We start from the raw sequence: 121,472 nt of genomic DNA, 5'->3' as shown, positions 1-121,472 counted from the left end.
TTTGTGTGTCTCTGTCAAAAAAAAACAAAAAAACCCTCACTAACCCAAGCTTACTGTTCTGTACATTTCCTGTGCATCGTGTATTTGCAAGTGTATTTGCAGTCCCTATGTCCTCTATTGTAAGTCGCTTTGGATAAAAGCGTCTGCCAAATGCAATGTAATGTAATGTAATGTTTTACACCACGGTTGATCGAAGCACCGGGTGGCCGAAGGCTGTCCCGCCGTCTTCCACGACGACCTCCCACGTGTCACTTGTTTGATTTATTTCTGGCATCCCCCGTCAGACATCACATCAGGCGAGGGTTTACAGTTTTGTGTCGCCGCTCTGTTCGGCACTGGTGGGGTCATCGGGGGCGAAGCTGCACCGTACGGCCGCAACCAAACTCAGGCCGATGGGTTGTGTGAACGGTTCCACCAGTCCCTCAAGGCAGCGCTTTCGGACGGCAACCGGGCAGTCTGTTTACCGTGCTGGGGCTGCGTTCAGCTCCTAAAGATGACCCCAATGCGTCGCCCGCCAAGTTTCTTCTTGGTCTGCCGCTACGAGTCCCGAGGGAATATTTGCCCGACGGATCTGCTCCTCTGCCCCGTCCGGACGCGGATCCTTTTGTGCCCGGCAGCTCTCGGCTTCCAGGCCTCAGCGCAATGGTCTTTTGAACTCATGTCAGCTCAGTTTGTATCTGCGAGGCACGATACTCACCGCTTGCTTCTTCAACCCCGGTACGATGGGCCGTTCCGGGTTCTTGAGACAGGTGTTGAATGTTCAGTGCCGGATATGGGCGGGCGTAGGGAGCGAGTCAAGGCGGATTGGCTAAAACCAGCGCACAGGGGGGCTGACGAGGTTGTTTCCGTTCCAGGACCCCAGCAGTGCCATCCGGCGCCTCTCGCTGCCTCGACCGAGGGACAAGTTTGTTTTGGGGAGTCCCTTCTGGGTGTTCGGGGGAGCGGTGTAGCAGAAACTAAGGGGCCTGGTCTCTCATCCAAAAGGACTCGGGGCGCGGTTTAGGTCGGGGGCTACTATGGTCCATGAAAGTTCAGTCCGTGGTTGGTAAATAAAGTTTAAACTCGTCCACGGCTCCACTTTCTTTCTCGCCTGCACCACGACCTACTCCGTAACTCAGAATGGTCGTTTGTAATACTATATTTGGATGCTCAGAATAAAACCTATATTTAGAGGTGTATGGGTTAGTCTCGTTAGAAGTAAAATAAACGTGTATCTGTGAGGCAGCAGAACAGACTGACTCTCAGTGACTAAACAGCAGCACAATATGAGCTATTTCACTGCACTTGAAATAACTTATAATTCGTGAATTATAAAAATTAATTTTTATAATTTTTTTTTATAATTATGGGGGTGCCGGTGTTTTTAAATCTGAGTGATGTGCTGTGGATCCTCGGGCGGAGGAATAAAAAGGCCACTCCGAAATTCCTTTATCCAACACATAAAAGGAAATATATTTAAAAAATTGTTCATACCGAAGAACTTGTATCATCGCAGAGTAATTTACACAAGGGCAGTTGTACATCAGTCTGTCATTTACACGGCTACCAGGCCCGGCGTCTGCCTCCTCTTCCCTCGCAGAAAGTAAACGCATCCTTTACAGACACTTACAGTTTCAGAATTAAATGCTTCCCCGATTTGTAACTCGACTGAAACACCAAATACTCTTGGACATCACATTTTTCTTGAAATGGCAAATGAAGAAAAAACATGAACTCGTTCCTTTTTCTGTGCACAGCGCGACACAGCAAAAAGAAATGATTTTCTTTTTTTTTTTCTGGTCTTTTTTTTTTTACAAACACATCTCACCACATGGTTGATCTTGAAGAAATCTGTGATTTAGAAATGTCACCTGAAATGCAAAGGATGTGCATAGGCGTCCCGTCTGCTTTTTTTTTTTTTTTTTTCCTCACTTTTTTTTTGCCAATCTCTCCTCCGGTGGAAATCAGTCTTCCAAACCGCTGGGATATTTGGGGGAAAAACAGTTGTAGTTTCTAGTTATTTTTTTTTTTCTTTTTGGATGTTTACAGAGAGACACGAGGAACACTGACTGACTGACAGCATGGAAGCTTGCAAATGTCCACATGCATGATAAATCCTCTTCAAATCTCTAAAACATTTATGGATTTATTTAGAAGAGACAGTACCAGGTGGGAGGTCGGGGGAGGGGGGGGGGTGTTGCTGTTGCTGCTGCAAAGAGTCAGGGAAGAGATGGAAACCAGCTGTATGCTTCAGAAAAGAAGAGGAATGAATAAATTATTTGGGCTGGCAATGAGGAAACACAGCAGTATGTGTGTGTGTGTGTGTGTGTGTGTGTGTGTGTTTCAGTTCACAGTCCCACCAACAGTGTCTTTAATACAACACCCAACAGGACGAGGAGGAGATGGGACACAGTACTGTCTCTTTAAAACAAACATCTACAGAAATGTTGCCTCCTAGCTAGTACAGACATGACAATATTCATTTTTTTTTTTTTTACTCTGTTTTTATTTGACACTATGACTGGTTGTCTGTTAGGGCAGGAGTCTGACTGGCCGCTGCTGGTGTTCGTGCAGCGCTGAGAGGATTCCAGTTGGATGCTGCGGTCACTTTCACAGTACGTCAAGGGGGGATGGCGGGGGGGGGGGGGGGTTCGAGTGCGGTGTGGGCGGAGGGGGTTCCCGATGCTTTTATTCTTGGGAAGGGAGGAATTTGGCTGAGTTGGTGTCGCTCGGGGAGGGAGGAGAGCAACGGAGGAACGGGTCAGTAGACCCAGGACACGGGGACCCACTGGCTGGTGGAGCACACCAGGTCGATGGCCTCCTCAAGGTGGCCGATGGTCTCGTCAATTTCGTTGTTGATGATGGTCTGGTCGAAGTAGTGAGCGTAGGTCTTCTGGAGGATCTCTGACTCCTTCTGCAGCCGCTGCAGAGACTCATCCTGCCAGAAGGGGAGGAGCGCTTCATGTTAGACTGGACATGAGGAGAGGGAGAAAAAAACAAAAAAAAACAAAGCCCTGTGCGCTGTGTCGCGTGAGGTCGCATCTTTTTCGGTCATTTATCCTGATATGTCCAGTGATCGGCGGCCAATTTACAACTGGAGTCTGTTTATTTTGAGGTTGGAGGTCAAATCTCTGGGGGGGTTTATCATGTTTACCTGCAACCCACTTCATAGCGCACAGGAAGCTCTGCTCAGCAGGAGGGGAAGTGTGTAGGAAAACACACTGCTAAAAGGCACGTACACCTACTGGATGGAGATACTCCTTGAGAAAAGACTGTCTACACACATACAACACACACACACACACATATGATAAGAACAACTGGACAGGCGCGATGCTGTCGGGTTGTACTTACGGGCAGTGTGCGACACCACCTAGGCATCTGAGGGCAGCGCCAAAGAAAGAAACACACGGATTGTGCCAAAAAAAAAAATGAAAAAGGAGGAGGAATGACAAAGCAGACGCATTTGAGGAGGAGACAGAGAGGGGCTGCATGCCGGGAACACGCGACATAAACCGTTCAAAGGTGGCGAGATGGGAAAACGTTAGCGGTGACGGAAACCAAGATGCCGCTTTAAAACAAGTTGTCTGGAGTCGTCATCCCATGAAGAACACAAGCACAAAGCATCGTGATCGCATGTCTGCTCCCCGCAGGGATGGAGAACTGCATTCATAAGCTCTTTATAAAACACACACACACACACGGATGTGCACACATACAGACAAAATAATGGAGAAACTATATTCAGAATATATTTGCATTAAAAGCATTTGGAAGGCCTCCCTGTTCTGACTTTTGTAAATAGGATATTTAATAAAGGATTGTTTTAACATAGTTTTGGTTTTAATTTTCATCTTTTGTTTTCTCTCCGTTGGAGTAGTTTTGGATGAGATTTTGTTGATTCAAAGGAATAAACAGAATGGAGGAAGCAAGATGGGATCCTACCTCGTCGATGCCGGGCGTGATGGTTGGCGCGGCGATGAAGACGACGTACGGCGCGAACTCCGCCGTCCGCAGAACCTTCAGAGCCTGACGTGGGGGATTTATTAGTGACGACGTGGAGGCGAAACGTGCGGGTGAACGCAAACCGACTTCACACTCCCTCGCTCACCTGAGGCTCCACGTCCAGTATGGCCACGAGTCCCTGCTGGTGGATCTTTCGAATGGTCTCCAGCCGGGTTCCATACATGGCGTCCTCGTGGCTGCCGTACTCCAGGTACTCGTTGTTGCTGATGTCCTGCATCATCTGGTCGTGGGAGACGAAGTAGTAGTTCTTGCCGTTTTCCTCGTCCTTCTTTGGAGGTCTGGTTGTGTCTGAGGGACGCAGAGAGGTGGTTGAGCTTATAACAAAGTTTTAAGATTCCTCTTGCAGGCGCCGATATTTGCTGACAAAATAAGTTCACATTTCCAAACACTGCGTGCCACCATGTATTCTTTAAGTATGCATGTAAGTACATGAGTATCATGATATGATACGCTTTTAGTTTTAATTCAAAAGCTCCCAATGTTTTTATTTATTTATTTATTTCTATTTATTTATTTCGATTTATTTATTTATTTAATTTAATTTTTTATTTATTTTTATTTTTTTTATTATTTTATAGCTAAATATCTGATCTGATTAGGACCATGAAGGTGCACAGATTTGTTTTTGTGCTTGCCGTTTTTCTTCCTTTGCTAGAAGTTAGGTTATGATTCTACGCTGGGGAGCAAGTCAATCAATGCAGTATAGAACTGCAGTGTAATGCAGTAATTATTAGAAAATATAAATATATTCATACTACCCCTGTCTCTATCACACTCTTGCTTTCTATCCCTTTCACGCTCAACACAATTTTCTAATATTAAGTAGACGGCAGAATTTCAACCTCCTCTATTAACCCCTCTAAACGAAGTGACTGTCTTGAGTTACTCAATAACACTGGCGTCCCTGTTAAAAGTGATTAACTGATGACAGAAAACGATTGATCGGATATTTCAGCTGAAACGTCTGTGAGAAGCTGTTTTGTGTTTGAAAGTGTCAGGATGTTTAACTTACGTGGGATGGGGTAGGCGAATCTGTCCGGGTGTTTAGTGATGAGTGTATTCTTGATGTGTCTCCTACCCACTCCATGAGCACCTGGAAGATGAAAACACACACACACACACAGTCAGCCAGGGAGGCGTGTTACATTACGAAGGCGGACGTGCACGCTGTGTTTCCTGCACTCACCGAGCAGAACCAAGGTTTTCCTCTTGAAAGCGGGGAGCTTGACGACCTCCTCGTATGTGACAAGATCTAGTTGGTCGAAAACTGGGGGGGGGGAGAGGTGGAGAGAAAAGAGTGAGCAGGAACTGAGCAGCAGGCGCCCACACACACACACACACACACACACACACACACACACACACACACACACACACACACACACACACACACACCAGGCTCTATGTTCTAAAAAGAGAGAGACAGGGGGGATTCTTGGATCTACGGCACGGGGTGAAGTCGGGGCGAAGCAGATTACGGTTTCTATGGTGGCGCCGGTGAAACGGAGGAGACGAAGAGTCGACATCTCCCGTCATGCGAGTGGCTTTTTGACACCGACCGGAGCTGAATGCAGAACTTGAGCCGGCTCAGTGAGATAAAAGACTTAACCGGCGCCTGCTAAAAGGCCGCTAACCCCTTATTGATCACCGCTATAGTACAAAACAAGCAGAATACAGGTGGGGAGTCCATTAGTTGAAAATCCAAATATCATTTTTTTCTGTTGATTTTTAAAGTCCCAATAAGCTTCGATTTAACTTGTATCATTTGAAACGCCTGTACATGAAAAATGTTTGCTTGCTTGATTGATTGATTACTGGGAAGTCACAGAGGGCTTATTATGTACTTTTTGGCAAATAGGGGCAGATTAGTGTTCTGTTGAAATGTCACAATAAACAAATGGTTATTGAGACCAAACAGAATCGTGGTCCGGTTTGCCCGAAACCTTCTTTACATTTCGAGGAAACTACATCCGTTTAAAGTCGTCTGTTTGACGTCCGAATATTTGTCTTTGAGAATCCCCGACCATGACAATCGGGGTCGACCGTGGGATGTTTGGGAGCACATCTCACAATGTTTATATTACAATGTGTCCTGAGCGTCTGAAAAACGAGCTGGCGTGCAGCTCAGTGAGCGGACCGGTGAAATATAACACCCACAAGTCACAAGAGTCTGTGATGCAACAGCCGTGAATTTGGGACGCACACTGGACCCACTGCAGGACTTCAGACATATCAGAGACCTGAGTGAGATTTACATTATTGACTGTCTCTGTTATAGGGAGGGTGAATATTACAAATATTACAGCACACAGGGTCTAAACACACACACACACACACACACACACACACACAAAACTACATGGTTTCAGTTTTGTGTCAGCCTTCTGTTGTTTAGTACCTTATTAGCAGAAACAAAAGTGAAACACGGGCAGTGACAGCTGATTTTGGTCTACAGGACTAATTAAAGTGACAGGAGCCAGATGAAGACGATAAAGAAGGAGAAGAAGAAGAAGAAGAAAAGAGAGAAAAGAGAGAGAGAGATTACAGGAACTGAGCTGTCACTGTGTTACTTACATGCACAGGTCGTTCAGTAGGAGAAAGCCAGAGAGATGGACAGGAGGGGTCATAACATGGTTCGGTTACAACAGCAGATTACAAAACATTACACACAAATAGCAAGAAACAGCAACAGGCCAGCAGTGCACGCTGCCAACAACAGAGATGGAAACACAATCATCTGTTGCTGCTTCTGCTGTTGCGGTTCTAGGATATGTTGACACTCCGCAGAACTTCTGGTGATGCTAATGAGAACGTGTATCATTATCGCAAGCCAAGTAGAGCGAGTCTGTGATCGCTCACACTTTCTGTAAGGGCCTAAAATATGACGGATACAGTAAACATGTCTTGTGTGCTGTAGTGCTGCAGAAAAAGTTGCCTGCTATCACTGAAAATACACTCAAAAGGCCACTTCCACCTGTTGAATGCTCTCCCATAAAGATCCTAACTGAGTCTCAAATACAGACTTATAACCTATAATTCCATTCAGCTCCCCTTAACTAGCATTGGGCTGTTGTTTTGGCAAGACGTTAAATGGGAAGAGTGAATATTTGGTGATCAGCATTAGCAGCGGCAGCGTGTTAGCATTGTTAAGCACAATAAAAATAGGCCTTTATTCGCAGTTGACACTTCAGTCCATATGCACACATGCTACGGTGGGGAGTTCTTTGATTGACCAACTGACAATTTTTAAAAAATCTGCTTTCTGGAAAATAAAAATGTGATGGACGACTGGAACGGTGTTCATTTTCAACTACTTTTAGATGAGATGTTCATTCCTGTGGGCAAAGGCCCTGATGTCATGCACACATGCTGTTCGGAGGAAAGGACTATTGTGTTGCGTGGTGTCTTTATGGGAATTAACACACACTGACAGATTTTGTGCGGTCTGAAACACACACACACGCACATACACACACACACACACAATCACGTGGCGTATATACAAACACGTGCACGTAGACATACACAAGTGGGGTGCGGTTCAATGTAACCTGATCTGCGACGGATCTTTGTGATAAGATGACTTCAGGACCTGCTCTTGACCAAACTGCAAAATCAGCCACCTTAACCACCTTGTTCCAGTGGTTCTCCACCTGGGCTGTTCTCTAGATAAGCTCTCGAGAGGCAATATAATCTTTAAATGGTTCAAATGAAAGGGCAAAGGTGTCTGACAAACTGTTTTTTCTGTTTTACCGCTACACTTTTGAGTTCTTCCTTGAAGCAAACTGCATCAGGTTTCATGAAGGTCGCTTACTACTTTTCACATCTTGTCGACAGCAGACATTTTTAAACGTCGCTTCCTGCTTCGATCCGTGGGTCAGAGCTAATATTGCATTTTACACCTTGACCCCCATATTTTTGATTTTATGACCCACCCTCTCCTCTGGACTCTGATGTCTGTCCGTAGCAGCGATTTACACAAAGTGACCAGCAGGGGAGGAAACACCGGGAGCTTCTAATTCAAAACTACTATGAAACTTGTTTTGCATCTTATCCAAAATTAGTGATACACTTAATGTTAAGGGTGTTTATGAAGAGCACGTCAATAAAACAACTCCATCCCCCCGTGAGTTACCATCTGAGAGTAAACCTTTTCTGTCTCCTGTGCTAATTTAACAGGCACAGTCCTGGTTGCAGACACATGCGATGATGACTTTTCCGCTCATAAAACCTGCACCCGCCGCTTCGCACACAAACACATGACAGTGATATTTGAGTAGTGAGTCAGCGACCGGATGAGGTTTAATGCATCTTCTGCTCCTGCTACTTCTGCATCTTTCTGAAGTTAGCCGTAACAGCCGAACTACCTTCCTTCCTCAGCCTTGGAATTTAGAACCTTGACTTAAAAAAAAAAAAAAAAAAAAAAAAAAAAGCCAAAGATTTTTCTGGCTCAAATGTGAGGTCTGGATCCTGGGAAGTGCTGTGCACAGATAAAGTTTCTGCTTTGCTGGCAACTTCTGTGTTTCTTGGCTGTGACTCTGCAGCTGGAAATTCAATCTACAGCATCCTGTTACATAGAAGTTCCACCAACACAAACAGATGGATGGTCACAAGCCCACATGCTAACACACATCACGGGTGCGTGCACGTATGTAGGGGATAATGCATTGGACAAACACAGATATGTCGTCTTTGTGTACGCATGCGGTCGATTACGAACGTCCGTTTTCCGTACCTGCGTTGTGCTTTGCCAAATACTTGTCTTTGTACTGCTTCTTTTTCTTGCCGAACCAGGTACAGCTGGCCTGCTGCTCCTGCTTGGTCTTCTCCATGGCAATACAAGCCACACGCCTGCAGCATGAAAACAAAAACAAATGTGCAACGTTGGGACTTTTTTTTTTGGAGTGACCTGTGGTAGATCCGGGCCACAAGTAGCTCGGTCATTTGTGTCCGTAGCCATCGTCTTTGGCCATTTGATCTCACCACTCCTGCAGCTCCGGGGAGGGGATGAGGCCTGCTGTGCCATTTTTTGTGTTCTCCAGCTTCCCCTGCCACCAGTTGTGGTCATCCTTGGAGATGATCTGGATGATGTCACCGACGCGAAAACGAATGCCAGCCTCCTTGCAGGGGATGAGCTCATCTTTGGATGGGTCGTATTCAAACTGAGCCCTCACATAAATCTAGAGGGGGGCGGGGGGGGAAGCACAGAGGTTCTGGGGGTGAGCTCGCCGACGGGTATGATGGAGAAAATCCGGTGGGGATTTTAAGAAAAAAAAAAAAAAAAAAGGTTGAGGTGTTCCTGAGAGAACTGAGGAAAGAGCGAGTGACTGGAAAAGGAAAGACAAGGGACAGGCGGAAAAGAGGCCATTGTGCTTTGCCAGGCATGTTTTGATGAATAGTGAACTATCGTGGGGTTTGAGGGCATTGCAGAGGTTGCCAGGTTAGAAACTGGTTTCCAAGGAGGGATTATTTCCAGTGAGATCCATAGCGACCCTACCGGGTAAATAATGATCCTCCCAACACTGGTCATTATGGCACAGGCATTGTTAAAACAACCTTTGAATCAAAACATCAGTTATTATCTCTTCTATTCTGAACCACGTGGCCATTGGCTGTTGTTTTTCTACGTACACAACATGACCGCTGTTTCCAACACAGAACATCTATCTATTGCACTTTCAACTCTTTACTGGGGGTGGGGTGCGGAGTACGTGGGCTGTCTCTTACCTTTACAGACATTTTGTCCTTGATTGGAGGTCTGGATACAATCTAGGATTTGAAAGCATCACAAACATCATGCAACAAAGCAGCTATGGAATGGCTTTACAGAAGCACGGCTACCTATTTAGTAGGCGAAGGGGAGGAAGGGTGGTGGTGGTGGTGGTGGTGGTGAGACGGGACAAGTTTGGGGAAAATGTCCATCAAAATACGGATTGTTTAGCAAATGACTAAACTTGTGTGTAATCATTGACTGTATAACGGAAATGGCTATGAAGTTAATGGAGAAGTGAATTAAACTGCATTCTCTCTGATGGCCAGTTGGGGGGCAAGATTCATTGCTACGTTCATGTTTTCCCAGCGACATTTTAGTCCCAGTTTCAAGTCCTCCACGGTACATCGTGTTCAGTTTTGAAATAGGCTTAAAAAAATGCTTCGCAAAGGATTATGAAAAGTAAGCAGATGATCGGCCGAGCTTGTTCCAACCTTCATCTAAAAAGATAAAAGACGGCGCAAGCCGATATCTAAATTTGGGGCGTCGAACCCGGTATTCCACAAACTAATGTCGACATTATAGTGGCTCTGCCGACTCCTTTGACAACGATTGAATTCGATGGGACTGCAGAAGTTTCGACCAAAAAGGCGTGTTGACGGGTATACTGTCCTCTGCTGGATGATCAGAGGACTGTCGCTGCTGCGTGTCCTGTACTGGGACCTCATTAGAAAACATGAAGCGGTTATGCCTGGGGGGGCGTCTGCCGGGGGGTTTCCTCAGGGGAAATTAGAGGTGTTAGAGAGGTGCACTGATGTGAAAACAAAATGAACTCCTTCGGCATCGTGATGGGATGAGATGACCATCGAGAGGTCTGGAGGGCCCAGAGCTCTGCAGCTGACCCTCCAAGCAGACTGACGGCATATGAAAACGCAGATCTGACCCAGGATCAGTGACTGACCTCCAGGCTGTGTGGGGTTTCACAATGCCTGTGCCATAAATACCACACAAACAGTTTTTTGTGCCGTCGCCGTGACAGCAGCGGCGGCCACTCGGAACTATTCAATGGATAGTACGGGGTTACTGGTGGGATGCAGTGTGCGCCCGCTCTATGGCTGCCAGTCAATATGTCTCTTTCCAAGAAGACACTTAGCTGGATGATAGAATTATTCACAAATTATGCAGATTATCAAATGACTGCGGTGTGTAAATTCTGGAAAAACACTGATGTCTTGTGCGACGAAACTGAACGACAATTTTAGGCATTTATTATTACACAGAAGATATTTTTGACGGTCCAAGCAGTCGATTGAATTAGAAGTAAATCGTGAATTCGCAGTACTAGAATCATGGCTTGAGTCAAGGTGCTATCAGCTCTAAAACATAGTATGCCGCAGCTTGAGATGTTATTTATCAATGTCCAGCTGCCTAAGTTCCCTCTATTTGTTTGCCTGGTCCTCAGTTCTATCTGGAACCGGTTCTAATAAATTTTGAAAATGGACTGACTGGCATGCATATTGGCAACGAATGGCAATTGAATACAATCCAGCATTTTAGGCTTGGATCTAACTGACTGCGCACGCAAATAGGATCAGCGTGTTGATTCAAAGCTTCCAGGTCTCCCTGAGGACGTCCAGTACCAAGTCACCACTGCAGGGATTTCTAAATTCTTTTCCGTTCTAATGAGACCGAAGTGCAGGTGTGGGTGTTGGGGAGAACAGCGGGGGGGTGATGAAGATGTTTGTGTTTGTTTGTGACACTGCAGGTCTGGATCTCTAGTTGTTTTTTTTCATGCTTCAATGGGTCATACACAGATGGGCAGTTTCACTACCGCCCTGTTAAGAGTCTTAAAAGGGACGATTTATGTTCTCCAAATCAATCAAATTGAATTTTCCTATACATGCAACCAATGCGGTTGAAGCGAACAGCTGCAGCCCGCTTTTAATTGAATGGACAGTATTTTGAACTCAATAATGTATTTAATTCACTGAAAACCAAATCAATTATTCATTCATCAATTTATACGCCTTCCAAGATGTCCTACCTCAGCTGTTCACATCATATGAGAGCTCTTGGGGATCAGTCAGTGAAACATCTATGTAGAAAATCAACCCCACTAACATTATATGACACACATATTTCCTGACCTCAGCTTGCCGAATGGGCTTTTGAAGCAGAACAGAGGAGGAGAAAAAAAAAGTTGAGACACTTTTCAATCAGGGGAGGGATGCAAGTGTTTAAAGAGTGAGTGTTAAATCGGGGCGAGCGAGTGCTTTTTATTCACCTGACGTCCCTTGGGCTGAAGGGTGGACGGAAGATCCTGTGGGAATCGGCCATTGGCATAGTGGAGAGACACGATTCAAAGATATTCAACAAACAAATACAAACAGCAAGGCATCCTTTACAGAAAATGAGAAACACACCAGGCATGCATGACCACCTGCAATCAAGCTACCATTCTTACAAAAACAATAGAAAGAAAGAGAAACAGACAAACTCTCATTGGTTAAAGCAGACCTGCCTGCTGAGCAAACCAAGCAAAGATGGGAGTAAGCAAAGCGGTTGCAGCATCAGCGTGATCAGTGTCTGGTGAAGAGTTGCAGATTAGCTTTATTGCGTTTGCAGCGAGCGCGGCGTCTCCTGCGCGATCGTGACCGCAGGAGGCCCAGAGTGCGGCGTCAGCACTGCGGCGCAGCACGCAACAGGCTCGACCGGGCACACCAATTTGTTAACTGAGATATCGGACACTGGGGCCGATCAAACTGATTAAACAGGGGGGAATGAAACGGGACTGACGGGACTGGCGAGGGGATCTGCTCTAGAACCCACCTACTGCTATTTCTACTGCTACAATAACCACAAGTTGAAAAAAAAAAAAAAAAAAAAAAAATCGACAGAAACGATCACATCTCGAGATGAACGGAGACACGCTTCGACTAATAGATGGACATTCAGAAACAACATGATAAATGAGAGGCACCAAAAGTAGAGACAGAAATGACTGCAGGTCTGTCTGCGGGGAGAAAGGAGTTTGTTTTCGTTCCTTAGTTGGGGAAGGGATGGGGTCCTTACCAAGATAGAACTGTTAATGCTGGAGTGGCCATTGGCAGGGGACTGCCTGGAGGTGGTGGGGGAGTCTTTCTGAAATAAGACACACAGGTCAGCAGAGCGCAGCCTTCACACACACACACACACACACTTGCACGCGCGCATACACACATACGCAGGCTGATATTACTGGGCGGGTGATGGGACAGAACTGAAGAGACTCGCTTAAAGGAGACCGATGCATCGAAATGCATCGTCCAATAATGAGACATCGTGCACGTCCTTACGTGACCACAGGGGGGCGGTAGGGTGACACCAGATATTTAAGCATCGCCGACCCCGAGCTCTGGGAGCATCTTTGAGCTCAAAGCGGCAAGAAGTGATATAAAATTATAGTAAAAAACTAAGGCTTTGTGTGGCGCTAACAAACAACAGTAAACATAAAAACAATAACAAATATGTACGTGTGTGTGTGTGTGTGTGTGTGTATGTGGACCCACACATCTCTGTAAGGGATGAAAATTGAAAGTGAAAAAAAGAAATAAATAAAGGAAACACAAAAGAAAAGATATTTCCACCATCTAAATTAATACAATAAAAGAGACAAGAGCTTCTGAATGACAACAATGAGAAATGACAAGTGAAATTACTGAGTGTGAAATAATAATTCAGATTTAATTTGACAATCTCTGAAATAAGCTGGCGAAGGATGCAGGTTTTACTGTCGATAATGAATAAAATCTATGGTTTGCGTGAGAGATTCTGTGCTCTTCTGTGTATCTTATGGTTATTTGATGCTTCAGCCCGAACAACCACAATTACCCTGATTATAGCTTCATTTCTTTGGTTGTCATGCCTTTTTGAATTGATTTTTAGATACAGGGTTTAAATAAGACATTTCATCTTGAGGCACATCAGTGACTTTTTTTTCCGCTTAAATGACTTTCCATGTCAAATTTTCCCCACAATTTCTAATAGAACTATATGCAGAAGGACAAGTTTTATCGAAGACCCACATCACCACAATAGCCACTAAGCTGATACTATCTAAACAACCATTTTAGAGGGCCATTTAAATTATGCTTCGGCTGAATTATATCTATGAAGTCTAGCTTCTGCACACACTAAAAAAAACAGAGGACAATTACTTAAGTTTTTCATACAGTTTGTGGGCAGAACTAGTGAGGCAGTGTGTGTGACACACCTGTATCAACAGCTGGTGGCTCCCAGGGGACACAAAACAGTAACCACCAATAAAATAAAATATAGATAACATTGAATATTCTAGAGGTCTCATCAAATTTCTATACAATGTGCTACAAATTGATGTATTTGCTGCTCTGAGGTGGATGACTAACTGGTAAACATGATACTGTCAACATATAACATGCAGATGTAAACAGTTGCATACTTCTACATTTAGCACGTTCAACCACTGCATTCGGTTAGACATGTGACCACCTGACAAATGTATGACAATCACTCACCATCAAGCTTGGTTTTGGGCTCAAACAGCCGTTAAAGGAACTACGAGTCTGTTTAGCTGATAAATGCTGACACTGTTCAGCAGCTCCCCTGGTGATGAGCACTGTTTATCTGCGCTTTCCTGCAGAAAAGACCTGCCTGCACCCCTGACAACAATGCTGCTCGGAGCTTATGTGAGAGTGACTAAAAAAGGACACTCCTTGGCTCCCTTATGCTGCAGAAACCTGCTTCGCCGGGTATCTCTTTTTCTTTTTAGCGAACATTGTGATTTGATCCACAATAAGCTGAAAATAGCGATAGCACAGATCTAACTGGACACATGTTTCTGAGGCTGCTCATGAGCCCTTTGGTTGTGCTCATTTGTAGATGCTCATGACATCCAATCGAATGGCTCAGACAGAAAGTCAGATGTCACAATATTAAAGTTCATTTTTGCAAAAACAAGAGATATTTTCTTAGCTACCTGCCTCTTGCAGTTTCTGGCTGGCATTGGAATTCATCCGAATGAACGGGTGTTTCTAAAGTTGTAGTAACCTCATTTACAAACACAAGATGGGGGGAAATATCGAAAGCTTCTTTCCAGTCTCTTTCAAAACCGGTATTCTGCAATACCGCTGTCGACACTTGGGTAACATTATAGCATTATCGACATAGAAATGAATAACGCTGATGCAATGGCACCCCAGTGTGTGATCTTACACACCATTGTGGCTTTCACACAACGTTAAATGTGCTCCTATTTATATCCCCCTTGCTGTTACATCTCTCTAAAATTGGGCCATATTAAGAAGATCTAAAACATATACGTCAATCAGCATGTGTGAGGGGATTTTAATGCGATCTAGGACCGGACCGCAGCGAACTGTGACTTCAGTACCTTTAAGCCATGCTGTTAAAATACAAGCTTTGGCGGGCTAGATTTGATGGCGACACTGTTGTAGAGACTTTACAGAGTATTCACTGTCTACTGAGGTGGACAGCGAGTGTATGTTTACTGGGATTTTGGCATCGACTGTGGCGCGGGTTGAATTAAAGGCATTTTTTAAAAATATTTTTTTTGCCAGTATGCCGATAGGTGGTCGATCTTCGGTCGGTTTTAAGCCACGATCACACAGAGGTGGGGCACGTTACCATAAGAAGGGTCAGAGGGAGTTCCGGTATCTTGGTTGTAAAATTGGTGTGCTGAAAATCCAACGTAGCAAAAAATACATTCGCAGAACACGCACAGTAACCCCATATAAGAAGATTCAAATCACCCACGCACACACACAAGGTTAGCAGTTAGTAACCACACCGGGAGATGACATTCAGAAATTCAAAGTGGAGAGGCGCACAGCGAGAGGCGTTACCTCACACGAGGAGCCCTGTGTCCGATAACTTGGAACTATTTTGAAGGTAATGCTGCCTCGCATCTCCCTCTGCAGACACACACACACACACACACACACACAAGATATAAAGGCGTGAATCTAATCTTAGGGTCAGCTTAGGCCATATGATGGAACAACAGTGATGCAGACACGGTGAAAACCACTTTGTTATAATCATACACTCACCAGCATCTTCTGTAGCTGCTCAACAGTCTGGTTAGCCACACTGATTCCATTGATCTCCCTGATCTCATCGCCTACATGCAGCGTTCCTGTAACAAAACAAGCGAAACGCACAGACACGGAGAAAATAAGTAGTTCAAAGTATTCCTCTTCTGGGCCCACTTTATCTTTTATTAGCCTTCATGGCCATTTACTACATTCATTCAGTGGCATTGTTTTTCCTGCACTCAGGGTGTTTGGGGACTACAGCCAATCTCAGCCGAAGTTGAGCGAGAGGCGGGATTTCAAGTTGTCCATCACAGAGCCGCATTCAGAGTTAGAGAACGGTTTCCTTTCTCGTCCACGCGTTCAGACAATCTAGGAGTCTCATTTATCCTAATGACGGAGAACTCCGAGAAAACAACAGGGAGATCATGTGAGCTCCACACAGGAAGGCCTCTGTCTGCACTGCACCCTGCTTGCCATGAAGCAGGAGTTTTTGCTAACACAACAGTCATAATTCCACTTTTTGTGGCTCACCAGACGATTGCACAATGCTGCGGCCGGCTTTAAGCATAACAGAGCAATGCAGCAGAAATACATAAAAGAACGCCCCGAGACCTGTTTGTGTTGAAAACTCTATCCTAAGTAAAGAATAAATGGTTGATTTAAGTTTATTCATACAAGATTAGCTGAAACCACATGCCACCTTTGTTTTTAATAGATAAAAGTACCATAATAAATTTAAATTATGTTGTTCCATAAAAGTGCAGATACCCTAGTCAGATATATATATTTTTTCAAATGACACTGAGGTATTTTTAACACTACAAAACTGATTATTTTGAGTGGGTTTCAGTTTTTTGTGACAACAATGATCAGAGCTCACATCTCTCTTAGCGGCAGATGAATGTCTCGAAACCCATGATGATACTCAGGCAAATGCTTTTAGCAGGTTTCTGTGATACCAGCCTTGATTGGTCTTTGAATGTACGTTACCCCGTCTAAATGCGGGTGCTCTAAGACAATTTTCTAGATAACGGGGTACAAAAAGGATGGATCTCGATATGATCAGACAGGCAATATTGTAACATTCAACTTCATCGGACATCTACGGACAAAGGTTTCTGAGCTCTAGGAGGAGGGAGAGAGTGTAATAAATCCATAGTGAGAAGCAAATGGTAGTTGTGAGACAGAAATGTGTACCTTGTCTGTGAATCATCCCCCCGTGCATTATCCTCGCCACGATACAGTGGTTGGAGTCGTTCATCTTCAGCGTAATTCCCTGCATCCACCGACAAACCAGGGACAGTGAGTGACAAGAGTGTGACAGGTCTGTTAAGACGGTTCGGTGAGTGGAAATGTACCATGGGCTCATCTGTGTTCTTCTGGAACTGAACCAGACGGACTCGGGTGACATTTTCCAGGTCCATGTCTCCGTTGGTGCTTTCCGGAGAGTCCCCGTTCAGATAGGGCGAGGTGGGTGGAGGCGTCACTCTTAGGGCCTCGTCACTGTAAACCTCGTGGGCCACCACGTCGTGGGCCTGCAGCAGGGCCTGCAGGTAGCACATGCATGCATAGGTTTAGAGAGGGGACAAATATTTAAGACTGCAATGAGTGCCAACGATTTTTCAAACATACCCAATAAAAAGGGTTGAATAAACAAAACAGAACAAAACAAAACAAAACAAAACAAAACAAAAGAAAACAAAACAAAACGTCTTTGGCTTTGTCTCTACTGAAGATATTTGCCCATCTAATCTGAAATAATTCAATCTGATAAACAGACAGTGCATTGGTGGAGCGTATTTTGAAAGGATTAACCAGAAATACGATGACTTTCTTGGAAAATGAATTTCAGCTAGATGGATAGAATCAGATGGCCCTTGAGGACACGACGGCACAAGAATAAATGCACCTGAATAACGCTAGAGACAGATGGTGCTTCCGATGGTCGGTGAATTGTGACCCCGCCGAGCAATCGGATTGTCAATATATAAACCAAAATGACGTCACATGAGTTTAACTGTCGACTGATCGGAAATCGCTTCGCACCCGTGAGGGTTCTGCAGTGGACTCGAGTTTGAGGCTGGAGAGGAGAGCTTCTTTTTAGTGTTTCCCGTTGTGTTTGTTTTGACCCTCGAGCAAAAGAGCCAGCGAAAGTTTCTTTGAATGGACACGCAGAAAAATACCACACGTAAATGCAATCGGGCTAAAAATCATAAATAGATTCAGACTACATCTGACGGGCATTTTCATGCCTTAAGAAAATGGGGTCAATTAAAACTGTTTAGCATTTGCCATGGCCCAGATTTTGCCTCCTGCTAATCTCAAAGAGGAACAAGATGATTCATATTCACAGCCTGTGAAATCTAATATGCCATTTAGAGAGAGAGGATAAGACTGACCTCTCATTCAGAAAGTGCTGATTGTTTTTATCCTTGTTTATGTAATTTGATGGGAAAAACAAGTAGCAGACTGCAGCGAGTGGGAGGGCATATAATCATAAAGGGTAATGCCAGTAAAGCTGTATAATTGGGTTCAACTTGTGTACTGCTGCTGCCAGGCTATCTGACACAATTCCTACTGGAAACGGAAAAGCTGCTTCATTTTGTGGCGGTGCGCAATTAAAATCTGCCTCATTTCACACTGCCTTCATTTTTTTTTTTTTTTTGCAAAACAATGTGCTACGCTGTGTTGCGGATACCAAGTCTACTGTCCTGAATAGGTTTGCTTAATGGAGAGAGAAGACTTCAATGGATAATATTCTACATTCTCCGCCTGCACTGTTTTTCTGGCTTGCCTCACAGTGGGAGAACTCAACTCAAAAACATTTAATTCGAGAATGCCGGTGGGGTGCAGAGATGCAATTTGAACCCATCATTCAAAACTATTTCGGTTAAAGCTTTGATCTTCAGTCTGACCAATAAGCAGTGGGAGGGATTTACACCACGGCTTCATTTGAACCTTTGCTCTTCTAAAGTTGAAGGTATTCCCTCTTTTTCCACACGAGCTCTGAGTCTGCAGTTCCTATCTGTTAGCGGAGTGTTTGATTCTTCTGACAACCGCAGATGCCTTTGAGTGGCACTTAAACAAACCGGCCTCAACTTGAAAAGACGGCAATCGCTGTCTTTTCTCCCAGCATTTCACACGAAAACAAACTCATCCAGCTGAGGAAGAAGCCCAGATCAGCGAGGCGGAGACATGAAGGCAACGGCGGCTTCACCGACTCCGATGTCAAACTACATAAGTTGCCAAAGAGCCCCTCTCTGTTCCAAGATGCAGAGGACGTTCGGGTTTTTTTGTGTGAGGGTGACTGACTGTGCCCTAATGAGGACTGGGTTAGGGGTTAACTAATCCCTCCATGCACTGCGGGTGTGCTTGACGGCGTATGAGAAAGCAAAACCAAATAGCGGTGAAATGAAAATCAAAAAGACCACAAGACAAAATAAACAGTATAAAAAGGAAACAGTATCTCAACTGAACAGTGCGGTGATTTTCAGAGACAAGCAGGAATGTCTGAGCTTTCCAGCCTGCTACACGAGAGACATTCAAACAGAGAGACAAAGGAAACCTCACGGACTTTTCGACCGCCTGCCTGACTGCAGTGGTTAATTCACTGATTAACACTTTACCTGAACTGCATGTGCGATAAAAAAAGGGAACTCTGTTTAAAGCACGAGAAAAATAACTGTATCAGAAGATAGTCGGTTTTCCTCGACGAGCAACGAGACGGGCAAGTAAGCCAAAACATTTAGTCAAAACATTTAGTTGCATCAGACGAGGTCAAACTCAGCTTGCGCATCTGTTACTCAAGATTTACTTTATCTTAATTATAAAATGAAGACCTCAAGATACTCTTCTGACCCGTTTCAAAAGATCTCTGTCCTCTGTGGCCTCCGATGAGGGTGAGTACAATAGAGCTCAATGAATGTTGCGTTACATGTGGGAGTTTGGCCTGATGGTTGAATAAATTAGCTATTTCGACTGAGTGTTCAAGAAGTAGCGACAAACAGTTTCCCCATTAATCAGCAATTTCTGCGAGGTCATCTGCACCGCAGTTTCCTTCCTTTCGGGAGATGTTGGACTGCAAGATGTGAAAGAGATTCCTCTTCCTCCGTCTTTAAGTTTACAGTCCATTGGTGCAAATGAGGCAAACCTCTGTTGGGACATATCAGACAAGCCAAACAAGCCCCCTTTCACCTAAAACCCCAGATTTAACCTCTGCTTTCATCATCTAGGGTCAAATTGTTCTCATGTCCCTCTATTCCGTGGCCTGTACTCTCTCCTTCTCTATTAGTCTGTCTCCTTGATAATGAGCAGGTCATTGATCAGACACAGAAATCAAACACATTAAGGTGATAGGATTAGCCGGGGGTGGGTAGCGAGTGGGTGGGGTTGGCTAACAGTTGGGTGATTTTTTTCTTAAGAGATTAACTCCATCCGCGCAGATCCTTAAGAGGCCCTTCAAATTATGCCTCATGCAGATTCAGTCTCCAAAAATGACCGGGGGTCCGACAACTATTGACTTGAATGTCGCGTATTAATTTTAAAGTAACCATTGCAATCACTGATCATATCAATGACTCCCTTCAATGCTCCTCCAATGGTATTTTCAGCTATTTAGTGCAACTCGAACTAAGAAATGTGAAATACAACCTTGCAAAGTTTAAATGAGCTTTAGGGATTCAGTCGCACCAGAGTTGTCAGCACACTTGAAATTTCGTTAAGGGGCCTTGTACACCCCTCTGAGAAGTATGACCAATATGTGTGTGTGTGTGTGTGTGTATGTGTCTGGGTTTTGACTCACCATGAAATGCGGCTGAGTCAGTATCCGTCTGAGTTCTTTAGCTTCGTGGTTCTCTGGGTAGCAGGAGATTTCTTCAAGTACCTGAAGACACAGAGATAACAACACAAGACTTTGGTTTAAGGTACGGTTATTGCTCTTCGGGGCCAATGCTCACACTGAGGCAGCCTACCTGCTGCACCTCAGGCAGCTTATGTGTGTGTGTGTGTGTGTGTGGGGTGGGGTGGGGTGGGGGGGTAACCCAACAACCTCACAGACCCTTTCAAAATTTCCTTGATACCGCCTCCCAAATCATCACTGCCAAGTTTGGACACCAGTCAGCAAGTCAAGGAATCCGGTCAAGGATTTGCCCCTCCTCCTTTAGTTTGATGTCAGCTCCAGTTATGTTGCGCCTGACTGGTGAATGTGGCATTGAAGAGGTGAGGACTCTGAGGGGGAGGGATGTTGAATACAAACCAGCACTGTGGGCTGATCGTGACCTTTTTCACTCAAGCTGTCTTGTCAGCCAGCAGGATGTATGTTTTGTGTTTTTTTATTCGGGCAGTCATTATTAAAAGCTGGAACATTCTTCATATAATCAAGAGCCAGTGGACTTTGTGGTATATAAAAATTGGATAGAAAGATATTACACCTCTCACAGAAAATCACCCAGGCAGGCACGCACTCTGTGATTAATCTTCACATTCGTATCCCTTTCTTTCATTCACTCGAGTAGAAAGACAGTATTTGATCATACAAGAAAAGGAGAAGCATCAAAAGTCAGCACAGGTAACCGTCTTGATTGTGTAATTTCACCCTCAGTCCAAAAACAATCATCAATAGTGAAATCATTTCCAAAACCGCTCCATCAAACTAACTCTGGCTTCTGCCCAGTTCCTTTGCCTTTTGAAACGCGGCAGCAGTGTGGTGAGGATTGGGGCTTACATATTCCAGATGTTTCAAAGCGCTCGTTTCTTCTTCTTGGGAGGAACTCTTAAGTAAAGGGAGACACAGGGATATGAGTTACACAGGCTGGTGACTGTCCTTACCAGGAAAAGATTAAATTAACAGACTGTGCTGATAGAAGTGAAGGGAGAGTACGACCGTAGCCCTTCGATTAATCAATTCCAGCCGGTTGAAAATAGGCGTATTAGCAGGTGAGATTAGTATCTGTGAATAAAGCGGGTAAGTTCATTCGCTAGTGATGAGTTCAAAAACATTGAAAAGAAGGCACTCAACTCAGAAGACAGACTTTAAAGGGTTTATTAATGCAATCAGAAAAAAAAAAAGCTCTGTTGACATTTGAAGCACCTTGGGTCTGAAACCCCACGAGAGGCTGCAATCGGATTGGTTCAAGGCATTTCTGTGTCAACCAGAGTGAATCGATAGAGGCGGAGGTAAAGAAGGGGAAGGGGGAGGGGGATCCCTGAGGGTGTAGCTGACATTAAAAAGAAATTAGTAGAGCTAGAGCGAAATTGTATTTGAATACTGTCAAGCCACTCCTAATGGCCCTCTTGGTAAAGTTGACTGGAACACAGTGCTCCCACACGGAGGTGAGACACACACTCCCTGTCTGATGGGCAACCGGAGTCACATGATGCCTTTTTTTTTGTTTCTCAAGGCTCTTTGTACTGAAATATTCAGGCAATGTAGTTATGTCTTTGAGCGCTGGAGAACACCAGCAACCAAATGCATATCCTGTTTATTTTCAGCACCAGAACAATGTGTTCAAACAACAATAGAAATTGTGCAAGATTCCCCCCACCACACACAATGCCTAGTCTGACTCCTGGAAAAAGGCATAAATGGATATAAATGGATGAGTTGCCCATTCCAAAGGTCTTTAGATCCAGTGTAACTTAAGACAAACATGCAATTTCACAGTTGGTGATGCAATGAGGATGCTTTTTTTTGGGGTGAAGCATTGTAATTACACAGTGCTGAAAAGTGAAACGTCTGAAATACTGTGATGTCCAGAATACGACACGTTGAATCTTACATATAGTCTGAAGGATCTGACCATCCTCATACAATTTATTAAAGACAATGTCCCCAATTGTTTTAATAGTGGAGTCTGTGTGTGTGTGTGTGTGTGTGTGTGTCAGGTCTGGTTCTCTTTAGAGGCAGCTACAAATGATCGGAGGACACAGACAAAAACAAAGTACAGCTAAAGTAGGGCTCCTCCTCACACCACCACAGACAATGTTGCATCTGTTGTTGCTCCATCCGCAGTTTCATCACTCTCAACAGATTTAAGTAGGAAAATGTGAGCCAGACGTCTTGAGCACAATGAGCAGAATGCAACCTTTTGCACACGGTGTACCAGAGCTGTGCTAATTAACCAGGTCTCATTGACATGAACCATTGCCACATAAAACGGAGCTTGGGCCCCTAAATGGCTTTCCCTGTCTTAATAGTGGTGGGATTTAAGGAGCCAGGCCTTGCCTGCACTTTTACTTTTCCAATTTTTTAATTGCTCCTTCAACAAAACACACATGGCAACATTTTGTACACCCGTCTGTTCACATGAGGCCCACTCCAAATGCACAATGCTAATCCACATTTTGCCTGCTGCAAAGAGCCCCTGCTGACTTGAGTGTTGGCGCACACTGAGAGGTAAACATATAGCCCGGCCTGACAGAGCATATACAAGTTCAGTTTAACCAGGGTCAAACCCTGGAGACCTGAGTGCAACTCTCTGTAAGACCGTAAAACAATGCAAATAGCAGACAAATGCACCGCCGGGCGGCTGACGGCTACATACGGCAGCATCTCTAATGAGACGGGTCAAGCCGAGAAGCCTGAGATCCGTAATGAAACCACCCTGGAAGCTGCAGAGCGGCTGTTCGAACACGAGGAACTGAATCCCAAACAAACAGCGAACCCTACAAAGGATGCAATAACTATACGCCTAGTGAAATTATACCATCTCTGGGGATTTTTTTTGTTATTATTTATTTGATTTCCGAAATTGTTCAATTCCATTACTGCTGTTAACTAAACTGGTTGGAACGATGTCTTGGTGGTTGGTCTGTCGCCTCGAGGGCGATTACTTCTGGGCTGATCCTCTCTGCTCGTGCTGGCACAGAGCTCCTCCACGCGCTCCCCTTTCACTCCAAAGACATGGAAGTCAGCATATTTATCTGCTTCGGTGTCAGCCTTTCGCAAATAATACGAAATATTTCAGCGTCTTCAAACGTTTGCGGGCCGGATAGGGTTCCCCTGCCCTCAGAAAATAACAGCAAAAGGATAATACATGGTTGATGGATATGGTTTTGAACAACACTGAGAGATGTCAATACGTCTACCATGACATAGCAAGCATGTAGAAGAGTATATGCAGAGTATATACGTGTAATACGGTAGTTACTCTGCAGATGCTGCAGATCGTCTAAAACATTTAACCACATGTCTTCTTGACAGCGGCTCCAGTAAAGTGATCTGTAATCAGCTCCGGTCATTTATAATTTTAACGAAGCTTATGATGTCTGATTCTTGATAGCAGGGATGAGCCGGTTCTCATTCAATGACACTCCGCTGTTACTATATCACAAGTGCTACACTGGTGCTTTCAGCATGAGAGGGAGTTTCAGTGTGATCAATCTGTCAAAACGGAAGAATCATTCAGATTCTGCATCAAAGGTCAATACAGAGAGAACCAAAAATGATAATACAGGTATCTTGTAAAATAGTTACATGTGACAAAGTGAGAAATGACAAAAGTGACTAATGTCACCAATGCTATAGTCATAGGGGAGCACTGGGGTTGTGATAGATGGCGAGAATAAAGAGTGGGATTTGATGAAGTGTGTTAGGAAGGAGACCCTGTCATACTAAATATACGAACTGTTAAGTCTCCACAGCCCCTAACCTTAATAAGCTGATGGCCCCGGTTTTGCGGAGGCCGGCCTGGACACACTTCAAGGGGCCGTGGTTTCATCCAGAATCCCCATTTGAAGCGAACAGAGCAGGATGATCAGCGGCAGCCAAGAGTTAGAGCTTTAGTGAGCGAGGAGGAGGATTAAAACAGGCTAAGCACTAGTGTGAGGTTATGGAGAAGAGGAGATAGCAGATCTAAGTGACAAACGAGTATTAGCAGTGGAATATGACTATTTGTGTTTTGAGTGTGTTCATTCACCTCTTTGGCTCTCTGCACAGCATCACTGGGGGGGTTTCTGATCTGTGGGGACGACTTGGTGTTGATCTTATCGTAGAGCTGCAACAACAAACATGAGTTGGTTAATCAATTAGCCGGCGACGAAGCGACGACAGGACAAACCTGCTTCCACAATGAGGGGAGTATCATTGACGACATGCTCAGTTGCAGAGTGACCAATAAGGATTTAAGATAAGGAGGTGCCGATTTATATAAAACAGTCACTTTTGGTTGTCTTTATACTCCATTCAAACTCCCACTGTGGACCAAGGTGAATACATTGATGCGTCTGTCTGAATACTCACAACACATAAACACATTTCAAAACTTCTCAAGGTAAAACATATTTCATAAAGGTGTTTGACAAACAGCCAAAAGTACCCCACATAAAAGAAGCAGTATAAGATGAAACACAGTGAGGCAAATCGGATCCACGTATCCCACTTTCTTTTCCCTCACCAGGTGCAAGTGCTGTGTATGACACAGCTGGAACAACAAAAAGGTATGATGGCTATCATTTTTTCAGGCAGTTAATTATGAAATAAAATAAAATAAACAAATAAATAAATAAAATAAAATAAAATAAAATAAAATAAAATAAAATAAAATAAAATAAAATAAAATAAAATAAATAAATAGAATAAAAGTCACATTTATTCTCAACTTCATGTAGTTTAGAGTCCCTGGTGAACCTACCTAGGTGTTTTTAGTCTGGTTTTTTTGTGTCTGAAAAGACTCTTTCCTTTCGGGATGAAGTACCTATTTGTATTCCATTCAGATTGACACTACTTTCACATATTCCAGTACAGTCACAGGAACCTTTCTAGTGTGCCTTTTTGACAGTGAAAATGCCCATCAGGGGTACAGCTTTACAATTGTTTTTCAGTGGCTCTTATGTATGGTCGCCTCCTTAACTTGAAGTTTTTATGAGCTGTGCGCCTAACACAGGGATGTTGTTTATTACAATGGGTAAACACATCCGCCATTCGCAGGCAGTATTTTGTGAAAATTGCTTCGCAACAACAAAGCGAAAAGCTGTATTTATTCTCTATTTGTTGTCTGCTCTAACTCTGTTTGGCCTCACGGTTGACACGTCATCTTCCTTCTCGTGACATTAAAATGGTAATGAGAAGGAACCGAAAGACTGGCGACAAAAGCACCCAGTGTAATAAAACCCCCAGCTGACTAATAAAGTGCATTGACAACACATGTTTGTTAGGGCAAAAGACACGAGCGGGTGTATTTAAGACATTTGTTTGTAGAGTAAATGGTGTGAAACACAGTGTAAACACAAAGGCGGCAGCTGGGTGCTTAGCTGGGCCAACTTTTTTTTAAACTAAACACACAGTGGAGTTCAGTTATAATGTGAAACAATTATCATATTGAAAATACAAGGTTTCATTCCATGTTTACTTGCAGCACAGTATTTTGGAAAGGAGGGCGATTTCACATGTGGAAGCATGGATATACATACATACATGCACACATACATACACACACACACACACACACATGCAAGCATGCCTGCTAGCTACCAAGCACGCATGCACGCACGCACGCACACACACAAAACGCAGTGCTTGTACCAGACAGTGCAATGAAACGCTGACTTCTGAACACTGTCCTGTTTTTCCTTGATAGAGGCGACACCATCACTGCACATGCGATTTTAGAGGGACAAACAAACTGTGGTCCAGAAACAAAACAGTAGCATGAAATTAATGCATTTTAAGCCTATTCCCATGAGTGAGCAAGTGAAATTTTGCTTCAAAGAAAGAAAGAAAGTATGGCCACAGTTGGTTTCTGGCAAAACTGTGCGAAGATTATTAATGCATTTTCCCCTCAATTTGATCCAACCAGTCATTTTCTGGTTATTTTACAAGATATTTTCTGGGTATTTTACCCACATTTTCAAGTAAGTGAGGTGAAATTCAACCGTCTGAATACTGAACAGTGAATCCTAATTATAGAAGTCTGTATCGGCAAATCGTTCGAGACATAGACTGAGACAGGATGGAAAATATAAAATAAACAAACTGACACATTTAAATAGAGTTCAAATGTCAAGTGCAAAGTGCAAAGATGGGAAAATAATCTAGTTATGGCATTTTTGACACCATGTGAAACTAAGTGAAATGATGAGTGAAAAGTCCTTGGAATAAAATATAAATTAGATTATTTTAAAAGAATTACATACATATAATATTATACTATTCTATAAATATGTATTATGCAAAATGTAAATATATAATTACATATTCAAATAATACAATTGGGGAGACTAATGACAGAGGGCGCAGAGATCCATTTAGGTTATTCTAGCACATTCCACTTTACTCTGGGTATATTTAACCTTCATGCTGAGGAAGACAAATGTAAATCAGTTGTGGGAGCAGGGGGTGTATTCATGGTAACGTATGAACCTGGAGTGGGAGCAGAGAGGTTTGGGAAGGATGATGGCTGCCTCGAAATGAAGGTGACAAACAAAAGCACTCCTTACAAATCCACTTAAACTATGAAGCCTGAGGTCTGTTACCCACTATTCGCTCTATGCGCTGTTGTCCTCGAGTTTTCAAGGAGAGGGCTGTCAACATCCTTGTTTATCGTCTGTAAAGTTTGGACCGAAGTTGAGCTAACTCACAAGGATGTGTCTTAAAAAATAGGAAGACCAAAAAAAGGCACAACTATTCTGCAGACATCAACCATGGAGATTCAAAGCATGCAAATATTCGGGAGATTCAGTCTCCTGCTATATGCAGGTGGGACATGTGTTACAAAACTGAGACCAAAGTTAGAAGAATGTACTGTGCGGGGATACAATCATTACGAATCTAATAATAACACACTCTTTCAGTGGCAAAATGCATGTCAGTTCAGCTCTTATATTTGGAACCAATATGATATATTCATTTTATCTCACTGACAAGTAAATGCAAACATTATACCCTTGGGGCGATGAAAAAAAACAACAAAAAAAAAAAAAACAATTGAAACATCTTTATAGTTGTCAGACAAAAACACACATGGGGGGTGGGGGGTTTCCTCGCCTGCTTCAAATTACCTTGAGGCATCTCTTGACAAACCACCTTCTCGCACATAAATAGACAAACAGGAAGAAAACACACTCACCCTGGAGAAAGTCTATTTTTTTTTCAGAAAAGCACCAGTAACTCAGTGCAAAAGTTATCTAAGTTGAAATAATCCATCCGCCGAGTGTCTAAAGGATTTCTGATTCCCTGGCCTTCAGTGGAGTGGAAGATACTTTCAGCCACATATACTGATGGAGGCTGCGCTTCTTGTGAATGGCACAAATGCATTCACAATAGAAGCCATTGTTCCTTCTCAGGCTGACGCTTGCCTAAACTCATCTCTCCTGCAGCTGAAGGCTCCCCCCCGACACTGATGCACACAAACGCTTGGCACATCCACTAAACTCCTGCCATAACCCTTCAGGGTTCCAGCGACAGAGACTCTTTCACACGGCACATATTTAAAACACAAGAGATTCGAACGCATCTATCTTTTACCTCGATATATTTTACATCTTTTTTTTTTTTTCCCCTTTTCGGCTTTCCGTTGCTGATGTGCTAGGCTTGTTTTTCAACAAGGTCAGCCTCCTGGCAAATATCAAAGACTTTCTGACGCGGCTTGTCCTTAGTGAAATGCTTTTACGTGTGAAAACTGCTCAATATGCCAGAATGAGAGAAAAACTGTCTCAAAATTTTGTTTTAGACATTAGCGATTTACATCAAGTATGTGAGTGACTTGATTGAAAATCACCTGTGACAAAGGAAAAAAACTGAAAACGATACATGCACAAGCTCCGAAGGATCACGGGAAAAAGCTGCGCCACTGAAATACACGCATATGGAATTGAAATTACAAAGCTGTGCAGCACGTTTCTGTACGAATATCAGCTTGACAGTCAAGCCCACCGCTGCTGTAGGACGTAGTTGTTGTAGTGCTTTGGACATCTAAATGAGATCTGAACTAGGAAAAAACCAAGGAGCAGTTTCCGCCATCAGGATTTAGATGCTCATGATTTGTGCTAGTCCACTAGCCTGCTGCTTTACTACTGTATAAACCTGTTCACTAAAGAACAATTTTTTTTTTCAATTGTGTAGCACTTTAAACAAAGCGAGAGACGCCAGTGATCAAGTAATGGTAACATGCAAACTATAACCACATATTAAACCAGCATGGTGGGAAACAAATTGTTTCCAAAGGCTACTGATACCAGTGCGGCATTAAAAAGCGCAAAGATCAGATGTTCAGTCCCAAATGTTGAACGAAAGGATGATCATCAGTTTTTCACAGTCGATATTAGTAATAAACGGAGAGGTAGCGTGAACGGGTGTAAACAGGGTTTAGACAGTAGCGTTTCAATTCTGAATTCTTTTGTTGGTCCCAATGTTGCAAGAACAAGATGTAACTGGAACATTTTGGGAATTAGCAGTGTTGGAGGACAGATAAGTTGCATATTGTAAAGATTGTGAGTGCATTTTTATTTTGACTGTATGTTACTTCTTCTTTGGACGGCTCTTAAAATCAAAATAGTTTTTCCGGAGGCAAAATGTGTGAATATTTGTACAGACAGCCCTTCATCCGAACAACAACAACAACAACTAGGGCTGGTGGAGGACGTCCTCTTCAAACTTTGCAACTTAAGTGTAATAGTTGCACAATGAACACTTTCGGTCAGGTTCGAGTTGTTCAGGCATGACACATTTTTTGTCATAAACAAGGACTTTTGGTTGCAGGCCCTCCCAACAGGTCTTTGGGGCATTTCAAATTGCACTTGCTCTGTGATTTAGAGTTGAGGTTGACATTATATGTGAATAAGGTTCACACATCTATAGAGGAATTATTATGGCAATCTGTCTTTGCACGCAAGGCCCGTAGTCTAGGTTGAAGCGGGAAATCTCAGCAGAAGGACAATTAAAATGGTAATTCCACACACTTTTCACCCTTAAATAACATGGTGGCTTGCAGCAATTAGAAAACTGTAGTAGGCCAGATTGTGACTTTGATTAAATGTGATTAAGTACGCAACCATCAAGAGGGCAACGTTGTTGTAAAAGTCCTATCTCAGCCAATCTCAGATCTCAGAATGAGATCATTTTTGATTTCGTTTGCAGCATCAGGACTGAAGAACTTTTTACTAAGCTAGAAATGGAAAGCATTTTTACATAATAGTAAGTCCAGTGAAAATTGAGAGGATACGTATGTCCTTATGCTCCTAGGTAGTTTTTTTAAGTAATGAGAGAAACTGGCTACCAAGCTATGCAGACAAGTCGAAGTAGTATTTTTACTAGTGACCCACAAAAAAAGAAGTATTCCGCATTACTTTCCCCTGTGTCTGGGCCTCTCCTTTGTGGACGGTGTTATAAGCTGTGTTGAAAAAGTGCTAAGTTTGGGTCAGGCTTGATTTGTCTGGACTGGAGTCACGAGTTGACATAACGATTACGCAGCAGTTTTGGCTGTAATAAAATCCCAAAACAACAATTGATCTTCATTGCAGAATGGAGAGCGATGTACGTGTCTCTCGATCACTTTTTTTTTTTTAATGTATTTCTTAAATGCGTTTTTTTAACAGAAAAAAACAAAAACAAGGATGAATGTGGGAGACTTTTCCATATTTTACCTCACAACTGAGTGCAATGACAAAAGATTATCTCATCTTATTTAGCAAGTGCAACTATCAGTCCCCTCACTGGAGAGACGGCGGTTGTTGTTTTGACTCGCTCTGAACTCACTGCGGTCGAAGCTGTCATTGAAGCCATGAGCCTGAGCTGTAATAGAAATGGAGAGGCTGAGAGAGCTTGTCAGGAGGCCGTTCCAGCTGGCAAACACCGAGAGGAACATTTGCGGTGGAAACTTTCTTACGCGTATCATCTCCTGCTGTCTTCTTTGCTTATGTTTCTGTAGTGGCACAATCTAGACCACTCAAAATTAGTGTCACTATGATCTGCATCGCCGATCTAGGTTTTGTTTGGCTTCCTCTCCCACTCTACTCAGGAATGGCAATCTATCACATGCTCTTAAGATCTCGACTGACACTGTTGTCTTTCGCTCTAACGTTTGTGTGTGGTTACCCAGCGCACTCTTTAACCTATTGGACGTACGTGGCCGAGGCTGTGCGGTGATTTGGATAAACATTTGATTGCACTCCGTGCTGGTATGACCGCCTGCAAGACTATTATGACGTGTGATGAATAAATGATGCGTTGTATATCAGCTATGAAATATTAAAAACAGTAGTACAAGATACATGATTAAATCTCTTGCAATGCAAAAAGTTAAAGATAGAAAGCTTTCCATGTCCTATAAAATGCTGGCAGATATGACAGTTGGCTCTTCTTTGCTAAAAACCTCACCGAGGGAGACTTCTTAAAAATAGATGAATAACCGCAATTAAATAATAAATAGTAACGCTCAAATAAAAAGCACAACAACAGACAACAGATTCACTAATTCTCATGGCCTCCTGACAAATCTGATTTAAATAATCTGACAAAAATAAATTCTGTTCAGCATTTCAAGAAACAAAATGCAGGGAGAAAAAAAAGGAATGACACAGAAAGCATTGACAACTTATCAAGAAAATACCAAGACAAAACCACAATCTCCCTGGAATTCTATTCATCTAAAATGCTGTCTGGCTCTTGCACTGGCTGCAAGGAATATGAAGCTTGGGAACTGATCACAGTGCCGATGTGATGGATCAGTTATTGAGAGTGAGTTTAACAGACATTTGCTGTGACCTGTAGTCCAGCTCCAAGTCCAAGTCCTATAGAAAGATGAAATAGCAACCTACATGCTTGAACTGGTGTTGGGTGTAAACACAAACACATCCACTGATGGCGTGAGGGACAAAAAAAAAAAAAGAACATTTTTTTTTCCGATTTTGATTTACTGCAGGAGCAGAGAGGCTGCTTAAAGTTTATATAGAATGTAAAATGTTAAAGTGCTAGTTTTGCCAGATTCAAAATCTGAAAAAACTAAATAATGGGTGGAGGCAGGATCAGAACGTGGACACGTTTTCTGTAGTAAGGGGAATTTAGACAAATGACGGCACTTTTATTAATGCAGTGATAATAGCTTCTTTCCTGGCGATGGCAGTTTGAGCTGGCTGATTTACTTTTTTGGTGGATTTTCAATTGATAACAGAGTATTTTTATCACTTCTGTGGAAAAACAGTCCAGAGCAGCTTAAATTTTTTCTGACCACTATCATCGATTCAAAAAAGGAAAAAAAAAAGAAGAGAGATCACTTGAAGTCTGTCAGTGACACAGTTGGTGAACAGCCTCTGCTCTAGTCGGCCACTGACTTAGCCAAATTAATGAAATGTGCTAAGTGTCACTTCAGCAAGGGCTGAAGTGGTTTGCTTTTGATTTTAGAACGAAAAAAGTTTCAACAATGCAGTTACCACAGACATGTGACCTGCAAAGTCTCATCAAACAGCACAACAACCACGCCTGTCACATTTTCGAGCTAACAGAGACGGACAGACGACAACCATTTTCTCACATTATGGTTGGTTCTCATTTCCTTATTTCTCCCTGTTTGAAAATGAGGAAATGTTTATTTTGAGAGATGCTCCAACCATCATATGGAGAAATCATGCTTGTCTGGTACAGAACCATTTTCATTTTTTTAAATGGTAGAAATAAGAGGCAAAAATGACATTCACCCTGGCAGGGTGGTCATTTTTTTTTTACACTTGTGCACCGCAACCCCCCAAACAGCAAACTTGTGCCCCGTTGAAAATGGTCAGTGTTTAAGAAAAATACTTTCTTTAGCATTCACTTGCAGCATTTGCATTTTACAGCAAGTTAACAGCTTCACAAAGGCGCATGTACATGTGATATCTTTAAAAGGTGCAAACACACACACATGCATACAGAAATGCTTTCGAATCATGTATCACATAGATTTTATTCCGAGATTTCCAGTCATTTAACTTTAATGGATGTCAGACTCCGATCACAATTGTTAATGGCGTTATTATTAATGAATACAACTCTAATTTGTCATGGGCGATGCAGGATTGGAACACAGCTAACCAGCTCAATCACTCAATCCATAGGGTCTCAAAATTGTTTGAATATAATTATTGTAGAATAAAAAAAAAAATGTAGAAAAAATTGTGTCGTTGCTGTCGTCACCAAAACGATCGATTTCAGAGAAATAAAATTAAATGACTTATGGCTTCCAATTGTAAGTGTGTCAGAAGCCCTGTGTTGCTGGTTTCACAGAGGCTTTGGAGGGCAAGAAAAGTGACCTTCTAACCGGTTTACAGCGTTTTGACCAAGCCAGCCCCATGAATAAATGACAGGACCCAGGAAGATCCTTTGCACCATGTGCCTGGTGCAGTGGTCACAATATGGAGACCAAAATAGCAGGAGTTTGGCCTTGAATTGATGAAAATCAACTGTGCTAAGCACTTTGGCTGCTGCTCTTTAGAGCAGCAAAATGGGAACCCCTGCTTGGCTGTCTCTGGTAGTTGTTTGTTGCTTGTTTCATCACATTTCAGTTCTCCATTTTAACATTTCATAAAACTAAAGACAGTCTTTAGAATCCCTTTCATAATCTGGCATAGCAGATGATGAATTAAGGCTCTGTGAAGCAACCATACAGGGGACGATGAATCACATCAAGCAGTATGACACTTACATCAAGCAGTGTGTGTAGATGCTGGTCTTGAAAAACACTGTGTAGGAAATCTAGATCTTTTTCGCTGCAGTCTGTCAAAGCATGGATCTCCTCTAAACTGTCCAAGACCTGAGAAACTGCCCCTGCAACATAAACACAAAAGCACATATGTGCACACACGTACACACACACACACACACACACACACATATACGCACACACACAGACACACAGGCAGTTGTCAGACTCTTAGCCTGTTGGTTTCCTCAACAAGAATTATACATTAAGACTGACACATAGGGTTGTTTTAGTGGAACTCTGAAAAAAAAAAAAAGACAATTTTCAGATGCTGCAAGCACACATTTTGGCGGCTACGAATTGCTAAAAGCAACTTGCATCACTTTTTACACGAAGAACAAAAAAAATACCTACGTTCTGCTGCTAATAGTCCTAGCAGGTGAGAAGCGTTAGGAGAAACAGAAAAAAACAAGTAACCACACTGACATGTTGCAATTTTGCTGATTCAACTGCTGAAAGCAGGAAAGGTTTGTTTACGGTACAAAATTACTGAAGTCTTTTCTTAATTCTTGGTAGTGGTTTTCAGCTTGAGCATACCTCAATTAGTACAGTCTCTGCATGAAGCACACCCACACAGCGGGATAAGGCCTTCTTAAAGCTGAGGGTTATGCCCTTTGAGAATCCATTAAACCACAAAGTGAGATAAATTTCAAGCGAAACACAGCTGCCCGTCCCTCCTTCCTCCTGCCTTTTTAACCGTAAGTGTGCTCAAAGATTCCGAGGACCTCTCTACTTGGAAATCTTCGCTTTTGGAAGAGGAAGATTTGTGAGCAGCTACCAGATAAGCTGGTTTATAGAGTAGCGAGTGAGGTCTATAAATGAAACGGGGAAAACTAAATGGCCCCAGCTAAAAACTACAGGAAGAGAAGGTAGTGAGTAGAAGGCAAGACATCCGGTGGAAATATGACGGCACCTGAGGAAGTCGGGTCGTCGGAAAAGTCATGGAGTTCTTCAGGTGGGTCTCCATAGAAGGAATTAAACTTGTGGCTGGACACCGCGGCTAGAACCGCCCCCTGAGACAACAATAGTGGAGGAGGATGAGCACAGAAACAACATCGTCCCTGACTTCACAATGATGACAGGATTTTCTGCTGTGAAACTTAACTATAGTCATTAATGCACACCTTGAGCTTCCTCCTGGCGTTGAACTTCCTCAGCTGCTCCACAGTCTCAGGCAGGTGGATTTTGTAGGCATAGCGGTCCCTCTCCTTTGGGAAAACCCCCCAAAATAAGCAGATTGTTATATTCGTCACTCTTAACAGCTTATAAGCTGCATTTCACTGCTTCATACTGATCCAATGTCCTCAGTACATCATAGCTGGAAAGTTTTAACTATAAAGCGACACTTGCATGAGTGGGTAGGCAATATATTTTATATTTGAACTAAGTGTGCAGATTTTAAAGAGATGTGATCGTGGTTGAGTAAATATGCCAAACACTTTGCAGAGTACGTGCAGAGCACATGATATTGTTTAGTGTTGTCGTTCAGTGTCTTCAGATTGTTCTTTTGCGAAAAGCAAGTGGATGCTCTTCAGTTAGTCACGGTCGAAAGAAATTGTTGCAAGGGTAGTAGTACGAGACTATTATGCAGGATGGTAAACTGCCCCCCCCCCCCCCCCCCCCCCCCCCCATATTCGATGATTTGCGTGACGTGTCAGTCTGCAGACTGGCGCATCGCTCAGCAGTTACCTTTTTGCATCGCTCACTCACTGTCTGTGGAAACAGATATAATAAATGCTCCTGCTGACAACACATGATGTGCAGTAACACTACTGTGCTGACACTCGGTGTCATTGGGGTCTTAAGAGCTGCTCTCCACCCAGGAGATCATCACATTATGCTCCTGGTATACTCGGGGCCATTATTCCAGTGTCACCTTAAATCTTTCGATCCATGTCTCAGTCACATCTCGCACTTGCAAATTGATCTGAGCAATAAATCATTTGAAATTTGGGGAATATTTTTCAGAGTTGTCTGATGTTATCGGTCTCGGTTTTGGCGGGTGTACAGCTGAAAGCGGCTAATGTTTCGACTTTTGTAATCGCTATTACGGAACAACTATCGCCTTTGCACGACTGGTTGAATTAGCTTTGACGGAGAGCATAGCAACAGAATGGCAGTGACAACTCTGCCTACCTTGAGCCAAGGGTGGTTGAGAGCCTCGTAGACAGTGATCCTCTCAGCAGGGTCCAACATCAACATGCGCCTTACCAGATCTTTAGCACTCTCGGAAATTTGGCTCCATTGACGAGGATTCATCTACACACGCACACGCGCAACCACACACACACACACACACACACACACACACACACACACACACACACACACACACACACACACACACACACACACACACACACACACACACGGACGCACACAACCACATGCACATTCACAAAAAAAAAATGGAGCTCATCCATGTGTAATTGGTCTCTGCTGTGGTGCCTCATGGTAGCGTTTATTAAGATAAACATGTATTTATCTCACATAAAAGTAGACAAGTGCAAGTTAAACATTCACAAAGAATACTGACTATAGTACACATATAACCACATTTTTTATTGTTCTACAGAACTAAATGTTTATTTAACAGCATTAATGCTGCATTTGTTAAACACAATTAAATAAAATGGGTCTAGACGTAATTAATGCACGAAACAGCAACAGTGACAATTGAAAAGAAGTAATTACACACTGTCGCAGACGCTAAGCTTCAAAATATGATTCCATTCAACTGAAGCTTGAACATTTTTTGCATAATTTGGATTTTTTCCTCCTAAAATCCCCAAATTTGACAGTACTAACCAAGTACCCATGGGGAACTGGGACTGGCAAGTGGGGTGAGTTGCTGAATGGAAATATCCTCTAAAAGTCAACATTACACAGAATGGTTAAATGCCATTCTCATTCACATTGTCTGTCTCTATTGTAATGTACTGTTTTATTTCCATCACTGAGTGTACAAAAAATAACTTCTTCCCAGCCTTTACTGGCCATCTGAGCCGCTCATCACTTCATTCTTTGTGTGAATCAAGCTTCTTTAACCCCCTGAGATCTGGGTGGTTGTTTCTTGTGCCTTTTTAATCCTGCCTATGTTTGTCACAAACGATCTTGGTAACTTCTCATCAGGAACTTTTAGCATTTCATATGGTTGCAAATATTGTTTTAAATGTTTGATGATAAAAACAGACAGCTCAATTCATAAAAGTTGAAAAAAAGTTAATTAACCCTCATATTATGTTAAGGGTCAATTTGACCCATTGGGTCAATGGGTGAAATGGGTCAAATTGACCCTTAACATAATATGAGGGTTAAGATCTACAGCAATAACTTGAATTAGGTGTTGGCCTCTGCAGCAGAGATTTCACCCCCACCTGAAAAGCTCTCTGAGTCCAGAGAAGGTAGAGAAACATAAAAGAAGTAGCAGGGGCTAAAATGATTTTAATTTTTCTTTTTTTTTTTTTTTAGCTGAAATTTGGCCAACGGCATTTGGCACTTCGGGTCACCATCATTAGTTGATGATGAGAAGCATGTCTAGATGTTGGAGCAAGTGAGTGTTTCACTCTTGAATATACCGGTACATATGACAGGGACCACTCGCTAAAATCCAATCATAAAATCACATTGGAAAACAATATGGACCGCCAGTTTCAGTGTGGCTAGAAATGTGTCCGCAGTTGTACTTTGGAAAGACAAAGGAAGTACTTTGTATGATCTCCTGACCTTGTATTTGCCTTTGCAGATGGCCTCGAATAGACGCTCCTTTGTGCCATAGAAAGGCAGACACCCCGAGAGGAGGATGAAGAGGATGACTCCGCAGCCCCACACATCCACAGGCTTACCATAGGGCTCTCTTTTCACCACTTCTGGAGCCATGAAATGGGGAGTTCCTACTCGCCCTGTGGTTACATGAACAGATTTTCGTTAGCGCTCGAAGACCTGAGTCACACTTATCGTTTTGTTTATATATGCACTGCATGTGTGTGTTTTGCATCTGTTATGGCTGGAAAAACCCTTTCCTTTGCTTGCCATGCTGTCTGAAAGCAGCGCAGCTCCACGGAGCAGCAACAGTGGTATTACTGACCTTTTATTGAAGCCTGAAGCCAGAAACAGCTTACTGCACTGACTGACCATCAGCCAATTAAATGCTGATGTATTTAAACAATCATCCAGACAGTCTGGGGTGTATGTGTCTGCTGGTCAGACCTTGAATCAAAATTCACTCACTCATACTCTGCTACTGGTAGCTGTGCATGTAAAATTAGAACAGAGTAAAAATGTCATGCGTACTTGCAAAATCGGAAGTCACTTTTCTTCCTCCTTTAGAAATGTACCTCTTGTTTGTGCGACGGTTATTTTCTCTATTAGCTTTTGCACATTTTTGAATACAAGACACAGAAGAATTTCATCTTGTTTACAGTATTGTTCATTGTTTCAGAATTTTAAATAAGAATCAGTTTATCTTTTACTGGTCCAACAGAGCAGCAAATGTGGACAGAAAAGATGATAACAGAAATGTAATGATGATTAACAAAAAGTAAACAACAAGCTGTATTAAACAGATTTTATCGGAAGTGCTAGAAGTTTGATATGTCGCAAATTCATATTTAAATAATAATACAAATTTGGGATCGTTAAAAAAAGGGATCGTTAAGGGTTTCCCCCACACTGGTTTATACAGGCTATGTATGGTTTATATCAATTACAGTGCCTTTTTCTGGCAGTTATTTGCCTGCTCTTTCTGGCTTTATGTACTCTATTTGTGCAGCAAGCGGCTGTTTAAGGGTAATACCATAAAGAAAACCTTCCCTTTTCCTGCAGTTTACTGCCAGAACTGTGCAAAATCATGTTCGGCAGCTGCAGTTATGGGTGGTTAATGCTTTAACAACAGCTTCCCTTCGAGTTGACTGTGAGTTAAGCAAAGACATAGCCAACATTACTGAATAAGATAGCCTCTGATACCATGAATCGGGCATCGCTAAGTTAGCTGGGGTCTCTTCCACACAGGTTTGCAAACAATTTGTCTTTTTATTGAACGTGGCATAGAGAAAAGACGATGACAAATTAACCTTTGAGTTAACGTCGGAGTCGGATACGGGCCAAAGGAAACTTGCGTTGTTCCTTGACATTAACGACAATACAGAAGAATGCACGCATTTCCTGAATCCATTGATGCGTCTGTATAGGTTTTACTATGTACAGCGAGGATAACCATACCTCCTGCCACCAGTCCAGACTCTCCAAGCTGGATGGCCACGCCAAAACCCCCTAACTTCACTGGAGCAGAATTCTCTTTGGAGGCCAGCAGCACGCAATGAGGCTGAGAGACAGGAGAAGAGAGAAAATTCTCCTGGTTAGATGGTTGCCTTTTTATTATTTAGGAATGACACTTCTTCTATAAAGGGACAGAAATTACTTGTTGACGACACCACCAAATCCCCAACACCATATTACGACCCCTAACGCAAACCACAAATAGTGTCACTCTTCAAGTGACACACGCTACAGTTGGTTTTGCTTCATGAATATAGATAGGAAAGACAGAAGACGTATATCATGTTTGATGCAGAATGTATGTACACTGGAATAAATGTATGAACGTGCACAAATAATGTCAGACAGCCAGTATCGTGTTATCCTTGCAGTATTCAAGTGTCTGGGATAAACCATCTGTGACACGGCTGCTCTGTTTGTTTAATTTTACTCATCAAGTTTATCCCTTTCCATCTAAACCCATTTAAAACTCCCTTGAAACTCCTTTAATGGGCAATACTTTCAGATCGTGATTTGTAAGTTATGGAATGTATACATAACACTTGCCAGTGTGTTAGCGTGCATGTATGAGAGATTGTGTGGATCAAATTGAAATGAAAGGTGAGAAAAAGAATTTTCTACTCATGCTGGAGATGCTTTTCAAAGAAAACTCAAAAATGTATTTGCCAAGGATTTCTGATGAACAGTCATGCAACAAAAAGAGAAGAAGACAAGAACTTACGAAGATCAACATTGAACATTAAATTAATAAAGTGGGAATTACAGGGTATTTAATTTTGGGTTTCACAAATGATAACTTGTTCCTGAAACCTTCACTTTCTTCCTTCAAATTAGGATGTAAAAGTTGACAACAGCTAATGTTTCCTGGGTGGCAATTCGAATCAAGATTTACTTCACTGTGAAGGGACTGCTATAATTATTGAGGATGCCCACAGTGATATTTTGGGAGCCTTTTTTCTTTCACAGTTGGCTAAATTCAGCACATACTTCTATGTTATAATTACAGCCCAACATCCGAAACATATAATATTTATATGTCGATCTGTGACCCCGCCGCTTGCCGTGATGTGTGTAATAAAAAGGTCTGTGCTCAACCCAGCCCTGCCGTTATATCTAACTCCGCCTGAACTCTGTCTAAATGTTTTTAGGGAAGAGATGGTTGACCACAGCCTAACATTTTCTCTGTACTACATCACCACATTCTACACGTCAGCATTTCGTTGTTGACTTTCACGAGTGAGGAGGGAACGCTTCTCACAACTGCGGGGATAATGGAGAGAGAGGGAACAAAGGAAAAAAGAAAGACGCTGTTTCAGTACTTTTTGTTCCAGCCACTCGCATAAAGTCACAGAAAGATGGGTAGCTGCATAATGTTTTATACGAAATGAGTCAAGTGAGCCTGGAGAAATACATACAGAAGCTCCGAAATTCAACTCAACGGAATATAATCAAGTGGCTGAAAGGGAAAGACAAGGAGACAAGTGGACTAACACTCCTTCACACTGAGTGTGCGCGTGCTTTCGGTCACGCTTACGCAAAGACGACAGATTGAAAGTTTTTTGCGGGCGTTTCATGGATTTAAATGACCTGGGTAAGAACTTTTGGAGGTTCCTCTTTGAATTTGTATGTATTTTATGCATGTCTGTGCACCGTGATCAAAGAAAGCTTTGGATGTTTTTACTGTATTTGCTGACCTTCTGATATGAACGGCTTGCAGTGAGGTGACTGAACATGTATCATGACTTATCTTCTTCCCAACAATTCTGTGTATGTTCTGTTCCTTCTGTTTTTTACTTGTGAAGCGTCTTTGAGTGTCATGAAAAGCGCTATAAAAATCTCATGTATTATTATTATTATTATTATTATTATTTATCTGGTGTTGACAGGAACGAAGGAAAAAAAAACAAAAAACTGGTGTTTGTTCCCCATGTTTAGTAAACAGAAATTCTTAATCTTAATGCTCAAAGAGTTATTACAATTCTCCCTCTAGAGTTTTCCAAGATCTGGCGGTCAGCTGATGTTATATGCTATTACTGAGGGAAGGATTAATGTAGGTTGAGGCTAAGCTGTACAGTTGAGAGACTTGCGATCATACAGACCTCAACTAATTAGTCCGCAAAACTTCCCGAGAAGATAAAAAAATCCCAAAGCGCTAAGGTTATACTGATTATTTTTATCCCATCGGCAGGGTCAAGGATCACCTCTATCTCAGAAACACCTCCATCGTGTCGCCCTTCCAGACGTTTCCATCCATTTCCCTTTTTCTCACCCCCCCCCCCCCCACAAGAAAGCGGAATGAACCTGACCACGAACTCTGCCCCGCAGCAGCTGTGTGTGGATTACGGCGCACTACAGGGTCTGTTAGCTGTGCTGTACTCCATAATCTTTGTCCTGGGTTTACTTGGAAATCTGGTGGCACTGTGGGTTTTTTTCTGGATTCAGTCCAAAAAGAACTCGGTGTCGGTGTATCTCATCAATGTGGCTTTAGCAGACCTGCTGCTGATGATATGCCTGCCGTTCAGGGTTCTCTACCACAGCCAAGGTAACAGCTGGAACTTGGGGCTCACCATGTGTAAAGTAGTGGGCACACTGTTCTACATGAATATGTACATCAGCATCACACTGCTGGGGCTGATCAGCGTGGACCGTTACCTGAAGATCCACCGAGGAGTAGGCCAGCAGCTCAGGCTGCAGTCCACCAAGGGGAGCACTGTGATATGCGTGACTGTCTGGACACTGGCCTTTGCTTTGACTTTATTTTACCTGTTGTCGCCAGATGATTCCCTGGGGAACAGGTAGGGCTTTTGAAACATTATTTTTTTAATTAAAAAAATTCCAGCAACAATCCCATCTCTCTCTCAAAAAAAAAAAAAAAAAAAAATCAAGTATTTAAGATTTATGAACATGTTGATGCCTCTGTTTGTTTCCAGGTGTTTCCACTATAAAGAGCTTCACCAAACCAAGTGGAAGGCTTATATTAACATCTTTTTGTTAGTTGGCTTTTGGCTTGTGTTCATCTCTCTTGTGGTGTCTTACGGAAAAATCGCTCTCAAGCTCCTGAGAACATCCCAGGAAAAACCGGACCTGCCCAACGCACTCCGATACACTCGCACTGCCCGGAAGTCCTTCTTCATCCTCCTCCTCTTTACAGTCTGCTTTGTACCCTACCACTTGGTGAGGGCATTCTATATAAAAACACAGATTACAAACACACCCTGTTTCTGGAGGGGCGTTGCTGACAAAGCCAATGAGATAGCGCTGCTGCTCTCTGCTCTGAACGCCTGCCTGGATCCTGTCCTGTTCTTCCTGCTGTCCTCCTCGGTGAGGAAGGAGGTGATGCGACTGATGAGGAACATGTGTTGTGTGCAAGACGGTACCGCATTGAGCGGGAGCAGTTCCACCACCGAGATGGATGGTAAGATCGGGAGGTGCGCTAGGACAGGGAACTGATCAACTAACAACCAAAATAACAATGGAGAAAAAACTGCACCTGGTGGAAAATGTTTGTGGCTTTCCAGCCCAGTCATGATAAAACAGAGACTAGTGGGAGTCGTCTTTTTGTTTTAGAAGCATTTGGTTATAAAGTAAATAACTGGATGAAAGTTTGGCACGTCGAATGAGCGATGAAGAATGAAAGTATCATCGACATGAGAGATTCGACTCCGAGAGGATTTACTGTACGGAATTCCACTCCAATCCATCCAGTGGTTGTTGAAAGGTTTCTGTCTGGACAAATGAAGATGTGGCTGAAAATCAAGACGGTGGAGAAACTGAAATCCAACAACGTGTATTAATGTAACACTACATTTATGGAGAAATTTAGTAGATTGTCACTTGGATCAAGTGAAAATGTTTTTTCTTTTTCCATGTCATGCCAAGGACATCATCAGCATTGAACCATTTAATCAAATGGCAGGAGAAGGAGAGCTGAAATCCAAATTCATGAATCCTGCATAAGAATTTTTATTCTCCGAAAACCTGCCGGTCTCTTGTCGCGCAGTGTCAAAACATAAACCAAGGGTCACTACTTAAAAAGGGGTAAAGGAAACAAAGCGAGACAGTAAGTAAGGATGGCGACAGAGAATGCAGACAGCATCAGGCTGGGCTGTCATCACAAGTTGTGACAGGACAATGGATACACGCTTATAGACAAAACCGCAAGAGCTTTTATTGAGATATATAGCGGGGGCCCCGCTATTAAAAGCACTCCGTCCCTAAGTCTGCGCCTTTGACTGAAAAATATACACGTTTCCTGCAGAGGACAGTGACTCCAAACTTTGGGATTGCATAACTGTTTGCTTCATCAAGTTTCATACATTTCTGGATGTTGATGTCCACAGACACTATATTTTCTGAAATCAGAAGAAGTGGTAAACGACAGTAGTCTCCCTGCTCGGTACAGAACAGCAGCGCCATCTAAAGACTAAAATAAAGACGGGCAGCAAGAATAAAATTTTTTTGAGCGGCAACTTTTAAGACTTGGTAGCAGGTCAAGAGGAAAGCAAAGAGCAAAAACTGTATTAACATTACCTTGATGCGGAAAGACAAAAAAAAACCCCACTAAATTGATAATGTATTAAAGACAAAAATTGTAACCGTCTTGACAAAGAGGCACATTCAGGCTCGAAGGCAGCATATGATGTACACCTTATACTAATGTATAGTGATAAACACAATACTTCAAACTCCCCGACACTCTGAAATGTGACATATCAACTTTTGGTATAATAAGAACATATTTGTTAAATAACACAACGTAAAAAGGTTGTTGTGAAGGACTGTTGATATTTAGTTAGTTTAGGGGCTTTTGCAAATATCTGTGTCAGTTTGTTTGTCCAAACATGCACATTGGATAACATTTCATTCATTTGCAAAATCTCAAAATGTCCAAATGCTAAGTTTACACTACACGTTAGTGTAAATTTACTGTAAGGAAGAATGTAAAAATGTAGACTGTTGTATGTATTCAATTATAGCTAAAAAAGTGCATGATTCCTTTAAACAACACTGTTATTCTGCTTTATATGAGCTACGTCCCGGATGAATATTGGAAAATAGGTAAGGAATAAACTTGCAGTGCAGTTAAACATTTGTAATTCAGCTTAACAGGACTCTGCTCCGACCTGTGTTTGGACAGTATTTCACCAGGGGACAGAGGAGAGGGAGATATTTCAGTGTCTGGACACGTCTTGTTGTTCCATGAGTGGGTCTACATTGTCAAGAAATTCAACACTGTTGCTATTGTAACTCTGATCTATTTTTTTTATCTTTCTTATTGACAAGCAGCTGCTCCCTCACTCAGTATATTCCCCATCCCCCACTTCATTAAACAGTATAATTGGCATCACAAAACTAAATATTCATTGATTCATTGAGTGTTAAATAGGTCAAATGAGTCAAGGGTTTATCAGAAAGGTGTAAAATAATTTATTTTACACCGTCAATCAAACTGTAGTCGACATCCAGTAACATGACAGAATCATTGAAGCACCTGATATGGTTCAATTATCTAATCGTCTAATTTCCCCAATCCTTAATTTTCCTTTGTATTAAAAAAAGATAAAATAAACATATATATATATATACACCTTTTTTTGACTAAATGCATGAACTGTTGTTTTTCTGTCTGGGGAATCTGTTTCACGACCAAGACAGCCTTATGAAATATTAACTTCACTTCAATGCACCCTCTATTTTCTGTCTCCTTATTCAATTAAATAAACATAATTTCATCAGAATTTCATCTTGAGATTGATTGCATGAATGTACCATCAATAGCATCAAATATATAATGACCCAAACTGTATCATGGCATATCTAGATGGAAGTAGTCAAATACTTTTAATGTGGTCCAGTGCATCATAATGTTGAATGGGCTTGCAATAAATAGGAGCCCAGGTACATAAGAAGTAGATATATTTGCTTAAAACTAGCACATTTATCCATTTCCACATTAAATTGAAAAGTCCATGGATCCACTGTTTGTTTGTTTTTTGATAGTGACAGTCTTTCGTCTGTCTGATCAACAATCTATACCTGATGGTCAGTCTGGACACTCGGATCATTGCTTATCTGAATTAGACATACATTACCAATATGGGCTCCCAATAAATATCAACATAAGTATCACATTCATAGAATCTGAATGTGTGACAGGGAGTTCAGTGAGATTTTAGTGGAGGTTTACAGGTTCTGTGGTCTCTGCAGTGTCACTGCATTGTATGTGTTGTATTTTTTTATATATAGTGATATATGTTTGTTATCTAGCTTCTGATAATGTTACATCAACAGTTTTAAGATTGCAACCTCAGACTGAGGCTCCAGTGCATTTTCAACGGCAATAATATTGCCTTTGAGCAACTCATATATTATATAGAATAAAAATGCAGATTTGTTAATTACTAAAACTCAGTTGCAACTCTGAAAAATTATCATACAGAACCATTCCATAGGACTGCTACTGGTTCATGCATTAATTCAACTGGTTTCCTCTGTAATAAACTTTCATTTTAGTTCACTTTAAATCGGCCAAAACTTAAAGTACATCTTTTAAACTTCTCCCAGAATGAATCTCCTTTGGTGGTGTAGACAGAAACCGTCACAGAAGCATTTTCAAATATTCAAGGAAATGTTTGTATCAATCCTTGTGTACAATTGTATGCTATGAATATTTTATACACATGTGCCAAAAATCTTGTTCAGAAACAGTATATGAATTATTGAACAAGGATTAGACACTGTTGTTTGTGCAGAGGGGTTGTGTGACTGTATTGGGACTTTTTCTCTTAGGAAGGGGCATTTGGGAACTAATACATCCACATCTTTTATGCTCCACCTCTTGTGCTGAGTTTCAGATTTATTAGACTCGATCAATAAAATTCTTTCATCGTCGATCAATCTCTCCGTTTCTGGCATCCGCTTTTTTATCTCATTCACTGGCAGTGTGAAAGACCTAATCGCAAATATTGCAACTCAGTGACTAAATGGAATGGACGTACACTCCGTCGACGTACAGATCACAGCAGATAACTGCGTTCTCATTCACATTTTATTCCTGTACAAACGGCTCTTGGACAATCAACATGCACAGGAACACTCAGTTACAATAATTCTTTCGAGCACTGCAATGTGGGAATGATAACCACTTTTTTCTTCATGTATGTGTCACCTCACCAGAGAAGAATTTCAGTGATCATCCCTTGATTGTTGATCCGCATTGAATGAATGAAAATGTATGAAAACAAGTCAATGATTGTGGTCTCCTGAGGTCTACGGTAAATTATAACCTACGAGTTGAACTAATATATTATTCATCACAAATTCATGATTATTTTAGACGGACAAATTTTTGATTACTAACCGAAAGAGCCGAGACAGGTGAGGGAGGCATACAGTCTTCCACAAACATGCCAGAGGATAAATACAGAACTTTCTTGCACGGAAATGATATCAGAAACATGGAGATGAAGGAAGAATATATGAATATAAGAATAATAACCATGAATGCTCCTCAGTTGATGAGCTGTACTGTGGGCAACTGTTTAAAACCCTCTCTTGGCAAGAATTTCACCAAATTTTTTAATGATCATAATTAAATGTTTAGATATTGCTTTAAAATAGAAAAATACATTTCAGCAATGCGTGAACCGGATGCACCCATCAGCTTGAGAATGCACAGATCTATCATGACATTATGATTAAGTGGAACACTGCACTCACTTTTCTGACATTGGCTTACATTTGCATGCTGTTTTTTTTATATTACACACAATGTTAAATCAATAGAATGGACTGGATGCATTAAGGATTAGCTGATAATTATGTTTCTTAGGTCAGATAAACCTCCGTTACTGATGGCAACCTCTGACATGTTGGCTAATTAAAAAAGATCGACACATAGATTAGCCACCGTCAGTTGTACATCAGTGTCCGTCACAGTCCATTTCACTGTGAAGGGCTAGTAATGTAATAAACAATGAAAAATGCCTCTCTACCAACATTAAGTCGGTTTCCATTCCAGGAGATATGTGGCCCACCTACAGCATATACTGCACTTTTACAGCACATATGTTCAAACAAGGAACAGGCTATTTGTTCATTTTTTTTTTTTTGCATAAGAAACAAATACAATCATGTTTAAATGGCTTAATGTTTTCCTTGTCATAGTAAAACTGGGCCAATATATCTTCATCTCTAAAAAATATTTCTGATGACTTAAATGCTTTTTAATTAGACATAAGAAGATAATTTAGCATGTGCTGTTGGGAAGAGCAAGTCCAATCTGGCCATTAAAGAAGATAAACTCACACCTGTTTACTTCTCTCAGTGTAACCTGGAGCACATTAGCTCAATGTTGAATGAGCGCTACTGTTGCAACATCATTTTCCAATCTGTTCGGCTTCATCATGGATGCCAGCAGACCGTGTCAAACAGTTATACTTAAAGCTCTGCATCGGATACATATACATAATGTGTGTGAGAGTGTGTTTGCACTTTGGAATTTATTTGTTTAAGACAGGCAGAGCTCTCCCCAGGGATGGTATTAGTTCCAGTGGTTGTCCACTGCTGTCAAAGACACACTGACTCATTATTTTGTTTGTTCAGGCGAAAGGTTCTCATACAGCATCAGTGTGAGCGGCTCTCAGGAGACGTGGGGTCGCCGGTTATATTTGCACACAGCAAAGAATCCTGAAGCTATCAGTCGGCCAACACGTTAACATTCATTAAACAGTATTTACTGCTGGTTACAGGTGGTGGGCCTAAGCTAGTAGCCACTTCACATTTGTCAATGGCCAATCAATTGGTTGCAACATCGGTTTGCTTTTCTGTTTGAAATGGGCCAGGAGACAGAGTGTATTTAATACTTAATGTAGACCTGTTATTAAAGAAACGCAGGTTACATGGCACTATGCTGCATATAGCTGCAATTCTGGACTTCTGAAATTTTGATTTCATAGAGGCCATCAAGATGATAATAATGATATGATAATAATAATACATTAAAACAGGGGTCATGAACCTTTTTGACTGGGAGAGCCATAAAAGCCAAATATATAGAATATATATATATTTCAATGAGAGCCATATAGTATTCTTAACGTAAAATAAATTAAATATGTATTACTTTTAATGCGACTTCTGATGCTGCACGGATTTGTTCAAAGTGTCGCTTTATATTTGACCGTTTCATCGATGCAATTTTATCACCACATATTAGACATACTGCAGATCCAAATGCAAATTTCTTTGTCCACGCAGCCTGGAATGCACGGTAATTATTATTTTTTCTTTCACCATCTTTTCTGTTATAAGGATAAACTAGTTGGCTATCTGATGAAATTGATTTCTTCACCTTTCCAATGACCCGGACGTGCTCGGAAGCCATTGGTTCCCGACCCGATCGACATGTGACCTTTGAAATTTATCATCAAATCTAATTTCTGTTTACTTTCAAATGACAGTATTATGAAGAAATATCACAAGTATTTTAAAGTCAGTTCCAAACTGCTTTTTTGTTCAACTCAAAATTGTCTGGGAGTCAGATGCCGTCACCGGAACAGCCATATATGGCTCGCGAGCCATAGGTTCCCGACCGGTGCATTAATATAAAACACACTTTCCAACAAACTTCCAACTTCTTGTGATGTACAGCAACATGTGCACAACACAAGAATCACCATCATCAACATTGACAAACAATTACCGTATAACGCCCTGACAGGCAGCAGCATTCGGACAAATAGATGCCCAATCATACCACACCATGCAGACAAATAACAGCTGAAACGGATAACAATGGAAATAAATGTGACAAGCTTTGTCATCAAACCTCAAAAACTAAAAACACCTTAAAAGGTAGAAACACGTATGTAAATGCCAGATTTGAACGGCTCAAGGCCCGGATGCTGTTGAAAAAGCGGTTATGATTTGTGTGGCACTTTATCCTGAATAGTTGATGAGCTGTTCTGACACGTGGTTCACAGGAACACTGCACCTAGAGCAACACCATTGATTGTGTAGTACAACGACAACCGCTAGCCTGGGGCCATTTCCCCTTGAAAGGGTAAGCATCTATCTTATTTGTGATTTTCTTCAATGGATTTCTACATTCTGTTGGTAGGTCTACACACACTGAGTTATTTAGTCTGAGAAAACACACCCTAATCAAACGTCTAAATGACTTTGGACGTAAAAGTAATATGTGTCACCATTTGCTACTGAAATCTAAAGTTTTGTCTAAATGTGTAGCTTAATAAGGAGAATTTTGTTAAACTAAAGTACAATTTACATACAAGTGGATATTAGTTGATCTGCCCCCCCCCCCCCAAAAAAAAACCAAAAAAAAACAAATCAAAAATGCTAAAAATGGGATTGGCTACGGAGTCACTGAGATTTGTTGAAATTTCCATCCAGGATTAGCTCTCAGACGCCTCTCTCCTAGCCAGATTAGGGATAAACTGACTGGCTACTTTAAGTTATCACAAATTCCTCTTGAAATGTTACATAGTACTTGGTGGATCTTATTTATTTTGCTTGCATCATTTCCCTTTTCTGCCTTAGAAATGGCAATTTCTGAATTTTGCCAACCCTTACCTCAAAGCCTGGACACATAAAACAGTTTAATTGAAAAATAAGGAGGTTGAACCGGACATTTTAAGCTGTATAATCCTGCTGTGGCATCTAACCAAAAGTCGGTATACCTTTCCCCTTACAATGCTGAATCCCAGGAAAAGCAAGTTCACCTTCACACTGCGCAGCACAGATGCTGATTTCCAGCTCTGAAATGTGTGCTTTCGAAATTGAGCCGGTCTGCTTTACGTTTGTCTGCATGCTTGTTGTCTGTAGCAATGAGAAGGTCAAAGTCAAACCCACACATACAAACACACCAGTAGATGCACAAACAAAACCTGTGCTGCTGTCACCAGCGGTGATGCTCTGAGGGAGATAAATACTGAGACATCACAGTGATTTATGGACATCAGAATTTAAATCAATTCGGTGACTTTTACGCCTGAGAGATGTGACACACTCTGGCTGATCCATATTCAACGGGAACAGCTTTGTTGTTAATATACTGCGTGTTTGTTTGCGTGTGTGTCTTTACATAAAATTTCTGTGTGTGTCCCCTGTAAAGGGCAAAAATCCCATCTAGGACATCTGATAAACCAAGGGCTGGGGCTCACAGTCACAAGTGAGTAAACAGTAAATTATACCTCAATAACTGTACAGCCACCTTCACACTGTTCTCTACATTATATTCCTTGTCTAGTTAGTCCTTCTTACGATAGAATCACCGCATGTTCGCTGATTATACTTATTCTTAATTAGTTACCAAACTTGCGTTTTGTTTATAAAATGTCTCCATCCAAAGGGAGGGATGGCAGCTACAGTTCATCTCCTTCCAAAATCTAGACATAAAATGTGTTTTAAAAAAAAGCTGTTGATTTTTTCAATTTATTTATTTGTCACCCTTGTGTTGTCTTGCGGGTCAAAAGTGACCGTGCCGAGCTGTAGAAAAAACACCTTAACCTATTTTTTTCCAACTTGAAATTTTATGACTTTTCCTAAAAAGACCCCATAATTAGAAAAAGTGATACTTCTTTTTTGTTTATGTTTCCATGTGGGCTGTACACCACTAGGGTACAAAGATTGTCTTATGGGTCATTTTTGACCCGTAGGACAACGGGAGTAAACACGTTACGATCGCACGAGGGTTAAAGAAAAGTAAGTAGAACACGATGACCGAGGTCCTATCTCAGTTTGAATAAGGAATGAATCTACGTGATGGTATTCAGACACAGAAATAAAGGCAAGCACAAAAGTTGCACAAGCAGCCGTGGAGAAATCCGGCAAAGAAACGGTGAGAGGAATCTCAGATATCACTGAACAACTCAGGACAATATCGAGCAGATTTTAAAGTTTTCAGAAATCAGCATGAACTGCATTGAAAAGCTGACAGGGGCTGAAAAGATGGAGGACAGGGTGGACAGCATAGAAGAATAAGGGAGTTTTATCGTGGATGCAAAACAAACACCAAAATGAGATTTGAAGCGGAGTGAGGGAAGACCCGAATCAATCATGTCAACACCAGGTCGAGGACAACAAGGGAGCAGTAAACTGGGAATATTTCCAACCTTGTGAATATGTTACACAGAGTTCTGGAAATTCCAAAGGAGAAAGTCAAGTCAACAAAGGTCCATCGTTCAGAGGTTGCAAAAAGTTAAAAAGCTCAAAATAAACCCTGTGGTATCATAGTGAGTTCTTCCCATAGAGGGAAAATAGGAAAGTAATAAAAAAAAAAAACTGTAAACAAGTAAACAGCTAATAAGAAGACCGATCTAAAGGCGCAATATAGTGGAATGCACTTTAATTATCTTGCCAATTGTTGTGATTGAATAGAAGGCGCAGGATGCACTCCTGAACATGGAAACAGGAGGAGGCGAGACACACCGCTGTGGTCGGGGAAACTCCCCCCAGGAAAACTTGGGAGGCATGATCCTGTGATCAGACGACATCTGAAACCCCAGAAATAGGAGGGAGGCCAGTCGAGGACAGACGGAGAACATGACGAGATTCAAGATTCAAAGCGTTTAGTGTCACATGTGCGGTGTAGAAACGTGTTTCTCTTTACAGTGAAATTCCTACTTTGCTGTCCGCAGAGCATTTAGATATGTGCTGATAGGAAGAGTGTAAACATAATTATTAATATGATTATAGATCTGAATATAAACAGTAAGACTGTGCAAAGATAGTGCTCGGTGAGAACGGAGGGGGGCGGGTAATGTCATTATAGTGTCGGCGGCCCTCCTCTCTGACTTCACCGATACATAATTTCCTACTTTGATTCTGTTTCTCTTACCAGACGACAGCATCTTATAAAAAAAGGAAAAACAGGAAGCTGCTACTGTAATCTTCTTCACTTAAGCTTCGCCTTTCATTTTGCTTTTTAATACAGGACAAACCTGAAAGAATGACAGATTAAAGAAAATTGTATGCACCCAAATTTAATTTCAGCAGTTATTGTCCTGTTGAAATGAAATGGAAAAGTAGAATGAAAGAAAATGAGGGATGAGGAACAAATTAACTCTACTTATATTTCTATCTAAAACTAGAATAAAAGTGACACATAAAATTCTGTGCATGGTACAGAAGTGAGCCTTTCACTTCTTTCCCATTATTTACGTTGTTTTACCCTGGTGGTAAGGGATGGCAAGAAAAAGAGAAGATACTGTAATAACTGAAAAGATGTTATGGGAAAATGTCAGCGGGCAGAGAATCACAAAGAAAAAACAACATAAATAGGGAGTGAGCTAACAAATGCTTCTGAGTGATCTATTGGAATAAAGAAAAGCATTCATGTTAGGGGGAAAAAAGTGGTGTGACTTGTGCTTTCACAAGAAAAACCATCTTAACAAGTAGGAACATCTTCAGTTGACGTTGGGTCGAGTATTTGCGTCATAAAGCGAAACAAAATGAATCAATGGGAAAAACTATGGAGGGCAGAGATGTTTGAAAAACTCTTGCAACATCAGGGAAAGCGATCCACAACTAGCACAGTGTGCTCGTGTATATACACACACACACACACACACGTACGTCGAGATACAACAAACTGATACGGCACATCTGGGAGATCATATCTTGATATCATTGACAAAAGAGATGAAATATATTATGGAAAAGAAATTTAGGGATCAATTTCAACAAGATAAGTAAAGTTATCTCCCAAAAGAGTGGAAAAGTACCTGGAAAAAGTATTATCAGAGAATGCAAAAATTATGGTATGTGAAAAAATGAATACAAAACCTGGAGAAGTAATTTCACTAAATGGGGGGTTGAAAGAAGAGCATGAATATACATTATAACATTATATTGAAAGGAGGGAAGAAAAGAAAATGCTGAATAAATTATATAGCGTCCAAAATGATGTTTGAGATAAAAAAAAAACAATATTCTCAATTACAATGCGTGAAATTACTAGAGTTACAACAAATGAGAAGATAATGAAAAGACAATTTACACTACCTCTGACAGTTTAACATGTTTCACTTTCTTTCTAAAACATCCAAATGGGCAAGGGCCTGAGAAGTGAGTGCCCGACAGAGAAATTTTTAATTTTACAACTACAATTTTACAACTGAAACCTGGTATGAAATATGTCATTGTATTTGAAAGAGAGGAATATGGCCTCCAGCTGGAATTCTAATATGACTCATTAGTTTCACACAGACTGTAGCTCATTGGCAGTATCTCATTTTTAAACTGAGATCAAAAACTGTTGACTGAAGTCATAGATGAGTATCCAAAAACCTGACATTGATTGAATCTGGAGCAAAGTGGAAGACAGATGAGCATCGGTTCATGTTGGATGGATTGTGTTTTTGTTGGATGATACAGGGGAGTTTAAACAGCAGATACAAAGGTTTTCATTAAATTCTGGCAAAGCTAATGAGCAACTCATTCATATTTGATAGAGGCCAGGCTTCCAGAACAAGTTCATAACATTGGTTGGCAATAACTTACAGTCGACCAAAGGCCGGAGTTTCAGTCAATGCATCAGAAATATAGGTACCGTGAAGTTATATTTTGAACTGGTGACTATGAGGATTACCGTGATTTCCAGACTACTGCGTGCACCTGAATATAAGCAGCGATGGCGAAAAATAACTAAATGAATATGTGTCTACATATACAGGCTGTATGTTCCAGCATCCCCGGCCACCCTGAGTGCAGGATAAGTAGCAGAAGATGGATGGATGGATGGATGGATGGATGCATGTATAGGCTGCACTTGTCTATAGGCTGCAGGTGTCCATGTTGTAAAATGAGATATTCACACAGAAATATTTTTTTCACTTATAATAAAATCCATCCACAGATACGTATTGGAAGTGTTTTTTTTCCCCTAACAGTGCCTGTAACACAGCTGAAGAAAAAGATTAAGAATGAAAAGTAAAAGTCCATCCATCCATCCATCCATGTTCTATCTCCGCTTTGTCCTACTCCGAATGATTGCTATCATTGCCTTCGTCCTGTGCACTAAAACCATTATAGTTGTCTTCTTCAGTGTCAGAATTGAACGCCCTCAGAATTTCACAGTCATTTATTTGGTCCGATGTGACGGGGCTAAATGTTTTGGCGTCAGGAAGCTCGTTAGCTCAAAACAATCCATAAATAAGCCGCATCATTTTTTAAGCTTCAGTGTTCAAAGCGTGTGAAGTAGTGGTTTATAATCCGGATATTACAGTGGATAAGGCAAAAATAACTTGGAGTTAAGATGTGTAAAACAAATCAATACTTAACATAGATGATATGATGTACAAAATAGCAAAAATGAATCATTACCATCTTGCACTGAAGACTTAAGGATGCAATAATTGTTTTTCAGGTTTGAATAAAACTAAGGTCATTTTATTTCCATAATGGCATTAAAAAGACCTTGGAAATTCCAGATTCACAAGTTGTTTTTCCCCTTCTTTTCAAGTGTTTGTCATAATGTTCACAAAATGTGGAAGAAACAAATTTGCAAATGAAAATAATCTGCAAAAATAGTACAAATCAAAGAATATACTATATATACTTGTTAATAATATTAAAAACATATATTTCTAGACACTTCATTGGAGTAAAGTGATCTGTAACTGCTAAAATGTCTCACGGTGTGTGAGCAGTGGGATTTATTAAAGGGTGTCCTGTTGCAATGCTGGCTTTGTCTCCATAAAAAGGAAAAAAAAGCTAATGTAAGACAACGGAAGGGTGTGTTTTGTCATTCTCATTCTCCTCAGTTCATAGTCTGAGGAAAATGTGCTCAAAAAAGCAACAACAGAAAATCAAAATAAACAAACAAACAAAAAAAAACACACTGATAAAAATCACCTCTTAACTCGGAGAGACAATTCTGCAGTGTTGGAACTAACCAATGTCATATTATAATCTATAAGATTTCATTGGCCGGAGAAAGTTACCCAGTATATGCTGACCTTTCACCAAAAGTCCATTTGAGGGTGGGACATGGAAAAAAACGAGTTCTCGATTAAGGCTGGGTGACAAATTGCATTTCTGCTCTTATTCTGGACCCTTGGATCATGAAAACAAGATATCTGAAGTAAAACAATTATAGAATTCTGCATGCTCTGCTGCTCTTGTGTTCTGAATCTTTAATACAGCTCATCCTTCCGTTGCAGTGACGCTCAGCTCACAGCCGCCGTCCAGTTACTGACCCATGAATGCACATTAGCAGTGTGACTGATGGTTTACTAATGTCTGCAGTTAGCAGTTAGCACTTAGCCCTGTGTCCTTGTCCTGAAACTCTCTGACTCACCTCTCTTAGTTTAATTAGGTTCTCTCTTGATCTTCTCTAATCAATGATTGATCATTTTCCCTAATTTTCATTTCAATAACCCCAAAAATCATCCTGATGATGGCGCGTTTGTCTGACGCTGCCACTCACCACAGCAGATACTGATCTTCGGTCTGTGTAATGTCAGCCTCACAATACATGCTTGACTAACTAAGCTGAAACAAGGGTTGTTTATGTATTCGATAATCTATTTCAGTTTAAGACTCTACCATGCTTAGATGCACACACCAATGACAGACTGTCGCAGAATGATTCAGATAAGAAAAATCGACTAAACGATCCGGCACAAACACATTATTAGAAGAATATAGAACAAAATAGTCCAGTGGGAGTCCAGAGTATATCTGAATACATCACACATCCAATTGTTACTCATGACATAAACACCAAGAGGATTTAGTCGAACTTATTGCACATGTAGTAAAAATTGGCTGACATATTGACAACCAGGCTGTAACTATAGCGGAGGGGCGTGCATGGAAAAGGACTTTGGGTAGTGCATGTACAAACCCCACCGATTGTGAGTCATGTCAATGAGCATTGAGGAAACAGGAGCAATCTGCAGAAAAGCAGAGAATAAATAAGCTATTATCCCAAATGCCTGGGAGAAGCAGTCACGCGAGACAAACAAAACATACAGTACCAGTATGTTTTTTTCTTTTTTGCTGCATGCAACCATCTGGTGTGTCTTTCAGGCTGCAGGCTGCCCATTGCTCAGGTATTAGAAACACCAGGCCAAAGCTATCAACTGGGTGAGGTCCAGTTTAAGAAAGTAGCGGGTGACAGAGGGCCACGGCTGAATGGGCCACAATGACCGATATCAGTAATGAGGTATAGCACTACGTGAGCTGGGAGCAGGACTGTTCGCTTACCATATGCTTTTTGAGTCTCTGAGAAATGCAATAAATAAATGGAAGCAGCGCAGTTGAGCTGTTTGAATATCACATATAACCATTAAACTGGCAGCTGGGAGGGCTGCTGAGGGAATTGTTTTTTTTACTTTTTGTCCTGCTGTAAATGTGGAGAGTGGGATAAAGCAGACCAGATACAGCACTTTGGAAGCAAAGCCTTGTTTGGGGTGTGTTCTTTATGTTACCAGGCTGGTTTTACTGATAAGAAGAATTGAAAAACTGCCTCGCAATAAATCTGCAGCAGGCAAAATTACCAATCATCAATGTATTGACACTTTCAACACACACAAGCATGCATGCATACATACACATGCGCTTGCACGCACGGACGCACGCACACCCACACACACCCACACACCCACACACCCACACACACACACAAATACAAGCCGAGATGCATCACTGGGTTTCATGTCCTGGCTTGCACTTCAGGTTTGTCACTTGAATGTGATTTTCTGTGATAGCCTTCTCACATCCTGCCATACAGGTATGTATTAACACTCTCCTTACACTTGTCTGTATTAAAATGAAGATACAATAAGTTCTTGGGACCAAACACAGAATACAAACAAAACTGACGCAAGTAAATAAAAAGCTGGACAGTTCCTGCTGATGTAGGCAAAAGCGAAATTGTATATATTGTATATGTACGATTCATATTAAATATACAATGTCACATTTTCACTCACATGTGGAGGAAATGTCTGGCAACAAACACATTGCCAGATATCTGATTCAAATTGGATATATATGAGCCCTGGAGTAAATTCATCTTTTTTTTTTTTCCCCTTGCTGATAATTTCAGAAAGTTGGTTGGTTGAACTGTATTGTGGAAAGGCAGCCACAGATGAATCACAACAGGCTGAATATCAAAATAAAACACAGATGGAAGTTAAAACAAGTCTCGCTGTTTAGCGTGAGCATTTGAAACATGCCACACCATAAAGCAGTGCGCACTTTGGTGATGTTGGTGATGCAGACGTTTTAACCCTTCACCCATGTTATAATCTCTGTTCTTTGTTAGTGATGGCTATGACAGAGAGCACTCATTTTTCCCAACTGACCTGTTTTCTTTGCAAAGGCAGGTCTTGCGTATTTTTGTCCCAGAGTCATTTGAAACTAGAGTCATAATGTTTATACTACAGTCATTGAATGTCTTTGCATGTAATTTGAATCAGCTAAACCTTTTGGTAGTTGGTAAAACGAAAAAATACCATAACTGGATAAAGATCTATAATAGCTACAGTATAATCGCAGCTTCGGCCAGCAGAAGAAGATGTTTGCAGAAATACCTTGACATCTCGGTGGATCACGTTGTTATCATGGCAGTACCGTAATGCCTCGAGGATCTGTCTCATGTAGTGACTTTAAAAAGAAAAGGAAAGAGCATGTAAATCACTGCAGCACCATCATAAGATAACCTTGTATAACATGCAATGCATTTGTTTGTGTAGATATAATATCACATGAGCGCAAATGTGAAAAGAAAAAAAAAAAAAAAAAAACCTTACCTGGCCACGGCCTCACTGTAGACAAACCCTGCATCGGCTCGCTTCACAATCTCAAAACACAGGTCGGCTCCATCCATGCTGGAAAAGACAGAGACAGAGACTGAAAGAGACACACTGCGTAAAGGCCAGGGAAGTAATCTAGGTAAGGACAGAAAGGTCACTCTTATTAAATCTTCAACATAGTTGACTGTACCGGGTCGTAAAGTTGAGGTAGGAGAGAACAGGGTCAATCCAAGAGGAGCTGTAATTATGTCTCGTGTCGGTGGGTTGTGGTGGAAAAAGCTTCATGAAGTGAGATGCCAACTGACACTGACTGTGCAGATAGGATGGTGACTTTTTCCTGTCTAACAGGTCAGGGATTTAAAGGTGATGAAAGTTATTCTGAGCTTTATGCTATAGGCAGTAAATGCAAAATAAGAGCATTTAATTTCCCTCCCTGTCGCCAACACTCACGAGATATCTGCTGGATATCTGTCAGCTCACGTCTCATTCAGACTGCAATTTCTGTTCGTACGGTGTCCTCAACGGACAGACAGATGAGATCCTAACCTCTATAAAATCACGGCACCGTGTCAGCAGAGCCATCGGGGCAATATGTGAGTTCTAAATGCAATAATGATCATGTTTCATGTAGTGGTGGCATTGAACAAGTGCGGTTTAGTTTTATGATCATGGCTTTTTTCCTCTTTTTTAGGGGGGGAGGGGATAGCATCACATCATCAGTAAAGCTCTCCGATGAATTCCTACATAAATATATATATTTTTTGACCGCTGTTAAAATTTGAAGAGTATAGACACGAAATGAAGCTGGGATTTTCAAGCACCTCCCTCCCTTTCAAAGAATTAGCAAAACTTTGACTGCTAACTTCTAAAGCTGTGACGGAGTTGAATGCAGTCTTATAATCCAGCCACTGCAGTCTGACAGGGGCTTCTGTATTCATCCTTAAGATTCTTATACAAACTGAAAAGGCCGGCTTTTAATGGCTTTATTTCACAAGAAACATTATGTTTGACAAATTAGGATATACGGTATGTATTATACTTGATAAGGTGTACATGGATCATTTTGTGTCCTTAGACATCAAATAACTTTGCTCTTTGGACATCTCTTTGACTTACTTAGTTGAAAGAAAATACAGAAAAAAAAAACGAACAATTGAAGACATATAGATACAACTAAAAATGACTAAAATATGTATTTTGATATCAAGCCCGTTAGATCTAAGTGTCACTCAACCTATAGGCAAGCATTTGTACAGAGGAGGGACTTGGGGCTCTTCTCAGTCATGCAGCTCAGGCACATGAATGGAGTCGTGAACAGTGCGGCGACGGTGAGTTTTAACGCTTTTGCATATTTAAATTCGATGCAGGAGAGTTCACGGTGGAGATAAAGTTTTTGCAATGACCAATTATTTAAAACTACTCATCACTAAGCCTCAGCACCAATTAAATAAGGCTGTTATGGAGGACTTGGCTGCAGCAGATCCACATTATCCACTCTTATCGCCGTACCGCTCGCACATTCTTTTGTCAGTTTCAGATTTAAAGCGACTGCACTGAGCTTCCCTTCAGTTATCAATCCCGCTCTTCAGTGTTCAGGGACCGTCTCCGATCTACCTATGAAAAGTATGTGTCGGAACAAACGACAACAACAACCGTAAAAATCCTCTCAAACATTCTCACTTTCCTTTTCTTGAATATTTCCCTGCGCCCAGCTGTATGACAGAACTACAGAAAAAAACCCTGGCCCTTTCCTGTCCAGTGATAATGGAATTAAATGATAAAGGAATTAGTTCTGGAAGTGGAAGGCAGATAAGGATCTGAGCGGGCTGCGATGAGACTGGGAACTTGCAGATTTGAGGAAAGCTGGAGGTGGCAGCGAGTGTGAAATCTTAATCTCATCTCTTTCCTTTCATTTAATGTCTGTGGTACTGCACTTAGCTGCTGTGCACAGTCTCCCACATTTCTTTTTTTCTTATGCCCCTCCCCCCCCTTGTCCAGCTAACAAGTTTCCTTCTAGTTTTGATTACATAAACCCGCCGCAGGCTTTGCTTCCTCTGTCATCCGCTTGCTGTGACCGCCTTCCTTTCCCCTGCTTCTGCCTCCTTTCTCCGCCTCGTGAATGATGCGTCTGCCTCGGACTGTGTTACGTGCGCTCCGTTCGCCAGTTGCACTTACAACTCGAAAACCATGTAGAGCATCCCGTCCGAGCTGTACGTCTCCAGCAGCTCCACGATGTGAGGGTGCTTCAGCATGTGGCAGATACTAGCCTCCCTCTTCAGATCTGGAAACACAGAAAGATGCAGAGTGTGAGTGAAAAAACAGAGGAACAGAGAAACACATATTGGACATGCAAATTCTATATTATGCAGATATAAAATTAGCCCAGACTATTTCTCGCCTTAGATGTGTGAGAGTAGATCGGAAAATTGTGAACTGGCAACAGAATGATGGGATGTATTTATTGTTTGTTGTCGGCTGCATGTGTGCGTCAGGGATCAGCTGCGAGCAGAGAAGAATTTTCTATGGATACTTTGGGTGAAAGTCAGTATCCTCTTGCTGCAGAATCTTTTGTCACTTTTATTCTTCATGTATGCGCGTCACAATGTAGTGTTTGGATAAAATCCGTTCTTTTGAGACAAGGCCAAGAGCGCTTCTTTCAACAAGGTTTCTGAGTTCACCTTGTCCTGAATGAAATTCACAAAGCAGGAGAACTCATCAAGGTCTCATTTAACCTGACTAATAACGGTTAATAAGTTTCATCTGAAAATGCTGTAAAGAAGGCACAAGACTTACTGAGATCCCTAAAATGATAAAACAAAATGAGCCAGAATGACCCCAAAGTAGTAAGTGCATATTTTGGGGTGCCACTGTAGGCTTATGAAATTTGCAACATGATATTCATATCACATAACACAGCTCTGAACCTAAAATGATCCCTCCTAATTTACAGTTTTTTAAAGCTCAGGACCGACCGGTAGCAGACAGGGAAATGGAGAATCATCTGGGGTGAAGGACTGTGTGCTTGAAATCTGCAATGACCCATCGGTGGGAGACTCTCATATGCAAATTGCCTCGTCTGTACTTGGGTCTGAGTAATGTTTGTCTGCGTCCAGTCTACTTTGTTCCTAATTCTTCATTTGGCTGAGGCGGCAGGTTAATGGAGGAGGTTACAGAAGTTGAAGTCATCTTGTGGGCTAGATGCTCAAGACAAACTGGCCCAGTTTGGGAGGAATCTTACACATTCATGCATAAAGTAAATGGCGGCTTGGCAGCTTTTTCATTTGTCACTTACAGCCCAAAATGAATGAAAAGGGAAGGAAAGAAAAGAAGAACCCAATTATTTCAAAGAGAGGCTTTCACAAACAAAACAGATCAGACTCTGCTTTAAGATGCAAATGTCTTAGTGATAATTCTTGCAGAAAGTGAGTCAAAGAAAATTCTTAGAATCAGAAGCATAATTCGCAAAGTTTTGGAGGTGCTACCATGTAAAAATAGGCTACCCTGCAGCCGCCAGCTACAACCCAATGTATGCACCTTCGCCGGAACTCGACATCTCTTATCCCTCACTTTCTCAGTGACTTTTCCACATGAGAATTTCAAGACTGGGTGAACTCAGTGACATCAGAAGCCTGACTCCAACAAGAGTCTCCAACTAGCCTGGTGATGGGTATATAAATGGCATGACACAGTAGCTCCACTGCAAGAAATCAGCAGTCATGTACGAAACAGAATTGTGCTCTGGTATATTAACATTTAAGTTGTCTTTAACGTCTCATATAATCTATCAACAGCCATAAACCCTGAATTCAGTCTTCCTGTACAGGGGTGATCACTTTTTCATAAAAGATCTTGCAAGTCATCACCTGGTTTCCTCTTCCTGTAATAGGAATGGCTAAGCAGAGAATTCTTATTATGTGGAGCCGGAAAAAATATTTATTCTTCTCTTCCCCGTCCTTGAGCTGTATGCTGCATTATATCACGCCACATTTTCTGAGCTATTATTCACTGCTCATCTATAACGGGTAAGTAAAAATTTAAATTATCTGATTGAATTATCTACAGTAACTGAAAACTCCCACATATTACCTTTCGCAGGAAAAAAAAAAAGTATGATATACTAAATCAAGACAGATGTTGTGACGTTAATGATGGGCTACCATCCATTAACTCCATGCTTGATTGGAAACATAGATGCAACGTCACCAGTCTGGCTGGGTTTCATCCAACCACACTGCGTCTCAACCCCTTCATCATTCAAGAACAAGAGCCTTCTGCGGAGATGTGAAGGGGGATGACAACAAGATGAATAGACTCATTTGCCCATTTCAGATAACGCTAATGTTGCATAATAGCCATGAAACAAACACTTCCTTCAGTGTTATGATAATGTTGCTTTTTTATTGAATCTGAAACCTGGTCCCAGCCTCATTCACACAAACTGGATGGACTATAAATCAGGAACATCTCTCAGTGGAACAGTTGTTCCACAGCTTCCAGAACTCCAATCAACTTGTCTTTTACACATATATTATATACATATTAACCAAAACAGACTGCAATTCTGCTGAAAGGAGAGCCCGGAGGGCATTTTTGTTAAAAGTGCATTATTTTGATCTTTCCTATATAAAGTGGCATGTGAGAGTATATTATTTCTGTCCAATTCATTTGTTTGTAAGAATGCACAGAGGAGCACACCTAAATGTATAAGATTTTATTATCCTTTTCTGGCTCTAAAACAGCCATATACCCCCCCCCATCCCCCCCCCCCCCCCCACACACACACACACACACATATACATACATACATACATACATACATACGGCTCAAAAAAATAAAGGGAACACTTAAAAAATAAGGGGAACACTTAAAAAATAAAGGGAACACTTAAAAAATAAAGGGAATACTTAAATAACACAATGTAACTCCAAGACGACCACATGTCTGTGAAATCAAACTGTCCACTTATGAAGCAACACTGATTCATTTTGCCTTTTTTTAAGGACATTTCATCAAAGTTGGAATAACCTGTAGTGTGTTTTTCAACTTTAATTTTGAGTGTGACTCCAAATTCAGATTTCCATGGGTTAATAAATTTGATTTTCATTGACAATTTTTGTGTGATTTTGTTGTCAGCACATTCAACTATATAAAGAACATAGTATTTGATAAGAATAGTTTATTCATTCAGGTGTAGGATGTGTTCTTTTAGTGTTCCCTTTATTTTTTTTGAGGAGTATATACAGGACACAGCACTTTCCCACCGAAGAATTTTCTTTTCCTGCTGCTGGAAGTGATTTATGCACCTGAATAGTGAATGAGAAAAACATGTGGATGATACCAACAAGGATGTGATAGGTCAGCACACTTTCACACGTGTGTGCACGCGCACGCACGCACGTGTACGCGCGCGCGCGCACACACACACACACACACACACACACACACACACACACAATCTAAAATCACGAGCCACCACGTGGCTGCGGGTCTTGGAAGTAACATTAAGTTAATCCAAGTCAGACACACTCAACACATAGGCTGACTATAACATGATGCTAACACTGGTAAAGCTGGGATAAATTACTACCTAACGGACATTTCACCCTGCAAGATTTTAATTCTTCCGGTGAGCCCTTGTTCATGACCATTGCAGAAATTACAAAATATACTTTGTCAAATGAGAGGTAATTAACTTTACCAGTTTATGCAAAGGAAAATGCTGCTGTAAAGGTACTTTCAATTTTTTCCCCTGTGTGTGTGAAAATGCTGATGCCAGAAGTATTGCATTTTCAGCAATTATTCTGTAAGCAGTGTGGAAACCACACAACTATAAAATAACTTGAGAATGAGTCTACACAATAGGTTGTACCAACAATGTACCAAGTACAACCGACAATATCAAAAGTAGTCAGGCAAACCAAACCCTCTTCATGCCAATGGTACTTTATTTCGGACAGTGTATTTTTCTGTCAACACCATCATACATGAGTATCTACAAGCGTTGTAGTTGCTTTCTAAAATGTATTTACTGGAGAGGTAAGTAGGCAGGTAAGTTCCAAAAGGTGCCTTTTCCATCTCTAGAGCAGTGGTTTTAGCCAGGTTTGGCCCATCCTACAATTACAGTACAGGGGAAGATAAGAGGCATAAAAAAAGCATTTTGACCTTCTGCAGGGGGAAAAAAAAGTCTTTTACTGGATGGTAGGGGTGGTTGGGATGGGAGTTAGACTGCCCCGGGTGGGAAGTACTGTCTGCTGTAAAACCTCCCCGAATATAACGGGAGACTGTATTAATTTACAAGGCAAGTATGGGTTGATGGGGACGTAGTGAACACTGCCAGGTTTATCAGGAGTCTGAATAAACAGCTGACAAACAGTTAATTAGAGTTTGAAAATATGAGGATGAACGGTAAAATTATGAGAAAAGAAATGTGAGGACAATTCACTATTTTTGCTGCTCAACTGATTTTGCGGGACGGCATCAGATCCACTCATCGTTTCATGTGATCTGCTGTAGACCGGCTGCTGGTTATAGCTGCAAAATGCAGCGATGACCAAAAGCTCCAACTTAGAATACTTTTAACTTGACGTGCTTTGTGACCTCAACATGTAATAAAGCCTTTCAATTGAATAGTTTCGACACGGATGCATGTGCTTTCATCATGTCTCTTGGCTGCTCAAATCAATAGTGCTAAATGTTTGAAATCCATCCAGCTCTCGGTAGGACTTCTGACTATGCACATAAATGACACGCTTGCTGCAGAGATTTGCAATTCTTCTGAGGCAAAGATAAATAATTCTTGTGTGAAAGTCAGTCATATAATGCTTATTTTCAACAGTTAGTGGAGGGTGGATGATTTGGGAAAGCTAATTGTGTAGCATCGGAGATTAGCGTCCTTGACCTAAAATGCATGTGAAGAACTGGCACCATGGTTTATGAATAATATGATTTTTATGTGGCTAATACTTGTTTTAAGAAAACTGACGGTAAAGTGAGAAGTCCTGCGAGCCTTGACTTTACCAGTGTCACCTACTCCGAAGCAGAGGCTCCTACTCTTTCAATGTGATACCACTGAGGATGCGGAGGACTTACCCGGAGTGACATTGAATGCAAATCAAACCTTTGAAACCAACGTGCAAATTATTTTCTGATATTCAATGAGACATAAATATACAAATTATGATGTAAAAGTGGTGCTATTGAGCAATCTCTCTAAAATAGATCTTATTTAAAATTTCCAAGACGGGAGGTAAACATATCCTTCATTTCGCCTTGGAAGTGGTAGAAGGTTGTATTTTAGCAGAGTGCTAGTTACTGGGTAGCTTATTTTTTGTAATTACGTCAAATCATAGAGTATGTGCAGCTGCAGTATCTCCTTCTGTTACATCGCTGTTTGCCAGACAGAAAAGGCAAGTGGTGTCTTGCTGGGGGTCGTCCCAGTGTACTATTACAACACCGGTACTGATCAGACAGAAGCTACCCGGAAACCTTTTCCAAGAGGTTTGTGATATGCTTATTTACTAGAATCGGGACCATGACTATATTGGAGCAGTGCCAGATTTTATGAGATTGAGCTCCAGTGGCAGAGCATAATTTTAGTTATTCATCTATCTTCATCCAGCCACAGGAATTATGTTCAGTTACTATGAAACAGCATGGCAATTGTTTGGGAAACAGAATTGTTTCTCTCTTTCCCTTTTCTTCTCCCGCTGCCTCTCTTTAACCGATTCAAGTCTTTGTCTCTGTTGTGAATCTATTTTGCATACTATTGTACTGAACATTGATTCAGTGGGGTTGTATCCTCTTAATTGTTCTTTAAGCTCCTCTGCTGCCTCCACTCTGTCCTCCAGGGGGACAGAAGTAAAGAGTGGAGCAGGCTGAGGTATGCACTGTTGCCCTGACACGTGAGTATAAGGATCTACGAAAGTTTCTTTTTTGAACAAAAGCGAGAACCAACACAAACTGAAGCACAACAGCTACAAAGCAGTCGCTGACAAAGTTACTGCAATTCCACGGTTCATCCAAGCCGATGTGATCTGGTGCACCCTAAGTGATAGGGTGTTGAATTTTTATCAGACTTCAGGACAATCACATCACCTAACATATGAGACATTTTACTAAAATAAGATAAACTCAGGCTTACATTGTGGTAAAATAATGGGGCTGACGGTTTTCTTTGCAGAGCCAATCTTTAGCTGCAGAGGTTTGCATTCCCTGTGCTTTTTTAGCAAAGATGAATGTTACCTGCTTGGAATGCCAACTAATAAGCTAAAACAGACTGAAATGTAAAACGGACCAGACCGATTAGTTAATTAAAGTAAATTTACCCACAATCTCCTTGCCTGAAGAGAAAGAGAAGAGGATACAAATCCAAGCAGCTCTGAAATCAGCTCTGCCAAATAAACCGTCCCCCTTATTTGAAACATCTAAACAGATGTACGCATACAAGCTGCTGTCATTCACCTCAACTCGCGCTGACAACACTGTGACTGCAAGTGTGGAGTGATGATTTCATCAGTGCCGTGCTGTCAATTTTACAGCGAATGCTGCGTGGTGATTTTGCGGGGGTGACAGGGAGCAGGAGGCAGGGCAGCAGAGGTCAAAATGCTGGTAAGTCGGGAGGGGAAGTGACTCCTGCAGCAGATCAGGGAGGCTTGGCAGCAGCTACTAGCTTGCTCTGCGAGCACTGATTGACGGTTCATCCATTGGATAGAGATTTGTCAGTCCCACAGCACGAGACATTAGCTAACATTAACACTAATTAGCACTCCCATCACTTCCTTTTAATTACAGCTCCCAAACTGATTATACTATTCTCTGCACATTGTGTGTATCATATTTTCCGCACTATAAGGCGCACCTAAAAGCCTTTAATTTTCTCAAAAACCGTCAGTGCGCCTCATAACCCAGTGCGCCTTACATGTGGATCAATATTGAGCTGCAAGAGGTCTTGCAACTACGGGAAGCAGCCGCCGACTCCATTTTCTCCTGTAGAAGAAGTAGCGCGCAGTGCATGCTGGGATATATAACTGCACGAAGCGTGCATTTTCATTTCCATTTGTGTGTGTGTGTGTGTGTGTGTGTGTGTGTGTGTGTGTGAAGACCCCAAAACGGCTCGTTTCAGGAGACACGATTATGACGCAGAGTCACGCAATAGAAAACGAGAATAGAGCAACAGCAAGAGAATTTAACGTTAACGAATCAATGGTGCGGAAGTGAAGGAAGCAACAAAATGACCTGCGCCAAGTAAAGACGACTGAACAGAGTTTTCGAGGGAACAATCAAGACGGCTACAATTAGACGACAAACTTGAACAGTGGGTTGTTGAACAGAGAGCAGCAACTAGGAGCGTTTCTACAGTCACTATTACAATGAAGGCAACAGCGCTAGCTAGCGTCACGAACATCGATGAATTTAGAGGCGGTCCTTCTCGGTGATTTCGCTTAATGAAAAGCTTTGAACTGTGACAAATGGAGTTGGAAATACATTTTTTTCAGCAAAGGCGGCGCAAATACCGGTAAGAGCTACCGGTGTGTACGGTACAGTATTGTGAATGCACTAACTTGTTTTGGGAGTGAATGGAGTTGTCAGAACGTTGGTTTGTATTCTATTGATAAAGTTTGACTGACTTCGCCGACAGTTTTGTTGACATTCCCTTTAGCATAGTTCCATTTAGTGAATGCATAACGCAACCTTAGCCACTACTGTAGCGTTCATTCTATGCGCCATATAATGCTGTGAGTATTATATATGAATTTTTTTTTTCAATAGGCCATTCATTGAAGGTGAGCCTTATAATCTGGTGCGCCTTATAGTGCGGAAAATACGGTATATTATCTCTGGTGTCTCTGAAGATCAGTGTTTCATCGGCGAGCTGGGGTGCCAGGGGGGATTTCATATTCCATTTGGAAGTTGTTGAAATAATCGAGAATCAAAAACATGGAAAACAACATGGGACTTAAGGCTTATACAACGGTTAATGCTATAGACTATGTTGTGTTGCATTTCTTTTCCTCTATTTATTGGTTGGCAAACAAACCACAGGGACAGCCTCAGTCTCACAAGTTCCACTTACTTCAGACAGCTGAGTCAAGTGCAACACCTAGAGGTCAATTGTTGAGCCTTTCTAAATGATAATTCTTTATAATTTATAACTGTGATGCAACTGAATCAACACATGAATTATAACCTTTATCCTCCTCTCTATTGTTTAATCAAATTTATAGATGAACTATGATAAAAAAAAACAGTTATGTTCATTCTAATGCTTGGTGTAAAGGAACTATACTTAATTGCATTGAAACTGTGAATATCAATAATTCAGAAATTCATTGCGATGTCATTCAGTAGTTTTTCTATTCGGAGTCTCCTCTTAGCCCTTTCTTCAAAACACCCCCCCCCCCCCCCCCACCACCACCACCACCACCAATGTGATACTGACACTGAACTTATCCTATGGCGAGTCTGCTCTGGTTGTGTTACCTGCTATTACACAGAGCCGCCAACATACTTGCATAAAACCCAGGCAGAGGTTCCAGTCAGTCTGATGAAATGTCACAATAATCTAGCGGGAGGAGCCGCAAATGCACACCGCAGTATCATTGGCAGTGCAGCGAGTGTTTGCAGCCCTGACGACTGCGGTGGAAGACGTGACAGATGGTCGGTGTGAGAGGACATGGCTGCGTGAAAGGGAGAGCGGGTAAATTAAAAGTATTGCGATGCAGGAGAAGTATCGAAGATAATTAAATAGTGGGAAAGAATCAGACGGTTGGGAAATGCGAGGAGGCGATGGCACATGATGAATCTCGTTCATTCTCTGGTTTGCTTTTCCCTCTCTCATCCCCTCCGTGGGCTGACCTATTCGTCAGACAGACCTCTGGCTCGGCTGGAGAGAAACAAACTGGTATGTGTGTGTGTGTCTGAGTCAGGCCTCTGCAGGTCAATCCATTGCCAAAATACAAACCATTTGACCCACTTCTCCTGGTTTCAGCTATGCTTGTGTGTGTGTGTGTGTGTGTGTGTGTGTGTGTGTGTGTGTGTGTTACTGCTTGATTACTCTGGTGTGTGTGTGTTACAGCTCCCAGATCGAATCAAACTTCTGTTCTGGGCGTGCATAGCAAAACATGGACAAAAGGAGAAAAACTCAGCCATGAAAATACACAACGAGAGAGTCCACTGAAATACAGGCATTTATCAAATGTGCACACCTCAAGCGAAGTGAGAAAAAAAACAAAACAAAACACTCATTCAAGATATCGGATCGGCTTTGTGACCTGAATCCTTTTCTGTTTTCATCTGGGATGTGCATTATCTCCGGCAAAATTAAGAAAGAAAGAGGTTTCACTGTCTACCCGAAAAGGGAAGTAAATGAGCTGACGCTGACGAATAATTCAAATCACAGGGTCTGGAATGCACACGGACAAGAGTGAACTAGTACATGCCACTAGTTTGTGAAACATCTTTGATCCCAGTCCTCTTTTCTTCAGCAGCAGCAGCAGGAGAAACTACGACCGTTAAGTCATTAAAATGCTGAATCAGTGCAATTTCAGCGAGGCGTGACTCACACTGACAGAACATCTGATCCATCTGCTTGGATGACAGACATCTCGTCAGATATCAGGTTCGAGTCAGATCTATTTTCACATACTAATGAGGCATGAACCTGATCTGAGGATGTCTGACCGTGTGCACTTGCTGCATGATTTACATTTAATCTGAGTCACGTGGGAGGGGAAAGCAAAAATTGGGTCACTTGAACAATGTGATGTAAAGGGGACCTAATACCATTCTATATAATGTGAAAAGCGTCTAAATGTAATATCACATTCATAACAAGATGAGCATTATCCTCTCTCGTCTGTTTGCAGAGTTCTGTCACCCGAATCGGTAACTTCTGCAGACTCCTGTCACATCTTACACATATTCCCCCATTTGAAAAATGTATCAGTCTGTTCAGAGTTTATAAGACAATGTGTCAGATGAGATGTCTTTGCTGCTTTCCATATTTTCAACCTGTTTCCCAGTGCGTTTGTTTTCGAGATGCTAGCAAGAGCATGGATAAAAGCTTGGAATAAATAGACACTCATCTGGCATTCAGCTGAAATGGGAACACGGTCAACTGTCTCCCTTAAAGAGGGTTTACTTGACTTCAAATCCCTGTGATTAGAGGCTAATTTGGGAGAAAAGTTCAGTTAAACGTGTTTCCCTCCAAATGTTTTTCAATTCACACTTGTAGAGCAGGGAGACCAGGTAGAGCCGGAACATTTTTCAGAGATGGGTCCAATTAACGTCAGCATTGCTCGAATCCAGTCATCAAACGTATCAGCCATATTTAATTGAAAAAGTATTAAAATAATTCCTCATATCACAAGCTGGCACAACGACCGGATAAAGGCCAGAGGTTACAGGTGCAAAGGTTAAAGTCATTGATCTTGGTGGTCTCGCCATAACAAGTTGTAAAACTGTCTGGTTAGCTGGTTATTGGGACGGGTGGGTGGTAGTCTGCACAGAAAAACATCCATATAAAGAGTGAAAGAAAAGTGGAGCATCCTCCCAGGTGCTTCACTGTAGATCTGGATCTCTGTGTGTGAGAGCAAACTCTGGGAAGAAACTTGCTCAAGTTCTTTTCACGGAAAAAAAAAAAAGCATACGAGTATCGAATAAGTTTGACAGAAGCTAATACTCTGGCTGCCTTGTTTGAAATTATTGAAAATCATAATGCAAACACTTGGAAGCTTATCAGGGTGTTAGCCAGTCATATAGAAAACTAACACTCCCGATTGATATTTTTCAATATTTTTTCCTCACTATTTTCTGAAAGAAAACATACAATTTTTTTGTCTTCTGGATTACATGAATAGTAAAAAGGCAAAACCCTCCAATTCACCTCCAATTCACTTTGAAATACTTTTCTTCAATAAACATGACATTTAAAGTAATTGTTCAAAATATTCTGAATTGGATGTCATTTTTAAGAGGGAGATAGAAAAACAGTAATAAAAGCATTGTTTGTATTGAAGTATCTGATTCACAACAGTGAAGAGCTTCATTAAAGCACGTCACAGTGATTTAGCCTCGAATAGCAGTTAGGTGAGGGGGTAGTATAACCCTATTTTCTTTGTGTTGCTGCCTTCTTTGCTATTGTTGGGATTTATCGGGGAAAACAGACAACCGGCCAAATTCTATCTCTAACAAAGTCTTGCATTCCCCTGAATCGCTCTTCATCCCTCTCAGTTCATTTCTGTCTTATCATCGTCCAGCACATCCTCTAAATATCTTCAAATCCCATCTCTGCCATCCCCCCTCCTTCTCCCCTGATGCTCACGCCAGATATCTGATAAACCTAGCGCCTGATTCAGACAACACTTGCTAGCATTTCTCTGGATTAGCCCAACAAACACCTGTGCAATTACAAGAAGCTCAAGGGTACATGTTGGTATATAGTTATTGGATGTGCTGGCTTGATTTCAGCTCTGGCAAATGCCAACTTTCATGTTTGATTGACAGCTGTTTTGAGCAATTGCTGACAGGGGGTGAGTTTTGAGAAGCCTGTAAAATGATCACATCAGTTATGAGATTTACAACTGATCTGATGAGGTTTTGGTTTGTTTAAAGAATTCAATTTCAATGTTGTTGGATCATATTTATTTATCAAACCTGCTAAATCCCACTGAGCCAAAAAGCCTGAGCTGGCCACTCCAGAACCACCTCTTACAATCGTATCCACAAAGGTAGGAGCATGCACTAATAGTAATGTCACTCTGGTTCTAAATAAATACATACAAAAAAAAAATTCATTCATTTTGTACTAAGTCTGGAATGTCTTACCCTCTGTGCTGAGTCCAGGACTGGAGGTAAACTGGGCCACATCCACAATTTTGACAGCAAATTGCTGCCCTGTTTCTCTGTTGATGCATCTTCTCACCACACTGAAAGGACCCCTGGAAAAAAGAAACAGAAATACAAAGACTTAAAACAAATTCTTGTTTCCTAAACATGACACGATGTGGTCCTTTTTTACATGCAGCGAACAAAAGATGATGGCAGCCGGGTGTGCTTTCAGCAAAAAAAAAAAAAAAAAAAAAAGTCTTTAAACATTTCTTGAAATGAGGCTACGGGTCTCGCCTGAAGCTGTTCCAGAAAGTCATTGTCTCTACAATCAAACATTGGTTTTGGTGACGTTGCATCCCTGCAGGGTTCCACCGTGACAAGAACACAACCATCATCCCCTCTTCCCAAGCGGAGCCCACCTTCCTGCCTGAATGACTACAGGCCAGTAGCACTCACCCCGAGAGTGACATCCCAGAAACCCAGCAATTTGCATACAGGCCCAACAGATCCACCTCAGACACCATAACCACCACCCTCCACTATTCCCTTTTCCACCTAGTAAACAAAGACTCCTACATCAGGATACTCTTTGTGGACTACAGCGCTGCATTCAACACAGTCATACCCCACAAACCCACACACAAAATGTCCACCCTTGGCCTGCATGCCACCCTCTGTGACTGGCTACTGGGCTTCCTGACTGGCAGACGCCAGTCTGTCAGGATGGATAATAAGACCTCAGCCAGCATCATCATGAACATAGACACCCCTTAAGGCTATATCCTCAGCCCTATCCTCAATACCCCTTCACCCACGACTGTACCGCCTCCCATGAGGACGACATCATCCTGAAGTTTGCAGATGACACTGCAGTGATAGGACACGTCACCGGTGGAGACAAAACAGCCAACAGGATGAACGTGGCCAGTCTGGTGAAGTGGTACCAGGACAACAATCTCATCCTCAACACGAACAAGACCAAGGAAATGATAGTGGACATGAGGAAGGAGGGGAACACATTCTTGCACATCCACCACACCCACTCTCAACATGGACTGTTCACACTCCTACCCTCCGGTCCGAGATACAGGAGTGTGAAATGTAGAACGATACGACTGAAGAATTCGTTCTACCTGACTGCCATCGGAATCCTAAACAGCTGACACTCATGCGTCTTTTCTGCACTTTAAATGCGGCACTGCACATGAAACTACTGCCATTTAAACTGTAGTCACCGCTGCACCTGCACTTTGTGAGTTGCACACCAAGCTGCACTGCAAACACTGTTCATATTTATAATAATGTCCACAGTATCTATTTATTGTCGAAACAAATCCAAATGCAAATGCACTGTGGACAGTAAAGTAAGAATTTCATTGTACAGGGAAACATGTTTCCACACTGTACATATGACAATAAAAACTTTGTATCTTGAATCTTAACACAGCCTCTTCAATTTCTATCGAGCTGATCTTGGACACTTGGGTTCTCACATACAGCTCCTGACAAGGTAAGATCAGGCTTGCAGCTACCATTGCTATGGTGCTAATAGTTACAAAATCCAAGTGGTGCTCAAAGGATATAAGATGGGTATCATGCTGTTATAAAATATAACAAATAAAACACATTCAGATAAGGTTGTTTTTAGTGATATGACAGTTTTGCAGCATCCTTTTCCATAAAGTAATCTCCTCCTTTTTATTCTTGTTTGAATTAAATTTACATTAAAATCCATAACAAAAGAACACCAGGTACAGAAAGGTGGCTCACTGGTGCACACGGAGCAGCCAAAGCTGAACGTTGGCTCTCATTGCACCACTGAGTCACCCCTCCTGTGGAGAGAGTGCATCATCCCATTCAGTCAGTGGGATAAAGAGGGATCTGCCACTCAAGGGCTGAGGGTTAGAATTAACAAGCCAGTGAGTAAGGGTTATAGTGCAGTAGAGCAGGAAGATACTGTCTAAAAATAAAGCTCCTAGGTACAATTGCAGTCACAACACTAGGGTAATGGGCTTAAACTTAGTTACACTACGTGTGTGTACGTGGGAACTTGTGAATAGATTGGGAAATCAAGGAGTGGAGATTGGACCTGGTGCAGATAATGAACCAACAGATCTCCTGTAAGACAAGACATAAAGGCAGGGGCCAGCAGAAACTGCCTCCCATCTCTTTCCAGTATCTGCTTACAAGCTGGAGCCTGTCCCAGTATGCATTGTAAAGTGGGAGAAACACCCAGCACAGGTCAGGAAGCACAGACTAACTGTAACTGATACATTAATAGGGAGGCTCCGGGCTTTTCTCTCATTACTAAGTGAGTGAAATACTGTAGCTGATGATTGTGTATGTGTATATATGTATACCGTAATTTCCGGACTATTGAGCACACCTCAATATAAGTGGCACCGATCACTACCTTGGGCTTCCTCCTGCACACTAAAAGGTCAAAATCGTCTTCTTCTGTGTTGAAATTGAACGGACTCAGACTTTCCCGGTCATTTCATTGTTCCGATGTGACAAGGATAAATGTTTTAGCGGCGTAAAGCTCGTTAGCCCCCGCCCCCCAAAAAATCCATACATAAGCTGCATCGTTGTTTAACTAAAAAAAGTCGCGGCTTATCGTCCGGAATTACGGTATATACATATATGTTTGTATAGACAGACAGACAGACAGACAGACAGACAGACAGATAGATAGATAAAACAATCCTACCCGATGCAGTGTTAATCCTAGATAAAAGATATGGGGTTTGATAGAAGGCAGATGTCATCTATAGATTTTGAGACTGGGGGAAATGTTAAACCTTGAGTTGGGGATTTGGTGATGGCTGTTTCCGGTCTTCGCAACTATACACTCAAAAGGTCAATATTCTTGTGTTTGGTCCAACAGCTGCAGAACATCATGAAAACTGGATTCAAGCCCACTGAGGCGTAAAAGGGAGATTTTATTTGGGTTGCAAATTTGATTTCACAATAAACTTTACGTTGTCTTGTGAGATTTACCTCTGCAGTGCTAATTTGAGCCACATGAGGGAGCTTACTGTTTCCTTCTGTGCTCAGTTTCTATCAGATCCCCCAAATTACTGCAACCAGCCACCAAGAGAGTGACAACTGACTTACTAAAGTACAGACTCAGCACATAAAAAGACAATAAACAATCACTAAACTGGCAAAATCATGACAATGAGTCATCCTTTAACTGTCATACATTCATTTGGTCTTCTTTATGACGTGTTTACCATCCATATTATGCACAAATTGTCTTTTTTCATCTACATCCTTGAAACTGCGAGTATTTGAGTGTGTGTGTGTGTGTGTGTGTTTGTGTGTGTGTGTGTGTGTGTGTGTGTGTGTGTGTGTGTGAGTTTGTGGTAGCAGTGTGACGCTGCCTTTGTGCACAAATACGGACTGGTCGAACAGATGGCAATCAAGTTAAAGCTGCTTAGCGTCAGATGGGTGAGGTAGAACGGCACCATGCCCAATTGTGCATGGCACACGCACGAACACACACACGCACACAGTTTAAACACAGATCACATTAAAATCAACAGCAAGCGGGAGTGATGACAGTAATGTTTTGCATACTGTAACCAAATGCAGCCCTTTCTAGCTTGCTCACACACAACCAGAGAGGTCATTAGGTCACTAGTTCAGTGAGCTGAAACATTAATTGGTTTCCTTGGTTCTTCATCACGATGGGCTTTTTATTGGCTTCTTCGGAGTCCAATTAACAAGGATACTGAGATGGTAAATTCCATGTTAAGCATACTGTGGTGATATGTACTCCTCTTTGCTTGTTTTCAGCTAAACCAATCAAGCAAACAAAATGTTCAGTTGACAGCCACTTATGACAGAAACTGCTGATGAATCAAAAACTGGATGTTGTTCAAAACTGGGCTCATTTTCTACAAGCACCGGAAAGAAGACAGAGCAATTATAGCTTTCCTCCAGCTTCTCCGGAATCTTTCTTGAATCAGAGTGCTAGGCTCCATGGGGAAATCTACCTTTCCATTGGTGAGATAGCATCATGATGGAATAATGAACTTAGGTGTCAGTAAGCTGACACTTACGGCCAGACAAAGGTTTTCTTTTGGGGTTTTGGGGGATCTGAAATTCAACTTAAGCCTGGGAAGGATCTGCCTTGACCTAAACTTTTTGAGTCCGAACAATGGGTCAGAGAATTCTCATTAGTAATGCAGTCAAGTCCTCTTCTCTGTTATCTTGTTCCCTGCTACAGTCCAGTCACTGCACCTCTGTACTCCGTCACAGGGCAGCAAATGTCATGCCTCCCTCAAGACTGCACTCCATACAACCATGAACAAGAGGCCTTGAGGGATCGTGGACAGACAAAGAAAGGACATGTGAGAGGAAAGCTAGATAGGCAATGATGTACAAAAACACCAAGCTTGAAAAGAGTAGCTTCTTTGAAGAAACGATGAGGTGCAAACATGATACTTTGCATCCTTTTTTAATGATATGTGCAGCAAGAGGTGACAGGCAAACAAAACTCTTTCTCAACTTGAGTTGATACAATGAATTGTGAGCAAACATTGTGGAAATATTTGAATATGAACCAGGGTCACACATATTGGAAACCTCCCTTTCTGTAACTTCAGATGCGGCACACAAAATATAAAAAAAAATACATTCTCACTCATAAATTAAAGCAACATATCATTTAAAACATTTCAGTGTGTGTCTGTTATATTGTTTCTTACTATCACAGATAGAAAGGATCACACTCTGCTGTTTGAGTTTCAAGGACTTTCATTTCTTTTTTGGTTTTTAGTTTAAGTCAAATATAATCAGACAAATGCAGGATTCAAGATGTCGAGACCTAAAATGTCGTTTTACGATGAAACACAACTTGGCAGTTACAGTTTTTAGCCAGGTCAAAACGCCTCTCCATTTTTTATATGATCGAGGTATGAAAACCCTTGGAAGCATAGAAGGGACGCGTAAATTATTACCAGGGTACTCATAAAAGTATGGATTCCCAGGCAAAAGTTCAAATGAAAAAAAAAAAAAAAACAGGCGGATCAGGCCACCTTGAGTGTTGTAGATGCAAATAGTCACTATCGTAAGTCTACCACTTTAGGAGCTGTTAAAATTAAAAAATAATCAATTTGGGAAATTTATTAAAGCAACTGCAGCCTGTAACTGGCACAATTCTTTGAAGCTGTTTTTGGTATTTTAACTATATGCCTACTACTTTTATCTATCTGGGTTGTATTGTAATAGCATTTACGCTTGCCGATTTCAAAACTTGAGAAAAAAAAGCCAAAATTGGTCCACTAAAGGGCGTTTCAATTTTGAGGAGAGACGTCTGATGAGACACTGCTGTGTGACTCCTTCGGATGGTGTTTACTTTGGATAACTACCATCAAGTTGTTGAACTACAGCAATGCCTTCCTTGTCAATATGAATGTATTATAATGTTTTACCTGTTTTGACACATGGTTGGTCTGTTGAGGTAGCCAATAACAGTGGATGAAGATTACATGGACGTATCAGATTATATGTGTGCTCCAAATACTGTTGACTTTTGTTTTCAAACTGTGCTGGTTCAAAAACAAAAGTTAAAAAAGTAGATCACATAACAGCATTAAGTAATCATGGACAACAGGGTATTCGTCAAAAAAAAGCTGTCTTCTGAGAAATACCAAATTGTAATACTGTTACTGTTAATCAGAAAATAATCCAATTTGCCGCTCTTAAATTCACTCCATCAACAACCATATCAGCAACTGTGAGATTTCTTTTCATTCTTGAATTGGTTTCAAGCTAAAAAATAAAGGCAATGTACAAAACTCAAAATACATACTACAACAGTTTAAGTAGGGGAAACTCAAAATACAAACTAGGACAGTTCTTCTGTATATACAAAAAAAAAACTTCCTTTTTATTGCATGTTCAAATAGTCTGCAATACAATGCCATTCATGGCATGTCAATGACATCATTCCTAACCTGACGCCTCCGGTTGATTTTTAGACAGATAACCGGTATATCACTTGGTTTCTACCCGGCCCACCTCTCGATCTGTACTTTCCCCGAACTACTAGCCTGAAGAAGGAATCTTTACCCAAAAAAGAGGAACGGTGTCCCTAATTTGTCCCTACGCTGGAAAGTAGGAAAAATTTAGTTCGGAAATCTGAAAGTGGGCAGACAAATGGGGAGGCCAATGGGGTGGGGGGGGGGACTTGCTTTGAACCGCAGACGGCTGGAGAGGCGGAACTGGGTGTCTTTGGAAGAAATCGACTGTATGCGGAGGAGGCTCTCTGGCTTTGAATGAGGCTCAGCTGCACATAGCGCCTGCTATTATAGCTCTGAATAGAAGTCAGCTGCACAGGGGCCGTCCTGATGATTCCTGCACTTTAGCCACCCTCACTAGAATAACAGGAAGAGAAGGGAGGGAAGATGGAAAGAAGGAGAAAAATGCAGACAGGAAGAGTGAAAAGTGACAGTGAAAGACATGATGGGAGAAGGGAGAGTCCCACTTCAGCAACCCCCGAGTCTGCGTCTTCCAAAAACAAGATTAAGAGGATCATGTCAAAAATGAAAATGACTAATTAGTTTCCTTGTGAAATGAGTTTATAAGTATATACCATATCTGCTGTTTGACAGGTTCTGGGGGTGGGGGAGGCATGGAAAAAAACAGAAAAAAAGAAATCCTACTGTTTACTTTAAATGAAAAAGTACATGACGTATTAAGTGCATTTAAGGAAGCCAAATCAACCAAGGATACACCATTATTAAGGTTACAATTACAGATCTCATTACTGAATAATTAAGCAAAATGTGTTTGCAAGGTCACAACATGTTGATTATTCCTCACAATTTCTCTGTGTCGTGAATTCATATACAGTCCGCTTGATAAGAAAATTAACTTCAGTGCATATTTATGGCACGGATGACTTTTAAATATAAATGCTCTTTAATATGTGTAGAGGATAAAGTATGGTTATCGTTCATTATAAGGCCAAATATTTGGACACTTGATCATCTTGGAAACGGCAAAATGAGACAACTAGGGTGTTTTAAACGGAAGTCTCACTTGCTTCCTTCTTATTTAGATGGAACATTACAAAGTAATGCAGACACTGATTCTATGACTTCTATCAACAACGGTAACGGAAGAAAGACATTACACTCCCTCATTTGAAATAAGGTCTTCTTTTGTGCTCATCCTTTCCTCATTTCATCCACTTGTCCTTGTAAAAGGATGCTTCTGGGGAGCCAGGATGTTCACACTTGACTGAATGTTGACACTTCTGGCTGCTGTAATTCCTGTGATTATGGGAAGCCCACCTTCAGTTGGACTTTGACGTTTACCCAAAAAGATATATCCACACATTGTACATGTGTGTGCTGCAACCAGCGTGGGTGGGAAACAGATGGAATATGGAATGTATTTGTTCAGCCAGGTCAGCATGTGGAGGGTAAGAATATCTCTGAGTGTGTGTGCAGGATGGTTGAGTTTGTGTTGACTCTGGTACTTCATTTCGTGGCAGAGGCCCCGGATCAAGCCATTACTGTTTTGTTCATCATCCCTTTTTTTTTTTTTTTTTTTTTTTTTTTTGGAAGAGCAGTCAGGAAAATATGCCACTCCTTGCCTGTTCAAACAAGATGCCCAAGAGTTTTTATATGTTTTTAAGTTTAGTGTTTTAAAAATGACCATGTTGTAAAAGGAGTAAAAATAAGTCTCTAATTGCAAGAGGTTAGGCAGAAGTTGTTTGTCTCACACACACACACACGCACGCACGCACGCACGCACGCACGCACACACGCATGCACGCACGCACGCACACATGCACATCATTCTACCTCCTTGATGCAGGAGATGCCAGAAAAGTGAATGTTATAAGGTCTTGGTGGTGTTTTGCTGAAGTGTTTGGTACAACATCAATCCTTCATCCGCAAATGTGAATATGAAATAAAGTTGGCTCAACATACCAAGCAATTTTTGAGAAAATGTCCTCATACTTGGGTTTTGGCTTTAAGATAGATGGCACGAACTGTCAGAGAAGTTAGCCCTTTAAACATTAAATAATCAAATGAAGTAAAGTAAAAAAAACAACAACAAAAAAAAAAAAAACGACAACTAGTCAACTTACACTCAAATTTCTCAACAAAGATGCTGGACATTACTTCAGCAATAGTCACATGTGTGACTACTGTCACGTGTCTGAAAAAAAAACATTGCAGAAAAAAAACAAATTTGACATTATGCAAACCCTCAAGTTAAGGTTATACATAAAAAGGCTAAACTCTATTTAATGTCATAGATTGAAAATAGACTGGCACATCATCATGGCAGTAGCTGTAGCCTTGTCCTCAGTCCCGGGGTCACTTCTGCTAGAGATAGCTTATCTACTGAGAGAGTTTTTGCGACAGGCTATTTCTCCTTCATAGAAATCTGTGCATTTTTTGTATTTGTCCCTTTTTAAACGCCAATGACTGGTTCCCCCCTACCCCTCTGAATATGTTAAGGAGGCAGTTGTCAGATAGATGGCAATCATGTCAGAGGAGAGGCAAGTCAGCTTGCTGCACTGCTGCACTCAGTAGCCATTCTATTAAGTACATCTATATAAAACCAAAACAGCGTATAATAACATACCTGCAATAAATCCCACCTTTGATTTTGGCATAATCTGTCAATAAGGTTTTTTTTTGTACATTTTTAATTTTTTTCTATTTTTTTTTTTTTATTTCAATGCATATTTTGGAGGGTGTAATTTGTGGTGCTATTGAACTGGGAGGACTTGGTATGACCCAGGAGGTCAACAGCACGACAAATTATAGCTCAAAACAGCAAGTAACCACATCAATATAGATCAACATAGATGAAGAACAATAATAAAAAAAAATGGAAACAAGTAAAAATCATAAACGAAAAAGTTCCAAAAATTGATGAGGGGAGTGATAGTTATGGTGCTGGTATGTATACCCTTATATATAAATATATATGTGATATTGTGTGGGGGGGACGTGGATGCGTCCTGCCCTGCCTTTAAGAATGTTTGCTGGCATGATGCTACGTTGTGGTTACATCGCCGCCAATCACACATCCTTCTGTTTAGTCATGTGCTGTTTTCTGTATCCAAATTTGCTGTTAGCATTAGTGTCATCTATTCTCTTCATAACGAGACAACACTTTACAAAGTTAACAGCAGCCATATTGTCCCATACGGCTCAGTATGCAATGATGCGTGACATGTCCATGGCCTGACTGGGTTAATTTGGAGAGTGTGACTGTGTGTGTCAGACTGAATCCAGTTGCACCACTGAGTTGGTGCTAACTACATGACTGGCAAAGACAATCAGGCAGTGTGAATGATAAACATTTGTGACCTCTACTCCCTCATTGCCTGGCAATAAGCACTTAATGACTAGTCTATAACTCCTAGACTTCAACCCTGCACTTCAGCTGACCCTGATGTGTAAGGAGGAGCAGTAGCTTTAAATTATGTCGAATAAAACTGTGAGAAAATATGGGGATGTCTTTGGGGGTATTTGATTACAACCAAGGGAGGGAAAACCGGCACAACACAGTAGTAGTGGGATCTGAGCTTGTGAGACTGACTAGTCCAGGACAAAGGGACTGTGTTAGGCATGTTAACCTTTACGAGTTCACTAACTAGCAAGAGTTCTTCAAGCATCAGGATAGGGGAGGCAAAGTACAATAGAACTGAGGGGATTAGACTGTGCAGGTTGTTTTGTTGTCTGGGGTGAAGGTGGTGCTTTTAACTGAATTACTATTTCTCTTGCGATTTTGGGTTTCAATCATTCAATAGAAATATTTTGGATTGAAAGATTGCCATGTATGATTTTTTTTTCTATTATAAATACAAAGCATCCTCCCTTTGCAGTGATGCTCATCCTGCAGACTGGCAGAATGTGTTGTGACGCAAACAGACGTAGGTAGCGAAGTGCGACTATTGCTCGATAAGCAATGGGGGGTAGTGATATTTTCATAGCAACACCAGCTCCTAAGGCTGAAACGAGAGGCACTTGAGGCTGATATGGTTCATTTTATTGACAGAACAACAGACAGCAGCAGGCTTACGGATGGCTTGGTATTGTTAGAATGGAGCAGTTGACCAAACCTTGTCGCCCTGCAACAGGCTCACTGCAGGACACCTTAAATTTAGAGCAGGTGTGGTAGATGGAAAAGTTAAGTTATTCAGTGAAGTTGATAAATAAACCTGGATTTGCATTAGTAGTGACACACGTGTCTGTAGATGTTTAATGCCAGGTGCTGAAATGCTGTTTTTGCATCACCGACATCTTCTGATGAGAGTAACATTTTAGTGCAAAGTAAAAAAGAAAAAAAAACAACTTTACCTCAAGGGGTTAAATGTTACTTCAGGAAAAAAGGTTGATGTTTTAAAACAATGGGGCTTTTAATATTTGATCGGTTAATCGAAATATTTAAAGGTCATCAATATCCGTAAATGTTGATTGAAGAGTTGGAATGCCATGTTGTTTTAGCCTTGGACAGGTGTGTTGAAAAGGTTTCAGGTTGGTCCCGTGAAAATGTAGTATCCCATTATTAGATGCTGTGCGGGGAGCACTGGCAGAGGGGGAACATTTCCAACATCTCATGTCAGGGTAACCAATGGGAATTTACAACAACATCAAAAAGATAGGGTGCCCAATATTGCATGGAGTCTATCTGCATCCGTGTGCATTGACGCAGTAAAAGGTGATTTGCAGGCTGCACTCATTCCCAATTCCATTGTGTATCAATCACCACACATCTCATTCCATAAATGTCACCTGCTTTATGACATACACGGGTTCTTGGCATCACTCACACTCCAAATGCTCGTCACGGACAAAACCTGTGTTAAGGAAGGCTGTACTTCAGCACAAAAGAACAACATAAGAGTAGCACCTACTAAGCTACTTTCCAAGAGGTCAGGCGACTTCAATAAGACAAAAAGCTTCTGATCAAAACTTAAATAATGATGCCTTCTAGGAGGGGAAAGAACACTTACATTCTGTGGAACATTGAAGTTATCATGATGAAACAAAAAGGTTATGCCCAAATCCGTACGCTCCTATTCTCACTGGTCGTGACAAACATATACAATGAGAATTAAAGTGTCTGAAGAATTTTTGCTATCAGAAAGCAAACCTCTGGCTGAATTTAATGGGCCCTGAGATGCTCATTTTCAGCTTTATATTTGTTTTATATGCAACTCCACTGGCTTCGCCTGATTCCCAGAATGATAAAAAAATCTTATAATGACCCTTTAAAAAAAGCCCAATTGGAACCATTCCTTTTACTGAATTTCCGTCAGGGTTCCTTACTTATTCTTCCTGTCAGCGGGACAGCTGCTGGGAAGTAACCCTGTACTTGGTGATACAGGATGTTGACATAATTTCAATGTGAAATTTGAATGAATGTTGGTTTTCCGTGTATGGACATTACGATTTCCACGCGTATAGTATGTTTCTCTAAGCATTCCAAAATAATGCAGCAATAAAACCTCAAATATATTAAATCACAATAAGAATTTTTTATTCTCAATAGAAAAATGCCTTGATTGGTATATGGGGTTTAGCGATAAACTAGCATTTTCTGTCCTGCCATGACTGCCCCTTCACTGGCATACACTGTGATGAGCCTGCCTGCAGTGAAATATTCAAGGATGCGGGTCACTAGCCACAAAATTTTATTTGCTCAAAAGTATGTTTAAAAAAATCTGCCAAGAAGAGCAATCGGCAGAAGAATCTCAGACATGTTTGTCCCAGTGGCTATTGGGATGCCTCTGCCCGCTGTGTGTGTGTGTGTGTGTGTGTAAGTTGCCTATCCGATCAGTAAAAGATCACTTCATCTTATGAGCTGGATTCATGAGATCAGTCAGGCAAGAGGCCCCTGTGGTGGATTCAGTACGAGCACGTCTCCTTTTGCAATACATGATATGTGCTCAAGGCTGTAAATACTTACTTTAAGCAGTATTGACCAATTTCTCAATATTAGAAATAAAGGTAATTTCTTCTGGGGATCTGTTGCTAATCATTGCTAACCAGGCTACAGGTTAGTTAGATTTCAACCTTTTATAAGTGTAGTGATGTTAATAGCAACAGGAGTGTAAACAAAAAGAAACAAATAAATCCATATAGCCTCTGTGTCTATTCTACAGCTTCCTCTGTCTTAATGTACCCATCAGAGGCCTCTTCTCCAAGCTCCTGTTACGAGATTCATGCCTTTATCCCCCTCTCCCACACTAGTTATGTAAGGAAACATAGCTCGGTAAGCTTAAATATGCTCCTGTGGGGATTAGACAGCAGCCCGGACATGGCAGCACCTGCAAAGCTCTACGGGAATACACGTATATAAACACGTGTACAAAGGCATCTATGCAGCAGAGTTGACAGGCTTCTCTTTAAAAAACCCCTCGCAGTGCTAGAGTTGGAGTGCATCATGCACTTTGATACTTAGGGAGGGTTTGCGGGGAGTAGACCACCCAGCTTAGACCGCTCATCGATGCTTGAAACAAGAGGCAAAGTCAGTTACTTGACTTCTATGATCAAACCTTCCATCACGGTTTAAAGGGATTTTTCTGTTTCGCCACGTGACAAATCTCCACGCTATCAATGTCAGAAACCAGAACCAATGTTGAACTTTAGAGAGGAGGAGGAGGACTGCAATCCAAGTATAATTTGACTCGTCTCCATTTTAAGAGCCAATGAAGGACTTCCTTTTCAAGCTACACAAACAATCAATGCTGCTTTGGTGCTATACGGAGGAGGGAAAATAGTTTTATTTATCTAATAGTTTTAAATAGTCATATAGGGTCGATTAGAAAGGGTCGTATTATGAGCAAAAAGTCAATTTGTATTGTCGTTCGAAGTCCTGTTCGTGTTAATAACTCGCCTCTGTTGTATCAAGAGTCGTTCTATTCTGAGGAGAGAAACGTGGCCTTGAAGGGCCTCTTTTGTGGAGGATGCTGGTATCAAGACACTATTGATCCATTCAAAGAGGTGTTGTAGTTTCTCAGTAAACAGTGGGAATAATAAAAGAGTCTCAAAAAAAAGTATCTTATCGTGGTTTTATAGTCTCATGGTTTCATGCTAGCAAAGCCATTGCATAAAGGATTTATATCGCTCCAGTCAATAGACTCAAAATGCACCATATATCTGATATTGCAGTGCGGAGAGGGTCATGTCTCCCGATGTTGATGCTCTGGGAATCCTCAGTATTTGTGGTCTGGAATCACAAAGAATTTATGAGGCTTTCTAAAATAACATTTTGATTTTCTAAACACCAGCACTAACAGAAAACCGCATAAAGATAGACAAAAGGCAAGGGGGGGGGGGGGGGGGGGGGGGGCAGAATAAGCTGAAACATTTATTATTTTAGGAAAAACAAGAGCATCAGCCGGATTTCATCCTTCGGGGGCCATTTACAGACCAGCTCTGAATAATTAGTCTTCTTAAAAGAGGACATGGGCACTCCAAGAACAACTCTATGGTTTCATTTTTTTAATTTTATACTCAACAGCTAATGCAAAGTTGTTGTTTTTTTTTCCTCCGGTGCGCAGTGACTAGCCTTCAGGGACAAAAGCATACATCAGCATATTGTCAGTGGCCCTTCCAAACGAATTATGTCAGCGTCATCACTGTCCGCCAATCACTTCATCTTCACATTTACCACACAAGTGTCCTCTGTTTCATTAAGACCCATTGTGGAGGGCTAAAGTAGGAATTGCACTACTGGTAGTTAAAATGAGAGGTTTAGATTGTAGCCAAGTTGGACTCCCAATTAAAGAGATTAAATTCTCCTCTGCTTTCATGTCTCTGTGCTCCGACCTTAAAAAAAATGGTAGTCATAAGATTTTTCGACTAGATGAGGGTTCTGAAAAGACCATAATGGCTTAAGACCTTGCCAGACAGTTATATAAGCTTTCATTTATTCCTAATATCACCTCCAACCCATGAAGGAGACTGTCAGAAGCCGAAAAGACAGCTGATGCAGATGGGTAGAGTCAGTATTGTTCAACTCCATCCTGCCTCCCACATCCAGGCTTCTAACTGCCTGTCTAAGCTCGACGCTGCAGCAGTCAAGTAACCAAAATAATGATTCTCGTGATTCCAAAACCAAAGCCCTCTCTGCTTAGCACGTCCTAATCTGGTCTGGTATGGCTGCACTGGGCGGCCACTGGGCTTGTGGCTGCTCTGGCCTTTGGAGAGACGCCAGAGTAGCAGCAATTGTGAGAGCGCAGGCCTGCAGACGCTCACGCAGGGAGAGGTGCACATATTTCATGCTTCCCAGATCAGAACAGAAGAATTAGGGTGGGGAACAAGAGGAGGATGAGATGCGGGACCACAGAGAGGATGAAGGGGAGGTGGTCGAGAATGATTCATTGTGACAGAAGGTCCCACTGCAGTCTCTCATTACAGATTCCTCCTTGACCTCCCTTCCAAACTCCCTCTACAACCCGGTGCTTTGTAGATAGTCTCAGGTAAGACGGGAAGCAGTAGGGCCCCTGAAGGGAATCTATCTTGGAGTGGACGGTGACTCGAGCTGATCTGTTTTGATGACTACAATCAGGCAACAGATAGATAACTAAAAAGACAGAAAGCACCAGCGCCTACACTAATGGGGTTCTAGAACTTTTATTCAATATCTCACTCAACTTCAGACAATAATCTAGTCCTTTCGGGAGGCCTACCTTCTATTCTGAGGACATTTCGAACAAATATTAACATTTCCCAGATTATTGGGTTCTGGTTTGGTTCAGGAAATCAATATCAAATGATTTTAAGATAGCATTTTGCCCACATAGGTAACTTCATTTTCTAATGGTGTTCTCTTGCGATCTTAAAATAAAATATGTTTGCTGTAAAAGAAGGTTTCAGGAATTGTCAGTGGCCATTGAAAGCAGATTGTTTTGGGTGATTTTTAGCCCCCCTACACCAAAAATATATTGAGGAAGCAACCAATGTTGCAGAAGGATAAATGCATTCATACTGCAGTATTGCATTGTATTGTATTGCAAGACATTCATTATGGTGGGATTCCTATGAATACTAAGCCATTCATCACAGAATTTAACATAAGCTATTTTCTGTTGTGCTGTTTCTGTTTCCTAGTCACACACAGACACACACACACACACGCACACACACACACCCGCTACATACATTTAACCTCATTCAAGGTTAAACTAGCAGCCTGACCTGTTGGACCAGAAATGTGTGACTTATCACCATAAACGATGGCACCTTGATCTAAATGTACATTTCAAACATGTTACATTTTATTCTGGACATCAAACTTTTTTTTTTCCAATGTTTCAGATGAATGGGGCCATTAAAAGGCTAATATCTACTGCCTAATGTGGCTTTAACGTTTTGGCTAATTGAGCGACTTGCTTATAATTGTAGAGTGGTAACATGCACTTAAATATAACTCAAGCTGATGAAAATCAAGCATTCCCACAAGTGGCAGTTTTAAATGGTCAGTTGCAATCAATGTCACTAATGCATGTATAAATTTGTAAATATTTATTTACGTTACAGGAAAATATGCTCAGCAGAGGGCGGAGCGGTATTCAGGTAGATTGGGTTGAGTGAAGGCAGGCTGAAAATATTAAATTAAGTATCAACACACTCTATTATAATAACTGATGCGTTTAATGCCGCCCAGGGTGATAGCAGGGATCATTTTAATAACGAGGGAAGTTTCAGCTTTCATAGAACAGAAATCAGTAATGCAGTAAAAATGGAATGAATACACATGTGCTGTGCCACGTGTCTGTTTAAGTCATAGGTGTCCAACTCTGGCCCGCGGGCCACATTTGGCCTGTAAAGCCATACCAGATAACCCACCGGTATAGTCTACGGTGCATGTACCGCAAATTCTACAAATCCCAGAATTTTCTGCTGCTGTTTTGGCACGAAAATCACAACAGGACCCATAAACACCCTCTCCTTTATTGACAGTAGTCATAGCGACCTTATGCTAATACAGGCACCCTGCTACTTAGGCAAAAAACAGGATTTTGCGTGCGTACAATATTAAGTTATATATCGTATAGTACTAAACTATGCTTGTTCCATATTTTGTTTGTAAGCAAAAATTGTTTGGGTTCATTGTTATATCTGGAGGAAGATTTTTTTCATAAAATATCAATGTTGGCCCGTGACCTTGTCCCAATTTTGAATTTTGGCCTACTGTGTGTATTTGAGTTTGACACCCCCGGTTTAAGTGGTTTAAGTGGCGCTGACAACACTTTCATTCTTTTAGTGAAAAGCACAAGAATTGGTTTCAGAAGAAGTCAAGATTTGAGCCTGGGAAGTGTGGCTTAAGACTTCAACATGTCTTACTACATCCACCTTCTGATACCTGTTTTTTTTTCCTTTTAGATGTCATCTAGTAGAACATTCTAATGACATACTTAAAATGCCTATATAACGCATAGAACCCCCTTGGATTTTTTCCCCTTTCATTGGTAACATGGTCAATATAATTTGGCTTTTTTTGACAAGAATTTAAAAAAAAAAATAGATTATTTCAATGTCAAAGTTTAACAGAGGCCCGAAAATAATATATCAATTAATGAAAAATACATAGAGTCCAATTGGTGTTTATATGTATATTCACCCTTTAAAGTGACTGACCTAACTCAACAGAGGTCCAGCTAGTTGATGCCAGCAATGTCACAATGAATGAAATAGAGATGACCTGAGTGCAGGTGATATGGTCCAGATCATTCTAGTGTAGAAAGACTACACTACAATCTGGTAGGTCCAGTCTGGTCCGTCAGTACTGCAGCTACAATCGCAACATTGAGACAAAAGACCACTTCAAGCAACTCAGAGAAAAGATCATTGAAAAGTACAAGGCAGGAGATGGCTACAAGAACATTTCCAACTTACTGGGCATTCCACACCCTGTAAGGCCAGTAAAGGTGGAGGGGTAAAAGAATGAAGAAAAATATTGCTAAATTCTAGGGAATAATTTGATTCTATCTGCACGTGAACTACAACTTAGGAGAAAGGAGCCTTTTACGCCGGAATCACCAAGCAACCCACAGAGCTTGTGCTGATTTGGAATGAAAAATTGGAAAAAAAATTGCAGGTTCTAGATGTGCCAGTCTGATCGAGACATATCACACAGACTCTGTGCTGTGCCTGCGACCAAAGGTGCATCTACAAAATACTGACCTGAGGGTGTGAATATCTATGCAATCATTTATCCTACCTTATAGAATTTTAATGAATTGATTATGTTCTTTTTGAATATCAAATAGTTAATTCTTTTGCAAATTCTTATCTGAATATTTTTTACAGAAATGATTTACATATATATATAAATACATATATACATATACATATATATATACACACACGAAACAAAACAAAACAACAAAAGCATGATACTGTTTAAACATTATATCTTATTTGTCAAAGTTATATGTGAGCTGATTTTTTTTAAGAGGTAAATGACTGACATTGGGAAATAGACATGTATGACCTATAGATCCTATCTTGTCCGATGTTGATGGCTTTCTGAACATACTATAACAACATGGATCCATGTGGCGTGGTATTTACAAGAATTTAGTCAAAACCCTGTATGTTTCCACTTACATTCAAACAAAAACGTTGGAATTTTTTGAACTTGAAAGATGAAAGGATCAAGTGATCTGATTTCACTGCTGAGAAAATGCTACTGAGCCAAATGCCTTCTTGTGTCTGGACGTGAATCAACATGCTCTCTAATCATCACATTTCACATTTAAAAAGCCCAGATCTTACAAATTGGTTTGTCCATAAGTTTCAATAAAAAAATAAAATAAATAAATAACACAAAAAAAAAAATTGTGTGAGACTGAGCAGCAGTTCTAAAATTAATCTGTCATTACAACTCTGTTGAATAACACCTGAATATATCAACTCTTCAACATCTCTAAATATTCATACACATGAAACCAAGAAATGGAGAATCTAATCTTATTTCCCCGAGTTTTATGTCATTATTGGTTTAGCGTTGTTATCTAGGGAGCACCATCAGGCCAAACACAAAGTTGCATGCAAAAAGAGTTTTTTTAAAGAACAAACAAGAGGTACTGTATATTTTCCAAGTGAATAAATGCAGAACAGTGTTTAATGACGGATAACAAGAATGAACGAAAGGAGAGGAAATGAAAAAAGGCTTCAATTGCATTGAGCCCGGAGGAGAATCATCTTGTTCACACTTGAGGTCCTGGATTCACCTGCTGACGAGTCGACCAACTTTGGAGAGCGAGTGCTCCGTCATGACTCTCGTTCCAGTATATTAGAAATAATTACTGCTACTTCAGCAACTTGCAAATCCAATGACAAATCTCTCCTTGCTCCACAGCTGTGACAGCAGTGATTACAAACAACGGGAAAAAGACGGGACTGTCTTAATGAAAGCTGGCGAACAGAGAACGAAAATGTAGTTTTAACATTTTCTAAATACATATAACAGAGGTTGTTTAATCGATTATGACTGTCTCAAGGTAAAGAAGTCTCAAAGTCTGGGTGATGTCATCCAACAGTGTGTCTATGTGGGAATGTGTGCATGTATATATTACAACCTTAATGGAGTGGAAGGACCATTAAGACAATGCCGTCATCCCTCTGTTAAATCTTTCATAAACTGCAAGGCCATTGGTGGATCAAAGGTGGCCTATTAAGAAAGCACTGATGGACCTGGTCCCCAAGTAGGGATGTCAGCAGTCCCCTGTAGACCGCTATCATTTAGTAATTACGCGACTGCAACAGAAGACAAGCATGTGAACGTAATTGATTGCACACAGACTGACAATAATCCTGAAACTGGATAAACAGAATGGGCTCCCCTGTAATATATCAAGATGGCTTTCTGAAACCAAAGCACTATTCAACTCCAAATTGATCATGTCACACAAACTCACATTTATACACAAAATAGTTTCCTGCACTCAGGTGACCTCCTCTCTGGTGTTTTGATGGATTACGACCGCAGGCCAGGGAAGTAAGTATTGACATAATGTAACCTCTGATGCAGGATTAAGCTAACACACTCACACACATTGTGCCAATCAGACCACCAAGGTGTGGAAACACAACAGAACACACATGGAAAGGTCAGGGTTCAGCCATAAGTAATAAATAATAGATTACTAGAGCACCCAAAAACCACTGCAGTTCCTCCATTGGTCCGTCTCTAAATATTCCTTTTGTCTGATGGACTGTGAACCAACTGCCTGTAGTGAGGTTTCAAATCTGACTGTTGACAAATAACTCATATCTAGTAGGCAGGGAAAATAAGAAAAGCAAAAACAAAAAATGTTTTACCCTTTTTACCCCTTTTAATATTTAACGGTCCCTGCCTAAGTGTGAAATGTCATGTTGGACTCACATGAAAAATTAAGAAAATGCCTGCACCTCTGGTACAATAAAGAGCATTCAGTTCATTCTCATGTTTTAGGGGGTAAGTTATTTTGTGAGTGTGTGTGTGTTTGTGCGATCTTTGATATTCATGAGACATTGTCTGTGTCAACATGTAAAAATATCTATAACGATGTCTAAAATAAAGAAAAACATATCATTGATAGTTTTTATATTCATAAATACACACACACACACACAATGTATATTTGTGTGCAAAACATTTTACAAAGTTAGAGCAGTTCAATATCAATATGAGTGTATTGTTTTCAGATATAATTCTGACTTACATCCTCAATACGATCTTATCCAGAAAGGTTTGCCCTCTTTGTTGCACAAAACACAATCCTTCACTTGTGCAAGAGTGATGACAAGTAGCTGAATATGAAGGAGGAGTCTGGCAACACCAGAGGGGAGTAGCCGCTGCTGCTTCTACATACTGAGCTTTCAAATGTTTCTGTGTTCTGCTTCTAAGAGCAGATATTTAAAAGCATTATTTATGTTAGAAATTGTGGTGATGCAATACAGGGTTTTTAGAAGAAAACTCTGTATTGATTTAGCTAGATTAATTTTCTGCATGCATTCCTCACTCATTGTAATTTGGGGACTTTCAGGCTCCCACCATGGCTTTCCATCAAAAGTACGGGGGGGGGGGGGGATGCTCAAAATTATGCCAGTAATAAACAGCTCTGGAAGGCTATAAAACTGCCGTCCCTGCTCGCTATTATTCAACTTGGAAAAAAAAAAAAAAAAAAAAAGAATTACTAGATAGCACCGAAAACCAACACCAGCCTTTGTTTTCCATTGGAGACATGCAGTTTGGACTAATGTACAGCCAGTGCTCGATATTTTGTTTCCTGTTCCATGTTGGTGATTAATCAGAGCGTGTTGGAGATTCTTTCTGAAGGGTTATTAGACTACAACAGAAGTCCCTGGTGTAAATCCAACCGCAGGCATCAGCAGCCATCACAGAGATGCACTGAGGAGTCAACCACAAGCCTTCTTGCTTCTCCGGAATAAGGAGGGGAAATTCTGACAGAAGATCCTTGGCACCCTCCCTGATTCCAATGAGGCTCACATCGCAAAAACACGGCTCACGTTGCTCGGATTCTGCAGAGCATAATCAATGGAATCAATTGAACTTTTGATTAACACTGCAGTGCATTTAAATGATGAAAGGCTGAGGTAAGTGCATCAGAAAAGCTACTGGATTCTTCCCGGCAAAAGAAGCATGAATTTGTCTTTTCTCCGCCGAAGAATCCAATCTCCTGTCTCGGAGCAATTAATCACGTTCTGGCTCCGGAAAGACGGCGAGTACAAGAGAGAAAATGGTGTGCGTGTGTTTGTGTGCCCTGAAGAGGTAAATCTGCGCAGGACGCTCTGTATATTGGCCTGGTCATTTCTTCCTCACTCACGCTGCAGTCTATAAAAGTTAATGAGCTGACTGAGCTGAGATTTGGAAGCTGAAGATGCACATGTGAACACACTTACACGTGTTGAAATGTTTATTTAACGCATGCCCGTTCCATTAATACCTCTCGAACACAAACACACACAGTTCAACATAGCCTGCAGTCCTTCCTTTTAAGGTTCACATGGAGTGGAAGGTCTGGGGGGAATGGGGGTTTCCTCCCTGTCTCCTCAGATTTCACACACACTTCAGCTGTAAGCCCCGTTACATAATACTGCTCCCAAAGTTCTGCGGCACTGCTAGAGATGTGAGTGTGTGCGCGCGACTCACTGGGCCATAAGGATCATTTCGCTCATCGCTAATCGCTCCCCTCACCAACAGACACTGTCCCGCACTTCTAACTGTCAGCGCTGCTCCTCGAAGAATACGAGGAGACATGAGGGGACGTAATGGGAACAAGTGGGACAGATAGGTGATGTTCACACTTGCACATTCCTGCTTACAGATCCTGTGTATACTTTTACAAATACTATTTTCAGAGGTTGCTTTTAATACTAATTACTTTATCTTTCTTTCTTGCTCATTCATCGGATGAGTGGAGAAGGAAATGTTTGGTGACGGTGAAGATAAGAAGAATGATCGCACTTGCTCCATTTCATTTGTCTTCAATGTCCTCTATTTCACCCGCACTTCAACCCGGTTGTTGAAGCCAAAGGAAAGATCTGAGGAGAAATGGTGAGGGAACAGAAATCAGGTATATATAAGCAGCTCTTTCCTCTCAGGTTTCAGCGGATCCAGAATGAGACGGTAAATCTGGATCAGCTGTTAACTTGCAGTTGTTAACAGCACTTTTGGTGTCTTCTGCATCAGTGTAACGTCGTGGGGCCGGGGGCTTTACAGCGCAGTATAATTTGAAGCCTGGATGGGAACAGTATGTTCTGAAAGGAGATACAGTCCCGTTATCAGGGGTACTAGGAGATACTTAGCATTTTATTAATGCATTCTGAGGATATTAGATGAGCAAAACCAGACAAAAAACACAACATCTGTTTTTTGTTTTTTTTTCCAATATCTTGATTGGTATTTAGAAGGCCGTCTCAGACTTCCTCCTATTTCCATCCAGAATCTGCTTTAATTAGACTTCACAAGAAACTGAGCATGTAGATCTGTACCCTATAAAACATCGCTGTCCAACATAATATAACATTTCATAAACTGCTTGCTGTCTTACTTCTTAACTCCCAATAATATATACACACACACACATACACACACACAGGTATATATGAATGGAAGGCGTGTCAGTGTTCTTTGTGTACAGAGCTTTCAGTTAGGCTTTGTTTCTAAACAAAGCAACATGATCTCTCAGGTTTGCCAGAGATAATTCACTGGTGCAGGCTGATGACAGCAAAGCCTGTGGGGAATCTTCCTCTATCCAGCAGACAGGATGTGGTTTTTACTGCACTGTTCACTTCATCAGCTTTCAGATGGTATAGTACAGTCACAGTCCTTCCGGAGTTGTTACCGTACCTATAACGTCCAAATAAAAGGACTGATAGTTGCAATCGCCAGTATGCTGTAACGTTTGACAAGCATCTCCGAATAATATTGTGAATAGATATTTTAAACAAAAGACATCTTTTTCATATTACATCAACTGCAGCTTCTGCTGTATATTATGTTGTCAGCGCTCCATTGCTGCAGATTCCATTAACTGGGTTTCTCATTCCTCTAGGGCTGCGTTTACATGATACGACGCCAGTGCTCCAATTGTGATGTTTCCTCCATGTGACACGGAGCAGATATGTGTCGTGAATTAGGGAAAGGGCCTGTGGAATCATTTTCTCAGACGGCTCTCAAGCCTCATTCATGTGAGAATATAAACTCAAATATAAATACGATATCTGAAAGTGTCATCTAAGCAGACAGATGAGATAATCAGATATTTTGATCATTTCAAATGCAATGATTCCATGTTTTAATCATATACACACTGTAGTCGGGGTAAAGCCAAAATATTGCACACGTCAAAAGATCCCTTGGAGAACACAAGCTTCCATTTTTCCCCCGCTCTCAACTGAGTCCATTACAAATACTGCCAGCTATTTGTTTTCTTAGACATCAGCTTGTTTTTGGTGCTTTTTCTTAGTCAGTATTCCTAACCCCAGCACATCCATTTATTTAAATTGCTACACTTAATGTAAGATGACAATCAAAACTTGGCACCACCCAAATCTGAAGTGTAAAAAAACCTCGGCACGATGGTGATCTTTTTGTCCTGCCTCTTCCAGACCTCTCATTCATTTTCAGAGCAGACTTTAGAATAAGTTGATCACTTGCCAGTTTTGCACTGAAGCATGCTAGAGACCCAGAGATGCTTAAGGAAGCACAGAGAGATAAGCACCACATTAGTACCAGTCAGGGGACCAGTATGTGATGTGTGAAAGTGAAGAACATCACCTTCAGATTCTTGCCATGGACCAATAGGATCAGAGATTAAAAGTACTTATCTCTGGACTTCAATAATGAAAATATATCAACTTGTCTCCAAAGAAAATGTTCTCCATCCCTGCTTCAAGCTCTTGTTACTGCCAGACTAGGAGTGGGTTTGGGCTTTGGGGCTGATATATTAGGGGTCAGAAACCCACTGCTCAGGAGACGCCGGCCTCACTCCCTCCATTGGAAATAACAGCCCTCCTCTGCACAATGTCATATTTGCACTTTTGATGACAGCCCTGAGAGACAGGATCGCAGAGCAGAGCAGACACAATGAAAACTGAAAAATGGAGGGCAAAGATGGGAGGGGGCATCAAACTGAAAGGAATTGATCTTATCCTTGTGTTCTGTAAGTAACTGTTGCGCAGGGAGATCTCGCTCACTCTGGGATCCTGCTAACAGCTGTCACATTAATGGGTGGCACTGATTTGATCTGTCTGCTTGGAGGGGGGGGGATTATGTCATGTGTTAGCTTCTTTTTTCTGCATGTGGATAGAAACATGCAGCCTTCCCTCTAATCGATCTTGGATAAAATCTCTACCTCGAATTTCTCTTCATTTCTTTGCAAATACAAAGCCTTAAATGCCTGCAGGTGAAGAACAGCGTTTGGGGGCACAAAAAGGCTGCGCCTACGTAGATCAAACACGCTCAAAAATGAAAAAAATTCACACTTAAGGACACAAAACACACACGCAAGCACTCACACACCCATAGGCACACGATGTGCTCCGTGGTGGCTGCTGGACAGAATTGTGTGACATCATAGATTGTTCACGGATAACTTAATGATAATATTTTACTGGCCAACAGAAGACGTAGATAAAAGGGTTTGGACATATAGGTTTAGGAAATAGGTGCAATATCAATTGTAAAATTTGTAAATTCATTTTGATACAAATTCTGATTGAACAGACAGGAGAGTTTGGTACGATACATAGAACTTAAAGTATTAGCACGCACGCACGCACGCACACACGTACATGCACGCATACACGTACACGCACACACACACACACACACACACACACACACACACACACACACACACACACACACACACACACACACACACACACACACACACACACACACACACACAGTGTCAGAGCTAGCTAGGTGTCAGGCACTAACCAGCCCAATGGGAGTAACCTGGGGAAACCAGTACCTTGCCCGAGGACACTTCAGCAAATGGACATGAGGAGCCGTGGATCGATCTATCAACCATCCAATATGAAAAAAAACCCAATTATGATACATTTTTTTTTGGATTAATCATCCAGTGACAGATCTAAAATGGCCATGCTAATGTGCGAGGCCTTAAGATGCATACATGCAACAAAGTGCCACAGAAACATCTGACAACATGGCGAGCACTTAACCCCTGATCCAGCTTGGCTGTAGTTTGGCTCTCATTAGAAAACAGAGCCTGTGGTGAGTAAGCTGACCTGGATACCAACAAATGAAAGAGGGCCCTTTTTTCCAGGATTTTCAAAGCACTTTGAACCACATACAATGTAATTGTCTGTTTATTCACAAGAAAGAAAAGGGATTTAAGGGATTGAAGTGCTCCCACTGTGTCATGTTTACACTACAGGGATCTCAACAGCTACAATATATCCCGTAAATTAAAGATCAGGGGACATTTTTAAGAGCCGCCTGAGTCATCTATGTTATCATTACACTCGGAATAGCACCGGCCTCTGTTGGACGCCACTTCTTTGGTTCTGGACTTGGTAGCATAGCCAAAGAGGGACAGGCCAGCTGTGCCACATGTTCAGGAGAACTCGAAAAGTCATTCAGAGAAAAATATTGTGGTGACCTGCCGCAAATCTGAGTTGAACTTCTGGAGACATGAGAAAGGAAAGATGACATGAAGGGTAAACATAATTTGTTATCTGCCTCCAACCTTCTCAGTGTCATGTTTCCCTGTCGGAGGACAAGCAGAAGGGCATCAAAGATCAACTCCCTGTGGGTCCGCAGACACATTAAATGGACTTTCCCTACCATCTTATCCGTTTGTGTTTTGCTCTGAACCACCTGGGTACTTCAACATCAGCTTTTGTCACTCCCTTGCTGTGGATTTTTCTGCAACAGCACTTTGTGAAGAGAAATTTGAAGTCCTAGAGTCATATGTGTGAGTGTGTGTGCAGGGGTTTCCTGCCTCGGGCTTCGGTGGAATCCAGAATAAGTGCAGATGTAAAAACTACGGCAATTATCAACATCATCTTATTCACTGTCACCAAAAATTGTCAAGTTACCAAAAAAAAAAAAAAGATATAAAAATATTGCCAGACCCCCTGATTATTGCCCCCTGATTTAAAATCTGTTTCATCTTATCTTATCTTATCTTATCTTATCTTATCTTATCTTATCTTATCTTAATCCCTCTGATTTAGAAACTTTAGTTTCCAAAGTTGCTTTTGGAAATGATTACACCTTATTAAGATGTCATAAGACATGCCACGGTTTGTGTGTCTCCTCAACAGATTGGAATAATGAGTCATCCAAAGAAATAAAACACATATCTTTTAATGTAATTGAGATACAGGTCATAATTAAGTGGCTGATTTCATATTAATGATATCACATTTTCTGAGTTGAAATAAGTTATTCTCTACAAATCAACATAAATTTAGAGCCTCAAAGTGCAAACACGTACCAACAAACTCCATCTGAATTTGAAAATATTTGCATAGTTGTTCTTTCTCTTCGTGTACCTAATAAAAATGTTCAGTTCGGATAGTTCTACCTGAATGTGTAGGTATTTTTTATTTATTTTTCTTCCTTAGCACCAAGAGAGTAAGGAGGTAGTTTCTGGTTAACATAGCAAAAACATTAAAAATATGTGACCGCATCAAAATGCATTAAAAAAATCTCTGACGCTACAGAAAACTACAAAAAGAAAACATATATTTCCCTTAATGTTACCATTACCTGAATTTAGAAACATCCTTTGTGTTTGATACAAATTATATTTTCTCATCATCCGTTTAAGTAAAATCAGTATATACCAATATGTAAATATAATCCTGTGTTAGCAATGGATAAGAGTCACTGTATTCACTTCCATTTCTCATCTCTCAGACAGACCAACAATAGCGGACTGCAATGGATTTCCCATACATGTCCACATTGATCTACAAGCCACAATGGTCCAAATGTCAATCAGCAGGCACCCCCCCCCCCACACACACACACACACTCATTCTGCTGGGCCAGACAACCCTCTGCCGTGTCGCTTGAGCATGTGTGTCTGTCTGTGGGTGTGTGTGTGTGCGCGCGCTCTCAACATTTAGCAGGAGGCTCTGAGCAAAGCCTTCTTCTGCCTCACAATAAGCTCCTGTGTTTGTCTCGGATCTTGTGAGCTGTGGTTACGCCCTCGTATACCTGGGAAAAGTCCCTCTGTTACTCTCTGCAGGACAAACACATTCGACTCGACCTTCTCAGCAGGAGCAAAATGAAAGCTTTGACCTTTAGCTTGTCCTTTTGTCACCTCAGCGTCCGCGGCTGTCTGAAAGCTTCACTAAAGGAGAACCCGTTAACCCACCGTTGCTGGGGCAGGGTCACGGGGCCGGGTAGTAATGACAAGATGATATTCTGTACTTTCTCAGGCAATCTTTGCCGTTGCTGTAGGCAGAATTACTTTTTGCATATTCTATGGCAAACTGAATGCCTTACATGTAGTTTGAAAGGATTACTTAGAGCTCTTCCCACCGGCAGAAGTAGTGTGTAATCATGACGGAATGGAAGAAAAGAACAACATCCTCCAAATAGCATTCTCAAAAGTGTCACATTAAACAGGGATACAAAGTCATTTTCTATAGGAAGTATATTTCTATTTTTAATTGTTTTGTTTTTTTTTAATTAAAGGCCAGGTCAAAGTATAAAACCTGAGGTTGCCAATGGAATTTTGCCTTTGCAAAAAGTAGCGTCTGTGTTTTTAATGTAGCACGGTGGTGACATGGACATCTTCAATACATGCAAAAAGCTTCAGTTACATATTTTGTCACTTCATGCCCTCAATGCCAGACGTGAACTTACTTATATAATATTAGATGTAGGTGTCCAGATGGGTGAAGGGTCAAACAATGAAGTGATCTGATCAGTTCATTTTAGCTTATACTGATCCTTTAAAACTTGCCAGGATTGGCCCCAATAACAACCCTTCGCTCTAGTAAAACCTGCATTGTTGTCACACCATCTGTTTAACTCTGACAAAAATTGCAAGTTTCCTCCATGTAAACCTAATTTTTCCATCTACGCAAATGTATTTTACTTGATTTAAATACAATTAATACAGACATCTTACAGATGATTTATTGAATTAAGAGTTACAATGCCACCAGGGTCTGTCTCATTAAAAATTCCAGAATATAATACGAATACTTAAATTTTTCCTGATTAACTGTGGACACCATGTATGCTTGTGAACTGGAATCTTCAAGTTTCTAAGTTCCACTTATGTAGCTGAATGTAGGGACCGGGACCAGCTTTCAACAAGGCTTTGAAAACAAACCTGCACACATGTCCTTCTTCACTGTGAGAGGAAAAAAAAAAGCCTTGAAAAATGTTGCCCAGAGGGGGGGCTTAAAAACCCATTTATCCTGAAAACCGCTGTGATCACATCACTTTCAATCTACTTGTTTCGAACAGATATACAAGCACAAGAATCGACTAGTGTTCTACAGCTAAAATAATAATCTTTAACTGAGCAATAAATAAACTTTAAAATTGATTAATACTGAATATTGAATGCTAAAAGTCACATAAACATGCACTGTACAATGTACTCTGAATGTGTCATACTACATGTTGGAGCGGGGGTCCGTGTATCTTAAATTACTTTTTCAAACTTTTCCAATATTTGGAGTTGCCGTGTGTTGTTTATATTGAGCTGCGTCCAGCAGCACTTGCCGTGGGCTTATGTCTCTTAATCCTCATTGCTGGCTGAAGCCAGTGCAAAAGCTAAGATTAGCCCACATATGCAAACACACGCACTGCAGGGTTACACACACCCTTCACCCGAACCCTTACAAGCTAAGATCATACAAGGCCTGGATGAACAGTCTACACTGACTTACACACGTGTAATTGCCTTTAGTTATATTGCTGCTGAGTGAAAGAGTCCCTGACATTAAGTCTGCTACACACACAGAGCTTCCACCTCTGGACAGTATGGTGGAAAGTTGGGGAATAAATTAATTAAATGACAAAAGTCCATCCATCAATCCATCGTCTGCTGCTTATCCCGCACTCAAGGTCACGTGGGATACTAGAGCCTATCCCAGCTGTCGTTAAGCGAGAGGCGGGATACGCCCTGGACTGGTCGTCAGTCAATGTCGGGGCCACATATATAGACAAACAACCACTCACTCACTCATTTGGGGCAATTTTTTTCCCTTTTTTTTTTCAAATTAACCTGCTGCATGTTTCGGATTATGGAAGGAAAACAGAGAACCTGAACGAAACCCACGCAGACACAGGGAGAACATGCAAACTCCACACAGAAAGGTCCACATGTCTCTATTTCAATTAGGACATTTCATGATCACCTTACCCTTTTCTCTATCGACTCTTTCCCCAGCACACACGCACGCGCACACACACACACACATATATAAACTGCATCTTATCTTATTCCCTTTGGCCATCCAGTTTGCCATTTGAACACCTGCCACCCAAATCTCCAGAGCCTAAAATGCTCCAAAGGAAAAAGCGAACCTTTGTAAGACAATTGTACGTGTATTAAAGATGTTAAATTTTCCGTTATTTAAATGCTACTGAATGAATTATTTCAGAAGTCTGTCAACAGAAACAGAATAGCCTTTTTCTAAAGAAATAAATATCATTCATGGGGTTCAAGCTTCAGAAGATAAAATACCTTCTACTGCAAAGTTTACTGCGTTTATGTTTTTGGTTAGATCGTTATGTTAAGAACATTAGACTAAAATTTTAAGCCTATAAATAGAATCAAGCAAATTGCAGAGAATGTCAGGGGGTACTGAAAATTCTCTTATAGCGCAGACAGCGAGAATGAAAACAGCCACGTTTTCCATTTAGCGCAGCGGCTGGGCTGCTGGAACCACACTGCTTCAGGTGCAGCTAAAATATAAAATTGCATTAAGTTTTTAGTGAAAGATCAATGAATTTCAGGGTTTGTCACATGCAGAACATTGCACAGAGGTTTATAATCCTCTCTGTGACTGTTCATTTTACGCCGAATGTACTAAACCTTGCGTGTCGCTGCCTTGAAACCACATTTGCAGCTGAGCTCCTGCCGCTGAGTAGAATCGTTGATTCTCCAGACAAAATTGAATGTGATCAATTGAAACGCTGAATGACAGCAAATCAAGCATTTCAGGAAATCGATGACGATGTACCAGTTTTGATACCAGTATCAAAAAATAAGATTAAAATTAATTTTAAGTACAGTAAAGCGGACACAAAACCTGGGCGTGATAGTTGACAACAGACGGAATCCGGTTTGAATAAGAAAGTTAAAATTTTCAAAGTCAGATATAAAAATTTACTCTGATATGCAATATATCAATAACACTGTAACGCCTCATAAGAGTGGTGGCGGGAGGGCGTAATGCTCAGTAAAGTGCCATAAAAAGTTTCTGCCGGTCCTACTAAACATACCATTAACTGCCTTTTGGAGATAGAAAAACTCAACAGCAAGAATTAACTCTGGGACTTGTGGATTTTACGTCACACTTATTTTACCTGAGACTGCCAGTTTTACTCTAAACCTTAGAATGTACATTTTGTTAAACTGGAAAGGGTGACATGAGTGTGGGGTAATACTCATGTGATGAGATGCTGTGAGGAACTAATATCTAGGATGGGTTTGCGAACCTTTTATTGCCAAAATACCTGTTCCATGTATAGAAGTATAATTGGCTGATATTACTGGCATGGGGTTATTATGAAAGCAACTCGTGCATACTTTACAAACTGACCTACACAGCAAGTCACACAGGTGAAGGATTGACTTCAATGCATTAGAGCCAAGCCAATGATGATAGAAAGGTGTCAGCTGCTCTGCCAAAGGCCAATCGCGCACTTCAGGTTGTCTGACAGGAAACGCTGTGATGGGATCTGACAGGCAATCAGACCAGAGCAAGATGCCTGGAGTTACAGGTCATCAGACTGAAAACTGCTTGCTGAGATGAAGGCTGTCACTCTGTGAAAATACACATCACTACCGGCTCCAGATACTAGAACGCAGTCTGAGCAGCTTTTCCAACTTTATATTTCACTTGCATGATGCTGTCTAATTCTCTCTGACATTTAGAAGTTGTGGAAGAAGTATTGTCTCTCATAATAATCACTTGGATTGTTCTTATAGACCCTTGCATAAAAAAAAAAAAAAAAAAAAAAAAAAAAAAAAGATACACATTTATAAAACTCAGATGAATTTAGAACATTTTCAACAGGAGATTTTATTGTGGATTTGCAACATTTTGATGTGACCTCACAATCTTTTCACCTGGATGTGGAAAAATTCCACATGAATATGTGGAACTTTTTTTTTTCCTATGGGTTTGAAATGACTCTGTGAATTGATGTGAATTTCCAACTTGTGCATTTGAGTAGAATGTGAGTGTTAATTTTCAACCAATGTATTGATAATGGAATTGCAACACCTCTCTGGTGGGGAAGGAACCTGAGCTTGTGCGCAAGACTGAGAGGTTCCTGCTAGATATAGTTGCACTTATCTTGACGCATGGCTCGGGCTATGGAACCAGGCCTCTTGAGGGCGGTTGGACTGTTTTCTACTCTGGATTTTCCCTCAGTGAGAGGTGCCAGGCGGTTGAAGGCAAAATGATTGCCCCCCGACTCTGCGCCTGTATACTGGGGTTCAACCGGAAGATTAGTATTATGCGTGCCGATGTACCGATGTACCGATGTACCTAAGAGCACCTAAGAGAACTTCAGACAACCCTCAATTTTTGAAGTGCACATAGGGGTTGCTTGACAGCACACCTGTTGGGGACTCCTTCTTACTTGGGGACTTTAACGCTCAAGTGTGGGATCTGGAAAGGTGTGAATAGGAGGAACAGTCCCCCCAATTTGAACCCGACTGGTGTTTTGTTACTTGACTTATGTGCTCAACTGGTGATGAGCTGGCGCCAATGTGGGGGAGGATGCAGGTCAGACCTGGAAGACCCAGATGTACTGTGAGGGTCTGTTGGGAACATCTGGCAGTCCCCTGAAAAAAATTCAACTGCCAACTCCAGCAGAGCTTCAATTTGCATTGATACATTGAATCTGAGTGAGCCATGTTCCGTGCCTCCATTGTTGAGCAGACCAGAGCTGTGGCCATAAGTTGGTCAGTGCCTGTCAAGGTGCTAATCCCAAAACCCGTCGGTGGACCCCTGCAGTGAGGGATGGCGTAAAGCTGAAGAAGGAGTCCTACCAAGCCTTTCTATCCTGTGAGTCTCAAGAGGAAGCTGACAGGTACCGGCAGGCCAAGCGGCTGTGGTGGTTGCTGAGTCCAAAAATGTGAGGAGTTTGGTGAAGCCATGGAGAACAAATTCTGGAGGACTCCAAGGAGATCCACTGTCTGCCCTCCTTGGGAGGGGAAACAGTAAACAGTGTTTGGGAGGCTGATGTTGTGGCTGCGCAAAAAGTTGATTCTGACCAGATCAACAAACTGACTGACTCCGTAAATGGAAGGCTTGTGACTGTTATCGAAAACAAGGGTGGCTATATACGTCACTGAGGTTTCTTTTTTTGACATTTTTGAAATGCTTATTTGTAAATTTTGAGTTTGTTTATTATTCTCAATTTAACAGGTGAAAATAAACAACCGAGATGGTAAAATCTTTGTTTTTCATTTAGTTGCATAATAATTTTGCACACTAATAGTTGCCTAATAATGGTGTACATATAGATATTCTCTTAAGAAAGCCAAAACTTCACTTTTACTACTTAAATGATCAGATTTGAGGGTTTGTTAACATTTTGGATGGACCAAGAGCACTGTAGTTGTACAGTAACAAAATTTATCCTCAAAAATACAACTTGGCCCATAATTGTGCATGCAGTGTATATGATATATATTTTCATAGGAAATGATGTCAAAGCTACCTTATATCTCAGCAATGTGGTTTTTGATTTTGAGCAGACTGTGTTTACATGGTCAGCACGCTTGCTGACGTTGGCTTTCGCTCTTTCCCCTTATAATAGCTGGTCTATTTCTGTGGCCGGGGAGTTACCTCAGCAGTTAAAGATTAACCAACTTCTAATCAAGGGCTGTCAGGCCGCTGCTATATTTACCACTCAACACTTTTCCCAGTGTGTTTCATTACATCATTAGGACGTTATTAAACTAGGAACTGTATGAAAAAGCAAGGCAGACTTCATGAATGGTGGTGACCGTGATAACCTGCCAGGGGTAAGATGTGTAAAAAAGACATATGGATGGTATGTATAAGATAATCTAGTTCTCAAAATATAACATGCACAAGTAGACAGAGCTGCAGAGGTAACTGATCACAGAGGAAAACAGCCTGTGGGAATAACTATTAAACAGATTTGTTCAAAAATAAGAAAGTGGGTTGCAGTTTACTATTGTTGGCTCCAGTGAATGGCGCAGACTGCACAGTTGCCGTGCACAAGCCTTTGACCAAGAATAATAACAGTGTGTGTTTATACTTATGATTAAATGTATAAAGATAACACAACTGATGCCAAAATGTAAAACAACCTAAACACTCCCAACACAATTACACACACATTGGAACAAACGCTAATCATCTTCTCACAGCAAAGTCAACCCTACCATATCTTCCCTGATTTTATCTGGTCAGTAGACTCTCCGTGAATCAGTTGATAAGTGTGTTTTAGGAAGGATAGGAGTCAGGGATTTACTAGTAAGACTCTGACATCATCTATGCTGTTCATGCATCTGATCTTGATTTAATCTTGTCAGTTCTATGACTTAAAATCATTTAAAATTAATAGTTTGTGTGATCATCAGGGATGAGACGTCGGTGCAACCGTTCCGTCATCCCTCTGTTGTCCAGCATTGGCAGCAAACAGCTAGGAGGCACAACCATTGACTGGAGGTGAGTAAATATTTGAGAGCACAGCTGTGTGTGTGTGCGCACGTGTGTGTGTGTGTGTTTGGGTGAGTGTGTCTGTCAATACGACCAGTCAGTTACAACTCCTATCGTATGTGTAGCACACTATCGGCTGTGTAAGTACAGAAACATCCATATCAAACAGAATGAACAAACAGACACTACTACCCCTCTGTTAAGTACACGGCAGTGGAGAAGAAGGCAAAAGGCTCTTGTTTAGGGACATTCAGATCAATCTGCTATTGACTGGCATGAGCTCATTTTCAAAGGAGCTGGGTGTATTCTTTTATTCATCTGTTTTCACTTGGGAAAGTCCTGAATAGCAGAGAAATTGAGAGGCAGCACAGTTAGCGTCTGTGGGTTTTTATCTCTACACTGCATTAAGGGAAAACCTGGATTCTTTTTTTATGAAGAGAAAACTTGTGACTGTAAGAATCTGTCAACAAAATTGTAAACTATGTGTCATTATTAGAATTTTTTTTCTTTTCAAGACAATTACAAGACGTCTGTATTTCATACCAGCGGTTTTGCTCACTGATCTTCTGCATTAGTACACTAATTTTTTTAAATGCCCTCCTGACAATTTAACTTTGGCATGCGAACATGGAGATAATCTTATATTATACACACTGGATGAAAGCTGAATAAACAGAAACCACAAAACAACTATCTAAATAAATAACAAGCATGAAAGTGTTTATCAATTCCTCAATTTTTTTTAATAAGAAAAAAAAATTGGCAGACCAGTCAGAGAATACAGCACTACTCTCTGACAATAAACTGGTGGCCAATACTTCATCCCCCTGGACAACATAGTCTGCAGACAGATGTCATGTTCCAATAGAGCTCAAATAGCAGATGAAGACCATCAGAGAAGCACAGAGAGCCATCATCCTGGCAAGAGGCGGTCCTTTTGGACCCTTGGTATTATTTAATATGACTATGACAGAGTTCATCAAGATGATGAGTCACAGCAGAGAAGTGAGAAGACCACCTCTTCCGCTGAGCAGTAGACAAAATCAAGGCAGGACTCTCCCCTGAACTTGTGTTCTTACAAATTCTGCTGCCTTGAAGGGTAATTGGATTTGGGTGAGCAAGGTGAATACAGAACAGGAGGTCGAGCAACCCACAAGAAGGAAGAGGAACTATAAACCATAAAAGAATCAAAGTGATGGCAGCAGAGCTTGTTCACCAGGAAAAGCTTCAAAACTGTCGACTGCTTTAAATAAACAATAAATAGAATCAGGAAACAAATGAGAGTATGAAAACTGTTGAAATATAATGAAAAGAACTTGACCTAAAAGAAAAAGAAAAATGTTGTTTGGCAGCACCGGGGACCACAGACTGCATCAGACCTGCAAATGATCCACTCTGCTGTGTGACATATAACTTGTACTCAGAAATCATTTACAATTAAACCACAACTACCACCACCACCGCAAACGACAACAAAACAAAAAGAGAACTTAAACGTCATCAAGCAATCCTACGATACAATTACAAATGGATAGATGGATGGGGATCCACACTTCTTTCACACTAAACCAGAGCTTGAACTGCGATATTGACAGAAAACCAGTTCATTTCTCAATCAAGATGTGCAGCTGAGTCTCTCATGGTCTAAACTCAGTAGGTCTATAAATCCAAGGACTGATATTGAACTACAAGACTCGGCATTTAGAACACCCAGAGATACCAGGAGGACACATATGGACTCCAGGGTTTTTCTATTATTGTAACATGAATTGTTACAAACTGAAATTTAGCATTATAACTTGCAACTGTTTCTTCTTCTGCTTTCAGCTTTTCAGGGGGTCGCTACAGCGAATCAGCTTTCTCCATCTAACCCTATTCGCTGTATCCTCATCTCTCACTCCAACTACCTTCATATCCTCTCTCACTACGTCCATAACTGTTTGCAAAAAATAATTATTTTTAAAGACGATGAAGGACAACAAAGATTGGATGTTGGTTTGGTGTTGGACAGAAAAAGTTCAAAAAAAAATTCAAACCAATACATCATAACTTGTAAAGAGTTGTATAACCTGTAAAGAACTCTGAGTTGCATAACTTGACATGTTTTATCACTGTGTGTGTGTGCATATATAAAATAAAATATTATGGCCTCTGAACACATATGTGTGGAAGGATTAGTTTGCAATAATACATTTTATTGACAAAACACACAGTACGGACATTAAAAGGAAGTCTATTGATAAAAGAGGAGTCGGATAGGCAAAGGGGAACCCGAGGTGGTTTGTTCTGTGACACTTTGGCAGCTTAATGTAAGACGTCACGGTTTTCCGCCCGAATCACCGCAACCAATCTTGCTGCAAGGTTCTGTCACCAGGCCCCACTTACAATAGGGCTGCGACACAACCACGTGTCACCCATCTGTCAGACAATATGTCAGCACAGCCATAATACGCCAACTAAATGTGGCTGCAGCCCCCGCATCAATGAGCCTTCAAGTGTTCCCTGCTTCTGAGACTAATCTCTGCACAGCCTGACTCGGTCAATGTTCTTCCCGCTTCTATTTATTTGACCTGCTTTGTCTTTTGTTTGCCGTTTTTGACATCTTTATATTTCATACAATTCACAAGCAGTATCAGATTGAAACGTTTTCTCATCTCGCCGCTAACAATCCACAATGTTATTTGAAGCAGGGTACAGATGAACACTGTAACGCTTAATGAAGGAAAGTCAGCGTCAGACATCGAGCCTGAAATTGCAAACCAAGACAAAATAAAATCTGGCCTGCTGGCTGTTTTTTGATAATCATTAGGCTTGTTAAAGTGCTGACCCAAGCTTGGCCTGTCCTGTGTAGACATGAGTATAAACACGGTTGCAGCAGTAAAATGCACAGCTACTGCTGTAGCTGTCCTTGAATGCGTGCTCTGTTTCAATTGATAGAATTCCAAAGCAGGAACATGTTGCCACGTTCCGTTTTGACACAGACCAGCCCGCTGTCATGGTTGGAGACCATGTTTTTCACGACATGCCGCACTGCTGTTGAATAATGAAGCATATCAGGGGACGGATTAACCTTCTTCATTTTGAAGCCAAAAATGGCTGAATTTTTTTTACCCGATTTGAAGTCGACAACTTCCTCGCATTTAAACAGTGACGTGCGGTCAGTAGAGGCAGGGGAGGCCGGGCCTTACCTGTCATCGCGGGAAAAAAAGGAATTAAAAATTAAAAAAAAAAAAAAATGGTTATGTTTATTCAGTGATTTGTATTATAAAGTTATTTTCCACGTAGCTTGACCATTTTTAGTTGTTTTTGTTCAAAATCGCTAAAAAAAAAATCACATTTACCGTCCAAATATGAAGAAGAGACGTCAGTGCCTCTCCAGCCATGAACCTCAGCGCACGTCACTGCATTTAAATATATATCCATCCATATATTCACGTTGCTTCAGACTCCTAATGTTTGTGACTTTGGCAATACATGGTTAACCCCAACAAACCTAAAAATATACTTCAAACTGCAGATAACACCACACTGCATATGAAGCATTTTGCTTTTACGGCTGCTCCTCTTCAGATGGAGAGGATAATGAGCCATCTGAACCGTAGAAAGATGAAGAGCTTCTATGTTCATTTTCCAACCTGATATTAAGCCAAAGCGGACATCTATTGACTTCTGAAAGGGAGGGTCAAAGGGCAGAAAGGCCAGATTGCTTTCCTGTACACCAGCGGGCTGTTGAAAAATATAAATAACTAAGGGATTGGCCTATTTTTTTTACACTTGAAAAGTAGCACATTTTGTGTTTACACCACTCGTTGCTGCTCCCACACCTGCTGCAGCCACTTCCATTGCTTCTTGTGGGAGCTTAGCATTGCAGCCACCCCGGTGATGTTTTTCATTTACTGCTACTCAGGAGGACGCTGGCTGGCATGAAAGCAGTCACTGCTTTCTGTTTATCACTGCTTCAGGAATGCCAAGTTTCCCTTTACTGACATTTATACCATTAACTGACAAAATGAAATTAAATCTTTATTCCAGTTCTCACCGTGGGCCATCGTCACAAGACACCTGGCCTCATCTGACTGTACACAAAGGTTCTAAAAAAAACGAGGAACGAGAGGAAGCAGTCTGAACAGCCTATAACCATCAAGTGAGTTTCGACAAGTGCGACAGCCTGAACCCGCGAATGATTGTTGTATATAAACACTTGGATGAAGATTGCAGCCATGGGGGTCACAACTCATTATGCTAAAACATTTAATGCATATTAACCAAAATACAAGATGGGGAAAAATAAGACGAGGAGATATTTGTTACCACAACATTAACATTTAATCATCACACATGTGCCTATAATGAAATAACAAAGAAGGAGAGTAGAACGTGACGCCCTGCAATTAACAGCCAATACCCTTTTATGGGCCAATGCTTTGTTAGTGCAGAAGTGTTTATAGGAGAGTACATAAAGGTTGGGCAGCCTCACTTCCATCCTGAGTGTGTATATAGAACTCCTGTCTAATGCCTTTTAGACTTAGCATGCTGATTGATTTTGTTAATGGAGAAACAGATAAGAGGAGCCCAAATTTCGCTTCCAAGTCCCATTGAGTATCTAATGGTAACAACGCAGTAAAATGGTGCAGTAGCCATTTCCATATCTACCACATCAGGATTCATTGAGTGTAACAGTTGATGGACAAGTCTCTATTAATCCTGGATTGAGAGGACGGAATCATAGGTCTGTGTCACACGACTGAATGTATTTTGTTGTTTTTTTGGCAGTAAAAAAGGTCTCTGGCCTGCTGCGTGTCAACTTGTTTTAAAGATTGGAATATTTCTTTTTTGGAAATGCTAGGATAAGGCTTTACCATAAACCTTAGTCCATTTTCTACAGGATAAACTAGCTGTAAAAAAAATGTATTCATGCTAACCTCATCATTCCAACACAAAAGCCTTGATAGATAAAAAATGTTTTCTATAATCTGAATAAGAAATATTGTTTTCGAACTGCATTGAAATCAAAGTGATCCAGGATCACCTGAAGACGGCCCTGCACGTCTAGGAAATACCTCCTACTCTTGTATAGAGTATATGGTTGAAGAGACAATTTTAAACTGAGCCCATCATTAATTTTCCCATTGCTCAGGTATTTATGGGCATTGTCATAGAAAACTGGATTTTATCGACCCTGACAGTCAGCTGCCAGGGCTAACAGGACTTGCCAGACTTTTCCACAATTGTGTTGCTTGTTTTATTGGTACAAAGGTCTAAGCAAAAATACCTACTTACTTGTTAATTATTGATTGGTTCAAATAACCAGGGGTTTGCACTGGTTTACACAGATGACATCAGGCTTGTGTTGTTTTCATTTTAGGACATTGTATGTATCATTATGTACACGGGGGGAGCCCACTGGCTGCGCGGTTTTATTGTTTACTTGAAAATCATCCGCTGTGCCCTTCTTTTGTTATATTCATGCTTTGCATTGACGTCCTTAAAATTCATTGTGTTAATTACTTTTGGGACAATGTTTACAACCATTTGTAAAACAATGATGAAAATAGTCCTATTCAGTGTCGATGACAGGTATTTAGGACCAGCTCATACTCTAGGATTGTGACTCAGACATAAAGTCTACATTGGTGTGTTCTTTTGGAATATTCAGACATCTAACTATAGGCTGTAACACAGGCACCAAAATTAGTTCAATGAAAATAGATGCTACACAACCTTTCAATACTTTGCTACTAACCATCTCTGCCAATAGTGTGTCTTCCGAAATGTATAAATTGCGATCCGGTGGGAAAGAAAAAAAAAAAAAAACTCGGTCTCAAAACTGAATTAACTCATGAAACAGCACATTTGTTTGAGAAGAATGACACCAAGTACAATGTTTCCCACTATCCTAGGGGTTTTCTCCCTGGAGGTAGTGCAAAGGGTCTGGAAGGGAAGTTTTCCAAGGGTCTTGCCAGGCTGTAACCCAGGTGACAGTGTGTGATTTGGTGAGTTGCATGGAAACTGCTCGGTACTAAAGCGGTTTGACAAAATGACATTCAGACTAGGAAAATAAACCAAACGCTAGAGAAATAAAGAAGCAAGGAAGAAACAAAAAAAAAAAAAAAAGAGCTTATGCCCCCTCTTAATTTGACACCAGCTGCTCACAAGAAGTACAAAAATTATTTTTTTTCATTAAGTAAAGCTTTTGTGAGAAATAGATGTAGCCCAGAAATCCAGCACAAAGTGAAGACATGTAAGTCTCCTCTGTTTTGTAAAGTATCCTTTGTAGTGCTACACATGTAATCAGTTAACATCTTTCAAAACATCTCCTTTTAACAAAGTCTGTCCTTCTAAACCCTAATGTTGTTGCAGCGCTACTTCTGAATGAAACCCACCACTTCAGCTTTCAGACTTTTTTTTGTCACAAATTAATGTGACTTGAATAACTTGATGAGAACCACAATGAAAAGAAAAGTGTTCTCAGTTTTCTGAGGTCTTTGCTCAAAAAATTGATAACACCTTCAAGATTCAGGACTCAAGAGTTTTATTGTAATTACATAGAGTGCAATGAAATTAAGGAATAGTGGCTCTCATGATCAGTGGAATCCAAAACAGACACAAAGGACCTTAAAAAGCAGAACACAGCACAACAATATAAGAGATATAAAACAAAAAAATAAGACAAACATATAAATAATGTCTAGAGGAATAAATAGGCAAATATGTAGAAAGAAAAAAGTAAAAAATAAGTTTAAAATAAGGTGAAAAGTAGAAAGAAAGGGTTTCTTGCACTGTACTCACACCCTCTGGGAGCGCTCTCTTAGGAAGTTGTAGATCCAGGTGTCGATGGATTGTGCAAAACAAACAAACCTTACTGACCTTACAATGGAAATACTGAGCACGAGATGTTTTCTGAGGTAAGATAGAAATGTTTAAATACTGAGTAGACTTGAGCGTTTCAGCAGAAGGTCATATGTGCCAGATTAAATACCCTACAGCTGTTATTTTAATGTGACTCACATTTTAATCCATATTTAGGTATAATTTCAGACCGTGCAATGTATTTAAAAACATGGGTTGAGGTTGGTTAAGCTATTTTTTGCTCGATTCTGCATTCCGGTGTCAAAGAATTGAAAAAATAAAAAGGAAAATTCAACTCCTTCACAGCTCCCATTCTGCAAGATATAGAGTCCCAAAACAAATCAAAAACAGCCTGCTCTCACAATATTTGATCAGCTATGAAAACCAACTTCAACCTCCAGCAGTTCTTAAGAGCCGTTACCACTTGTGTGTGACAGCTTCAGAACTTTCACAATGAGATCATTAAAATCACTCTTGGGATTCTTTTCCTTTTGATTCCTTTCAAACCGTATACATTCAAACGTGATAGGAGCATTCTTGTAATCCCAGTAAGCTTTGTTACCGAGGAATTGCACAATTTTCTTGTTAACGTCCAAGTGTTATATTAAATCTTTGAACCTAAGGGTGTGGGGATGCAACGATGATGGTCTGATAAGCTAATATTATGTATAAAATGTAAAGGTTTCTGGTAAAATAACAACACATTTCCTTAAATGAGAAATCCAAATGCTCCACTATAGCCAGCTTAGTACCACAGGAATCTCAGCAAAGACACTATTTTGGATTAAGCTCTAAAAAGAAAAACTGTTATTTTTTTGTTAGCAAAGAATGGGAACTTGTTCATTTGCATTCCATGACATGAAGGCACCACATAAGACTGCTATAAAAGTACAAAACAACAAATTAAAAAGAGCTCAACTGTCACACTGGCATTAAGTTGATAACTGAGTGCAGGTATTACAGTTGGTGGCTCATGTTTGCCTGGAACTGATCTTGTTCTTCTGTTGGGCTCAACAAAACACCAAATGTAGCTTTTTATCATTGCACACAGAGAGCTGAGAAGGTCTGGCGGGGGTGTTTATTCCAGCTTGATGGGAATGCATAAATATTTTAAATGGTTAAGTGTGAGATCTCTCTGCTATATCATCTATGTGTAATTGTGCATGCCGGAACCAGCCTTTCAGCAGATTTTCTCCTCTAAACCCCAACAGAGTGGCTAAAATCATATTATACAAGCTGCTTGCACACACACATACAACTATAAAGCAGGCAAGGACCCCAGAGGCAATGATACATGTGTTTTCCCACAGGGCCTGGGACCCCATTCAGTCATACATATTATCACAATGTTGACAAAATATAAATTATCCTATCTATTTTTACCTCTTACGGCGAACAGGATACTAACCAAAAATGAGATTGGGCCAACCCATTTATCATTCTTACCTGAGAACAAGCCTGCATTGAGGGTGATTACAAATTGAATTTTAGCTTGGAGCATTAACTTGAGCAATCAGTTCCAAACTAAGAATAAACTAATTCTGACATATGCCCAATTTATATTTCATACAGAGTCCAAAATGACTTTGTCAGTCATTTTTCATTTCAAAACAGACAAACCACAACCAGGTTTATGAGTCCTCTCACAGTCTCCCATTCATGCAAAAAACAGTCATCAACTCACTGAATGTATAATTATGACTGTCACCTCATGTGCACGCTGAAAAAGATTTGAATATCTTCTGTGAGAGAACAGAGAACTTCTTCTACTACCTGTCAATGACAGATGACGACTTTTTCAGAGCAGCGGCTGATATATAATTGATATGCTGGGGATGTTTGGTCTCTAGTACAAAACAACAATCAATAAAAACAATAAAATGGCATCGTGTATTAATCTAACATTTTTTTATTATTCAGTAGATATTGCAGACTCCCTATTTAAACAGTGTTGTACGACAGGATCAGGGAATCCCAGTGCAGTCGTCGCTGCCAAGCATGCATCTCATTGAAAAGCGACAACAGAACAGAAATAAAACCTCTAAGCAGATGCCTCTATTCAAAATTATCCATCGTGCATTTTTCTCTCCCCACATCTAACAGATAAGTTCCGTGCAAGGCTACAATGCCGGTTAAGATACATTTAGGACTTTTCACAGAGCCAAAACAACAGCTTATAACCTGTGAAACCAAAAAAAAAAAAAAAAAGTTGGGGCAAGATTTGGGTACGGATGGATGGATAGACTATATATAGATACTTGTAAAATGTTGTGGTGCAGCAACTCGTGTTGATAATGACAAAAAAATGACTAATACGTTTAAAAGCCACATTGAAAGAAGTTTGAAGGCTGAGATGTATATATATACTGATATTAATGAGGCTTGTTCATTGTCACACAAATAGTTGCAAATATTTTATATCAATGGTAAAAAGGTAATCTGTGCTTTTTATGCCCCTGAAGGCTACAGGAATTAGATGAGAACTGGGACCTCTGACTGGAAGAGGAATCGCTAGTATTTCACATTTGTAACCAACTGACTTGAGAAATTTGTTTGCTGCTCGTCACCAAAGGGCCACGGAGACACAAATGATTATGCTACACCACAACTTCAACTGCCCATGATTTTCCTGATTGCAGTTGTTGTCCTCCTAAAAAACAATAAAAAATAAAAATAAAAAAACTCCAACGATAATCTCTTTGTTCGTTCCATTTAGACACAGACGATGTTTCTCATAGATTCACCTGCACAATTCAGAAAATGAAATTGCGATATCACCCCGGGTGATGATATGCAACAGCAAAGTGAAAGCAGGTTTGTCTGATTTATTATAAATACCATTAATAATTCATTAACTACTGAAAACTGCAAAATGGCACAGGCACAGAGGAGCTTTACTAAACTTCAGCTCAATATCACACCGCTGGTCTACAATGCCATTTATACATTAGGTCAGGGCGGTGAATTTGTGGAACTGATTTGTTCAGGTGTGGTCACGGCAGCGACATAGATAGAGACAGATCAACTCGATCCACAGACTGACATGTCCCCCGTCCAATGCCTCCATTGCTGATACACATCCACATCGTTACACGGGCAATATTTGGATTCTGCGTAAACAAATACAGGTTATGTTAATAGGGCCGCTGGTTTTAACATTGTGGCAGGATTTTTGCTTAAAAGGGGTCATTGTCTGAAAATTGACAGGTAGTCAAGTTGGGCATTAGCATCTGGACACATCGGCTGGCCAATGGGGGGAGAAATCTTGCAGCCGTAAATGTTGTAATACTGCATTAGTGGATTAAAAAACTGTGATATTCAGTTTTTTTTTCCTCCACAAAATCGCTTTTTAGACTGTCAAGTTACATGCTGGCAGAGGAAAAACTTGACTATTGTTAAGAGAAGGAAGGATGATGAGGGACACACAAACACACTCAAATGGACAGAAAATTTCCCTTGCTTCATGTTATTTACCAGGCGGAAAGAGGCAGCAGTATCGCAGTGAGCATGAAGCCTGTGGTTTCAGGGTGATCGGGAACCCACTAAGTGACTGGGACACATGATCGGGCCTAAGGCTTGTGTTACCTGTCACCTCTTGGAAACAGACACTAGACCACACAATTGCAAGAGCTTACACATGCAACACACATTAACACAGGCTTTGTACGGCACCTCAAAGCATCCCCCCAGACCATGAGCTATGCAAATGACAGGGTGATTCATTTTGTTCACTATGGAGCAGATCGGGCCTACAGCACTGTGTGTCATAGGGCAATATCATTGTTAAATCCACAGTGTGTCCAAATTGACGGGACAGGGAAGCCATTGATCTATTCGGCTTGGTAAAATAAAGACCTGGATTTGGCTCCATTAACAGAAGAACTGAAAGATATGATGGTTCCACTTAGTACAAGAAAGAAAATAGCTTTTCTTTGTCAAATTTACAGCCAGTCAGCAACAGAAATAGAATAGAAACTGAACTGAAATCAAGTGATCCCACCGAATTCCCCTGATGGTTTTCACAGTTCGGGGAAAAAGCAATGAGTAACATTGAGTAACCTCTGAGTAACCTCTCTGACAAGAGATAAACTTAAAACTTAAATTCATATAAGCACAAAAGACAAGACATCCAAGTGCACTTATGAAAATACTCACACAACAGAAGTTTCCCAAGCACACAATTTGAAAATAATTTTGAAAAAAACACAAAGTTTTGCATTACGGTGTATGTAGAGATTTTCAGTTAATATTATCAGACAGAAAATAAGCTTGTGATTTGCAATTATTTACAGAAAACAGTTCAGCCCATGCATAAATAAAAGGAAATGCCATATCTTTTGATGGGTTTCCTAATTCTCACGATTACCCAGCACACTAAGCATTAGACGACCTAGTAATCATTTTGCCCCATACGTGGTGTTTCACTTGTGGAAATAGATGACAGGTTGAAAAACACTGGAATTTCCCTATGAAAGCTGTATCTCATGGTTCAGTGTTAGGTCATTGTTGTGTCTATGTCTATGGACTGTAATCATCTTGGGAAGTCAGCATTTTGAAGTCATTTTTCAACCACCACCTTGGCGAGCGTGCACACACACACGCACGCACGCACGCACGCACGCACGCACGCACGCACGCACGCACGCACACACAAACACTCCTGCAATAGCTGATATCTTGTTGGTACTTAGGAGCCTCAAATAAATCCTAGTATTCTCGTGTTTGTTTTCTCTCTCTATCTCTCACCATGGTGAATATAAACCACGTCAGATGAATATGTAAAATGAAATGAAAAGAGACAGTGATGGTGGTTATCAAAGACAAACCATCAGGAGCGGCATTAATTCACCACCCGCAACCCATTCTCTACCCCGCCCCGACTCTCCCCTCTTATGTCATCATCCGTCACCTTTCCATGTAGATATCGACTATTTAGGTGGACGTCGCACAACCCCGGGAAGTCTAAAATTCCAATATGAAATGAATGTAATAAAAATAAATTCTAAGGCCATAAATCATATAATGAAACTGTGAATCTAGGTTTAATCATCTAATAATAATCAATAACTACTAGGGAAACACACATTGCGCATTTCAGGGCCAATATCATTATTCATATTGCAGGTGACATTGTAACCTATAGATGTTTCACATAACAGTTAACATGAGGAAGACCTCACTTAACTACATACTGAAAGAAAAACCATGTTCTTGGGCGCTTCCATGCATTCACCAGATTGTTTGCTTCATATGCTTGTTTACCGAAAAGCATATGAAGACAGCAGATTAAATCATATGTCACAAGCCCACAAATTACCATATACCACTGTCACCAAGCATTACTCGTGCTCAGTAGTTTTAGGCTGCAAATATTGCCAACATGGGGAACTACATATTTTGTTATGCGTCCAGTGGTTACATCCCATGCTGTGAGAACGACAAGCACACACGCACAACTATTTTTCCAAGGATGAAATAGAAGAGAGCGTGGCCTAAAGGCACAGGGTGTCTCTTAATGTGTGAGTCAAGTAATGGACTGCTTCCTCCGACTGTGCCCCTGACCTCCCCTGCTCCCTCACTCATCCCATCTTGAATGCAAGCTCGCTCTGCCCGATCCTCCAGCCCAGATTTACTGCCCTCATTCCTGTCATTTTAGACTTAACATTTCTATTTACTCTTCACCATCCTCGCCTCATCCACTGTTTTTGTGCCTCAGGATGTCAAAACACAAACCGGGCCATTTCCATTCAACGGAAATTAGATAAACCGCCTACCCCGTACCCAACACATATAGGGGACAGGGTTGGGTTCACAAGGTCAGTGCTCTCAAAACGCATTTCAATGACAAAATCATCTTGAAAATCATCATGTGCAATCAAATAGCAGGAGCCGATTGAGATGTTACACAAAAAGGGGGGGGGGGGGGCACAAACCAGTAATAGGAGGATAGTTTTGAAGATCAGTGCTCTCTCAATCTCTCTGATTTGAACGGCTTTGGAGAGAAATGGAAACAAAAATGGCCTCCCATGTCAGTGTGCAACCGGGAGATGAGACATTGCCTACGGATGCGCCTAAACACGCACGGTTATGTGCGTGGTCTTTTCATCCTGTCAAACAGGTAACCATCTTTGTGACACGGCAGACATCCCATGAGCAGTCACTCTGCGATGACTGACTGGCTATGACTGTCGGGTCTGCCAAGCCACCGCTTCTCACAGGGCTTCCCGTTTGTGCATCCAGTGAAGGGCTTCATTCAAGATGAGTATTTTGGATGACAAATTCAGTTCTTCATATGTCGGTCAAAAACAGAGCATCACTCCCTCAAATGTCTTACTGTTGTATGTTCATCGTTCACAGCTGAATATTCAAACACAGTAACTGTCTCCCTGGATAGCTAATGTTTCTACTGCTCCATCGCTTAGTTTCTTTAAGAAGTGCTACAACACCAATTTGGAAAGTCCCATGTGTGGGGCAGATATCGCAGCTGTTCTGCAGATCAGAGCTGAACACACAAAAAAATAAGAGAGATACATGAGAGGAGGGAGAAGATGGGCAATCAGAAATAGCGTTGAGTGTTTCCCATTTTATCCAGCTTACTTATTAGTCAGACTAGCATGTGCCCTGGGAGGGAAAAACCAATCGACGTGGATGCAGATTTTCACAAGTCGAGGACGGAAATGTGATAATGGCATACCGTTTTTAGATGGTGTCTGTAAAACTGGACTACTTGTACGACCACAACAATTCATAGGAATATCATGAGGTAAAACAGAAATTGCTTCACTGAAAGGAGTTCAAAACTCATGTCATTAAATGATGGGAGGACTTTGTTTTGCATTGCCAGCATACGCACGCACACACACACACACACACACACACACACACACACACACACACACACACACAAACACACACACACCGACTGCTTTTCTATCTGTATTGCTTTTTTTTCTTTATAACTCATCATCCTGTGGGGTCCTGTTCCTCAAAGGAGGGGTTGAAATTGTGGAACATCAATCCATCCATTACCTACCGCTTATTCTGCAGACAGGGTCATGGGGATGCTGGAGCTTATCCCAGCTGAGATTGGGCGAGAGGCGGGGTACACTCTGGACCAGCTACCAGTCGATGGCACGGCCACATAGAGACACGAAACCATTTACTCTCTCATTCACACAGCTGGGCGATTTTCCTGATGTATTCCAATTAACCCCCTGCATGTTTTTGGACTCTGTGTGTGTGTGTGTGTGTAGGGGGGGGGGCATTGTGTAACATCTCAATGAAAGAGAAAGAGAACCCTCAGGACATGAACTGCTGTTCCCTGAGCCGGAATGAGCATTGTTCCAAGTGGCTTGGACGAAACAGAGACACTAACTAAATCCAGATGTGCATGACTCAGTGTGTGTGTGTGTGTATATATATGTGTGTGTGTGTGTGTGTGTGTGTGTGTGTGTGTGTGCGCCCGCCCTGCCCTTTAATCCCTGCTGCAACTTACCGACCGCCACTTGGGCAAAGCTCATGTCAAACACTACACACGTCTTGGCAACCATTGCGAACAAACCCGCGCAGCGGGAGGGCGGTTATCTGCATTTGGGTTGCAGCAATAAAACCGGGGGAATGCAACAACTGCTGTCCGACGCTGTTACGTGTCTATAAATGGTCACGCGCAACGGACGCGCGCACACGCACGCACCAATGGATGTTTCCTCGTATTAACATCACCCGGTTCTTACGTGCATGCGCGCGGGCGTGTGCACATACCCCCCCCCCGACACACACACACCACCTATCCCTCTCATTCCTCCAGGACGTGAAGCTAGTCACACGGCGTTAACCGGAAAAATACACACTCACTCAACCGGGCAACACTTACTTGCCAATGACCTCGCAGAGCTCGTACACATCTTCGAAGAGAATGTCGTCGTCCGCCATAGTCCGACCCCGGCTTGGGGGGGGGATAACCCCCGAAAACAGGCGTCCCAAACCGAAAGAACCTTGAGGGGGGGAAGGAAAGAAAGAGGCCACGGACAGGTGACCGTTTGACCGAAATAACGGCCACCGGCGTTCGGTGGAGTTCCGGTTTCTTTCAAAAATCCCAGCTGATGCGCCTCCTTCGTCGACCCCCACTCCTCCCCCCCGCGGGGGTGCTCAGTAATCCAGTTTGGGAGTCCACTAGTTCGGCCCCACCTTTGCCAGGTTTCCCGCTAGAACCGCTCAAACGCCGACCCTTTTTCGCGGTTGTCAAAACATTCCAGTCAACTATTCAGCGGGTGTTTCCACGGTTCACCCACCCCTCCGCCGGAGTGTGATCCACCCGAGCAGACCCAGGACTAACACACGGAGCATCAGGCTCCGCTCGTCGGAGGGATCCAGGTGGTTCACGGCGATCTTTCCATCCCGAAGCGGCCGCCGGATTCACCTCGGATCGGTCGGGGATGTGCCACGCACCGCCCTCCTGCCCCTGTGACTGACAGGCGGCAACGGTTCCCGATTTAAAAGTGTCACGCCACGCTCTTTCTCCGGGGCTAAGCTTCACTGAACAGCCGTCGGTTTGTGTTTTTTTTTTCCTCCCACTCTGACGCCCGTATGCCCGGACGTTCAGCTCCGCGGTGCCTCCAGAAAACCAAGCTCCGCCTATACCGAGGTTATGAAACTGCGCCACCTTCCTCCATGTTGGCTCCCGGAGGTTCGGGGAAGTTCCCTTCGTTTTGAGCCAACATGGCGGCTCGGCTGCGCCACAGACGTGTTGTTGAAAACCCAATTTCCTTGGGATTTTTTTTTTTTCCCGTGGGCATCGGAGTTCCCTCACAGACACGAGCGCGCTGCTTTTGTTTGCAAATATTTGACGAAAAACAGACTGATCGCTACTTTTAATTAAAAATAATACAAATATATATTCCGTGCTGTTATCTATTGTTATCTGAAACTTTACGCTTACTTTTTTTAAATGTCTTTTTGCTTTTGGAGACAAACAAAGCGAACGGAATGGCCAAAATACATGTCTGAAAATGACATGGGACATTTTCAATCATTTTTCTGAAAACATTCCTTTTTGTTAATTTACAGACTTGGTTTCGACATTCTGATTGGAATTTCCCCTTTGTTTTTGTTTTTTTTGTTTTTTTTCACGTTTTGAGTTTTATTGTCCTAACCGATGTGTAATTTGAGTTTAATAAACATTTCTAATTAATTCAGCACCTATCAGCAGACTTATGACATCAATATTTTATTTGAACGCCATTCCAGTCCAAGGTTCAACAGACGGTGTGTTATATGGAAACTTTGTATGGATTGATTAGACGGAGACATCTACTTGCCAGTCTGCTATTGACCCCAGCAGAGATACACACTCCCTTCCATTTAAAACTATAGTCTCTATTACCGCCTGGAAACATCAGGAATTATTTGATAGATTTAAAAATGAAATTGTCCAAAGATGAGAGAACACTACAAACTGAGGGATGTCTGGATAAATTCTGACAGATCACTGGAAATATTCTTACAGATTGTTATTTCTAGCTGCCCAAGCATATATATGAACTGCAATCATCATGAGCAGATATATAGATATAGTCCAACTCCGGGTCTGTTTCTTGGGGCTCGGCCAGACTGTAGTAAACAACATCTTTTCTTAGGAGCTGTCCTCTATTAACCATGTTACACATCTCAAAATACCCCACGACACACAAGCAAGTGCTGTCTTTCAAATTTCTTTGGCGGGCTTAAAATATAGCCAGACGATTACCTAATTAATGCAGAGTGAATAATTAAGCAGGGTTAGTAAACCCAAGATGATAAGCTTGTTAATTTATTAATGGTTTTCAACAAAAAGGATTTGATGTAATTATAACAAGCCCCATAGCAGCTAGTGTAGGTATTGTTCTCCCTG

At 41.3% G+C, this 121,472-nt stretch overlaps 2 protein-coding genes across 24 annotated transcripts; one reads left to right on the top strand and one right to left on the bottom strand.

Moving 5' to 3' along the window:
* Positions 1–1,416: 1,416 nt before the first annotated feature.
* On the bottom strand, positions 1,417–120,447 carry caska (calcium/calmodulin-dependent serine protein kinase a). Of its 23 annotated transcripts, none has more exons than XM_086144881.1 (30): positions 119,457–120,446; positions 71,343–71,455; positions 59,693–59,798; positions 57,515–57,592; positions 57,296–57,368; positions 38,676–38,778; positions 37,182–37,357; positions 35,592–35,714; positions 34,580–34,663; positions 34,369–34,468; positions 33,810–33,827; positions 33,399–33,520; positions 24,705–24,782; positions 21,512–21,559; positions 20,591–20,671; positions 17,148–17,336; positions 16,987–17,065; positions 15,805–15,890; positions 15,598–15,666; positions 12,788–12,856; positions 12,000–12,035; positions 11,863–11,880; positions 9,733–9,774; positions 8,989–9,185; positions 8,741–8,856; positions 5,192–5,257; positions 5,018–5,098; positions 4,091–4,293; positions 3,925–4,008; positions 1,417–2,917 (listed from the first exon to the last, which is right to left on the bottom strand). In XM_086144881.1, the coding sequence occupies exons 1-30, from the start codon at positions 119,513–119,515 to the stop codon at positions 2,741–2,743; spliced, it is 2,874 nt and encodes a 957-aa protein (XP_086001007.1). In that variant the 5' UTR covers positions 119,516–120,446; the 3' UTR covers positions 1,417–2,740. The 23 variants fall into 23 exon arrangements, with proteins under 23 accessions (XP_086001007.1, XP_086001006.1, XP_086001008.1 ...); XM_086144880.1 differs by having other exon boundaries at positions 5,192–5,272; positions 119,457–120,443; XM_086144901.1 differs by lacking the exon at positions 11,863–11,880 and adding an exon at positions 3,334–3,360 and having other exon boundaries at positions 1,434–2,917; positions 5,192–5,272; positions 119,457–120,447.
* On the top strand, positions 39,954–42,700 carry LOC147234488 (putative G protein-coupled receptor 34). The gene is made up of 3 exons (XM_086144904.1): positions 39,954–40,323; positions 40,921–41,527; positions 41,663–42,700. The coding sequence occupies exons 1-3, from the start codon at positions 40,305–40,307 to the stop codon at positions 42,180–42,182; spliced, it is 1,146 nt and encodes a 381-aa protein (XP_086001030.1). The 5' UTR covers positions 39,954–40,304; the 3' UTR covers positions 42,183–42,700.
* Positions 120,448–121,472: the final 1,025 nt, after the last annotated feature.

The sequence above is a fragment of the Fistularia commersonii genome, chromosome 4 (genome assembly GCF_037954325.1).
Source record: "Fistularia commersonii isolate RoL2024-O1a breed Wild chromosome 4, RoL_Fcom_v1.0, whole genome shotgun sequence".
NCBI lineage: Eukaryota > Metazoa > Chordata > Actinopteri > Syngnathiformes > Fistulariidae > Fistularia > Fistularia commersonii.
This window is presented reverse-complemented; position numbering and strand designations above follow the sequence as displayed.

Coding starts and splice junctions, on each gene's coding strand:
- LOC147234488 (XM_086144904.1), top strand. Junction 41,528..41,662: donor GATGATTCCCTGGGGAACAG/GTAGGGCTTTTG, acceptor GTTTGTTTCCAG/GTGTTTCCACTATAAAGAGC.
- caska (XM_086144901.1), bottom strand. CDS start 119,515: ATGGCGGACGACGACATTCTCTTCGAAGATGTGTACGAGCTCTGCGAG. Junction 17,337..20,590: donor TGACTCAGCCGCATTTCATG/GTGAGTCAAAAC, acceptor TGCTACCTGCAG/GCCCTGCTGCAGGCCCACGA. Junction 12,857..15,597: donor CACAGGGCTCCTCGTGTGAG/GTAACGCCTCTC, acceptor GTCTTATTTCAG/AAAGACTCCCCCACCACCTC.